The following is a 144,179-nucleotide window of genomic DNA, read 5'->3' as shown; positions in this document are numbered from 1 at the left end:
TGGCTCATTCTGCGGCCCCATTAGACTGCGGGTGATATGCAGAGGAGAAAGCAAGCTGAATTCCCAACTGTGCATAAAAGGCTCGCCAGAACCAGGACACAAACTGACTACCCCTGTCCGAGACAATCACCTTGGGTAGCCCATGTAAGTGAAAGATTCCCCGATCAAAAATGGAAGCCAGTTCCTTAGAAGTGGGCAACTTCTTAAGTGGAATACAATGGGACATTTTCGAGAACCAGTCAACCACCATAAGGATAACTGTGTTGCCCTGGGAGTTGGGTAACTCCACAAAGAAATCCATAGACAGGTGGGTCCGGGGCATCTCTCCATTGGGTATGGGTTGTAGGAGGCCCACTGGAAGGTGTCGTGGAGTCTTACTCTGAGCACACACAGAACAGGCAGCTACGAAGGTTTCCTTCTGGGAGAGAGATGTTTAGCCTCAGACAAGAATGTGAGATTCTTATGGTGAGTAAGAATGAGAACCGGCACAGTGGTACCTTCGAGGAGATGTCTCCATTCTTTCAGGGCTAAAATGATCGCTAACAGCTCTCTATCACCAATCTCATAATTGTGCTCCGCAGGTGACAATTTCTTGGAAAAGTAGCCACAAGGATGCATAACGCTCTCAGAGGTAAGACGTTGAGACAGGAGGGTGCCAATTTCAGAAGCATCAACCTCAAGGATAAAAGGTAACGTAGGATCAGGATGTGCCAACACAGGAGCAGAAACAAAGGCAGCCTTGAGACTCTGAAAGGCCTTAATGGACTCTGGAGACCAACTCTGTGGGTTACCGTCCTTTCTGATCATATCAGTCAGGGGCTTGACCAGAGACGAGAAGTTACGAAAAACTTTCGATAATAGTTGGCATAGCCAAGAAAATGCTGCAGAGGACATAAACCCAGGGGTCAGGGCCACTGTAGGACTGCTGAAAGTTTCTCTGGGTCCATCGAAAAACCAGCAGTGGAAAGGACATAGCCCAGGAATTTAACCTGTTCACAATGGAACTCGCACTTCTCCAATTTACAATAGAGATTGTTCTCTCTTAGTTTCTGAAGCACATGACAGACATCTGTGTGATGGCTCTCCAGGGACTTGGAAAATATGAGGATATCGTCAAGATAAATCACCACACATAACTGCAACAAATCTCGGAGGATATCGTTAAGAAATTCCTGGAAAACTGCCGGGGCGTTACAAAGGCCAAAAGGCATTACGAGGTACTTATAATGGCCTGTTCTGGTATTCCACTTGTCACCCTCCTTAATCCTCATGAGATTGTATGTCCCTCTCAAATCAAGCTTTGTGAAAACCATTGCTCCCTTGATGCGGTCAAATAACTCCGTAATCATCGGAATCGGATAGGCATTCTTAATCGTAAAACGATTAAGACCCTTATAATCAATACAAGGTCTCAGTTCACCACTCCTCTTCTTCACAAAGTAGAAACCAACACCAGCAGGAGATGAGGATTTGCGGATGAAACCTCAAGAAAGTGCATCTGCAACATACTCCTCCATGGCCCTACCCTCCAAGACTGACGATGGGTAAACCCGGCCACGAGGGGGTATGGCACCAGGTTGAAGGTCAATTGCGCAATGATACGACCGGTGTGGAGGCAAACTACCGGCTACCAGCATCAATGAACAGGCCTGCAGCCCCAGAGTCGATTAGAGCCTGTATCTTGACAGGCGACTCAGCCCAAGAAAGGGTAACCGAAACCAGGGGCTTATCCTTCTGGATAACTGGGGATGAAGCAATGCCACCTAAGGTGTATCTGTGACAGGACCTCAAGGTTCGGGCGTTCCCTGGACGGGTAGGACAAGGCTTCAAAAAGTGACCTGCCTGGCCACAATAAAGGCACAATCTCTCCCTCCTCCTAAGGGTTCTCTCATCCGCAGAGAGACGTGTGAAGCTCGAGTGCATGGGTTTATCTTCACAGACCGCTTCGGTACCAGGAGGCATGGGAGGTGAGGGAGGCAAGGATGGGACTGCAAAGTTCGGAGACAAATGCACAGGAGGCTTCCGCAAGTGTTCCTTAAAAGGAAGTCTTTCTCTGAGTCTGGAGTCAATGAGGATGGCAAACGTGATCAACTGCTCAGGCTGATATCTCATCCTTGATGGTATCCAAGAGACCATGAGAAAAGGCAACCACTAGCGCCTCATTGTTCCAAGCAACCTCTGCTGCCAGAGTACAGAATTCAATGGCGTAATTGGCAACAGTTCTCGTACTCTGTTTAAAGGACATGAGGCACTTGGCAGCAGAAACGGAGCATGCGGGAACATCAAATACCCTTTTAAAAGAAGCCACAAACTCTGGGCAACTCAAGACAACAGGTTTTTGCGTCTCCCATAGAGGGTTTGCCTAGGCCAAGGCTCTCCCACAAAGCAAATAAATCACGAAACCTACTTTGCTTTTGTCCATGGGAAACGCCTGGGGCAGCATCTCAAAGTATATCTTAACCTGGTTGAGAAACCCTCTGCATTGGACTGGATCGCCCCCAAATCACTGGGGAAGCAGAGCGGAACCAGACATACCTCTTATAGAGGTAATACTCTGGGTTGTACCAGAGCAGCCGCAATGTTGAGCCGTGCGACTTAGGAGTTTTGTCTGAGACAGCTTTTCTCTCTGTATGCCAAAAGAGAGTTGGTCCTAATTATCTCCACTTTTACATTAGGTGCATTAAATGCAACACAATGTAAATATGGTGCATTCAATGAGACACAATATAAAAGTGGCATATTTTGGAACTGAATTTGGTGCACGAGTCGCTGTCAGACGCAAAGGTGTCGCAAATGCTTCATGGATTTGGTGCAATACATTAATATTCAACATTCAAGATGTTGAATGTTAATGTATTGCACCATTCTGCCTATGTAAACAAGGCAGAGCCCTGTTCTGTCAGCAGGGATCTGATAGATTTTCTTTCCCTGTAATGCATTCCCTAAAATACATCAGATTCCTTAGTGAAAGCAACACACATAGTACACAAAAACACTGGTTAGGCACACAGTTAACCCTTTGATGGCACTAGATGTTTAACCCCTTCCATGCCAGTGTCATTAGTATAGTGACAGTGCATATTTTTAGCACTGATCACTGTATTAATGTCACTGGTTCCCACAAAGTGTCAAAAGTGTTGGTTAGTGTCCGACTGTCCGTCATAATATCGCAGTCCCACTATAAGTCGCTGATTGCCGTCATTACTAGTATAAAAATAAATAAAAATTCAGTATCTATCCCATATTTTGTAGACACTACTACTTTAGCAAAAAAACATTCAATATACGCTTATTGGGATTTTTTACCCAAAATATGTAGCAGAATACATATTGGCCTAAATCTTTGAAGAAACACAATTTTTTTTGTGTTTTTTTATTAGATATGTTTTATAGCAGAAAGTAAAAAATATTTTTATTTTCAAAATTGTCTGTATTTTTTTGTTTATAGCAGAAAAAAATATAAAACCCAAAGGAGATCAAATACCACCAAAAGAACATTCTACTTGTGAAAAAAAGGCACATAAAGTTCATTTGGGTAGAGCGTTGCATGAGCGCTCAATTGTCAGTTAAAGTAACACAGTGCCGTATTGCAAAAAATGGCCTGGTCATGAAGGGGGTAAATCTTCTGGAGGTCAAGTGGTTAAAGTGACCTTGTAGATTGTCAATTCAGGGCAAATTATTAGATTCAGTTGGTTACTTGACCTCAATCCCCATTGTTAATACCGTTTCATGTTCATTCACCAGAAACCCAAGAGAGAGCTCCTTAAAGAAGAACTGCAGTCTGCTCACATAATTTGTAATTAAAACATCTTTGCCATTCTGAAGCTTCCCTCCAACCACTTTACATATTATTTTATATATACTGTGATTCTGTACTTGCCAAATATGATCCCTTCCACTAAGTCTGGCTGCAGCCATTTTAACTGTGGGCAGCTGCAGCTGCTGCCTGTTCACTTCCTTGATTTACACACACACACACAGAGGCATACCTCCAGCTCTGCAGCTCTCATTGGCCCTTTTATGACTCATCCCCCCTCCCTTCCTCGCAAACTCTCACGAAAGTGAGAGAGAGAGCCGTGCATGATGTCATAAGCCTAGGCTTTTTACCAGACAAGAAACAGGAAGTGAGCTGTATAAGGTATTTACTATCCAAAGTTAAAACAAGGGCAGAAGATTTAATAGATGGAAAGTTGAAAAAATGACTGAAGGTTCGCTTGAACCACTTTGTCTTTCACACCTTTTTACTCACTATGGACCAATGGACCAGAGCAATTTTTGCATTTCTACTATGGACCTGTTTATTCGGCAATATCTTTGTCATAACTAAATATAACAAGGTAATATATATAATAAAACGCAACAAAACTAAACTTTTCTTTTTGAGCCATGTTAATTTAAAAGTAAATAGTGTTACTGCTTATAAAATGTGGGCATTTTTTTTTTCTGTAATTTGTCCTGTTTACAATGAAACTAAAATTATGAATCTGATACAAAGCAGTGCAAAGTTATTTACAAATGAAATAAAGTGTTTGTTTTTTAAAAAATGGGAAATGTGTAAATATATGTTAAATGTGTAAACATTTCAACAAACAAAACAAAAAAAGTTTAGATATTAGTTAATGAAATAGAAAAAAAAGTCAGCAGGCAAATAACAGATGAAGAGGGAAGGAGACCAGGGACGTGCAGTCAGGGGAGGCAGGTAAGGCAGGGCCTCACCTGCAATGAACATTAAAAAAAAATAAAAAATCGAGCTTCGAGGGTCGTAGCTCAGCGACCTGGGGTCACAGAAGCCCCAAATGGGGGGAATGTAGCCTAAGTCCTACCCCACCACTGGTAAAAATGTGGGACTCATACGACCTATGTTTCCAGAGCTACGAGGCTCCTTGCGCAGCCTGTCAGAAGCTAAATTCAGAGCGGCCACTTTAAATACAAGCTGACACACTCTGCATCAGACAGAGGTTGAGCTCACAGTGCCTCTCACTTCTTGTCAGAGGCACTCAGCTCAATAAACAACTTGGAGTGTTGGACCAATAGTAAAGTACCATTAGTCCAAGCTGTCCAATAAAAATCCTGCAGCGGAGGCACGCCTCTCACTGAAGTGTCATAGAAGGGGCATGTGTCTAAAAGACACATGCCCTCTTCCAGCCCAGCCCTCTTATCTACAAGGAAAAAACATGTGTTTATGTGTATAAGATTTACCCACAATCCCAAAAATGGAACTTCCGCTTATGTGGTTCCTCCCCCCCTTCGGTGTCACATTTGGCACCTTTCAGGTGGGAGCAAATACCTGTCTAATACAGGTATTTGCTCCCACTTTCGGCGATAGATCACTGCAGAATCCACGGATATCTACACTATGACTGGCCCCTCCTCCACCCCCGCCGCGCTGTCCTAGAAGACAGCAGGGACTAGTGAGGACACGCAGCGAGATTTGCGCAATGTGTAGTAGGGAACCAAGCTGTGAAGCTGCAAGGCTTCACTTCCCACTTCCTGATTCCTTTACTGAAGATGGCGGCACCTCCACCTGGGAGCTGAGGGACAAGTCGGCTTCGGGTGAGGACATTGCAGGCGTCATGGACAGGTAAGTGCCCTTATTATAAAAGTAGTGCAGTATTTGTAGCTGCTGACTTTTTTTTTTTTTCGGCGGAACTCTGCTTTAGGAGGGAGAATGAGAATCTGCTGCCTGCTGGTACTGTTATATTCCAGCTAAATCATATATTTATATGCTATATGTTAGAATGGCACGATTTTGGCTAAGATGAGAATCGCGATTTTTTTCCTTAGAATAAAGATCACAATTCTCTCACAATTCTCGCGGTGTAACATCTTTCACATTATACAAAAAAACTGAATACAAAAAAAAATGGAACTGGCGTAAATAATCAAACAAAAAGGATAGAAGGGTGGCTGCACCTGAAATTAGTGAAGACTAATGAGGAATGAATGCTGTGGTAAAGGGCGCTCCCAATGCAATCATTAAAATGCAAAAAGTTATTTATACAAATAGTGTGTATACATTCAAAACCGTGTATAAACGTGTATTAGTGAATGGCTTCACTTTATACATGTGCACAAATGTCTCAGAAAAAATTAATAAATATATTTATGATTGCTTAAACAAATATATCATGAAAAGTTCAAAACAGCTCCAAAATTCTTTCTAGATGATTCCACTCCAACATCATATGAGAAATAAAATCAGCGTTCCAAAAAATATTCGTGACTTTTCACCCAAAGTGACAACAAATTGCGCTCACCAGATGGCCCTGGCCAGCAAGTGACCATAAGACATGAAGTAAATAAAATATATAAAATACCGCGCCTGTCTAGTAAGTGGAAAAAAGCTGCCAACACTACAGAACGACTAGGACTGTGTAGAATGTATAGAAAAAAAGTGTAGCGCTAAGGTAAATATAGTGAAAAGAAGGTTTTGGGACAAGGAGAAGTAGAACCACAATTTTAAGTGGCCCGTAACCTCGACTAGGCAAAAACCAAATATGTGTATGCACAGATAGTGTGATACAAACAAAGTGCAGTGCTTTTCCTTGGAAGAAAAAGTGCAAATGTGCATGAAAAATATAAAGTGAAGGTAAATCAACAATTGATAATTTCAAAAGTCCACGTTTTGCTAGTGAAGAAATATAAAAAACAGTTCAAAATAATGATGGGGAAGTGTTAATCCCATATGGATGATAAAGACTTATTATTATAGTCCATATGTTGCATGGTGCAGTTGAAACGGGGGACCCAAGGTAGATATCCTTATAATGCAGAGGCTCCAACTCAGAGGGGACCCAAGGCAAATATCCTTATAACACAGAGACTCAGAAAATGTAAGGTAGAATACTCTTACCAACTTCGGTGGACTCACAAGCCGTGGGCGGTGAGTCAAACGGGCTTGTACTGTCTTGTGATGGATGACAGTATAAAGATGGATAGTACACCAGAAGACGTCCTCCTTGAATGGGAAGCCTGGAGCCTGTCTTGTAGGTCTACACGATCACCGTTTTCATCAGCATACATGGACCATAAAGAAAACAACAACAAGGAACCTCCACATAGTGTAAATCCGAAAAAATATTTCTTGTTTGGCATTTATTAGATCAATCATGATCATCAAAGCAATCCATAAAAATCTTGGTTTTAAAAATAGAATCGATTCAAGTAAAATAAAAAATAAAAAATAAAAAATAAAGAATAAAGAATAAGCGTGGTGTGGGTGGCTGGGTACAGCAAGGAGACCCGACGCGTTTCGTCTGAAGAGACTTCTTCTGGGGTATGTGCCAACCTGCCACCACCACGCTTTTATACATATGTTTGAGTAATCTCTCATGTACAGCTGTTACAGCAACGTGCACGCTGACTTCCTGAATTGGTAGCGTGCGTTCCATTCAGGATCACATGTTTAATGAATTCACCAATGAGATGCCAGGTGGTGAGTCAACCTATAAAAGACCAAGCCTTGATATGAGTATCGTCTCAACGTGCACGCTCATAGGGTGAAAGGACGCCTTCCTCTCTTAATCGCCCAATGCGGATCATCGCCGTAAGTGACGCGGACGTGACCCGTATCACGTGATAGCGTCTGGCGTGACCTCGTGCGTACATCATTGCGTTCACCCAGGAAACGGAAGCATACCACAGAGGCTATTGGAGCGCATCATGCGTTCCAAACAGATCTTCTGAAAAAGGAAGTAGTATGTATAAGGACCAGTACAGCAGTCTTAGAAGTCCGCCGAAAAGAAAGATGTATGGACTTAATAAAATTAGATTGAATGTCCAGTCAGGAAGTCAGTATGCATCGTAGCTACGCTATAAGACAAGCATTAACATACAGTAAATATAAAATCTTATTCTTAATATTCAATAACGAACAGGAAAAAATTATTAGACAACCAATCTCATTGGAAATCTAGCCAAAGGAACAGCAGATACAGATTTGCAAAAAATTGGATTGAAAATAGGATAACAAATAAAATGTGATAATAGAAATGAAAAAAATGAAAAAAATGAAAAAATGAAAAAATGAAAAAGATATATGAAAATGAAATTAAAAAAAAAATATGAAACAGGACCTAATAATGAGCAAAAATTAAATAGTAGAACTAATAATAGAAGCCACTTAAACCCTATAAGCCATAGCTTATAGGAGAGAATTACAGGACTAAAAAAGAGCCATGACTAGGATTGATTAATAAATGAATTGATGTCCCATTCCACATTTAATCCATGTGGCGTGAAACATCTGAGTTGGTGTATCCAAAAAGTTTCAAGCCTTGATACCCCTCGTATGCATGATTCACCTCTCCAGTGGGGGGTAAACCTGTCTATTATTTGGAATTTAGTGCCGGTAGGGTCTCGATCATGATGTAATAGGTAATGCTTAGGTACACTATGATTTGTACATCCCTTTTTAATCAACTTAATATGTTCATTAACCCTTATGGCGAAGGTACGGATAGTTCGCCCTACGTACTGCTTCCCGCAAGGGCAAGTAATGAGGTATACGATATACCTCGTTGAACAGGTAACGAAGTGCTTCACAAAATATTCTCTCCCTGTGATGGTTGATCCAAATGTGTCGATCTTCCGGGACTTATGTGTATTATATTTGCACACATTGCATCTCCGGCAGGGGAAGAAACCCTTCATATCTTGAAAAAAAGAGGGAACTGAAGGGGGATCTGTTACATTGGGAGCTATCTGTCCCCTCAAGGGCATGGCACCTCTATAAATTACTCCAACTTGTTCAGGAAGGATTGGTCCAAGGACAGTGTCATTTTTTAAAACCTTCCAGTGCTTATGGAAGATGTCCTTGATCTGCCTATGTTGTATGGAGAAATTCGTAATGAAAGACCATTTATGTTTATTTTCTACAATAGGTTTAGATTGTTCAGAAATAAGAGAATTCCTATCAATTAAGGAGACATTGTGGATCACTTTATCTATCTCTAGTGCATTGTATCCCTTGTTCACAAATCTCGACTTCAAGGTATCAGCTTGGTCATAGTAGTCAGAAAGTTGTGAGCAGTTGCGTCTAATTCGCAACATCTGACTTCGGGGAATAGATTTTAACCACGCTGCATGGTGGCAGCTGTCGGTCGGGATGTATCCATTCCGATCCGTAGCCTTCGGTATTAAATGTGCGATTACTCCGGTAATCGAAGATATCCATTAGTGTAATATAAACTTTCGTTTATACAGGTAAAGAAAGGCAGCAGTAATCAAGTCTGAAAATGAGTAAATAAAATATATAAAATACCGCGCCTGTCTAGTAAGTGGAAAAAAGCTGCCAACACTACAGAACGACTAGGACTGTGTAGAATGTATAGAAAAAAAGTGTAGCGCTAAGGTAAATATAGTGAAAAGAAGGTTTTGGGACAAGGAGAAGTAGAACCACAATTTTAAGTGGCCCGTAACCTCGACTAGGCAAAAACCAAATATGTGTATGCACAGATAGTGTGATACAAACAAAGTGCAGTGCTTTTCCTTGGAAGAAAAAGTGCAAATGTGCATGAAAAATATAAAGTGAAGGTAAATCAACAATTGATAATTTCAAAAGTCCACGTTTTGCTAGTGAAGAAATATAAAAAACAGTTCAAAATAATGATGGGGAAGTGTTAATCCCATATGGATGATAAAGACTTATTATTATAGTCCATATGTTGCATGGTGCAGTCTATGCCCTAGACCCACCGCAATTGGTGTTGTGGGCTAGGTACATTGACGACATCCTCCTCCTATGGAAAGGGAATATGCAATCTCTGGATGAATTTATTTGCACCCTAAATAATAATCAAATCGGGATAGAGTTAACACATGAAGCCAGTCAGTCGACCATCCATTTTCTGGACCTGGAAATCTCGGTGGTTGACCACCACCTTTCCACAAAGACTTTCTTCAAGGCTACGGATCGGAATGGATACATCCCGACCGACAGCTGCCACCATGCAGCGTGGTTAAAATCTATTCCCCGAAGTCAGATGTTGCGAATTAGACGCAACTGCTCACAACTTTCTGACTACTATGACCAAGCTGATACCTTGAAGTCGAGATTTGTGAACAAGGGATACAATGCACTAGAGATAGATAAAGTGATCCACAATGTCTCCTTAATTGATAGGAATTCTCTTATTTCTGAACAATCTAAACCTATTGTAGAAAATAAACATAAATGGTCTTTCATTACGAATTTCTCCATACAACATAGGCAGATCAAGGACATCTTCCATAAGCACTGGAAGGTTTTAAAAAATGACACTGTCCTTGGACCAATCCTTCCTGAACAAGTTGGAGTAATTTATAGAGGTGCCATGCCCTTGAGGGGACAGATAGCTCCCAATGTAACAGATCCCCCTTCAGTTCCCTCTTTTTTTCAAGATATGAAGGGTTTCTTCCCCTGCCGGAGATGCAATGTGTGCAAATATAATACACATAAGTCCCGGAAGATCGACACATTTGGATCAACCATCACAGGGAGAGAATATTTTGTGAAGCACTTCGTTACCTGTTCAACGAGGTATATCGTATACCTCATTACTTGCCCTTGCGGGAAGCAATACGTAGGGCGAACTATCCGTACCTTCGCCATAAGGGTTAATGAACATATTAAGTTGATTAAAAAGGGATGTACAAATCATAGTGTACCTAAGCATTACCTATTACATCATGATCGAGACCCTACCGGCACTAAATTCCAAATAATAGACAGGTTTACCCCCCACTGGAGAGGTGAATCATGCATACGAGGGGTATCAAGGCTTGAAACTTTTTGGATACACCAACTCAGATGTTTCACGCCACATGGATTAAATGTGGAATGGGACATCAATTCATTTATTAATCAATCCTAGTCATGGCTCTTTTTTAGTCCTGTAATTCCCTCCTATAAGCTATGGCTTATAGGGTTTAAGTGGCTTCTATTATTAGTTCTACTATTTAATTTTTGCTCATTATTAGGTCCTGTTTCATATTTTTTTTAATTTCATTTTCATATATCTTTTTCATTTTTTCATTTTTTCATTTTTTTCATTTTTTTCATTTCTATTATCACATTTTATTTGTTATCCTATTTTCAATCCAATTTTTTGCAAATCTGTATCTGCTGTTCCTTTGGCTAGATTTCCAATGAGATTGGTTGTCTAATAATTTTTTCCTGTTCGTTATTGAATATTAAGAATAAGATTTTATATTTACTGTATGTTAATGCTTGTCTTATAGCGTAGCTACGATGCATACTGACTTCCTGACTGGACATTCAATCTAATTTTATTAAGTCCATACATCTTTCTTTTCGGCGGACTTCTAAGACTGCTGTACTGGTCCTTATACATACTACTTCCTTTTTCAGAAGATCTGTTTGGAACGCATGATGCGCTCCAATAGCCTCTGTGGTATGCTTCCGTTTCCTGGGTGAACGCAATGATGTACGCACGAGGTCACGCCAGACGCTATCACGTGATACGGGTCACGTCCGCGTCACTTACGGCGATGATCCGCATTGGGCGATTAAGAGAGGAAGGCGTCCTTTCACCCTATGAGCGTGCATGTTGAGACGATACTCATATCGAGGCTTGGTCTTTTATAGGTTGACTCACCACCTGGCATCTCATTGGTGAATTCATTAAACATGTGATCCTGAATGGAACGCACGCTACCAATTCAGGAAGTCAGCGTGCACGTTGCTGTAACAGCTGTACATGAGAGATTACTCAAACATATGTATAAAAGCGTGGTGGTGGCAGGTTGGCACATACCCCAGCAGAAGTCTCTTCAGACGAAACGCGTCGGGTCTCCTTGCTGTACCCAGCCACCCACACCACGCTTATTCTTTATTCTTTATTTTTTATTTTTTATTTTTTATTTTACTTGAATCGATTCTATTTTTAAAACCAAGATTTTTATGGATTGCTTTGATGATCGTGATTGATCTAATAAATGCCAAACAAGAAATATTTTTTCGGATTTACACTATGTGGAGGTTCCTTGTTGTTGTTTTCTTTATGGTCCATGTATGCTGATGAAAACGGTGATCGTGTAGACCTACAAGACAGGCTCCAGGCTTCCCATTCAAGGAGGACGTCTTCTGGTGTACTATCCATCTTTATACTGTCATCCATCACAAGACAGTACAAGCCCGTTTGACTCACCGCCCACGGCTTGTGAGTCCACCGAAGTTGGTAAGAGTATTCTACCTTACATTTTCTGAGTCTCTGTGTTATAAGGATATTTGCCTTGGGTCCCCTCTGAGTTGGAGCCTCTGCATTATAAGGATATCTACCTTGGGTCCCCCGTTTCAACTGCACCATGCAACATATGGACTATAATAATAAGTCTTTATCATCCATATGGGATTAACACTTCCCCATCATTATTTTGAACTGTTTTTTATATTTCTTCACTAGCAAAACGTGGACTTTTGAAATTATCAATTGTTGATTTACCTTCACTTTATATTTTTCATGCACATTTGCACTTTTTCTTCCAAGGAAAAGCACTGCACTTTGTTTGTATCACACTATCTGTGCATACACATATTTGGTTTTTGCCTAGTCGAGGTTACGGGCCACTTAAAATTGTGGTTCTACTTCTCCTTGTCCCAAAACCTTCTTTTCACTATATTTACCTTAGCGCTACACTTTTTTTCTATACATAAGACATGAAGTACCTCCTCGAATCCTGGAAACCATTCAACGATCTTTTTCCAATCGTTCACATGTATGGTGAGCTTGGTCGAATGAGCCTGGGAACAGCCAGATCAAATCTTTGTTATCTATCCTCCGCTCCAATCTCCCACATCTATAAATCAATCGCCAAAAAGAGCCAGGGAAGGCAGATATAGTGTAGTATCGTTTGTTTATTATTAAAAAATGTCACTTACAATATTTCCTGCAGGGGAGTGCATCACTATATTAGAAACACCTATGGCGGTGGAAGTCCGTTCATACAGCGCTATCTGACCAGCGGTGTATGCTATGCATTAGGCAACCCCCCAGCGGAAGTGACGTAGAGTGCGCATCAGACCTAGCTTCTATGCATTTCTCGTTCCAGCACGCATCACCATACATGTGAACGATTGATTGGAAAAAGATCATTGAATAGTTTCCAGGATTGGAGGAGGTACTTCATGTCTTATGGTCACTTGCTGGCCAGGGCCATCTGGTGAGCGCAATTTGTTATCACTTTGGATGAAAAGTCACAAATATTATTTGGAACGCTAATTTTATTTCTCACATGGTGTTGGAGGGGAATCATCTAAAAAGAATTTTGGAGCTGTTTTGAAGTTTTCATGATATATTTGTCTGAGCAATCATAAATATATTTATTATTTTTTTCTGAGACATTTGTGCATGTATAAAGTGAAGCCATTCACTAATACACATTTAGACACGGTTTTGAATGTTTTGATGATTGCATTGGGAGCGCCCTTTACCACAACATTCATACAAAAAAATTGGGCTAACTTTACGGTTTAGTTTTTTTTTATTCATTAAAGTGTTTTTTTTTTGTTTGTTTTTTTAAAGACTACTGTGCAAATACGATATGACATAAAATATTGCAACAACCACCATTTTATTCTATAGGGTCTCTGCTAAAAAATACATACATATATATATATATATATATATATATATATATATATATATATATATATATATATATATATATCATGTTTGGGTGTTCCAAGTAATTTTCTAGCAGAAAATAATGATTTTTACTTGTAATCAACAAATGTCAGAAAAGGTTTGGTCTTTAAATGGTTAAACTTCCTTAATTTACACGCCATTCTTTCCTTTCCTGATAAAAGAAGAAGAGATATGTTGTTTCTACTTATTTGCATGTTGTGATTAAATTTAGCAGGCTGCCTGGATTTTATTTTTCCCAGCTGTGAGAACTCTCTACCCTTGTTAGAAAGAATTTTGAAAATATAGTAAATTACCTTAAAAACAATATATAATAATTATTGTATATTACTTACTTATGACAATTAACCCCTTGCCACCCAGGCCAATTCCAATACTTCTCTCCTACATGTAAAAATCATATTTTTTTTGCTAAAAAATTACTCAGAACCCCCAAACATTACATATATTATTTTAGCAGACACCCTAGGGAATAAAATGGTGGTCTTGCAACTTTTTATGTCACACTGTATTTGCACAGAAATTTTTTTAAACGCGTTCTTTTTTTGGACAAAACTGTTTCATGAATAAAAAAAACAACACTAACGTTAGCCCGATTTTTTTGTATAATGTGAAAGATGATGTTACACAGAGTAAATAGATACCGAACATGTCACACTTTAAAATTGCACACACTTGTGGAATGGCGCCAAACTTTAGTACTTATAAATCTCCATAGGAGATACTTTAATTTTTTTTTACAGGTTACATGTTTAGAGTTACAGAGGAGGTCTAGTGCTAGAATTATTGCTCTCCCTCTAACGATCGCAGCGTATGTAACCTGTGTTTCTGACTTTGATACTAGCCAGTACCTCACCAGCCACTGACCTCACTGAACGTCCCTGAAGGAGACTAATGGCCCATACACACGATCTGAAATTTATACAAAAAATACCGCTTTCAAAGCGATCATACGATAATCTGATCGTTAGTACACAGCTTTCAATAGCTGATCACAACAGTTCACTTGATATTATCCGATCAGACAAGCACGATCATTTTTTTGTACGATACCAGATTATACGATTTTCGTTTAATCCAGACAGTTGTAATCTGAAAATACAATACAAATACATTCCAACACATTACATCACTTCTGAATTTTTATTCTGTCGTACAAGTATTTTCGTAACTTTAGTAACCTATTAAACTTCTACTTGTGACTAGCAAGCGAAAAAAGTCAGACGATCTGTCATCTGATGTTCGGATTGTGTGTACGAGGCATTAGGAGTAATTTGGGGCTGAACCCTAAACTAAGGGTTAATAAGGAGTTAAACAGAGATACATTTTATAAAAATAAAAAAAAAACTTTTTTTTCTTCTCAGGTTGCTTTAACTGACATCATCTGCGGGTCAAAGTTCATCCCTGTGATTTGTAGATGAATGAACAGAAAGATAAAAATGTAACAATATGCTGCTACATTGTATCTTTGTAGTCTGGATCAGTGTTGTTTATAAACACTGAGTCAGGCTGCTTTTTTGACAGCTAGAGCTGCCGACTTCTACTCTTATGCCGCGTACACAGGATCGGACATTCCAACAACGAAATCCTGGATTTATTTCCACCGGATGTTGGCTCAAACTTGTCTTGCATACACACAGTTGCACAAATGTTGTCAGAAATTCCGATCATCAAGAACGCGCTGACGTACAACACGTAAGACGGCACTATAAAGAGGAAGTTCAATAGCCAGCGAGCCACCCTTTGGGCCCCTTCTCTTAATCTTGTGCTAGTAGAAGTTTGGTGAGAGACGATTCGCGCTTTTCAGCCTCGTGCTTTTCAGATCATTACTACTCTTCAGTTTGTGCTTGTGGGTTCATATCTGGTTTTCAGTGCGTGTAGTCAGTTCGCATCTGGGTTTCAGTGCGTATTTTTATATACGTATTTGATTATCAGTGCGTTCTTGTCCGCTCGTTTCTGATTTTTCAGCTCGCTCTTCTCAGGCCTTTCTGATTTTCAGTGTGTTCTGTTAGTTCTTTCTGACCAGCCGACCGTTTTGAAGTCATGTTACAGGTCATCGTAGAGTTCGTGCTGTGCAGGGGCTTGGTGTTGGGGATCCTACCTTGACTCAAGCCCAGTCCATGAACAGGGTGAGGAGGAGTTCATGGACAAAGAATTGGCTACTCCAGCGTGACCAATTCTCTCACATGTCTTTGTTGCGGGAGATCTGTGAGAATAATCCTGATGTTATCAGGAATTATCTCCGGATGACGGACCCCGTTTTTCACCGTTTGTTGGCTTTGCTGTTCGCTTATATTACGAAGCAAGACACCTGCATGCAACAAGCCATCACTCCTGAACAGAGGCTAGTCGCCACGTTGAGGTACTTGGCGATGGGGAGAAGTCTGCAGGACATCAAGTTCTCAACAGGCATCTCCCCCAGGCTCTGGGAATCATTATTCCAGAGACCTGTTCTGCCATAATTCAGGTCCTTCAGAAGGACCATATTAAGGTAAGATTTCTCCTTTACCATCACATTATATGTATTTAATGTTTGCTAATGTATTATATTTATTTCATCATTCCCTAATTACCATGATTGTAATATGCTGTGAATGTCCCCTTTGTCCTCATGCATGCTGGAAGTTTTTAAAGATCTTTTTTGTTCTTCATGCATGTTTGCCTTCACTAACCTTTGCAGCATGCTATCCTGGGCCCATACACACCTAGCCTAATCACTTAACAATGTATTTTGTCAGCTCCATAGTAGTGCTTTACCCTAAACACCCCCTAAAATGTGTACAAATGTTATTTGTGTGCTTTTTTGGGGGGTTCCAAACTCATTTGGAACCCTCCCCCCAACCGCTAAGTCAATCCTCTATCTGTTGACTTTGCCAAACCCATACACACTACACCTACCTCTTTTGTGTTCATATTTATAGATGAATTCACCAAAGCATGTAGTGCAAGTGCCTGCCTGAATACTTTCAAATGGTACTGTTTAAAGTTTTGTTCTCCTATTATCTTGATAGGTAATTGCAGAATGTAAAAATGTGCTTCAATTTGTACAGTGTGTATTTATATTTTTGTATTATGACACTTCTTACCTGTTCAGTGGGCTGCCAATAGTATAAGTAAGGAGGGGCTGGCCAAAGTAATACACATTATTTATGCATTCAGCTCTCAATGAAGTGGAGAGGGTTACCTGTCCAAAACATTCCCCCCCCCCCTAAAATTTTTACAATGGGCCATCAGAGGGGGTGAGGAATCTGATAAGTGGACCTTAGTTTTTTTTTTATAAATACTCCTTCAAATAAATATTACACTTATGTTGGCCAAGAATGTTTGTGTTTAATCTGTTTGCAATGTTATGTGCAAAATCACTATTTTTTTTTTCTTGTTTCACTCCACAGTTTCCTTCAACGCCACAGGAATGGCAGACTGTGGCTTCCCAATTTGCCCAGCGGTGGGACTTTCCCAACTGCGGAGGGGCAATAGATGGGAAACACGTCCACATAGTCCCGCCCCCCAATTTCGGGTCATACTATTACAACTATAAGGGGTTTGATAGTATTGTGATGTTGGCAGTGGTGTCGGCGACATATGAGTTTCTTTATGTGGACGTGGGGAAGAATGGCCGGATGTCGGATGGTGGAGTCATCGCCCAGACCAAGTTCCACGGACGGCTCCAGAGTGGTGGCTTGGGATTGCCACCTCCGGAAGACAACGTGCCTGTTCTGTCATTTGTCTTTGTCGCTGATGAAGCGTTTGGGCTGGGTGATCACCTGATGAAGCCGTTCCCGATGAGGACCCTCACCCTGGACCAGAGGGTTTTTAATTACCGGCTGGCCAGAGCCAGAAGAGTGATGGAGAATGCTTTCGTGATAATGGCCAGCCGGTTCCGCCTATTCCTTACGCCAATCAACATGGCGGAATATATACTTAACCATATAATCCTTTCATGCTGCATTCTCCACAACTTTTTAAGGAGAAATTCGATTAACTATTTGGCCTCAGTTGGGCCTGAGGCCAGATTTCAAGACCAAACCCTGACGGCGCTTGAAGCTGGCCGTCCTGGCTTGCCCCCCCAAAGCACCCACGAGGTCCGTCTAAAATATATGGAGTAATTTGCGGGTAGGGGGGCCATTGATATGCCAGAAAATGTTTAACAAACATTTTTTAGATCTTTTTTTTTTTTTTTAAATGGAAAAATATTTTCTTTGACTTACTGCTTTTGTTTCTTTTAGCTGTCTCCTAGGTTATCCAATGGGCTTTTCTTTTTGCCCATTTTCTTCAATAGTGCAAACGTAATTGATTTGATACATGAGGTGACAATCTCTTCTTCAGCTAACTATTACGTTGTGGGTCTGCCACACACACACCTTGTTTTTGTTGTTAATGTATGTATTGCATTAATGATAAAAATATTCATCATTTTCAGCACCATGAATTAATTTTTGGAGTGACGAAAATGGCCTGTTGCAAATTATAAAGCACCGTGGGTGTTATTTACTAAAGGAAAATCCACTTTGCACTACAAGTGCACTGCAAAAGTGCACTTGAAAGTGCACTGAAACTGCACTGAAAGTGCACTTGTAGTGCAAAGTGGATTTGCCTTTAGTAAATTACCCCCATTGCCACTGTAAACACCAACTTACTCCAAAAAATGTTATTGAGCATTAAAAGAAGAAGCTACACATTGTTGAGTAGAAACATTTTTACTCTGTGCACATTCACATGTGCGTTTAGAAAAGGGTTTTTGAACAAACCAACATATTTTTAGAATTACATTTTTTTTTAGACATTAGAAATATCCTTTTTTGTGGTAAACAGGCATGTTTTTAAAAACGTAAAACAATACACAACTCAGGAACTTACAAAGTTCAACTTTGATAAATTGAAAGCAATATCGGACATTAGGATGTCCAAACTGAGTTGATATTGCCTTCATCAGATGAGGTGATGTCACCCCTGTGAAAGCCAAATTTTGAAGATGCACACAAATTGAGAGTCAAAATGGGGATTTCCCTCCTGATCCCCTCCTGTGGGGGATCAATGGATGTGTTTCGGGGGTACAACCCCTTCCTCTCAGCTACTTGAGTTGCGAGGAAGGGGTTGCACCCACATAACGCGTACATTGATATTCCGTGATAGCAGATACAGTAGCACATGTTGACACATTGTGTGTCACGTACCTAATGGACGAGCCCAGAATGCAGAAGGAGACCTCTCTTGCGTCCCTGACTCGCGGCCCCTGGTAGTGGAGACAGGTGGCACGGGAGTACAAGGTAGCACGAGTGCCTGGCAGGATCAACAGCCTGTAGGAGGATCAGGAAGTTTCCAGAGGAGCTTTAGCCGGATCAGCAGACTAGGCAGAAGACAGGAACCAGCTGGAACCAGGGATCACACACACTGGAACAGGTAAGTAGCACTTGAGTATAGGTGCACAGGAAGGTCAGGCAAGCCGGGTCAAACACAGACGGTAGGTACAGGAACCAATGCAGGAGACAGAAATGGAGTCACAGGACGGGTCAACAGATGAGGCTCAGGAACGCTGTAGAGCAGGCAGCAACAACGACTGAGGGGAGTAGCTGTGTTTAAATAGCCCGCCTAGTGCTGGTAACCATGCGCGCACGCGCTCCCGCCAGCCTTTTCTGACACTGTGTGCATCTTCAAAATTTGGCTTTCAAAATTTTCCAGAAATTTTTGAAAAATAAAAACAATTAGTAAAATTTTGGTGTGTTTTAGATTATGCCTAAAACATCAATGATGTTTTTGAGTCTTTTTTCAACATAATTGATGTCTTCCTTTATCTTCTGTAAATCACAATTGCACTCCATTATCTCCCCGATTAGGACTTGTGCACTTGCACTTGTGAAATGTGCTTGTCAGGTCACCTTGAGGCTATGCATGACCATGACAGTACCCCCCCCCTCTTATGAGGCCTCCCCCTCCCCCGCCTGGGACCAGGCTTAAATGGAAATTCCAGATGAAACCTCCTCAACAGACGAGGCGCAAAGATCTCAGATGCAGTAATCCAACACCTCTCCTCAGGACCAAACCCTTCCCAATTTACGAGGTACTGAAGAATGCCTCTACGGCGCCAGGAATCTAGAACTTGACTAACCTCGTACTTTAGATTATCCTCAGAGACCGAAACCGAGGGAGAGAGAGGACGGGTTAAAGAAGGTCCTGAATAAGAAGAAGCAGGAAGCTCACTGGGCATAGGCTGAACTGGTGCAGAGACTGACTGAACAACATTGCCAGGTGCAGCGACCACCAGAATCGCATCACAGGGCGTAGCGACTGTGGAACTGGTGGACGAGTCAGCCTGGGTGTGCGTCCAAGGGGGTCCAGGGACAGGCAAAGGTAAATGGCCATGCAAACTGGAGTGAATGATTGGCTCAAGTTCACAGGTGGGCTCCTCATCCAGAGTGCCATACGACCCAGAGAGTGCCCCAGCTCGACTATTGCAGGAGACATTCCAGAAATCGCTATATGCAGCGGAAAGAGCAGAAGATACTGGGATGGTGGCAACAGGAAGTTTCTCTTTTGGGGTAACCTTGAGTAGGCAGGAGGAGGAACAGGAGGAACCCCAAGTCAAGATCTGTCCAGCAGTCCAGTCAACGTGTGGAGAATGGAGCCGTAACCATGGAAGACCTAATATGATAGGAGATGAAGCCTTAGGTAAGACAAGGAAGGATATCCACACCTGGTGGAGTGTCCCTACCGACATGTTAACAGGGAGGGTCTGGAAGCGGATCGGGCCCCCTGGGAGAACAGTGCCAATAATTGCCAAGACCACCAATGGCGTAAGGGGCAAAAGGGTAAGTCTTATGGAAGATGCAGTTTTCCAATCCATGAAATTGTCAGCGGCTCTGGAATCCAGATGTGCCGAGACTGAACAAGAGGAATCGCCGACATGAAGGAACACAGAAAGGAGAAGACGAGAAAGTGTAGGTGATATTTCAGGGTCTAATACTCCACCTTCCAGATGTATTAGCCCCGAGCGTTTTTCCGGACGAAGAGAACAAGTATCATGAAAATGACCTTTGGCCCCACATAGAGGCACAGGCCCAGAGTTCTGCACCTAGTGCGTTCTTCGGGAGATAACTTGGTCCAGCCCAGCTGCATAGGTTCCTCAGCAGGCAGGGGGTGTTCCTCGGATCAAAGAGAAGGGACTGGGAGCTCAGGCTGCCTAAGGAACGGGGAGTGCAGGCGTCGTTTTTCCAGGGACCTCTCCTGAAAGCGAATATCGATCTGGTTACACAAGGTGATGACACCCTCCAGATCAGCAGGAAGGGATCTTCCTGCTAATTCATCCTTCACTCTATCAGAGAGGCCATGTAAAAAGGTTGCAACTGGGGCCTCATTTTTCCAGCTCAATTCAGCTGTGAGGATATGGAACTGAAGAGCATACTGTCCCACAGAAGCGGACTCTTGACGGAGACATAAAAGAGCGCTAGCCGCTGAGGAGACACGACCCGGTTCCTCGAAGATATTCCGAAAAAGTTTCAAGAAATCAGATAGGCTAGAAATCACTGGATCATTCAGTTCCCAAAGAGAGGCAGCCCAAGCTAGCGCCTCGCTGGACAGGAGGGATATAATATAGGCTACTTTCGTCTGATCGGACAGGAAGTTCTGGGGCTGAAGTTCAAAATGAATTGTGCACTGGCTAAGGAACCCCCTGCAAGCCTTGGAGTCCCCAGAGAAACGGACCGGAGCTGGCAGTTGTAATGAATGTGTGGCTGCGACTGGTGCGATAGGTGCAGCAGCAGATAGCGGTTGAGTTTGTTGAACCAGGTGTCCTAATGAGGCCTGAACCTGTATGAAATGGGATGCCAAATCCTGCAGGAATCGCATCACCTGGGTCTGATGCGATTCCTGGGTCTCAAGTCTGCGAACTAAGCCCTGCAACGGATCATCTGCGGGTAGCGGCACATCAGCCAGGTCCATGGCTGATCAAACTGTCAGGTCACCTTGAGGCTAGGTGACAGATGTACACCGTTGGGATCAGGAGTGCACCATAGTAGTGGACCCTACGGCTGACTGCTGCGGATGGGAGTCAGGGTGGTAAGGAAGGCAGGGCCGCTGGAACACCAACACGGATCCCACCGGGGTTAGAGCATAAGTTTCCCTAGGGCGCGGAGTCTAAGAGCCAGCAGGTGTTCACCAGAGCCTCTAGTGGTGAGGATGGACTGGGCTGCAACTGGCTCCAGGTCGCGACCCCCAGGGTCCCCCAGCTCACGCCCACAGTAGGCAACAAATAGGTATAGTAAGGGACAAGCCAAGGTCAGGGCCACAAGCAGGCATGGACAACAGAGTTCACGCTAAAGGTTCAGGGTCACAGGCAAACAGGGATAGTAGGGGACATGCCAAAAGGTCAGAGTAACGAGCAGACAGGAATAGTCGGGAACACGCCAAGGTCGGTAACAGAGACAAATGAAGAGCACATGGCGAACAGGAACCAGGAAGCCTAACACACAATAAATACACAATGGTTGATCAGCACCGATGGCTTGCAGTGCACAGGTTAATATAGGGTTCCCTGATAGGGCTGGGGTGGGGCCATGCTTAGAGGAGAAGTTATAAAATCAGCCAGGTGTGAGTGGCTGGCCTCTTAGTCTGAACACATGAGGAGGAGGTAAGCTGACAGAGAAGATTACTGCATAACCATGACAGTGTTTCTTCTTCCACAACATCCACATCACCTAAAATAAAAAAACACAACATGTATTATAAATATGTAGGTATCCATCTATTACCTGAAGCTGTGGTCTCAGACACTCACCTGTTGTGTTCACTTTTTTGCCCAATTAATAAACCTCTCCTTCCTCCACATCCTCTGGTTGTGGTGTGGGGATTTCCCCTTCTTTAGGAGGTGGGGGGTCCCTGGTGTCCTCTGATGTCCTGAATCTTTTCTCCCCTATGTGTATACAAAAAAGGTATACTTAGCACACATATATTTGAGGGCAGAAATAGGAATAGGAAACATTGCTTGGAAGTGTCGTGTACAATTGTCTGTTTTGGCAGAGTTCCAAGCTGAAGACATGATTTTTTTCCTTTCTTCAAGCTGGAATACTTACCTTTTTTGGTCAAGTTTCACACAGAGACAACCCTAGTATCCACTGGAGCACCTGTGTGGGACACCCTAAAAAGTTTGTTCTGGTGTCCCACACTAGAGCGTCCAGATGTTCAAACAGCTGCTGAGTGTCCTCTCTTTACACTGAATCAAGTTTGCATTTCATTCTAGTTACAAACCCATCTAGACAACAATGTAGTAAACTTTTTTGAATACAAATAGGCCTGAACAAATGTAGTTAACCTGTATCTGCCAAAAACATCGTATTAGTGGGCGAACGAACGATGTTTACTATGAACGATTACTGTGCCCACGAACCGGAAAGTTGCCATTTTAAACTATACAATAGTAAAGAAAAGCACATGGAGCAGCATGCAAGTAATAATAATAATAATAGGGACACACGAAAACTACTACTTTTTGCCAGAAATCTCTTGATCCTTCTGTACTGATCCTGCTCCCTTAATTTCAGGTCTGACCAGCGTTTCCTCAATTGATCCTTGGATTGTCGTACCCCAAAATTCCTGTGCAGACTTCTCACAACTTTAGTCATAAACTTGGCCTTTCTTACATTTGGGTTTGGGTACGGTCAATACTTCCCATCATAGTCGGCCCTCTTCAAGATGTCCACCATCTCCGCCATCTCTACAAAGGACATATTTGAGGCCTTAAATCTCCTCTGGGATCGGGACATTCGTGGCTCTGGGCTTTCATCGTTGCTGCTGTTGTCTGCATGCACTTGTTCTTTCTCCGCCATGTTCTCTCCCACTGCGCCGAAAGAGAAGGGGCGGGGAATATGCTAGAAAGAAGGTCAGGGGCGGGCGGAGTTTCACGCATGCGCAGTGTATATAAAGCGTAACACGCTGCGTCGTACGTACGATCTGTGAGCGGAGAAAGAAGCGCCGATCATTCTAACGAAGGTACAATTTTGTTGCCAGCGGTTTAGACATTAATGGCTGTGTGTTGAGTTATTTTGAGAGGACAGCAAATTTACACTTTTATACAAGCTGTACACTCACTATTTTACATTGTAGCAAAGTGTCATTGTCATCAAACGCAGCCACTGTGCCATCAATTGCCGCCACTGTGCCCATCAAATGCAGCCACTGTGCCCATTAAATGCCGCCATTGTGCCCCATCAAATGCAGCCACTGTGCCCCATCAAATGCCGCCACTGTGCCCATCAAATGCAGCCACTGTGACCCCCGCCCGCCTGCTGTCTGATCAGCACTTACCCTATCTTGGTGGTGGATCAGGCAGAGACGAACTGTGTCCTCCTTGTTTCTCGTTTTCCTGCTTCCTGCTAGGCATCCAATAGCAGCGCCTGTGCTTTCAGCCAAACAGGTGATGGGTATCAGACCTGCGCTACCTGATTGGCAGAGAGGCGGTTCAGTGTTAGAAAAGCAAATATTAATTTGCTTTTCTAACACACCTGGGTGGGCTCCTATTGCAATGCTCTGCACTCCGAGTCCACCATTTTTGAAGCCTATTAGAGCCTATGGTTCTAATCAGGTGCTTCAAAAAAACACCTCCCCTGCTGGAATTCAGGCGCCCGGCGTCCTAAAAGGGGCCGGATGCCTGAATAGGGGGTGGCGGCGGCTGCCATGGATAGATTCATGAAACTATCCATTCTACATAGAGGGGGTGGCTGGAGAGAGGAGGCGGCACCCTAATGGACAGGCCGCCCCTGCTTGGTAAGAAAAAAAATCTACAGATACATACAGTGCATCTGGAAAATATTCACAGTGCTTCACTTTTTTCACATTTTGTTATGTTACAGCCTTATTCCAAAATGGATTCAATTTATTGTTTTCCTCAAATTCTACAAACAATACCCCATAATGACAATGTGAAAGAAGTTTGTTTGAAATCTTTGCAAATTTATTAAAAATAAAAAGAGAAAAAAAAAATCATCTGTACATAAGTATTCACAGCCTTTGCCATGACACTCAAAATTTAGCTCAAGCGCATCCTGTTTCCACTGATCATCTTCGAGATGTTTCTACAACTTGATTGGAGTCCACCTGGGGTAAATTCAGTTGATTGGACATGATTTGGAAAGGCACACACCTGTCTACATAAGGTCCCACAGTTAACAGTGCATGTCAGAGCACAAACCAAGCCATGAAGTCCAAGGAATTGTCTGTAGAGCTCAGAGACAGGATTGCATCATGGGACAGATCTGAGGAAGGGTACAGAAAAATTTCTGCAGCATTGAAGGTCCCAGTGAGCACAGTGGCCACCATTATTCATAAATGGAAGAAGTTTTGAACCACCAGGAATCTTCCTAAATTGGGCCACCTGGCCAGACTGAGCGATGGGGCAGAAGTTCCTCAGAGAGGCAACCAAGAACCCAGATGGTCACTCTGACAGATCTCCAGAGTTTCTCTGTGGACAGGGGAGAGCCTTACAGAAGAACAACCATCTCTGCAGCACTCTACCAATCAGGCCTATATGGTAGAGTGGCCAAACTAAAGCCACTCCTAAATAAAAGGCACATGACGGCCCACCTGGAGTTTGCCAAAAGGCACCTGAAGGACTCTCAGACCATGAGAAACACAATTCTCTGGTCTGAAGAAACAGTGATTGAACTCTTTAGCCTGAATGGCAAGCGTCATGTCTGGAGGAAGCCAGACACCACTTATCACCTGACCAATACCATCCCTACAGTAAAGCATGGTGGTGGCAGCATCATGCTGTGGGGATGTTTTTCAGTGGCAGGAACTGGGAGACTAGCTAGGATCGAGGGAAAGATAAATGCAGTAATGTACAGAGACATCCTTGATGAAAACCTGCTCCAAAGCACTCTGGACCACAGACTGCGACAAAGGTTCATCTTCCAACAGGACAATGACCCTAAGCACACAGCCAAGATAACAAAGGAGTGGCTACGGGACAACTCTGTGAATGTCCTTGAGTGGTCCAGCCAGAGCCCAGACTTGAACCCGATTGAACATCTCTGGAAAGATCTGAAAATGGCTGTGCATCAACACTCCCCATCCAACCTGATGGAGCGTAAAAAGCTTCTGCAAAGAAGAATGTGAGAAACTGCCCAATAATAGGTGTGCCAAGCTTGTAGCATGATACGCATAGACTTAAAGTGGGTGTAAACCCAATGTCATCCTTTCTAAACTACTGCCATAGGGGTTATCTATAAGGATATACATGCCTCCTGCATGTATCTTTACCTGTCAAATGTCCCCCCTCTGTCTGTTATGAGACCCGAAAAACTGTAAATTCTGTGGGTGGGTCTGTTGTCTGGAGCTCGGTGGGTGGAGTTGTGATGTCAGTAGACTCCCCGCCCACCTCTACACTCCCCTTGTCAATATGCATTTCTCCTGTGTATTTCTTACACTGAACTTTTGCTATGATCTCTAACATCCAGTGAAAAGACAGGAAAGTAACCACATGACTTCAGCATGCCAAATCATGCTGAGGTGTGGAACAGCCAATGCTTGCAGAGCTGCTGAAGAAAGGAGTGGGAGTAGGAATTAAAAAATAATGCATGTCTTAGGCTAGTGCACGAGATATGTAAATCACCTGTCACTCACAGCAAGGGGGAGGATTTGTCAAAGTTTTTCTCTGTTTGTCAAGATTTATCTCACTGAACAATAAAAGAGGATTGCTCAGAGCTGGTTTAACTCTTTGTGGCTTACAGATTAATCTTACAGATTACAGTACTGTATGAAATCATTTCACATCCCTTTTGTCCCCAATGCTTTGGCCCATGCCCTGCATGCAGTTTTATATGATATATACTGTTCTTTCTGCCTGGAAACTGGAGATTGTCCATAGCAACCAAAAAGTGTCCCTTTATGACAAAAGTGGCTTTAGACCAGCTAGAAAACAGCGATAGTAAATTAGAACACTTGCAGAATTGAGCGATAGTGAATTGTGGGGAAATTTATTTTATTATTATTATATTATTATTTTTTTTAATTATTTTTGTTTATTTATTATATTATAATTTATGTTTTTGTGTTTCAAACTTCATCATACTCGGGATATCTACTAGACTCTTGTTTGGACAGATTTAAGTGTGTTATTGTTAAGAATTACAGGCCTACAATACAAAACGCCAAATTTCCATGCAAAATAATTGTACCGCTTTCAGCACCTAAAATCCGAAATAATCATACCGCCAGGGAGGTTAAGGCTGTAATTGGTGCCAAATGTGCTTCAACAAACCATTGAGCAAAGACTGTGAATACTTATGTACTGTACATGTGATTTTTTTCGTTTTTTATTTTTAATAAATTTGCAATGATTTTAAACAAACTTATTTTATGTTGTCATTATAGGGTATTGTTTGTAGAATTTTAAGGAAAATAATGAATTTAATCTGTTTTGGAAAAAGGCCATAACATAACAAAATGTGGGAAAAGTGATGCGCTGTGAATACTTTACAGATGCACTGTATATACATTTATTAGTCAAGCCATAATACTAAAATGTGGCCATGTTTTGGCGAAGAAAACTGAGCTAGTAGGGTTCAGTGAAAGTGACACATCAAGAGAGAAAGTGGCTGCCACAGGGTGTGGAAGACATGGGTGAGAAACAAGCAAGCTGTTAACAGGGTCATTATGGAATTATTGAGCTGGCAGCTGTTAACAAGATTGTGTCTGCAGTAATCAGGGAGGAGATACCTGTCAGACAAGATATTTTTAATAGGATGACTAAGGCTTGAAAAAGCTAGTGGATGACTGTATATATAATAAGGCCTAATGCAAATAATAAACAGCACTACAATATTTTTGAAAGCTTCTAGCATATTTATTGTCATGTCTTTTTGCTTCAAATCCATTATTAATATGTTACCCCAGTATCCCCAGGGCAATTTATATAAGCTGCATAGCAGGTCCATGCCTGACTACTGAGTATATATTAATTTCTAATCCATTGTAGAATAATACATGGCTGGTTATTCTTCCCTAAAATTCTTTTATACTTTCAAACAAGCAATACTTTTCAAACAAGCAATTATGGACTAAAATCTCTAGTGTGACTGAAAGTAATTTCAGCATGATAGGCATTTTCTATAGTCTGAGAGCCTAAAGCAGCTGAAATGGCTTTATGACATGCAGTACAACTGTTTATAATGTACCTGTTAATGTGAAAAAGTCCAAGATCTGTTTGAAAAGCTATTTAAAGACAATTACTCAAGTCAGGAAAACTGGTCATTAATATTATTTGGAGCCCTAAAGGCATTAACAGGAGTTGAATTTAAGATATTTGTTTAACTAAGAAATCGTATGGTAAAGTTAGTAATAAAAACTAATATGATAATGGCATGTGTAGCCTATAGTGATTAGGTATTTGGGAGACAAGATGGACCCGCTGATAGTTAGAGATAGTCAGGAGGTTAAATAGAATACAGGTTGACAAAGGCACAGCAGGACAGGAGGGGATAGTGTTAATGAGCGATTGTCAGAAACAGCTGAGTGTTGGATTATTTACTAGCTAATCCGCTTCTCTTTCTACCTCGGACTCTCTCTACTCCCTTGCCCTACGCGGAAAACCTTTGGGTCTCTCTCTCTCTCTCTCACCCCCAAAATCCCACCCCTTTGGGGTTAACAAAGGGGTTATTAGATCCCCTTACCCTGTCTCCCCCATCAAGATGGTTCTCTTCAAGACCAAATTTACTTTTCAGAAGAGAGTAAAACTTGCTCAAACTCTTTGGCTTCTCTCATGGGTCAGTGTCCTAGTGGGATGTCTGACCTTTGGCTTGGGGATCTTCCTAAAGGTTCAACTATGGATACACAATGAAGTGATGGACAACACTATAGCCCATGCTGTCCCTAACACTGTGATTACTGCTGGACTTGTGGGAGTCCTGCTTGGTTTGTTTGCAAGCAAATCCAGTCAGGACTCACTTGATATGGCCAAATATCCCCGCTGGAAGTCTCTCATGCTTCCTTATTTTTTCTTTTCCATTCTGAGTTGTCTGCTTTGCTTTACTGCTCTTTTCCTAAGTATTGTAATGAGAGGAAGTCTGGAGGAATCCCTGAAGGTCGGCTTGAGGAATGGCATTAGGTTCTACAAAGATACTGACACCCCAGGTCGTTGTTACCAGAAAAGAACCATGGACAAGTTGCAAATGGACTTCCAGTGCTGTGGGAACAACCACTACAAAGACTGGTTTGAGGTTCAATGGATCAGCAACCGTTACCTGGACTTCTCCTCCAAGGAAGTAAAAGAGTGAGTTTTGAATTAAAATATTTCAGTAAAAAATATTTAGGGCAATTCTAATGCAATCAGGCAGCCAGGTTTCCCTGTATACCTATGCCACTGAAACCTGTAACAATTATTATCATAAATTAGGCTTGTCTCTAGCATCTGGATTAGTAGGCTAATGTACACTGCAAGCTCTAACTTATTTAATTTGCTCTGAATAAGAAGGAAAGGTTAACCATTGCATACTCTGACTCTTTAAATGGCGTAATGAAGAAGGAATAATAATTGAATGTTTGTGACAGCTCAGGTGATGACCCATTTATCTTCCAGTAGACATCATTATTGTTATCTTATTAGTTAAATGTGTCACAGTGCAGCACCCATGTCAACCTCTGGATGTCACTGCACATTTTCAACATTGAATCACAAATTCGGAAATAAAGTTAATCTTAACGTAAAAAACAAAAATGTAATATATTGCAGCTTACCTTACTTATCTGTGGTGTCTATATTCATTTTTTACCCCAGATTTTTTTACCTTTATTTTCACATGATAATCCTGCCAGTAACAAACTTCCTGTCATGGGATGAAAACACTCACCCACCACACTGTATCTATGGCAGAGCAGTATATTTACCCTAGGCTGCTTTCCTGATTTGGACTTCAACAACCTCCCCCTTTTCTCATCTCCAATACATAGAGAGGAGGTGTTCTGTACTTCAAAGATGATAGCTGGGAAAGTGGATAACATTGTTTAAAGGTATCAGTTTAGAATTCTGGCAAGATCAACAGCTACTTTTTTGCACTTATACAAAATGTACTTGGCCTGATAAAAAGAAAACTAATGAACCCACTACATCTATTGACTTCTAAGCTGCAACATATTACCTTTTTGTTCTTGGGTTTAAATATCCTTTAAGCCTGTGGTCATATGAAGGAAAAGCACACTAGTCTAGTCATCCACTTCTTTCACCAGTAAACCAATTATAGTTTTACAACATTGTAGTCATATATGACTTATTGGTCCATATACATCATCTCCTATATCTGATTACACCATGTAAAATGATTGGAAAACCAAATATGCTTGGTGTTTAGAGATTGGCATTACAGATGCAAATTCAGCCCTTCTGATAAGAAAATCAGTAGGAAAAACAAACATTGTTGCTTGGATGCTCTATAATGTCTTTACTGCCTATGTTACTGAAATTGTAAATGAGGAAGTAGAACGTGGTTATTCTTACCTCCCGGTAAAGCTCACATATTGTGCAATGTGACATTTACTGGGGGTTGCTATAGTAGCTATAGCTGAAATAGTGTACACTTCTTTGATGTTTTACAGTTTTCCGCATCTGTAATGTTTTCTGTGCTAGCCCTACTTTTCAGTAATTGCTATTATTCTTTTATCTGCAGTCGTATAAAAAGCAACGTGGATGGCAAATATCTAATGGACAGTGTTCCATTTAGCTGCTGTAACCCCAGCTCTCCTAGGCCTTGCATCCAGAACCAGATCACCAATAACACAGCCCATTATAGCTACACCTACCAGACAGATGAGCTAAACATCTGGGTCAGAGGCTGCCGGGAGGCTTTACTGAGTTATTACACTGGAATTATGGCTACAAATGGGGCTGCTGTCACTTTGTTCTTCCTTCTACAGGTGAGAATATCAGACACTGCTTTGCTACTGTTAGACTTTATATTTGAAAGAAATCTCCTGCTTTTTCAGACTTGTAAAAAAAAAAATGGCCTGCCTAAGAACAAGTACCATAAAGTGCTTGCTATTAGTTTTATTTGACTTATAGCCCACTTTCATGTATCCCTTTGACCCTAGATGCATTCCATTACAAAGAAGTTGACTTCTCCAACGTCAGTGTCTAAGCCCTGCCTCTGGAGCTGTCACCATGCTGCTCCACCCTCCAGCAAAAGTGCTCTTATTGGTCACTCTGACACTGTAATTGGATAGTGTTAGATTAGACAGGTGGGCCTAGCCCCAGGAGGCAGGGCTTAGCTCAAAAATCTGAAAATTTAATGTAGCGCTACCCTCAGAGGGGCAGATGAAGATTTAACAGATTTTTTCCCAAAACAGTGCAGAGGTAGCCAGGCACATAGCATTAGTCCATTCACTCCAGCTCAGTAAACAGTCTAGGGGATATCTTTTTAGTATTTATTGCTAAAGAAACTTATAACAGGAGGAGGACAATGGGGAATGGGATATTCCAAGTTGAGCACAATTTTGCAGAGGGCATTGCTTTCTCAAAGCAGCAGAAACACTTGTCTTCTGGTCCCCAGCTTAGAGTCTTTCACTCTAAGCTGGGGACCGGAAGACAAAGTTCAGCACAGACAAATAATGGACTACAACAGTCTGTGTCCTTACAGCTGGGGGCCAAAAGATACATTGGTAGCACAAATAAGCAGAATAGAACAGTCCAAGTCCTTACAGTTGGGGACCATAAGGTACCATAAAGACCCTAAGGTAAATTGGTAGCATTAGAATGTAAGCTCTTCTGAGCAGGGCTCTCTTAACCCTCTTGTAATTTATTGTATTGTAACTATATTGTCTTACTTTTATATTGTAAGGCAATGCGCAGACTGTTGGCGCTATATAAATCCTGTATAGTAACAATAATTATAAATAAGCAGACTGGAACAGTCCACACATCCACAGCACAAGGATTAGACTCTACTCACAGATCCCAGAGCAGAACAAGTCCATAGGCCCTGTCTGTAGGAGAGCCTAGTCAAAGGCCCTGTGTGTAGGAGAGCAGTCCAGCAGCCAGACCAGGAGTGCTCCAGGGGCAACCAGCCCCCCCGAAGCTCGCAGATCAGTTCTATCTGGGGGGAAAAACAAGTCTGCATGGGTTTGAGTCTATTTACTGCCTCTCTGACCACCTATTGGGCACACATCCCCAAGGATTGGCCAAAGCATAGTAAATATTTAGATTGGGCATTTGTTTTTCCTGCCCTAAGCACTGGAAGATTATATACAGAGGCAGGGGGAAACAATCAAATCCAAAGCCTGCAAAACCATAAACAGACCCAGGCAATCAATCTCAGCTTCTCTGATTACAGAGCAAGCCAAACTAAATTTGCCTAGCAGCCTATACTGGAAGGGTGCTACATTGATAAGCCTTTAATATCAGATAGCACTCTGGATGTGAGAAGCTAATAAAGGTAACAGCAAGCATCTAGTTGTTACCCTTATACAGTAGGTTTGCATTTAAGGAGAATTATGGGGTATCAAAAAAAGAAACCTACATACTCACCACCATGCTGCACACCTCCATGACACTGGAGATGTCCCATGCCAGCTAAAAAAAAAAGAGAGCTGACAGATCACTTGACCACTTGTCTGGTTGCTGTCAGCAGAGAACAGTGAATGTCAGTCAGTGCACCCCGCTCTGCTCCTCCATAGCTCACTGGAACGCCAGGCTGGGGAGGTGGTGGGCATGACTGGTTTCAGCTCTCAGTTGCATGGGGCAAGGAAAAGCCAACTGTCAATCAAAAAAACTTGGCATGGCTCTGCCCCATTAACTGTGCAATTGCTAAACACTGTTCTGTAAAAATGTTCTTGCTTAGCTGTATGAGACCAGCTGTTTGTGAGTTACATAACAATAAAGGAGCGAGGCTTCCATGGGCCTTTAAATTTTACCAGGCTCCCTTTGTTACCCATAAATATAGTAAGACATCCGCTATCTACTACTGTAATTTCTTTTAATATTTTGTATGTTCACTTAAAATAATCCTTCCCTAGGGGGCTGTCATTTGCTGACGTTTTGGAAATTCTAGTTGTCTGGCTGTTACAGTACGTTAAGCCACTGTTTTTAATACATTTTGAGTCAATAATGTGGAAGGAGTATGTACAGTCAGTGTTGATGGATGAATCCCTGCTGTAGAGCTATTGTGTTCTCCCAACTTTAGGGGGGGTTATGGGGGGGGGGAGCCATCTCTGCCAAGAGAACACAGTTATTATTCCTAGTGGCTATAACTGCTGGCAATAATTGCATGCTAGAAATCTGACATGCTTGTTGTACTTAAGTTGATTGATGGATTGACTTGGGTACAATTAGCCAGCCCATACATTTTTTTTTGTTAAGTCAGGTATCTTTTATATTGAATTTTAATCGTTAACACACCGCCGCTTGAGCAGTAAACTACACAGAACAAACTAAGAAAGATATTCAAACATACTGAGACAAGTCATGTAATTCCAGACAGTAGTAGTAGTTTCCGTAAGAATAAGGACACCCATAAGCCATTTGCTCGTTTGGCAGTAAAATAGAAAATACCACAATAGCGTAAAATTACATCTATCAATTCACGTTTATTTTCCAAATTAAGAAAGTTCATTGTATGAGCAGGAACCCGTACATTGATCAAATCTTGTCTGGTCCCTGCTGAACTGGCTAAGATTCGAATCATCAATGGCCAGTTAAAGTGGGAGAGTGGGATTGATAATAAAGTTGGCAATGACTCCATCCAAGACAGGGCCTCTGTGAACAGAGGAATTTCCCTTCCTCATAAATGAACCAGTAATCTAATCAAAGTAATTGGAAGCAAAGGAACTACTGCAACCAACATATAAAATCAACCATAAGTATACAGATGCACACCAATATGGAAATAATACGAGCTATATATAAGTAAAGATTAATATTAGCAAATGCATTCATTGTACAAACAGGTATTATCAGCAAAGGGCCCAACAAGAATCCTGGTTAAATTATGCACATATACCCGGGTATATATAGTTATTAATAAAGATACCTCCACATAAATGTTGCAGCAAAGTTCAGTTGCAGTTGATGTTATGGGCAAACTATTAAACATAGGAGCATTTGCCTAGTAATCCTATCTGGTCTGGATTTAGCAGCAGCTTTCCAATGGACAGGACATGTATCTCATACTTTCTCTCTCTTTACTTCCACTTTCTGGGGGTTTTCAACCCAACCACCGAGAGACAGGAAGTACTGAACATAATTATGATCAGTAGCTTTTTACAATTACAGACAGTAGAGGATATCAGACCTCTACATGTAGCTGAGATATCATTTTTTACTCCCCTAAATAATACCTTTTTTTTAGCTTTTATAGATGCAATAACATGACTGCTCAGATCATCATTTCTTTACGTTTTAGAGTATGTATGGAGAGCAGTTGCGCTAGCGTCATTGAGGTGTGTACCTGCATTGGGACCACAGGTCCCATAACACATTGCTCTTGTTTGTATTGTTGTCTTGTGATACTAACAATTTCTCCCTTGTAGCCTGGAGGACTGCAAAGGGTGTTTAAATGATAGGGAGATAAGATCGAAGATTGCTGTGTGATGCTGTTGTTGCACATCCGGCAGCTTCATTAGAGGCATTGCTATAGCGAGGAATTGTAAGCATTGGTGCATGGGTTATATAAAGGAGAAGTGATTAGCTCAAGGATGGGACTCCCTCATAATCCACTATGTTAAATCCTAAAAGCTAGAGTTCTGCTATAAAATAGAACTCTAGTTATTTTTTTTATCCCTCGTGTCGTTCTAATTTAAAAAAGTAGCAAAACACTGAATTCAGAAGTTTGGAACTGCAGTCAATTAGGAGGTTCTGATACTGTCATGTGGCAGTGCAAGCTCTTTCCTGATTGGCTGCAGTTCCATGACTTCTGAATGGATGCAAGTTAGAATAATAGAGTACAATTACTAAACAGCTGGCTTTTGTGCTGTTTTAACTGATTCCTGGAAACAGCTGCAGACTAAACACAACATCCCTGCAAACCTGGTGAGAGAAAGAACTGGGGGAGGAGGAGGCACAGAATGCAGGGACAGATGGGAAGTGAGCAAGCTTTACCCACTATTAATGGCAAGTGTTCCTCAGATGCTGACTGTATCTGTGTATACACATGTGGCAGGACATGCACTGTACTCTGTCATTCTCAATCTATGTGTACATATGTAAGGAAAGAAATAATAAAAGCGCGTGGCCTAGTGCCTTATCCTTGGTAAAACGTTTTATCAAGAAACAGAAGTAAGTAGCGTACTCACATTTGGTAACTGGAATAAAATCACATCATTCCTCTAAAAGGTCATGATCGACTGCCATGTTTCAAGGAATTTTTCTCTTCCTCGGAGCCTTATAGAACCAAGTCTGGTCTGCATATTTATATGTGGTGGACTGGATGGATGGTATAGCCTTGGGAGAATAATCCTCCATCACTGATGGATTCCCAGGACCGGGAAACAGCGCAGGAGAGTAAGTACTTCTGCAAAGTCTGCATGAAAAGGAAACCACTGATGCCCTGCTCCAATTGTGCTGTGATGAGCAGACTATTCCTTCAGTGATGGAGGATTATTCCCCCAAGGCTACACCAGCCAGCCAGTCCACCACATATAAATATGCAGACCAGACTTGGTTCCATAAGGAAGATGAAGATGAGGAAGATCCATGAGGAAGATGAAAAATCCTCGAAACGCGTCAGCCGATTACTCCACCTTATTACCCCATGGGATATGGGTATTGTTATATGACCTTTAAGAGGAATGATGTGATTTTATTCCAGTTACCAATAGTGAGTATGCTACTTACTTCTGTTTCTTAATAAAACTTGTTGCCAAGGATAATGCACTAGGCCACGCGCCATTTATTCTTTCTTTCCTTGCTTTAGTACTTTGTACTCCCCTAGTTGGCTATGGCAGAGAGGCGTGCAGTATCCACCTATTAGCATCACAACAGAAGTACAACAATTTTTACTTAGGCCTTCTGTACAGCGCAGGAGAAATTTTTTTTTCTGTTATTGGAATGTGTACATATGTGACAGGAGTGTATACCATATGTAGTTTTAGACCCTAACCATGTTCCTTTAAGTCATGCCCAATATTCAGTGCAATTTTTAGCCATACCCATTTTTCTCATGGCGTGCTCCGTGTGCCACATGTTTGCTCCATCCCAAGGTGTCCCTTATTCTTAGGTTACAAGGTTGGGAGGTATGAATAAGGCGCATAAAGTCCTCACGAGATAACCGAAAGAGAAAGACCACACCACAGGGTAAAACAGGCACTCTTCATTTCCACCCCTCTCAAATAACCCCAATTTTCAGTGATTTCTCCACTAATCTCTTCACAAATCTCTACAACAGCCCTGGTGAGGCTGCAGATGGGCACTGAGCAGGCTGCAATAATGGGCAATGGTGAGGCTGCAGATGGGCACTGAGCAGGCTGCATTGATGGGCAAAGGCCAGGCTGCAGATGGGCACTGATCAGGCTGCAATGATGGGCAATGGTGAGGCTGCATTGATGGGCAATGGTGAGGCTGCAGATGGGCACTGATAAGGCTGCATTGATGGGCACTGACCCTTATTTTGCTTCAAAGTACTTTATTTAAAATTTAAGTTTTTTTCCTGAAATTTCCCTCTTAAAATTAAGGTGCGTGTTGTATGCCGATAAATATGGTTTTTCACTCATTAACCACTTCGGCCCCGGAAGATTTGGCTGCTGAATGACCAGGCCATTTTTTGTGATTCAGGACTGCGTCGCTTTAACTGACAATTGCGCAGTCGTGCGACGCTGCACCCAAACAAAATTGATGTCCTTTTTATCCCACAAATAAAGCCTTCTTTTGATGGTATTTGATTGCCTCTGCGTTTTTTATTTTTTGTGCTATAAACAAAAAAAGAGCGACAATTTTGGAAAAAAACACAATATTTTGTACTTTTTGCTATATTAAATATCCCCATTCTTTTTTTAAAAAAGCAAATTTTTTCTCAGTTTAGGCCGATATGTATTCTTCTAAAAATAAATCGCAATAAGCGTATATTGATTGGTTTACGCAAAAGTTATAGCGTCTACAAAATAGGGGATAGATTTATAGCATTTTTATTATTATTTTTTTAGTAATGGCGGCGATCTGCGATTTTTATCGAGATTGCGACATTATGGCGGACACATCGGACAATTTTGACATATTTTTGGTATTTATACAGCGATCAGTGCTATAAAAATGCATTTATTACTGTAAAAATGTCACTGGCAGTGAAGGGGTTAACACAAGGGGTTAATTGTGTTCCCTGGGAGGTGATTCTAACTGAAGGGGGAAAGGACTGACTAGAGGAAGTGATGGATCGTGTTTCCTAGCTAATAGGAACACACGATCTGTCACTCCTCTCAGAACAGAACAGGGAAGTGTGTGTTTACACAAACTCGTCCCTGTTCTGTGTCGCCTGCTATCCCGATCCCGCGAGCCGACGTATAGCTATGATGGTTGCGGGATCGTGCCGACCTGCTGCAGTAAAATGATGGCGGCTGGTCAGCAAGCGGTTAAAATGCAAATCATTTTATAACTTTTTTGAAATGCGTTTATCTGACTCTCACTGATAAAATAAACCTACCATTAAAATTATAGACTGATCATTTCTTTGGGCAAACGTACAAAATCAGTAAATACTTTTTTCCCCTCATTGTAACATTTCTACCAACCTTATTTCTACATATGGTTAAGTTATTCAGTGAGATTGTTAACAAAACATATGTACCAACTACCAAGGGACAAGCCAACATCCTTCATCATGGTCATTTCGAACCAAAAAAAGACTACAGGTCAATAACTCTATTGAACTCCGGCTTAAACATATTTAGTAGCTTACTAGGTCTTAGCTTGAACATGATCCTGCCCTCAATAATCCACAAAGCTCAAGTGGGTCCCCTTCCTGCAGGACATCACTCTCTGCCCTTAGATGAAGAATTAAAGTCTTCTTCCTGCAGGCCATCACTCATCTGTACACCTCTCCCACAGTCCTCATGAGGAACCCATATGCAACTTCTGGGTCCTTTGTCATCTCCAATGGCACAAGACAAGGATGTCCCTTCTTTCCTCCTTTATTTGTCCTATGTATAGAACCCCTAGCAGCCCACATTAGGAAGAGCCTCAATACTCACAGAATCCTAGTTAGACAGAGAATTTGAGACATTTTTATCTGTGGATGACATACGCCTGAATTTAAACTCATAACTTCTTCCTCAACCTCCACAAATCATTGGACTAATATGGTTCACTCTCAGGCTCAGGCTATAATATACCAACTTTAAAATGGAGGCTGTTCCCCTCAATATGCCCAAACAAACATTTATCTACTTGGAAGACTAACTTACTGAAATTCCTGGGAGTGAAACTAATGCCGCGTACACACGACCGGACTTTACGGCATACTTGGTTCGGCGGACCGGAGTCCGTCGGACAATTCGATCGTGTGTGGGCTCCAGTGGACTTTTTTCCCCAAAAGTTCGACGGACCTAGAAATGAAACATGTTTCAAATCTTTTCGACGGACTCGAGTCCGGTCCAAAAGTCCACTCGTCTGTATGCTAGTCTGATGGACAAAAACCGACACTAGGGCAGCTATTGGCTACTGGCTATCAACTTCCTTGTTTTAGTCCGGTCGTACGTCATCACGTAAGAATCCGTCGGACTCTGGTTGATCGTGTGTAGGCAAGTCCGTTCATTCGGAAAGTCCGTCGTAAAGTCCGTAGAAAAGTCTGCAAGACAAAGTATGCCGTAAAGTCCGCTCGTGTGTACGCGGCAAAACCCATGCCTATGACGCACTCTACAAAGAAAACTTCCTACCACAGTATCTTCGCATTAGAAACTTACTCTCAACTTGGAAACCCTACCACATCTTCAAAATGACCAGTCTTTTGAAACTATTATATCTCTTTGAGACATTGTCCCCACTCCTATTTTAGACAGATACAAAATGACCTTCTGAATTTTATCTGGAGCTATACACACAGAGTCTCCAAATCAGTCCGAGGCCCCTTTCACACGATCGGATAAATCAAGTCCGCCTGTCCATTTTTCAGACGGATCAGATCGGGCCACTCATTGTCCTCTAAGGGGAGGCAGATCCGCTGACACATGCCTGGCATCCAATCAGACAAAATCCACTGAGAACAGATGGATGGCGATACGTTCGTATCCGTCCAGTGGGTTTTATGACATTCCGACCACCCTATAGAGGTGAGCGGGCTCTGTCTTTGTCCGCTCTGCATAGTGGAGTGGACAGGACCTGTCATCCGCCTGCTCAGCGGGGATCAGCGGAGAGATCCCCCACTGAGCAGGTGGACTCCAGACTCCACTCGAACACACCATTATCTTTTTTTCTTTCAACCCAGCAGGCTGAATGAAAAAAAAAACTGAAGATCTCAGGAGGAGCCACTGTACTAACTATGCAATGTTAGTACAGCGATCTCCTCCGCTGAGCTATTATGTTCGGACAGGGGGACCGCCCCCCTGCCAGAACAGAACGGTTAGCACTCTCAGCCATTGAGAGAGCTGATCTGATGCTGATTGGCAGATCTTTTTTGGTAATTCCCCTACGACAAAAGCTGACTGACTGGCTGCCATACACACCGGTCGAATGTTGGACAGTGTTTATTGAACCGGCCGATGCCGTCTGATATTTGGTCCGTGTGAACTAAGGTGGTCTAGTATTCCAAAATTTTACCAAATAGTGTCTAGCAACAAACTTGAGAACCCTGGTTTACTGTGTATTTCTAAGATTAGTGGAATGAGTTCTGTTAAAAAAAAGATTTGTGGAATGGGGTGGAGAAACTAGCACCTATCCACCCTAACTCTATGTTATTAAACGGCAATGCAGTAACAGAAATGTCTAAATTATTATGCAGTATGGCATTTTAAACATGAAAAGTAGCTACTCCTCCAATGGGACTTTTAAGGAGAACACATTTAGTAATACAATATAGAAAAATATCATATATTTCTTTACTCATGCAAAGTTAAAACATCCATACAAACATGAATATAGCACAATGTTGGGTGAAGGGAACTCTTAAGGTGTCAGCATACCAAGATATTTTGGACAATTTCATGCTCCCAATTTTGTGGGGATTGTTTTGGGATAGTCCCTTCCTGCTCCAACATGACTTCGCACCAGTGCACAAAGCAAGGTCCATAAAGACACGGATGAGCGAGTTTGGAGTGGAGGAACTTGACTGGCCTGCACAGAGTCCTGACTATTAGACCCCAATGCCTCCCACAAAAAGTACCTGCCCAATGCTATCATATGGGGGTTTGCTAACCCCCTTGTGATAGCAATAAAGTTAAATTTAAAAAATAATAATAAAAAAAAGCCAAAAAACATAACCCCCATTGCCTTGCACACACCCACAAATGTGGGTTGAACAGGGTTACAAATAGTTAAGTGTAATGAGGTGTATATCACCTCCTGGGATGCTGCATGTTCTATAGCTTCTGCTATACTTCCAGCACTCCAACAAGAGACTTGTGGCTCTTTATATTTATATCATGAAATGCAGCGCTTTTAAAGTGTACCTGACTGGAAAATTAATATTTAATGGCGGGGCACATGTCAGCATTACTAAATCACATTATTTTAAATAACAAATACTAACCTTTTCTTTTCATAAATAAAACATTCTGCCTTAGTTGATCTAAAGCTGGAAACACAGATTATGCATTTTCTAAATGTTCTCCTCCAGATTTACCAACAACCATGTGGTGTGAGGGCCTACCTATACACCAGTTCAATTTATATCTAGTCAAGTAGGCTCTCATATTACATAGCTGTTGGTAAATCCAAAGGAGATTATACAATCATGCTATAATGTGGCCAGTTTTAAGCCTAAGCAGCCTAGATCACCTATTTCTTGGCTAAGGTCCAGGGTCCACAGACTTCTGCTTGCTAAGAACTGCTTCCCTCCCCATACAAGTGTATGAGTATGCCAGAGCACTGGAGGCAGGTCAAAAGAATGACAACTACACCTGCAATGAATTCTAAATGTTCTCAGAAGCAACCTGCATTTAACACAAGCCATATTGTGGGTGTTTGATGTCATTAGGGAATTTAGAAAGACTTTGAAAACAATAGCCTCTCCTGCAGTGAAAATAAACCTGCTTTAACGTGCCCCCAAATCCCAGAGCACTCTAAATTTTAACACTTCCTTAGAGTTGGTCTGACACTTGCATTTTCTTATTGGCCCATTACTGTGGTGGGTACCTTACTGATCATCAGGAACATCCAGGAGGCAGATGGGGTAGGCCAGCTTTAGGCACAGCCAGAAAGTGTTGACATTTGTATAATATAAAGCCCTGGGATTCAGATCACTTGAGGTACCCAAGAAGACTTCTTTTTTTTAATCAAAACAACGTTTATTGAGCATAGAAAAAAAATATACAGACATACGGGTAATTGGTGCAACAGGCACCATAGTGTCGAATCAATCCAATTGACATACATGAAGACATAGCATAAACAGTAAGGTACTCTGCGTATCATAATCTGTAAAATAGTATGTTGACACAGGGCCTGTAAAGGGAGAAGGAGAGAATTCCGTAAGGGGCTCATGGGATTACCTAGGGGGAGTGTATCTAGTCCTTCGCGTCATATGTGGAAGCGTCCTCCAACCATTTGTCCCATATTTTATGGTATTTATTAGGGCAACCCCTGTGGGTGTAGAGCAGTTTTTTATAGGGAAGAGTGATGTTGACCGCTCTGATCCATTGCTGTAATGTGGGAGGGGGTCCCCTCATCCACGTCTTGGCAATCTGCAGTCTAGCAATAAATAATGTTTCTTGCAAAAAAAAATTCAGATATTTCTCGCCTTCAGGGAGTGAGAGGAGCCCCAACACACAATGTCGAGGGCAGAGGGATAATGGGGAGCCCATGCGGTCATGAAGAAACCGGACCACCTGGGTCCAAAAACCCTGTACGGATGGGCAAGTCCAGAGTGGATGGTAGAAGGATGCGTTGGGGTAGCTGCAACTGGAGCAGTTAGGGTTATGCCCTGGTCTATACTTAGAGATGTGATAGGGCGTCAAGTAGGACCTGTGAAGAATATATAGGTTGGTGAGGCGGTCAGACAGTTTGGGAGGCACGGTTTTACAGTTGGTAAGAGCCTCCCTCCAATCCTCATCCGTCACGGTGCCCAGATCGGACTCCCATTGGGATTTCAACTGGTGGGCGGTAGCCGTAGCTGTGGGCATCGTGAGGTAGGTATATAAAAGGGAGATTCGTTTTTGGGGGTCCTTACCCAGGACAATGTCTACCAGTAGCGGGACCTCAAGATTTGGAATAGAACCCCTGAACTGCGTGTTGAGTGCATGCCGGAGTTGGAGATATCGGAACAGCATATGGTTGGGTAAAGCAAAATTGTCTTTGAGGGCTTGGAAAGATTTAACCGACCCGCCAGCCACCACCTGTGACAAGTATATGATGCCCTTATCAACGCACATTCCATAGTCAGGAATAGAGGTTAGTTCAGGCATATGTGGGTTGTCCCAGAGGGGTGTGTGAGAATGAGGGGAGGGTGCCTCTTCAAAATGCATAGCGAGTTGCCAGATCTTAGAATGGTGAAATAGCATATGTTTCCTGTCATCATGTCGAAGTGAGCTGCGAAAGCCGCAAAATAAGATCTGGAAGGGGTGAATCAATGGGCCAGGGGCTTGTGAACAAACTAGTGTGGAGTAACGTTCTCTATCAAAATGATTAAAGTGGAAGAAGTGAGAGATTTGAGACACTATGTGATAAAGAAAAAGGTCAGGGAGTGCGGTGCCGCCTAGATCGGTCGGGCACTTCAGGACCCACCATGGCAATTTGTGGTGAGAAAAGCCCCAGATGAATGTGTTAATGATGGATTCCATGGACTTAAATATACGTGGGGGGAGATATAGCGGGGCCTGCCAGAAGACATAGAGGAGTTTGGGGAGGAGGATCATTTTGACATTCAAGTTTATTCAACCCATTACCGCTAGGGGGAGATGGGACCATGTCCGCTATGCAGTCAGTGGTAATAGGTGCTTCAAGCTGGGCGACCTGAGTGGGAGTGAGTGTTGGGAAAGCGATGTCCCGCAGGAATGCTGATAGCTCATCATGGGAGTGATGTGCGGTGGAAGAGTATAGGTCCGAGTAGAAGGTCCTGGACTCCTCGGCTACCTGATCTGGGTCTATTATCTTGGTCCCCGACGCCGACTGGAGAGACACCACTACGGGGGGTTTGTGGTCTAGGTGTGCCATAAAGGCTAAGAGCTTACCAGCTCGTTCGCCAAGCTCATATATGCGCTGTTTGTTAAAGAAAATGCCCTGTTTGGCTTTCTCGAGATGTAGTTGGTCTGTGAGCCTGATCTGCATGCGCAGAAGAAAGGCGTTGGTGGCTGTTGGGTCATTTTGGAAAGCCTGCTCCAGGGTGTTTAGGCGTTCTTCTGCTTGCCCAAGCAGAAGTTTAGAGGTGGCTTTATGTCTATTGATAGGCATGGATAGGATCATACGGGCATGTATTTTAAATGCTTTCCATACGGATCTGATTGGAGCGGAGCCATCATTTATGTGGAAATAGTATTCCAGCTTGAGTTGGACGGAGTCCAAGTCAGTTAGGGTGTTGAGCCAAAATGGGTTTAGTCTCCAGATGCGAACTGCAGGGGGATCTGGCAACCGCAGTTTGATCCAATATGGGGAGTGATCAGATAACACTCTACCGTCAAAACCCTCGTCTAGGAGATGGGGGAGGAGGGAGGGGGTGAGAAATTCGGGACATGGCTGAGCGTGAGGAGGTGAAGCAGGAGAAGCGTATTTGTTGTGCATTTTTGTGTCTCCACGAATCTATGAGGGCAAATTCCGTTAGAAATCTCCCAAATCTGGTGGTGTTGGATGGAGAGGCCGGGGGACAGCCGGGCTCAACCTGTCCAGGCTTGGGGTAATGACCATATTAAAATCTCTGGCCCAAATAGCCGGCACTGATGGGTGTTGGGCCATGAAAGCTACCCCCCAGTTGCAGCATAGCGAAAGTGAATGGTGGGGGGATATAAAATGTCAGGAGGAGAACCTCCAGACCTCCAATGGTAGCATGCAGAAACAATGACTGACCCTGGGGGTCCGACTGCAGTGTGTGAAGTTGAAAGCGCACCGTTTTAGCAATGAGGACCGCAACCCCGCGAGAATTAGTAGTGTATGGGGCCTGGTATAACCATCCCACCCAGGGCTTCTTGAGACTCATCTGTTTCTGACCTGCCAGGTGGGTCTCAACAAGAATTGAAATATCCGCCCGCTGAGATTTAAGGTGGGAGAGGACCGCCGAATGCCTGGCCTTCTCACCCAAGCCCCGGACATTCCAGGTTACAATTTTTAAGGAGGCCATGTTGCATGGGGGAGGCCCAATGTGTGCAGTTGGACACCCAGAGGACGGCAGGTAATATAAGGCAATGCAGTTAGCCCATGACATATCTTGCTAAGGTAAACCTGTCTGCTGAGCATTCGAAGGTCAAAGTGGCCATTTATGTGATGCTGGGCCAGCATTGTGAGGGTCTGATAGGGACAAGACCAGCATGCATTGATGGATAGCCCAGCAGACTCAAACAGACAGATTGTTATATACATAGGTAGCATCGACAATATAAATACAGCAGAGTACATGTGGTGTGTCAGCTTGGATTCAAAAAAGAAAAAAAGGGGAAAAAAAGTACATAAAACAACATGGAACAAACGTACTGCAACGGCACTGGACCAGCGTAGCAGATTCAACACTCCGCCAACCACTAAGGGTAGAGGGGCAGAGGCTGGCCAGGGAAACAGTGGTGTGGAGATAAAAGTCACGGATGGCATAAATGCCACTGCTTTGGGGTGACCGTCAGGGTCTGTGGGACGAACAAACTGGACAGTGCACAGCAATGCAGGGGAGGTATCCAGTCTTGAGGGATGTGGGTGCAGGTGAGCCGCCCGAGGTATATGGGTTAAGCTTAATAGTGAGGGGGGAAAAAAATAGCTTGCAACACGGGTACAGGTGCAACGCCAGCACGGAGCCTCAACAAAAAAATAGGAGGAAGGTGAACAAGGAGGTGAATGTAACATATGGCCAACTCACGTTTCCAGGACGTACAGGGGAGACGTGGGCTGTGTAAGGGTGATAGTCATCCAGCCTCGGCTCCAGGGGTCCACAAGTTCAGTGCATGGAGAATGCGGGTTTAAGTACGAGCCGGGCCGGCCACATCGCGTTGCTCCAGCCAGGAGAGAACAGCCTGCGGGTCCTCGAAGAACTGTGCCTTGCCGTTGCTTACCACATGGAGTTGTGCTGGGAAAAGCATCGTGTACGGCAGATGGCGTACCTGAAGTTGCTGCTTCGTTAAATCTCGCTCTTTTTTTCTGAACTGCTGCCGAAAAGTCCGGGAACACTGCCCCCGTCACGTTGCCGACTGGGATGTTTCCTCTTTCTCGGGTAAGCTGTAGGATGGTGTCACGGTCACGATAATTCAGGATCTTGGTGATGAATGTCCGCAGGGGGGCTCCAGCAGGTGGGGGTTTCGCTGCAAGGCGGTGGGCGCGCTCCACCACAAAGGTGGAGGAGAAGGCCTCCCTGCCATAGGACTTGATTAGCAGGTTTTCCAGCTACGTGGGGGGGGGCCTTCGGACCTCTCAGGGAGCCCCACGAAGCGCAGGTTACACCTTCGGAGGCGGTTCTCCATGTCGCTTATAAAGGAAAAAAGAAAACCGCGCTAGAGAGCTAATAAGGTGCCTTAAATTGCAGCTGCAACAAAAAAACACTAATATCAGTGTAATAAACTAAAGAGATTATACTAAGTGCGCTCACAATCTAATGGATGGTACCAAAATAGATAATTAAATCAATCTAAAGTGAGTATGTCAGTTTATCAATAGTAAAGGCAAATATAAAAAATATAGCAAAACACAAATAAATTCAGTGATACAAAAAATACAGTGATCTCATAAAAAATCCATCAAATCAAGTCCATAATAACTGAAATTATTTCAAAATTCATAAGTGGCTGGTGAAAAAATAATAAATAAAATAGTGATAGTGAATTAAGTCCATTCATAAAGTGTTCAGTGAGGGTACACCAATCATCAGGGGGAGAATCACATATCCACAGTCCATTTGGACACAGCCCATGTAGATAAGAAAGAAGGTGAAGGAAGATATGAGGAGGGATCCCAGCAACCGGTGACTTGAGGGGGCAATAAGGATGGACCCTTACCGGACACGGTAGACCTCCTAAATAGCAAGGTCTTAAAGGCTTGCAGATATAGCCCACTGCAGGGACAGATGGATGGCGGCATCTCAGTCCTCGTTCCGGCCGGGGGCAATTCCAGCGTGTCAGTCTCGGGGGAGGCACTCGCTGATCCAAAAGGCCATAATAAAAGGGGGCAAAAAAGCTCCAATAGTGTGGTAAATTTAAAAAGTGAGAAGGCCTGGCCTGCAGTCTCCACTATAATTCATTCCCAAAGGTGTTCTATCGGGTTGAGGTCAGGACTCTGTGCAGGCCAATCAAGTTCCTCCACCCCAAACTCGTTCATCCATGTCTTTATGGACCTTGTTTTGTATACTGGTTCTCCATGTCATCCTGATTGGAGAGGACAGTGTTCAGCTAGTGTTGTAGTTGTTCGGTAATAACCTGAAGCGGGTGCAGGCCCTCCTCCATGTGGCCGATGCGACGCTCAGTCTCGGACACCCGATCCCGCAGTTTGTGGATGTCTTGCCTGATTAAGGAGATGTCTACCTTCACCTCCTCAATTCTGGAGGTGAGGGTGGATGGGCATAGGGCGATGGCTTCCAGTACTCTGGTAGTGTCCCTAGACGACTGATCATCCTCCTCAAGGAGCCGGTCGGCGCCATCTTCCTCGTGGCGGTACTTGTCTAGTTTGGCGATTTGCGGAGAATATAGCCCCCAGGATTAGATGGCAGGATAAACCTCGAGCGGAGCTCTCACACTGCACGTCCTATTCCATGCAGCTCCAGACCACGCCCCACCCAAGAAGACTTCTAAACATATGCAGCACTTGTGTAATAGAAAAAAAAAAAAGGGGCAGAACACCGCGCTGTGAAGGGATATTAGTGTAAAGAAGTTGATAAGAACAAAAATTGAAAGAAAAAATCGAGGTACAGAAGGTGACAATTCACTGATCAAAACTAAATACAAAAGCAGCCGCTAAAAGTAAGATACACATTACTTAATAGGAGATAAATACAAGAAGAGCAGCGCTGTGACAAAAAACATGTGATATAACAAATCAAATAAATTGAATAATAAACCCAATCTCGAGATAGACTCAAAAGTTCATATAAAGTGCATAATAAACAAAGGTGTAGGAAGTCCTATCCAAAATCGGTCCTAGATAGTGGATATAGTGGGAAGCGTAGGTAGGTAGATATGTGAATAGATCAATATGTCCTTCACCGCACCACTGTGGTATTGTTAAAAATACGCGCTTACCAAACGGCAAGCTAAGGAAGCTTGCGACCTTAACCCGGTCGGGGCCTTTCAGGATGGACCATCAAGGAAAAGCACACCACCTTCGCTTTAGGATAAGCACGCTGTTCAGCAGTTATCACTGTATGTGAAGATGTAACCCCTGGCTAGGGATAAACCTCTCCACACTGCGCACACGTATCCCTCGCCCGGAACCTTTCTTACTCGTGTAATAGCCATGGTGGCAATTTACTTAATTAATATTGACACAGGTATGCTTTAACCACTTGACAACTGGGCACTTAAACCCCCTTCCTAACCAGACCAATTTTCAGCTTTTGGTTCTCTCACACTTTGAATGACAATTACTCAGTCATGCAACACTGTACCCATATGAAATTGTTGTCCTTTTTTCACACAAATAGAGCTTTCTTTTGGTGGTATTTAATCACCGCTGGGTTTTTTTATTTTTTGCGCTATAAATCAAAAAAGACTGAAAATTCGATTAAAAAAAAAAGAAAAATCTTTGTTTCTGTTAAAATTGATTGCAGAGTTTTGGCAGAGCATTAGTAGAGTATTGGCGAGTATTGGTGGAGTATTGGCGAGTATTGGTAGAGTATTGGCGAGTATTGGCGAGTATTGGCAGAGTTTTGCAGTGTTGCAGAGTATTGCACAATGTTGCAGAGTATTGCAGAGTATTGCACAATGTTGCAGAGTATTCCACCATGTTGCAGAGTATTGCACCATGTTGCAGAGTATTGCAGTGTATTGAGCAGCGCTGTGGGCTCTAAACATCCAGCCCACAGCGCTGCTGCCATCTCTCCCCCTCTCCCCTCGCACTGTACCGATCGGTACACAGAGAGGAGGGAGGAACTGGCGTCATGACGTGACGCCGGTTTGTTTACATGTGATCGCTCCGTCATTTGACGGAACGATCATGTGGTAAATGGCCGCGATCAGTGGCTATTTACAGTGATCCGTGATGCGCCGGGTCCGAAGGACCCAGCGGTCGCGGATGTTCCCGGGGGCGCGCAGGAGCAACATTCTGGAATGACGTCCCACGGACGTCCACCCAGAACTAGCCGACCGCGCTGTTGCCGTCTTTCGGCAATGGCCCGGTCGGCAACTGGTTAAATACTTAAAAGAATGTAGTCATTGCTGGAATTATTTTAGTTTGTTTTACCACATCATTGTATCATGGAGGGATGAAATGCAAATATTCCCAGTTCCTGGAGACGCCTTTACTTTTATGAAAATTATGAGGTTTTCCTGAAAACAGTCACAGATTGGTGGCCATAACAGTTATTAGAAAGAGTAGCACACGCCTATTTTTTTTTCCTTCTAGTCTATATTGTGTTGGTCTATGATGTTGCACTTGCCTATGTAGAATGGGTATGGCCTGTCAAAGAAGATTCTGCTTTCTTGGATTTGTAAGTGATGGTAATTCTCTGCCCAGCCATCAACTAAAACTTGACGTAGGAACGAGACATGACTGTCCTGAAATGTTTATTTTTTGCACCAGTTCTTCCTTATGAAGTGGAAGATAGGAAAGAATAAAACCTGGTACACACGATAAGTTTATTTTTTATTTCAACCCAGCGACTGATTTTGGCCGTTATTCGCCCCGTGTGTATGAAGCGTAAGGGATAACCGCCTTTGGCAGTTCCCTTATTAATGTCTATTCTGTCCACCAGTTTTGAAAAAAACAAAAAACATTCATGAGTAAAGTCAATTTTTTTTTTCGACATGAAAGGCTAGAAAACAGTTTTTGAAGGATATTGCACTCACATCTGAATCTCACCATAACTGACAATCAGGAAGACATGACAGGATTTTTAACTTTTGCAAAGTGGGAAGCTCAAATGTTGACAAAGCAAGAGGAGGATCCAAATAAAGCTACATGGAGGTAAACATATTTTGGATGGCTTGATCAAATAGTGAGCATCTCAGTGATTGTTTAGATGAACAGGAAATATGGTATGGAGAAGACCTGGGACTGACTGTAAGCTACTTGAATCATGCTAATCATGTTTAAATGGAAAGAATACATTAGCCACTTACAGTAGGTGCTGCAAGGTTGCTCTGATTTCCATGCCAGCAGTAGTGTACAAATCTGAAATATTTTCAATAGCAACTTCTAAGGTTTAATTGGAGGGAAAATCAATAAATAAAAACAATCTTCTACACCACTAAGGCATAAGGCAGTCAATGAATGGCTAGCCTTTTCTATTACTACCACCCTCACATCTTTGTTAGTATCCTAAACACGGGGGGGTTCAGCAGGGGCGTAACTAGAAACAGCAGGGCCCCATAGCAAAATGTTGTATGGGGCCCCCCTGCAAACAGCCCCCCCCCCCCCACAGCTGCCCTAGTGTCAATGCAGCGTGACCTGTGCCACATACAGTGTGACCTGTGCCCAATGCAGCGTGACCTGTGCCCAATACAGCATGACCTGTGCCCCATACAGCGTGACCTGTGCCCCATACAGCCTGGTCTGCCTGTGCCCCATACAGCCCCACCTATGCAGAGGAAGAGGCAAGCCACCCGGATCAGCAGAGAGCGGGATTGCCCGCTGTAATAGCTTTCATTTAAATTTCCTGTCTTCCCGGGGCTCATCGTCACATAGCCCCACCTCTTGGCCCGATGCCTTTGATGACGTCACATGTCCCACATTGGATCGGCGTTCTGTCTATCAAAGGCACCGGGCCAAAAGGTGGAGCTATGTGACGTGAGCCCCGGGAACACTGGAAGTTCTAATGAAAGTTCTTACATCGGGCAATTCAGCTCTCTGCTGATACGGACAGCTCGCCTCTTCCTTTCCTCTCTCTTCCCCTGGCTGGGAGACTGTGCCGGCGGTGCTCTTATCCTCACTGGGCCCCACTCAGCTGTGGGCCCCATAGCGCCCGCATGGGTCGCTATGGTGGTAGTTACGCCCCTGGGGTTCAGATAGAAGCTACCTTTTGCACCCCAAGAGGAACTGATGTGATTATATGGTAAAGATAGACCACTGCTCTCACATTCCCCTTTAGTTCATGACTAGACTATCTAAAAAAAATGTAACTTCAATGAAAGACACACATTTTCTTCAGGATTTATAAGTACCTTAATTCTAACAGTGAGTAATGAGAGGCATAGACAAGACCGATTGCTTATAGAACAGAAAGGTGTTTTGGAACAAGCAGTGTGAGTAGTTGTGGTAATGTGCACTGCTCTTTGCACACTACAAACTCCATAGTCCACAGACCATAGTTCTTAATCTATGCCGAGAGCAAGCAAGAGACGGTGGCTACATTCCTACATACAGTGGGACCATGGCGAATGAATGTAGTAACCCTACAGGAAATTGGATCACAGAAGCAAAAAAAAAGAATCAGAGGATTTGGATGAGGCACAGAGTAATAGGATGTATTTTTTGTAGAAGAGTTAAGAATACATACCTAGATAGATTTTTTTTTCCTTTTTAAATCAGTGCGTGTCACTTAAATTCCCTCTGAATCTTGATGATGTTGACATTTTATATGAGCATATTATGAGCACCTCTACTCTCTTTTTTTTACTGTATCAATTATCATTATGCATTTAAGAGGTTTTGGGTGGTAAAGGAGTTTTTAGATTAACCAACTCTGTTTTAGCCCATTCTAGTAAATTGTCAAATTTGACAGATTGGAAAGTAGGGCTTGGGGATCCCTGGGTATTTAAGACTGGACTGAAGCAGCACTATTTACTGCCAATACATTGTTCAGTGCCATGTTAAGCTGTTGGATCCTGACTATAAGTTTATGTGTAGAAATGCCTGAAAAAGAGGAGATTCTAGATAAGACTGTACCACCTGATTACTCAACAATCAGCTGAGGCTCTTTTCAGGAAACCACTAAATGATCCTACTACATGAACCTTCATCCCTCAAGTCATCAAACTTGAATACAAAATGCCTAAACCAAACTGGATATAGTGATTTAGTGTTTAAAAAAAAATAACAAGCATATCTTGATAAAAGCATTTTGACCAAGCCTGGTTTCCATGAATTGCATGCTCTAAACCTACATCCCAATAGGTTTCACGCAGGGTGAAATATTTTATCTTCTCTCTCTTTTGCTCTCTGGCTGTCTTATCTTATATCTTCTCCAAACTAGAGTAACCCTAGAATAAAGATTGTAAACTTAGAACTTTTCGATGGAGTCCATGAGGTCTACCAGGTGGTAGGCCACAATGGACTGAAATGTTGAAGATCTTAAAACAAAGTATGCATGCATGGCTCTGAAATGGGTTAGTGTACAAAATCTGCTCTATTTTAACTCCATTGATGAATTTTAAGTAACAATTCCAGATTTGTAATCTAACATCTTGTGCGTTCCTGGCAAAATTCTTTGAATTGTCAGACTGGATATGAATTTATCTGCTTGCTTGATCAGCTGACCAGTGATTGGCATAAAACAACAGAATACTGATGAGAAGCCAAGATTATACGTTTCTCCTGGAGTGCCTCTGCCCTGTAGACATCTAGTTCAAGCCATCGAAGTTTATTGGCCATTCAGGTAGGCAACAAATAAAATCAGTTTGGCTTAAAATATGATTTCGAGCAAGGCATGATAATCCCTGTTTATATGATGTAAATCAACCTAGCTGTAGAAGGGTATGAGACGGGACTCAAATGCCCATATTTAATTCTGCATGGGGAAGTAAAGAAGATATCCAGACCATACAGCAACCTCTGATGCTGCCCCAAAGTGGGCATTTCAGGTGCTTTCCTATCACCTGGCCTTCTCTGATATGAATTAAATCTGGTATTGCTTGCCTGTCTCCCACATAGGGACTAGTAATTCAGGTAAATAAATAATATATTACCGTGAAATTGTTTTTTAATGGAATGACAATTTAAATAAAGTAACTATGCATTATTAGAGAGTGATAGGTGTTTTCCGGGAGCCGCACGTCAAGTCAAAGCCTGCTGTGTGATTGTGAATGGCAGTCTCAGCCTGAACCCCCGCCAGGCTGCGCCCCTATTGGGTTTCACTCCGCCCACCGGAGCTCAATCAATGCACTGTTATTATAACTGCTATGGGCTATGGATGAGTGTTCCTTGGTTCAGTTCTTGGAAGGTTTGGTGAATCCAGCATGAAGTCCAAAAACCCAAACCTGGCACCCATATGGAGGTGAAAATTATTTTTTCCTGCTTATTCTCACAGCTAAAAACAAGTTATTGTTTAAAAAACAAACATTCTCATTGACGCTATAGGTGCTGACTCTGATATAAAGGAGGACTCTAATAGGAGGGCGATATTCTGATGCAGAAAGGGGACTGTGATGTAAAGGGAGGACTCTGGTGTGATTGGAGGCATCTAGCGCAAAGGGGGCACTCTCATGTGATGGAGGGATTGTAATGTGAAAGGGAAGTTCTGGTGTGGGGTGACTAAGGTGAAGGGGGGCTCTAGTGTGATAGGGGGATTCTGAATTGAAGGGGTGTGATTGGGGCTTTAATATGAAGGGGGCTAACTGTGATGATAAGGGAGGATTGATGGAGGGCTTTAATATGAATGGGGACTGAAATGTGAAAAGGGGAGGCTCTGCTGTAATTGGCAGACTGTAATGTGAAGGGGGCTTTGGTGTGATTTAGGCACCCTGATGTGATGAGGGAATTCAATGTGAGGGCGGTGACTTCAATGTTAAAGGGGGGGGGTAATGTGATGGGGGCTGACTCTGAAGCGAGGGCGGGAATTCTGATGTGAAGGGGGGTACTTTAAAGTAAGGGAGCTCTGATATGAGAGGTGGACTGTGAAGTGAAGAGGTATTCTGATGTGATGGGGTTGACTCTGATGTGAAGGGAGGCTCTGATGTGACGGGGTACTCAGATATGAAGGGGGCTATAATGTTAAGGGAAGGATTCTGACGTTATAGGGGGACTCTGATGTGAAGGGGGGGATCTGTTGTGAAAGGAGGAGACTCAGATATGAATGGGGGATTTTATTGTTAAGAGGGGACTCTGAATTAATTGGGGGGGATCTGATGTAAGGGGGAGCTCCTAATGTAAAGGCTGATTTGTTGTCACCGCCTTACTGTTTAGTTGTAACTAGTTTACATAGTTCTTCCATAATTAAGGCTGAAAAGCATATTTAATGAAAAAGATTCATGTGAAGTATTTTTATCAATGAATTCAGAGCTTTCTCTAATTGGCTAAGGTGGAGAGGTGGACAGGATGACATCAGGATCTCAACCTCAGCCAGTTAGAGGAAGCCTTGTATTCGCTGATAAAAATACAAAGTTTCTTGAGAAAGGATGAGCAGCACTTGGCCCAACTTGACTTTGTTTCAGCAGCAGATGGGAAGTCCTTGTACCAATGCCAGAAAACAGCAACTGATGCTAAATAAACTTTATACAGTTCTGAAAGCAACTGCATCAATCACTTCCTATTGTGTCTAATTAAAGGAAATCTATTCAATGAGACATAGAGAGCAAAAAACTGGAGAGTGGTTTTAATTAATTTATTTTTGTAATGCAATTGCATCTGACAATTACACTATTAAATTGCTGGTATACCTGCCTAAAGGCATCAATGGTCATCTGTAGGCTTATTTTATCAATTAAGCCTGCACCCTGCAAGTGGTATTTATGTCACAGATAACATGGGGATCACATGAACAGCAACCACTCTGGTTAATGACTGTCAATAACAGCTTGGATTGAGAGCAAGAAGTTGCACAAAATGTAATTTGCTGCCTGTCAAGGCAGGCATTACAACAACAGGTTGGAAGGATGTGGTGTTTTTTTTTTTTAATCTTTCTATCCTCGGTTTTCACCTGGTGATCTGGCCAGTAACACACCTCCTCTATTAAAGTGCCTACACTCTGGATGAAGGAGCAACAGAGACACCTTGGACAGCAGCATTGTCAGTCTGGGAAGGGGAGTGTCAGATGCACTAGTATATTTAAATACACTAAACAAATCAAAGTAAAACTCCAGCTAACGCTCTGCCAGCAGTTACAGCAACTGTTTTTTTTTTCCCTTTCGGGCTAAGGTTTTACACAACTAAAACTGATCATTATAAACACCCTTGTCAATGGTAAATGGTCTGTCTCAACCCTCTAAGGCTTGATTCACACTAATCCGTTTTTTGATGCATTTTGCAGAAATGCAGGGAAATTTTTTAATATGGGTTCCTATGGAACATGTTCACATCAATGCATTTTTGTGCCTCTGCGTTTTTGGAAAGGGTCGGGGACTTTTTTCCCCACAAAATGCAGCGTTTTGCATGTAATAGAATTCAATGGACCCACTTCCAAAATGCAAGTACCGCGTTTTTACCACGATTTGCATTTTGCATTTTTTTTATTTCTTTTTTTTTTTTTTACACTGTATATAGCTGGTTGCTAAGGAAGGGGCCGGGAAGCCGGCTGCCGCGTCCTTAAAAACCGATGAGTCATCGGCTGTCAGCTGACTTCCCGCTCAATGTAAAAAAAAAATGCTGGCTAAAAAAAAAATTGTGAAAAAAAAACGTGGGGTCCCCCCCAAGTCCATACCAGGCCCTTGGGTCCAGTATGGATTCAGAGGGGACCCCCATGCCAAATTTTTTTTAAAAAATGGCGTGGGGGTCCCCCCAAAATCCATACCAGACCCTTATTCGAGCATGCAGCCCGGCAGGTCAGGAAAGGGAGGAGACAAGCGAGCGCCTCCCCTCCTGAACCATACCAGGCCGCATGCCCTCAACATGGGGGGATGGGTGCTTTGGAGCAGGGGGGCTCTGCGGCCCTCACCCCAAAGCACCTTGCCCCCATGTTGATGGGGACAAGGGCCTCTTCCCGACAACCCTTGCCCGGTGGTTGTCGGGGTTTGCGGGCGGGGGGCTTATCGGAATCTGGAAGCCCCTTTTAACAGGGTGGCCCCCAGATCCCAGCCCCCCCAATGTGAATGAGTATGCGGTACATTGTACCCCTACCCATTCACTAAAAAAAAGTAGTGTAGTGTTAAATACAGTAGACAGTTTTTGACAAGTCTTTTATTAAAAATCTTCTTCATCTCCATTTCTTCCTCCGGTCTTCCTCCATCTTCTCCCGCATCTTCATCCTCCGGTCTTCTCCTTCTCCCCCTACTTCTTCTTCTGCTCTTTCTTCTGTCTTCTTTGTCCAGTGTTCTTCTTCCTCTGCCACCGCTCCCGCCGAGGACCCTTCTCCCATGCTGCGTCCCGCTGATCTGTCGGCGCCGATGTCCTGCATTTCTTAAATAACGATGGGGGCGTGGCAGTCGGATTAATTCATCCATAGGCTCGGATAAGGATCTGGTATGGATTTTGGGGGGACCCCCACGCCATTTTTAAAAACATTTTGGCATGGGGGTCCCCTCCAAATCCATACTAGACCCAAAGGCCTGGTATGGACCTGAGGGGGGACCCCACGCTGTTTTTTCTCTCGATTTATTTTTTAGCTGGCAATTCTTTTTTTTTTTACATTCAGCGGGAAGCCCGCTGACAACTGATAACTCATCGGTTGTTAAGGATGTGGTGGCTGGCTTCTTGGCCCCCTCCTTAGCAACCAGCTATATACAGTGTAAAAAAAAAAAAAAACACAAATTGGTGGTAAAAAACCATGTCCAAAAACGCGACAAGCACCGCAAAAAGCACTGCAGAAACGCTCAAAAGCAACATGCATAGATGTGAAACCTTAGGTCTGGTTCACATGCACTTTTTAGTGCGTTTTCAGTTTTGCAGAAACATACTACAGTCCATTTAACAAGGTTTCCTATGGCTCATATGCACATCTGTGCATTTTAGGGAAAGGGCCAGGGACTCTTATTTCTGGTTTTTGGTTCCATAGACTTCAATGGATCAAAAACGTGTATTGAAAAAACGTAAAATGCACCTGAAATATGCAAACTGCAACCTGCATAGGTGTGAACCAGGCCTTACTGCTGCAAGACAGCTTGGGAGAAAATAAAAGAGAGAAAACCTAAGAAAAATAAATAAATAAATACACCCATCACTTCTAAGAATTGGTAAGCTGTAATATAATAAATATTTCCTTTAGGGTTTTATACTGCTTTAAGGCTTTGGGCTGCAGCTTGTATATGACCAGTGCCTGTGCAAAGCTTTCAGTATGCTTTGAGCAGCTTTGTTGAAGCCTTTAATGCACGTTTCAGCTCCAGTATGAGGAGGTTAATGATAGATTTTAGTGGATTTGCTGACTGCCAGTTTAACTACTTCAATACAGGGCACTTACACCCCCCTTCCTGCCCAAGCCAATTTTTCAGCTTTCAGCACTGTCGCTGTTTAAATGACAATTGTGCGGCCATGCTATACTGTACCCACACAGAATTTTTATCATTTTGTTCCCACAAATAAAGCTTTCTTTTGGTGGTATTTGATCACCTCTGCATTTTTTATTTTTTGCTAAACAAATAAAAAAAGACCTAAAATTTTGAAAAAAAAAAAAAAAAAAAAAAAGTTTTCCTTTTCGTTCTGTTATAAAATTTTGTAAATAAGTAAGTTTTCTCCTTCACTGATGGGCACTGATAAGGCGGCACTGACAGCCACTAATGAGGTGGCACTGATGGGCACTGACAGGTCGCACTGATGGGTGGCACTGGTGGGCATTGATAGGCGGTACTGATGGGCGCTAATGGGTGGCACTGGTGGGCACTGATAGGCGACACTGAAAGGCTGCACTGATGGGTACTTATGGGTGGCACTGCTGGGCACTATTAGATGGCATTGCACTGGTAGGCATTGGGGATAGGCACTGATTTGCAGCTGCCTGGGCACTGATTGGCATTTCCCTGGTGGTCCAGTGTGGTGGCAATGCTTGGTGGTCCTGGCGGCATCTTGGTGGTCCTGGGTGGGCATCCGAGGGGGGCTGTGCTGATAAACAATCAGCACAGACCCTCCCTGTCAAAAGAGCAGCCAATCGGCTCTCCTCTACTCGCGTCTGTCAGACGCAAGTGAGGAAAAGCCGATCAACGTCTCTTCCTGTTTACATCGTGATCAGCCGTGATTGGACACGGCTTATCACATGGTAAAGAGCCTCCATCAGAGGCTCCTTACAGACTGACACACCACACCACCGATCGCCGCGATGCGCGCCCCCACGGGCAAGCGAGAGTGGTCGTTCTGGAGGGCCGTCATATGACATCCACCCAGAATGAGAGCCGCGCCCGCCTAGCCGTCATTTGACGGCCGGCGGGTGGGGGTTAAAGGGGTTTTAAACCCTCGGGTTTTTTCACCTTAATGCATCTTATGCATTAAGGTGAAAAAACTTCTAACAGTGACCAGCCCCCCAGCCTCTCCCCATTTTACTCACCTGAGCCCGTTCGTTCCCTTGGCGGAGACACGCTCTACCTCTCTGCTGGTTGCCTCGGCTCTTGATTGGATAGCTGTCAATCAAATAGAATGACGTGGGCACCAGGGGGCGGGCCGAGTCCTACTTTCTGTGTGAATACACGCAGAAGCAGGACTCGGGAGCGCAGCAGCACGAGAGCGCTTCTCCAACGTGGACACCCGATGCGGGGAGGAGCTACCAGCGCTGCCGGGGAACCCCAGAAGAGGTGGATCAGGGCCACTCTGTGCAAAAGGAACTGCACAGTGGAGGTACGTATGACATATTTGTTATTTAAAAAAAAAAAAAAAAAAATCGAGGGTTTACAAACCTTTAAAGCAAGCTACAAGCAGGCTTCGGCACTATTTGAAGTGTGTTTAAAGCCTGTTAGAAGCTTGTTTAAACAGCACTTCCATTATGATCAGTGTTTAGCTTACCCTTACTGTAACTGTAGTGAAACCTGCTGCAGGTATATGCATGCATTTGTAAGTGCTAGCACAGTATATACCTACCAGCAGCTTTATTTTTTTTAAGTGAGAGTGTCTTTAACCAAACCCTAGAATTTAAGCAACTGTAACTAAACAAAAATCACAAAGTGTATCCTCTATAGCAAGTGATGGCGAACCTTGGCACCCCATATGTTTTGGAACTACATTTCCCATGATGCTCAACTACACTACAGAGTGCATAAGCATCATGGGAAATGTAGCTCCAAAACATCTGGGGTGTCAAGGTTCGCCATCACTGCTCTATAGTGTATACTGACTGCTCTGTCTTTCTTCAGTTATCTCCATGACTCTCTTGTCTTTTCCTTGACACCAAACAATCCATGATGACAGCCACTCTACCTTCCCCCTCTAGCACACAGAAGTGATTGACAACTTCAGATGTGTATATTTCCTGTGAGGCTGTGTAGAAGGGGGAGGGTGTCTATTTCCCTCCACTCAGGTCTCAGATTACACTGAGCTCTGTGCTGTGCAGTGTGTGTGACCTCTGATCTCTGCCACCTGATGCTCAGAAATGCTGTGTAAACTGTGCACTTTAAACAGCTTTAGAGGAGAGAGGGTTGTAATCACTTCGGTGAGCTTATGAAAAGGTTTATTATCATTTGATGAATGATACTTACTAGTCCAGAAGGCTGGGATTCCTCACTTTCTTGCAGAACTATGGCACCCAAAGAATCTTCAGCATTCAACATACTTCTGGGTGCTTTGGTTCCACCTGCTGGGTGCTATGCCACTACAGGATACAGTAGTGATGGAGTGGCTGAGAGGTAAAACCAAAATGTACCTAACATAGATACAGAACAATTTTTAGCTACACTGGTAAATATTAATAAATTAATTTATAACCTTAATTTATAACCTTCTTACCGGCACCATGTGCTTTTCACCCACATAACATGTGCATTGGTCATGTCGTTTCAGGGTGTCACTTTTTGACCTGTGCACATAGCTTAGAGTAAATCCTCTCATTCTTTTGTCAGCAATTCCTCTTTGTGTTCAAACATGAGGCATACAGCGTGACACTGCACAGATTAATGCATGATGTTTGTCTATATTTTGAAAAGGGACACTTCCTGTGAAGAAACTACATATCCCACAATCCCTAGGTCTCTTAGTCTAGTGTTATACAGGTGGCAACTTAATGGTAATTAGACCTAAAACAGCAACAAGCAGGTACAGTAGAGCAATGAAGGGAAGAGATGTGTTTTTATCACATTAGAACTCCCACATTTGTAATGCAACTTAAAGAATTGTCAAGGCATCGATTGGATGCTGCATGACCCAGAACAAAAAGTTGTCTGCCCCTTTGGCAAATAGAGACAAGCTGAGTGAATGAATACATGGACATTAGAAAATCAACCAGCCACAACACTGCAAACTGCAGTCACAACATGTGAGCCCATCATTACAAGAAAGGCAAGTCAATGACACAGGCAATATAACCACACTAATACCCAGTTAAAACAAAACATTTGAAAGTGTACAATGCCTCAATCTTTTTTTTGCAGGGTGCATTTTTAAACCTTTTCTTAGCATTCTTATTGAGGGATTAGCTCTTTCTCTTCTTTTGAGGGACTACTATTAGTCCCGCAAAAGAAGAGAAGGAGCCAATATTGTCGCCAGGGACCCCAGAAGAGGAGGATCGGGCCACTCTATGCAATACCACTGCACAGAGCAGGTAAGTATAACACGTTTTTTATTTTAATAAAAAAAAATAATAATTTGACTTTAGTAACACTTTAAGCTGCAAAGGCATTACATAGGGGTGCTGCAAAAATTAATGCCTTTTGTCGTTTTTGTATACTGAATGGGGCCACACAGCAACCAAAGCCAATTCACAGGGTTGAAGCACAGGGGTGCGGATTTTTACAATGCCTGTAAAATGCCCTCTGAAGAGCGATCCACACAGATTGTTCTGTAGTGGGCTGATGCAAATGTAATCAAGGACAAAAAGTAAGGTGGAATACATATGGAACACAAATGAAATGCTGACATTAAAAAAAGTATGGGGTTGGGAATACCCACCCTGGTGGATGCAGCATTGATCCAATGCTGCATCTGTCCCCGTCGCCTCTGCACTGAGAACTGAGCAATCAAATACCGCTGATCGCTCAGTTTTATCCTCCGCTCTGAGCAGAGAGTGGTGACTGTATATCACTGGCTCTATCCCTCCAGAGCTCACTGGAGCGCTGGGCTGTAGAGGGGGTGGCAGTGGCTGGCTCAGTCCTCCAGCAGCTCGCTGAGAGGCTGAGCCAGCTGCCGGTCCAGGTATCTGGGTGGATCCCAACTGTAAAGTCGGGATCCATCCAGCACCTGGACAAGCTGAGTGACGCGTGCCGACAGTAGAATTTAGCCCACTAACTAGACTCCTGTGATCCATAGAAGAAGTAGAGCCAAAATAGCTCTGGCCATACTTCTTTAATTTTACATGGGTTTCCCCTTTTCCAAATTTAAGTCTTATGTGCAAATATGTCTTTTTTTTTTCTTTGCAGGCCTCGGTTCTAGTGAGCATGCGTTTTCTCCAGACTTCCATGGATAAGATTACTGGTGTTGAAGACGTTGAGACTGATTCCGAAGGATTCCTGCTGGAGAAGGGTGTAGTGGAGACTATTAGCAGTAATCTAGAGAAAACAAAAGCCCTCTTCAAGTCCAGTGCTGGGGAAAGCGGGGGTGGGGGGGAGGAGGCCCCTGCTAGCTCTAGCTAAGCACATCACCGATTGGGGAGACTGAGACAAAGTCTAGAGTATATAGTCTGTAGAGGTAGTCCAAGGCTGCTTGTTGTATACTGCCCTCTGTATGGAAGACCCTGAGATCCTGCTTGTGTTTGCAGCTGCCCAGTGAAGTGAGGAGAGTGGGGTAATTTCAGGAGAGGCAGTCTCCTTCCAGCTGTAGCTGCCAAAATGTAGATCCCGCAGAGAGAAAATAAAGAAAAGACTGCAATCCGATGTCTTGTGCTATGGGGAGGGACAATATGACATACACAAATAAGACACAATGGGGGAGATTTACTAAAACTGGTGGACAGCTTTTAACTTCAGCTGCTTCAATTAAGCTTCGACAATGAGGCCGGGTTCACACTGGTACGACAGATGCTCAGACATTGGGAGCTCATGTCGCATGATGTTTGAAAAATCAATGTTTCCCTATGGGAGCCGTCTCAACTGGTCCGACTTTCAAAATGCTCCCTGCGCTACTTTGGTCCAACTTTGATCCTACTTCAGCCCATTAAATATCAGTGAAGTTGGATCGCCGTCTTGAAAAAAAAAAAAACGGCATGGGTTCCCCCTCCAAGAGAATACCAGGCCCTTCGGTCTGGTATGGATTTTAAGGGGAACCAAAATCTATGCCAGACCCTTATCTGAGCACACAGCCTGGCAGATCAGGAAAGGGGATGGGGACGAGCCAGTGAGCGCCCCCCCTCTCCTGAACCGTACCAGGCCACATGCCCTCAACATGGTGGGACAGGTGCTTTGGGCCCCAAAGCACCTTTTCCCCATGTTGACGAGGACGAGGGCCTCTTCCCGACAACCCTAACCGTTGGTTGTCGGGGTCTGCGGGCGGGGGGCTTATCAGCATCTGGAAGCCCCCTTTTACAAGGGGGCCCCCAGATCCTGGCCCACCCCACCCTATGTGAAGGAGTACGGGGTACATTGTACCCCCACCCATTCACCTAAAAAAAGTGTCAAAAAAAAAAACACATTACATACATTTTTAAAGTAATTTATTAAGGCAGCTCCATCGTCTCTTCCGATCTGTTCTCCCCTCTCCAGCACTTCTGTGTCCCCTGCTGACGTCTTCTGCCTATGTTGGTTCTTCCCCGCTCTCGCTCCGGTTCTTCTCCCTCTGTCTGCTGTCTTCTGCCTGGTCTCCTCCGCTATCTTCTCGCTCTTTTGCTGGGTCTTCTCCGCTGTCTTCTCCCTCTGTTGTTCTTCCAATGTTGACGCTCTCTCCCGCTCTAATGTTGGGTGCGCCACTACTTATATTGGCATGGGGCAGGCAGAAGACAGCGGACAGAGGGAGAAGAACCAGAGAGACCCCGGAGAATAACCAACAGAGGCAGAAGACGTCAGTGGAAGGACACAGAAGCGCAAGAGAGGGGAGAACAGATCAGAAGACGACGGAGCTGCCTTAATAAAGTTACTTTAAAAACCTGTGTAATGCGTTTTATTTTTGACACTTTTTTTTAGGTGAGTGGTAGGGGTACCCCATACTCATTCATTAGGGTGGGGGGCCTGGGATCAGGGGACCCCCTTGGTAAAGTGGGCTTTCAGATTCCGATAAGCCCTCCGCCCTGACAACCAATGGCCAGGGTTGTCGGGAAGAGGCCCTTGTCCTCATCAACATGGGGACAAGGTGCTTTGGGGTGGGTTGGCGGAGCACAGGGCCCCCCTGCCCCAAAGCACCCAGGTGTGGTCCAGGAGGGGGGCCCCTCGCTTGTCCCCTCCCCCCTTTCTTGACCTGCCGGGCTGTGTGCTTGGATAAGGGCCTGGTATGGATTTTGGGGGGGACCCACATGCCATTTTTTTGGCGTGGGGGTTCCCCTTAAAATCCATACCAGACTTGAGGGCCTGGTATGCTCTTGGAGAGGGAACCCATGCCATTTATATTTACATTGTGCATGGAGTTCCCCCTAAAGATTCATACCAGACAGTGCTTGGTATTGTCAGGGATCAAAGTCAGATCCCTGTTCATTGAAGTCAGATGCATGTCGGACTTCAAGTCGCAGGGCAAAGTCAGATCCAAAGTGGTATGACTGTCGTGTCGTACCAGTGTGAACCCGGCCTGAGCCTAGGTTCACACTGACTACAGGTTAGCAATCGTGCGAGTTCAGCTGAACTCGCACGATTTCAAACAGGCAATGCAGTTAGACTTCGGGGGCGATTATACAGACATCTGTGCGGGTTCCTGCACAGATTTCTATTCAAATCGCCCCGAAGTCGCCAAAAGTAGTACATGAACTACTTTTGGGAATCAGTGCGGCGCCACAAAGTCGATTTGGACGGCGTCATTACCTGCCGATTTGGCATGCAATTTGACATGTCAAATCGGCCCAATGTGAACGTGGGCTAAAACCTAGAAGCTGATTGGTTACTATGCACAGCTTCACCAATTTCTGTGTGCACCAGTTTTAGTAAATCTCCCCCAATGCTACAAAATACAGACCTTGTGTATGAAATCTTGGGAAAAGGGGCTGTGTCCCTGCATCTCTGAATGACCATAATCTCCCTTCTGAATTCTAATTCATACTAGAAATATGACAGACGGAATCCGGTTACTGTGGCAGCAAAACTAGGTTCAGTAATATCAGGTTAGGGAATTTGCTCAAAAGCAATGTAAGGAAAACAAACCAACACATAAAATATGAAAAATCTTTATTGATACCCATCTAAAAAGGTGTGAAAAAAAACCAAAACAATATAGTCCAACAACGGGACCCCACTGCAGTGGAAATGCTAAAATCTTGGATGAATCAAACCAATAATAGTCATATACTACATTAGGAATATTGTAGTATATTTTATAGCAGAACACAGCATATATTAATTGAAACTTCATCAAATTATATAAGTTAACAGTCAGAATAAGTGGGGTCTCACTGTAGGTTTATATTGGATATTTTTTCCTTGTATTTTTTTTAATGTGTATTAATAAAAAAAAAAACAACATTTTAATGTGATTATTTTTTCCTTATATTGTTTATAAACAAATTCACTACTCTGCTGATATTGTAGGTTTTTGCATTGAAAAAATACACTATTTTGGCATAGTGAGCTGTTCCTTTATGTATATTAGTATGGGCAACAAAGTATGTATTTTCCTTCAGATTATAGTGTAAGCAATGTATAGTGACACATAATGAAGACCAACATATTTAACCAAGAAAAATACATTTCAAGAAAGTAAACTACTACGAGACATTTGCATGATAGCATGCAAGCTTGAAATAAAGAAAAGCTACAAGATTGCATTATGTAAATTGTTTATTCAAGGAGTCAGCACACAAAGTCCACATAATTGCAAAAAAGGACACAATTTCAGTTTCCTAAAAGGACTGACTCTTTCCAAATAAATAATGAAGACAAGTTAAATACAACAATATTTTGGCCAGTATATCCTTAAAGAAAGTGGGCCCCATTAATAAAAACTGGAGCAGAAGGTAGAGGTGTAATCCACCACAACCAATCACATTACAGCTTTAACGTTTATAGTGCAGCCAAGAGGATGGCACAGAATTCCAAGAAGGTAGTTATGGCTTTTCCATTTACTTGAATATTAGACTTTCTATGAGAAACAACCCATGAAATATATTAAACTACATACAGCAAATATATTGCCTTTAAAAAGAGCGTCAGGATAAAAATGTTCAAGCTGCCACTACACTCACATTGATTTTAAAGGTGCGGCTTTCAGGGCTGTTATTCTTTTCTTTCCTGCTTGGAAAGTCACTGGCAAGTCTTTACATATGAGGCATGCTGAAAACATGAAATACACAGAAATGTTCCAGGTGAGTGACCAAAACTGGCAATACATCAGATTTTTAAATAACCGTTCTTACCAAAATTTTCTATGTATGGATGACTGGACGAATGTTGTTCAAAAGTACTTCAAATTTTCATTTGCTTTCAACATTCGATTTTGGAATGAATGTACTTTCCCAAATGAAAACTATATGTACTATTAGAAGTCCGTTTGTCCGAGAACAATCTTCCATCTTGCTCTTTCGAATATTCTTGTCGTGGTTGAAAACAGGCATCAATTTGACCCCACTAGCCATTAGAAAATCAAATAAACTTTCTTAAAATGAAAACTTTTGAATAAAATTCTACTAGTATATAGCCAGCAAAAAAAAAGGGGTCCTAAATGCAAGACATTTTTTACCTTAACCGCTTGCCGACCAGCTGCCGTCATAGCTGTACATCGGCTCCTTTAAGCGGGATAGCAGGCGTGCGCCTGCTGCACTGCGGGGGTGCCGATGTTCGTGGAACCAGGAACCACCGTGCCGATGACCGCCGGCCCAGCGCTATCGCGGGCACGAGAGGTAGGACAGGGACGTACGTGTGTGTGTGTAAACACACAAATCCCTGTTCTTTGAGGAGAGGAAGATCCTGAGTTCCTAATAGCTGGGAACCACGATCTGTCATCTCCTACAGTCAGTTTCACCCCCCCCCCCAGTTAGAAAACACACACAGGGAACACAGTTAACCCCTCGATCGCCCCCTAGTGTTAACTCCTTCCCTGCCAGTGACATTTACAGTTATCCGTGCATTTTTATAGCACTGATCGCTGTTTAATTGTCAATGGTCCCAAAATTGTGTCAAAAGTGTCCGTCATAATGTCGCAGTCCTGATAAAAATCGCAGATCGCCACTATTACTAGCAAAAAAAAAAAATAATAAAAAAGCCATAAATCTATCCCCTATTTTGTAGACACTATAACTTTTGTGCAAACTAATCAATATACGCTTATTGCAAATTTTATTACCAAAAATATGTAGAAGAATACATATTGGCCTAAGCTGAGGAAAAAAATAGCTTTTAAAAAAAAAAAAAAAAAAAAAAAAAAAATGGGGATATTTATTATAGCAAAAAGTACAAAATAATGTTTTTTTTCAAAATTGTCGCTCTATTTTTGTTTAAAGCGCAAAAAATATAAACCGCAGAGATGATCAAATACCACCAAAAGAAAGCTCTATTCGTGGGAAAAAAAGGACGTCAATTTAGTCTGGGTACAGCTTCGCAAGACCGCGCAATTGTCAGTTAAAGTGACGCAGTGCTGTATCGCAAAAAATGGCCTGGCAGCCAAATCTTCCAGGGCTGAAGTGGTTAATGCATTCCCTGCATTCAGGTAAAAAATGTTGCAATAATTGTATTGCCCCCTCACCTCCCTATATGCTAAGGCCCCTTTCACATTGGCTTTCCAATCAGGTCCGCCCGTCAGTTCTTCAGGCGAACCCAATCGGAGCCTCCATTCACACCTATGGGGTAGAGCTGCACGATTATTCGTCAAGAATCGTTATCGCGATTTTTTCCCCCGTTGTGATCTTGACAAAAGTGTTTCACGATTCTGTCTATGCAAAGAATTCTCTCTGCTCTTCTGAAGCCACAACCTTCAAAAGAAAGGAAGAAAAAAAAAAACGGGCAGTCTGCCAAGAATCACAACATTCTTTAGCAGTGGAACTTAGGTATAAACATTGTAACAATTTGTCAAAGGAAAAGACTTCTATGTAAATGAGGATAATTTAACCACTTAAACACTAAACCTTTTTCTGACATTTATTGGTTTCAAGTTAAAATCTTTTTTTTTTTTTTTTGCTAGAAAATTACTTTGAACCCCCAAACATTATATATATTTTTTAGTAGAGACCCTAGAGAATAAAATGGTGGTTGTTGCAATATTTTATGTAACACTGTATTTGCGCAGCGGTCTTTCAAATGCAATTTTTTTTGTAAAAAAATACTTTAATGAATTAAAAAAAAAAAAAAAAAAACATAGTAAAGTTAGCCCAATTTTTTTTGTTGAATGTGAAAGATTTTACGTTGCGAGAATCGTGATCTTTTTATTCTAAGCAAAAAAATTGTGATTCTCATTTTGGCCAGAATCGTGCAGCTCTATCAGCAGTGACATGTCTGCTGACAACCACTGCTATCCGATCTGATCCTCTCCGTGAAATCCGGAACAGATGGAGACCCTATTTTCCATCCGTCTGGCGGATCGGATGAAAACGGACAGGTGGTCCGTTTTCATCCGATCCCCCCATAGAGGAGAGCGGGACTCTGACAGGCCAGTCTTAGCAGATCGATCCCCCACTGAGCAAAGCGGAGTCCGCTGGGCGGACCGTCCGTGTGAAAAGACCCTCAAGCTGGCCATACATTATAAAATTTTCTTGATCAATTTCCTTTAGATTTACCTTCAACTATGTAGTACAAGGGCCTGCCTGATTTCATACAAATTGAAAGTGTTTAGGATTGACCTCATAGTATATGGTTTTGGTAAATCTAAAGGAAAAATTGAATAATGTACGGCCAGTGTTAACTGAGTCCTATCTTGGTCCAGCGTTGTGTCCATCTGCAGCAGTGCTGGTCTGTGTTCCTCTCCTCACAGGACACAGAGCAAGCAGCGGGAGCCATTGGCTCCTGCTACTGTCAATCAAATCTTGTGAAGACGGAGCAGGGTGGAGCCACGCTCTGCGATTCTACGGTCACACACAGCTTGGCTCGGGAGCGAGCCCGCATGTGTGCCCCCATAGCAAGAGGCTTTGTTATGGGGGCACACAAAGAGTAGGAGCTGAGAGTGCCAGCAGGAAACCCCAGAAGGAGGTTTGGGGCCGCTCGGAGCAGGGAAGTATAACATGTTTATTATTTTAATTTTTAAAAAATTACCTTTACCACATCTTTAAGTATTAAAGCAACGAAAAGAATGACAGTCTGGAAACATGCACCTTCAAAAACAAGTCAGAAATAGTAGCTTCGATATTTCTATCTTGACAGATTTTCTATAAAGAAAAAAAACACTAAGCATGGGAAATATGTGATTCCACAATTTAAAGCATCTTCCTTATAGCCAGTCTGCCATCTAATGCTGAACTAAAATACGTGGCTTACTTCATAGAAAGGAAGTGATCACATTTCCTAAAACTGTTTTAACAATTAGACTCGAATGCCACCACCCAAAGTTATGTGTTGCAACTTGAGAAAACTTCTGCAATCTGACAAAAAGTGTTTACATCAATGGTGGCAAAATGACTAAATACAGAGGTGCCGAAGTGCATCTGATGACATCCCCATGGTGTACACAGAATATTCAGTATATGCAATGCTATAGAAGATTGACACTGCGGATACAGGAGACTGCAGGAGTTCAATGCCATCACAACTCCTTTACAAATACGTTCACTACTGGCTGCTGGGGACAAAAGGCCTCACAATAACAGAGTGCTGAAAGTTGGGTACAAGAACATAACACACACACACAACAAACAAAGCCTGTTCAGTTTATTCTCTCAGACCACCCTTAATTAAAATTTTGGTGGGCGGTGATGTTCCAAGTTACCCACTTGGCTTACGTTTCCGACTCCCAGATCTCCTTGTGGAATTTTCACTATACAGCGGAGTCTGAATTATTTTAGTGCATTGGTAAATGGTGCTGCTCTTCTCATGGATTCCCTTTTCTGGAAATTAATTCACTGAGCAAACTGACACTTTGTACTACAAAATCTCAGGCCTCTTGTTGTACATTTTGCAATATAAGAAATACAGTATGGAAACTGAGACCATCTGATGTCAGCACCAAAAGGGTGCTGCTGGGAAGTCCAATACCCGATAATGTGATTTGCACATCGCTAGAACATTTAACCAACAGTATACTGACAGTAAAAAAATGTGTGAGGTATACATACAAAATACATTACTGAGCACACTGTACAAAGTGGATGATGTGGTGTAGGTAGTCCAAGAGGGGGACATCAAGTGAATGAAAGGAGGAGGAATGATTTTTCACTAGTCTAGGGTTGGGGTAGAGGTTAAAACAACATTATATGTGAGAGACAGATGGTGTTGAAGGCCCCTCAAAAAGTTCTTGGAAATTCAATATCTGCCTTGACACATTACACAGCGATTGAAGTAGGGCGACTGCGCGATGTGTGTGGATATAAATACTGGGGAACGTCCTTGACACTCATTAGAACAGAAGAAATGGCTTGAATAAGTTGAGACACATCTTCAGCATTACAGAGGAAGTCCAGTTGAAGGTGAATAACCACTACTAGCCATTCTCCTTTAGACAGCCATAAGTACACATAGACTACTAAATTATAAATAAGTCTGTACTTTGTAGAAGAATGCTGAATCCTCATTACCCAGACTCACTACTCTAATGCCCCGTACACACGGTCGGATTTTCCGACGGAAAATGTGCGATCGGAGCGTGTTGTCGGAAATTCCGACTGTGTGTGGGCTCCATCGGACTTTTTCCATCGGATTTTCTGACACACAAAGTTTGAGAGCAGGCTATAAAATTTTCTGACAACAAAATCCGTTGTCGGAATTTCCGATCGCGTGTACACAAATCCGACACACAAAGTGCCACGCATACTCAGAATAAATTAAGAGATGAAAGCTATTGGCTACTGCCCCGTTTATAGTCCCGACGTCCGTGTTTTACGTCACCGCGTTCAGAATGATCAGATTTTCTGACAACTTTGTGTGACCGTGTGTATGCAAGACAAGTTTGAGCCAACATCCGTTGGAAAAAATCCATGGATTTTGTTGTCGGAATGTCCGATCAATGTCCGATCGTGTGTACGGGGCATAACAAGTCATTGTGACCACACTACTGTAAAATTATCACTACATGATGCTGGATTCAATTTGCAAACATATTCCATTGGGATAATTTCTGCCATACATTGTATCGATCAAATAAACATTGCTTATTATTTTCAGCCTTTGGCAATAAATAAAGTAAAAGCAAAATAGACATACTCTACCACTGTATATACTATTACCAGTACCAAAATGGGTCTGCTGACCAAAAGTGCCCTTGAGTTTATTAAGCCACACCCATTTTTGTCAATTCCCTTTAAACAAAAAACGTATACATTAGTACAAACACAAAATGTTCACATAGATATAAAAACATAACGGATCCAAAGTTAATAAAATTTATTATCCATGTTAAAATTGCCGACTTACACACAATGTAAGCACTGTGTAATCTTCTGTAGTTTTAAAGTAAACCTACTAGAAAATTATGTAGGCTGCCACTGCTGACCTTAGCTTTTGAGCATGCTGTAAATGTGATGTCAAAGTTTCAGTTTTTTCTGGGTCACCGATCTGGAACAAGTGTAGAGCTAAGGAATTCTGGCACTCATTTACTGTATATGTTCTATTGCATGGATGCTCAACCTATGGCCCTCCAGCTGTTGTGAAACTCCAAGTCCCATCATGCCTCAGCCTTTGGGAGTCCTGCTTGTAACGGCCAGCCTTGCAATCCCTCATGGGACTTGCTTGTAACAGTCTGCCTTGCATTGCTCATGGGACTTGTAGTTCTGCAACAGACTGAGGGCCACAGGTTGAGCACCCATGTTCTGTTATATGACTCAAAATAATTAAAGTCAGATACAGCTAAGCAAGTAGCATTTTCAGAAGGTCAGTATTGGTGGCCCCATACTATTCTCAAGACAGGTATTCTTTTTTTTTTTTTTTTTAAACCCCCTTTTCAAAAGACGACATAGACGGGACAGTTTGGACTACCTGTCTCTTTCAAAATCTGTAGGAAGCTCTTGAAAGCTAAGTGGATGGCAACACCGCTTTGAATTGTGTAACAGCAGCGCTTTTTTTTCAATAAACAAAATAAAAATGAAAATTGACACTTACAAGGATTTCCTTCTACAGTTTCTATCTGCAGAAGAACCTCAAGCACTCCAGATAAACATTTAAGCAAAGTGGACACTGGCGATTTTGATATATATATTATATATATATTATATAAAATATCTGAAAACAGCAGCTGATGTCTGGAGTTGGAGGACAAACATATATCACAATTATAAACTAAAATACAATTTGTCAAACACGGTCGTACATCACACCAATATTTTGGGGTTTGATCCCCTCCCTTGTTTTTCCAGCAAATCTTCCTGCTTGAGCTTTGGCTTTTCTGTCCTTGTATGCCACACCCAGACCTGCGTGGGAGAGCCATATGTCAGTAAAATGATAAAAGAACTGAGACAGGTGCTAGGCACATCACAAGGGGTGTTGTCTGATGCACATCACTATACCACTCCTACAGAAACAGATGGATTTATTGTTCTATTCAATTCCTATTCATTTCCTTATTGATCGCTGGCAAGTTTTCACATTTTTAACTATGCAGCTCTATTTCACTTTTCAACATGAACAAGCTAGTGATGAAAGGGAAACTATTTTAATGCTCTAATTAAAATGAACTTGTAGGAAATAAAACACATTCTAGCTAAAGTGGTGTTAAAGGTGTGCTACCAATTTTTATAGAAGTCTTCCCTATCGGGAATCATCCCTCTGCATTGATAAAATGAGATGTACCAGTGAACTTTTTACCAGCGGTGCCAGTTTTACCAGTTCATTAAGGCCCCTTTCACACTTGTGAGACTTTTCCTGTGACTTGGGACTGCAAAGTCACATGACAAGTCGTACCCCATGATTTCCAATGAGTACCATTCATATCTGTGTGACTTCAAGTCTTCCCTGTACTACTTTGGTCCGACTTTGATGCGGGTTGAGGTCCATAGACCTCAAGTTTACACAGGCATTCCCTGAAATCGCAGCAAAATCGTGCAACTTTGAAGTCGCGGTAGCGTGAAAGGGGTCTAAACTGGTGTTCCCAAATGACTGAATCAAATGGATATTAAAAGGCAAATTACATTAAATTCACAAAATGTTCTATCTGTAGCATAATGCCTCACACACAGTTGTTCTCAATGTGATTTTTTTATGTTATTCATTTTCTTACTTCCTCTAATATTAGCTATTTGGAAATTTAGAATTATCTTGTGCTCATCTACCATAGGTAGAGTATAATTAAATTTAGCAAGTTCCTGAGAAGTTATTAACGCGGAACTTCACCCTTTTGCATTTCAAAAATTGATTTACAGACACCCCAGCTCTTGTATCTCTAGTAAAGGAAAGGTGAGTTGAGATAAATATGTAGGTTGCCACTGCTGATCTTCTAAAAATGCCAGCTTCCTGGTTGTCATGATGATCCATTGCTCGTGGAACGTGCAAATCTCTTGTTTCTACGACCACAGGTAGAATGTGTTGACAGCTGTAAATTTTCAGAGAGCTGGAAATCAGGGCTGCTATGGCATACTGTCATTTTGAACTTTATTGCAAAAAAAACAAAGAAATAAATACAGCCACTGTCCTCATCACCCCAAATCAAATGACTAAGGACTAAATGTTCTAAACGCGTAGGCAGTTTTTACAGTATGTTACATGTCTTTTCAATAAAGGAATACTATTTTTTGAATGTCATTCCAACCCATTTCACTTCCGTGTTCAGAAGGATGTAAAAGCCAGCTGCTGCAGCACCCACATTGATGGGGGCAATGACTGATTTTCAGCCAATTTCAAATAAAAAGGATCCTGCTCTCTCACAATTGCTACGCTCACCCTCTGACTCAATTCTACACTCTCTAACTCACATTTGCAACCCCTCCCTCTCTTGTGGCATCTTCCCAAACTCTCTAAAACATGCGCTAGTCACCGCCATACTTAAAAAGCCCTCACTGGCCCCCACCAATCTTAACAACCTACGTCCCATTACTGAAACCTGGCTTTATGAATCAGATACTACTTCTCCTGCTTCCCTCTCCCATGGTGGCCTCCTCTGGACTCACTCCCCCAGACCAAGTGGACGGAAGGGAGGTGGAGTGGGAATCCTTCTAGCCCCATGCAGCACCTATCAGGTACTTCACCCACCTCCCTCTCTGACACTCTACTCTTTTGAGGCACATTGCATTAGTCTATTCTCTCCCATTTCTCTAAGAATTGCTGTCATCTACCGGCCCCCTGGACCAGTATCAGCCTTCCTTGATGACTTCTCTGCCTGGCTACCCTACTTTCTCTCCTCTGAAATCCCCACAATTATTCTTGGTGACTTCAACATCCTTGTTAACATTAACACTACTATTACTTCTAAACTTCTTAGTCTAACCTCATCGATTGACCTGAAGCAACGGATACAGGCTCCTACTCACTCCAACTGCAACACCCTTGACCTCGTCTTCTATCTGTGCACTCCATGCAACCTTTCCAACAATCCTCTCCCACTCTCTGAGCACCAACTTATTAGTTTTGCTCTCTCCCTGTCTTCCACCTCCTCTCCCTCCAACCGCCTAAGAGTTACACGTAGAAACCTTCGCCACCTCAACCCTTCTCTTCTCTACTCTACTCTGCTACTGATCACCTCTAAGATAAAATCTCACCCCTGTCCTGCCCCAACTTAGCCACTTTCTTCTACAACAGCTCACTGTCTTCCTCCCTAGACAAGCTTGCCCCCCTCACTACACGCAGAATTAGGCCCCGACTGCTACAACCCTGGCAAAAAGACGACACCAGAAGTCTCAGAAAACGTAGCTGCGCTCTTGAGCGTCTGCGGCATAAGACTAAGTTCCAGGAAGACTTCACACAATATAAATCTGCCCTCCTAAAATACTATTCCTGCCTTCACACTGCCAAACAGACCACTTTATCACACTCATTAACAGCTTCTCGTCAAGTCCACGTAAACTCTTCTCTACCTTCAACACTCTACTCTGTACTCCACCCACCAACTCACTCACTGCCCAGGAGATTGCCAATCACTTCAAAAAGATTGATACAATTCATGAGGAGATCTCCAAAGCGCAAAAACCTCCCCCATGCAACACCCCATGTCCACGGATACAATCATTACTTCCCTCATTCAACCCTGCTACTATCTATTAATGAGGTTGCTAAACATTTATCTAACCACCTGTCCCCTGGATCCTGCTCCCTCGCAAATGCTACGCTCACCCTCTGACTAAATTCTACACTCTCTAACTCACATTTTCAACCTCTCCTTCTCTCGTGGCATCTTCCCAAACTCTCTAAAACATGCGCTAGTCATCCCCATACTTAAAAAGCCCTCACTGGACCCCACCAATCTTAACAACCTACGTCCCATCTCCTTATTTGCCTTCTCCTCCAGACTTCTTGAAAGACTGGTCTACAACAGACTAAGCGACCATCTGACCATGAATAAACTTCTTGATCCCCTTCAGTCAGGATTTCGCTTTCAACACTCCACGGAAAGTGCTCTCCTTAACCTCTCAAATGACCTACTAACGGCTAAAACCAGTGGACACTATTCTGTACTACTTCTCCTGGATCTCTCTGCTGCCTTTGACACAGTGGACCACCCCCTCCTCCTCAAAAAACTCCACTCCTTTGGTCTCCGTGACTGTACCCTTCGCTGGTTCTCATCCTACCTATCCCATCGCTCCTCCAGTGTCACTTACAACTCTACTTCCTCCTCTCCTCTTCCTTTCTCCGTTGGGGTCCCCCAAGGTTCTTTTCTTGGACCTCTCCTTTTCTCAATCTACACCACCTCCCTGGGTCAGTTGATTGCCTCCCACGGCTTTAAATATCATCTCTACGCTGATGACACCCAAATCTCTCTCTCCACCCCCCAGCTCTCTCCATCTGTCTCCTCACGCATTACCAACTTACTAGCAGACATATCAGCCTGGATGTCACATCACTTCCTCAAACTCAATCTATCCAAAACCGAGCTCATGATGATATTTCCTCCCTCAGGTGCCGCTTCCCCTGATTTTTCTGTCAAAATCAATGGCTGAACTATCAAATTGTCCCCCCACACCAAGGTCCTAGGTGTAATCCTGGACTCTGAACTAACCTTTCGGCCCCACATCCTATCGCTATCCAAAATTTGCCTCCTCAACATCTCCAAGATACGCCCCTTCCTAACCAATGTCACCACAAAGCTTCTAATCCACTCCCTGGTCATCTCCCGCCTCGACTACTGCAACTCCCTCCTCATTGGCTTAGCCTATTTAGAGGTATCCCCACTTCAGTCCATCATGAACGCTGCCAGGCACATCCACCTCACAAACCGCTCAGCGTCTGCTATACCCCTCTGCCAATCCCTCCATTGGCTGCCACTCAGCCACCAAATTAAATTCAAGATACTAACTATAAAACTTACAAAGCCATCCACAACCTGGCCCCCAACTACATCACTAACCTAGTCTCAAAATACCAACCTAATTGTTCTCTTTGCTCCTCCCAAAACCTCCTGCCCTCAAACTCCCTTGTCACCTCATCCCATGCTCCCCTTTAGGACTTCTCAAGAACTCTCCCATCCACTGGAATGCTCTACCCCAATCTGTCCGATTTTCTACTACTTTATCCACCCTGAGAAACTCATCTCTTCAGAGAAGCCTATCTGGCCCCAACCTAACAACTGTACATGTATCATCTCAATCAGCACATCGCCCACAGTTATTACCTCTTGTATCTCTTGACCTTCCCTCTTAGATTGTAAGCTCTAAGGAGCAGGGCCCTCTGATTCCTACTGTGTTAAAGTGTATTGTATTTGTACTGTCTACCCTCAAGTTGTAAAGTGCTACGTAAACTGTTGGCGCTATATAAATCCTGAATAAGAATAATAATTTTCATAATAGTTTCCCTGGTCTTTGCCATAGCAGGTGAGGCAGGGGGTATATTCAGTGCTAAATTTTTTTTTTTATATATCCCCAGCTAGTAGATGGCCCCTTGCCCCTTTGATCTGGTAAGCAGAGAGTTGTGCATTTGCAACCTCCTCTATTAGATGTAAATATACAGGTAATTACATTTAGATTATTTAATTATTAAACAATGAAAATCGAAAAATGTAAGTAGCAAACTGCTACACTCAAGTGGCCAGTGCTAGCTGGAGATACTGTAAGTTACCTTACACTGCACTTAGTACCTTGTACTGTGTACTGAATAAGATCAATAATCTTACCAGGAACATTTTATTGTTTTTATCTCTGCTCTCCCAACCTGCATTCAAAACCTAAAGCGGTGTGTGTTCATAAGACTTCCTGCAGGATTTATGGGCTTTTCACAGGCAGCCTTACAGAGATTCCACCTGGGAGAGGAATGACACAGTCATAATATACAAGCTTACAGATTATACTGCTTAGTGAGATGATGAGGTCCTAATGTACAGCATTACAAACTCACACCTTAATGGGGTGATAAAGCCTATATGCTGCCACTTTTGTATGCCCTTATCACCTTCAGAACTGCAATCTCAAACTAGATGCTTACCAAATTCATCGACTTAGGCTGGGTTCACACGTGTCCCGCTGTGGTTTGCAGTCCAGTGTGGTTTTGTTCACAGGTTCAGGCGCAAATTTATACTTGAATTTGCACTGAAACCGGACAAAAAAAAAAAAAAAAAAAAAAAAAATCGCACAAGACCCTTTTCAAAAACGAATCGTGGCCACCCCGGACATGTGTGAAATCGGCTCCTTTGAAAGACGGTTCAATTTAAATGTTATGTGAATTGAATGCAGTTGAAAACGCATCCAAATTTGCATATGTGTGAACCAAGCCAAAACACTGATATGCAGGAACCTACTAGCTCAGATATATGTATATACTGTAGATATATGTCAGATATGGTTCTGACATATGTTTTTTAAAAAAAAAAAAAAAGGACTTTCTAGTTGGTTATTTGCTGAAACAGTAACACCTCTCGTCATATGAACAGGGTGCACAGTGTCCCCCTGCAACCCAAAAAAAGACCACTACATTAGAGACCTCCCCACTAATCAAGCAGCACATCAATAGAACTGGAAACATGGTCCAACTCTATAGGGTGTTTAAGGCCCAAATGCATGTGATTGCTGCATGAGCGAATAAATTTGAGTGGCCATGATTAGCTGTGAAAGCCGGCAGACTCCATTACTTTCATTGGGGCCACCTCCCGCAGGAAATCAGCGGGAACCCCCCCCCCCCCGGCAAAATTCTTGCATGTAAATCTGTGTTGGGTGCATTCGCAGGTGTTAATATTCTCCCCTCAATCTTCCTGTATGAAGCCTGCCCTGTTAAATACTTACCTTCCTCACCATTGTAGCACAACCTTTATTCCATTTTGATCCCAGTAGGCTCCTCTTCGTGTGCACGCCTGCCACAGCCTCATTTTTAACTATGGATGAGCCCTATTAAAGCTGTCCTGTGAAGGAACTTCATAATATACATGCACATGATTCTAAGATATTAAAGTGATACTAAACACACACTGTTTAATTTCCATTGTCCCTTCTATTTCTGTATGATGGCACTGTAATTATTTTAATTAAAAAAAACATCAACTACAAAGTACCCTTTAACTAATTGCTATACAGCTGTCACGTGACCCAGATCAAAAAAAAAAAAAAAAAAAAGAAGAAGACAGGCTTCGGAACACAGAGTAAAAATACATGATTAATATCAATGAACAGTTTTAAATTGTCATATAAATATATATTTGAAATCAAATCTTTATTATTATTTGGCAATAACATGGTGTTGGTTGATTTCTGCCAGTCAGAGGTTGTGTCATGCCCCTCCAGCCTGTGTCTTAGAATAAGAGGGAAGTGATTTCTCCATCAATCTACATGGAATATCCCACCCCCATTGTGTTTAGCTGGTAAGTGGGCATGGAGGAGGGGGGGAGGGAGTGGGCTGTCATTTACCAGAGTGTATATACCCACATGTGTGACTGTATAATCACATGGGCTGCTCAGTTGTGATAGTGAGGAAATGCTCAGCATAGAAACGCACTGAAAACTGAGCATGTGCAAAGCTGCCAACACTGCTCTGCAAAATCCCTGTCTGCATTGGGGACATGGACAGGAGTGGGAGATAGTGAACAGCAGATTCAACCAGGCTTTTTGCAGAATACAGAATACGAATCTCATAGTGACTGACCGAGTATGAACAGCATGTAATACACCATTTATTGATAGTTTTTTTTTTTTAAGATGTGGGTTTAGTGACACTTTAAATTCCAAACCCAGTGTTGCTTTTTGTCATGGTGGAAATGTAGACAAAACAGTATATCTCCCATTGCACACAGTTGCCTGTGAACAACATGAGAGTTAAAAACACAGGACCTTGCTTCTGCTGTAGTAGTCTGTATGTGTGCAATTCACTGCAAGAAGCATACCCATCTTCCTTCCTGGATTTGAAGCATTTCCTACCACCATTAAAACACTTGTTTTCACTCTTTTGTCACTGTTTAAAATACTTACTTAAAGCCTCCAAGTGACATTCTCCTTTTGCTAAAAATAACGTACAAGGCTGACAAACCATTTATGCAAGCTTTGCAGTAGCACATGGGCCCTATAGGATGTATTTTATCAGAGATGCTAGTCACACGAGTACTGGGATTCCCTCCTGGTGTTATGTACACCTAGACATTGGGGGGGAGATCTACTAAAACTGGAGAGTACAAAATCTGGTGCATTTCTGCAAAGAAACCTTCAGCTTTCAGGTTTTATTATCAAATCTTAAAGTAGAACTATAGGCAAAACTTTTTCCTAGTGCCTCCATGGCAGCATACCTGTGACAAGCTCCGCCTTGGCGCCTCCCTCAGGACCAGTGAATATTATAAAAGAAAAGGATTAGTGCGCTCCCAGCTCCTTTTTTCCCCCTCATACCTCATGGTCAGTGAATGGTGGTCGAACATCTGTACCTCTGCAATCGGCAGCTTCCAGCTGGGTTCAAGCCTCTCTCAGGTGCACATCCTATTCTTGGGCAGATAAATGCGCTGATAAGATAGGGAGTCCCTTCTGTGGGCCTTTTGGGACAGCAGTTGTCTCTTAACTAAAGAGCTCCTATCGTTTATATACTGGCATTTGCTCAAGCCTGCAGCAGAGAAAGCAGCTATATCTAATTTTTCACTTAGCCTTAGCCTTCCATTACTTCCTCCTGTCATTCATTTTCTCTTGTTTTCCTTTCTCTGCGTTCCTCTCTCTTTTTTTTAGCCCCCCCCACTTCAATGCGACTTGAGGTCCATAGACCTCAAGAATACACAGGCATTGTTTCAAGACGCATCAAAATCATGGCAAAAATCGTGCAACTTTCAGGTCGCAATAGTGGAAACATAAGCTTACTCTGATGGATGATATCAGAGACATTGTTGAAAAGGAAAGGAAAAAAGAAAAAAAAAAAAAAAAAAATGTTTTTTTTCCTCTCAATTGCCTAGGAAAACTTTATCCACGGTTGGAACAAGATTCAGCAATGCCAGACGGTCCATAGGAGGTAGAAGCAGCAGTGGTTCATATAAAAAAGAATTTCATCTCAATTGAAGATCCTTTAGACAGCTGATTAGACCCCAACCTAAAGGAGCTTACTACATGGCTAGTAATGTCCTGGAAGTCAGCAATTGCCTTATCTGTATCCAAGGCCCTGTGGGCATGGACCAAAAACATGTAAAACAAACAGTGATTCATCAAAATGTTCCTAGAGAAAAATAGGATTTTTTATAACAGATTACCTATAAAATCCTTTTCTTTTGAGGTACATCACGGGACACAGAGCCTCAGTAATTACTGATGGGTTATCAGTATCACAAGGTGATTGGACACTTGTCACACCCTAGACAGGAAGTTCAGCCCCCTATATAACCCCTCCCCTTACTGGGGATACCTCAGTTTTGTAGCAAACCAATATAAGTGTATTAGAAGAGGGGCGGGACCTCTGTGTCCCGTGATATACCTCAAAAGAAAAGGATTTTACAGGTAAGCGGTTATAAAAAAAATCATATTTTCTTTCTCGTACATCACGGGACACAGAGCCTCAGTAATTACTGATGGGATGTCCCAGAGCAATGCTATTTGAGGGGAGGGGACCACACAACGTAGGGTGTAATCAGACCTGAGGACCTCGTACCGCTGCCTGCAGCACACTACGCCCAAAGGCGATATCCTCATGCCTTCCCACATCCACCTGATAAAATCTGGTGAATGTATGGACTGAAGACCAGGTTGCGGCCTTGCAGATTTGAGCCATAGAGGCCCGGTGATGCACCGTCCAAGAAGCACTAATAGCCCTTGTAGAGAGTGCCTTGATTTGAAAAGGTGGAATTTTTTGTTTCAAACCGTAAGCTTGAATAATCATTTGTCGAATCCATTTAGAAATGGTAGACTTTGACGCTGCCTGTCCTCTATTGGGACCTTCTGGCAGTACGAACAAACCATCCGTTTTGCGAATTTGAGCAATTGCTTCCAGATAGGCCTTGACTGCCCTTACTACATCCAAAGAATGTAGTGACCTTTCTTCCGTAGAACAGGGATCTGGAAAAAAGGAAGGCAGAACAATATCTTGGTTTAGATGGAAATCTGAAACCACTTTCGGTAGAAAGCTAGGATGAGGGCGCAATATCACTCTATCCTTATGCATGATTAAATAAGGCTCTTTACAGGAAAGGGCTGCTAATTCTGATACGCTTCTAGCAGAAGAAATGGCTACCAGAAAAATTAACTTTCTTGTCAACAAGACCAAGGGAATCTGACGTATTGGTTCAAAAGGCTGTTTCTGTAAAACTGACAGAACCAAATTCAAGTCCCAGGGGTTTAGGGGCACTTTAACCAGAGGATTAAGACGCGTCACCCCCTGCATAAAGTTTCGAACTAAAGAATGTGAAGCAAGTGGCCGTTGAAATAATACTGATAAGGCCGAGACCTGGCCCTTGATGGTACTCAAGGCCAGCTTCCTTTCCAATCCTATTTGTAGAAAGTCAAGAATTCTACCTCTGACATATTTTCTGGGATGCCAACCCCTGGCTTCACACCAGGATACATAAGTCTTCCAAACTCTGATAAATCACTCTGGAAGCTGGCTTCCTTGCATTGATTAAGGTAGAGATCACAAGACCTGAAAGCCCACGACTCTTCAGAATGTGGGTTTCAACAGCCAAACCGTCAAATTTAGCATTTGTAAGGCAGGATGGAACACTGGACCTTGAGGTCTGGACGTGACGGTAGGGTCCACGGGGAACCTACTGTCACCCTTACTATTTCTGCATACCAAGCTCTCCTGGGCCAGGCTGGGGCTACCAGAAGTATTGACTTCTTCTCCTGCCGGATCCTGCGAAGGAGCCCTGGCAGTAGCAGAATAGGAGGGAATGCATAAATCAGTGAGAACCGATGCCACGGAATCACCAACGCATCTGTCCCGCATGCAAGAGGATCCCTTGTTCTTGCCACAAACTTGTCAATCTTTTTGTTGAACCTGGATGCAAAGAGATCTACATCTGGAACCCCCCATCTTTGGCATATGGCCCAAAAGACGTCGGGGTGAAGAGACCATTCCCCCGGGACTAACCGCTGGCGACTCAAATAGTCCGCCTGCCAGTTCTCTATCCCTGGAATGAAAACTGCCGATATGCATGGCACATGCTTTTCTGCCCAGACTAAAATCTGGTTCACTTCTCTCTGAGCTGCACGACTCCTGGTGCCTCCTTGATGATTGATATAAGCCACTGCTGTGGCATTGTCAGACTGGATCCTGACAGGGCAACCCTCTAGCCTGAGAGTCCAGGCCTTTAGGGCTAGATACGCCGTACGGATCTCCAGAATGTTGATGGGTAAGGTCCTCTCAATTTCAGACCATTCCCCTTGGACTGCAGACTGTTCCAGAACTGCTCCCCAAACCGAAAGACTGGCATCCGTTGTTACCACTGTCCAGGTAACCGGTAAAAAGGATTTCCCTTTTTGCAGGTTTTCGGGTATTAACCACCAACAGAGGCTCTGACGCACTGTAGGAGACAGATGCATCGGAAAATCTAATGCCTGTACTTTCTTGTTCCAGGCAGACAGGATAGTGTTGCAGCAGTCTCGAATGAAACTGAGCATAGGAAACTGCTTCGAATGAAGCCACCATCTTTCCCAGCAGCCTCATACAAAGGTGAACAGAAGGACCCTTTTTTGTCCTGACTACCTGAATCAGTTCCCTTAAGGCACTGATCTTTGCCTGAGGTAAAAATACCTTCTCTTGGCTTGTATCTATGACCAGACCCAAATACTCTAGTCTTCTTACTAGTTTTAAGAAAGACTTTTCTAAGTTGAGAATCCAACCTAGGTATTCCAAGTAGTTGACTGTGGTCACCAAGTTCTGGTTCAGGCAGGCTACCGACCGGTCTATCAAGAGCAGGTCGTCTAGGTATGCTATGACAGTTATACCTTGGGCCCTTAATTTGGCCAGAGGAGGAGCCAAGATCTTTGTAAACACCCGAGGTGCAGTGGCTAACCCGAAAGGCAGGGCTATAAATTGAAAGTGGCGTTTTTCTACTTCAAAAACGCAAGTACTTTTGATGAGCAGGGAAAATGAGTATATGCAAGTACGCATCCCTGATGTCTATTGATGCCAGAAATTCTCCTCGTAGGATGGAGACTACTGACCGAATTGATTCCATGCGAAAGGATCGAATCTTTAGGAATCGGTTTAGATCCTTTAGATCCAGAATGGGTCTGACATCCCCATTTGTTTTTTGAACCGTGAAAAGGTTTGAATAAAACCCCAATCCCTGCTCTTCCGTGGGAACCACCACGATTACTTTTTGTGACAATAGTCGCTCTAACGCTAGAAGAGAGACTGCTTTTTCTCTGGGTCTCTGGGAACATTTGATCTGAGGAAACGAGGAGGGGAATGCTCGGAACTCCAGTTTGTAACCTAGAGTTACCGTGGAGATTACCCATCTGTCCTGGAAATCTTCCTGCCAGAGCTTTGAGAACTGTAGCAGTCTTCCCCCCCCACCCGAGCGAGCGTGGGCGCTCCTTCATAAAGTGGCTTTAGCGTCTTGTCTAGTAGGCTTCTTCCCCCAGGACTTCTTTTGTCCCTGGGGTCGACTCTGAGCCGTACCAGGCCGCATGCCCTCAACATGGAGGGTGGGTTCTTTGGGGGAGGGGGCGCCCTGCAGCCCCCCCACCCCAAAGCACCTTGTCCCCATGTTGATGAGGACAAGGGCCTCTTCCCGACAACCCTGGCTGTTGGTTGTCGGGGTCTGCGGGCGGGGGCTTATCAGAATCCGGGAGCCCCCTTTAATAAGGGGGCCCCCAGATCCCGGCCCCCCACCCTATGTGAATGAGTATGGGGTACATGGTACCCCTACCCATTCACCTGGGGAAAAACACTACACAGATTTTTAAAGTAATTTATTAGACAGCTCCGGGGGTCCTCTTTCGGGTCTTCTGCCGGGCTCCTCTGCTATCTTCTGCTCTTTTGCACGCTTTTGCTATAGCGGAGGAGCCCGGTCTGCTGCCTTCTGCCCTCTTCTCTTCTTCTGATGTTGACACGACGCTCTCTCTGGCTGGAATGCACTCTGGGCGCTCCGCTCTGACTTATATAGGCTGTGACCCCGCCTCCTTATGCCGTCACAGTCCCTGGGCATGCTGGGACTGTGACGTTTTAGGGGGCGTGGTCATCGGGTGATGACCACGCGGGGGCGTGGTCATCGGCGCTGTTATCCGCAGCTGACACAGTGCACTGCGATTACCTGCGCAGTCAATTCTATTTTTTCTATCCGCACAGAAGCGCATGTATCTAATTTGCAGCTAAACACAGTGTGTGAATGGGGCCATAGGAAAGCATTGTGTGCTTTTAGCTGCAGTAGAAAATTTGCAGCTAAAAGCACCATTCTATCCGTCCGTGTGAAAGGGGCCTTAACAATTGAATTCTTCAAGACAGTCAAAAAGATAAACCCACCCATTAAAAAAAAAAAAAAAAAATATCTTTCCCACTTAAGAAAGATCCCACTCTATCGCCCTTATCCAAACAGCCTTTTGCCCCATCTGATTCAGCATCCTTGTGGAATCTCACTTGGAAACTATTTTTCTTTGTGGCTATGGCATCGGGCTGGGGAGTATCAGAACTTCAGGCTCTGGGTTCAGAAGACAATAATATTTTTTGTACTCAGATAGAGTGGAACTTAGAACGGTACATGGATTCATCCCTAAGTTCTCTTCCTCTACCTCTACTATCTCCGAGCTTTGGGCCCTGCCAATCTTTTCAGATCCAATTTTTACCTTCTTCACGAAGACAATATTACTACTTATCTGCCCAAGAATAGGATGTGCACCTGAGAGAGGCTTGAACCCAGCTGGAAGCTGACGACTGCAGAGGTACAGATGTTCAACCATCATTCACTGACCATGAGGTATGAGGGAAAAAGTACTAGTTACTTACCGGTAACTGTCTTTCTGGGAAATCTTCCAGGACGGCACACCTGAGAGATGAGAGGCTCCTGCCCACAGGAAACACAATCAATCAACAGCTGTTTTAAGTCCACACCCTTCCCCCTGATCCTCAGTTTGTAGAGAAGTAACTCCTGAACCTGGTTCACAAGGGAAATCATTCCTCATAGGCACTCACCTTTTAGTGTTCTAAAATTTTCCCTCCTCCAACGGGTGGGAAGTAGGCCTGCCGTCCTGGAAGATTTCCCAGAAAGACAGTTACCGGTAAGTAACTAGTACTTTTCTCAAGTCATCTTCCAGGACGGCACACCTGAGAGGATAATCAAGTAACTCAGGCCTACCTTTAGGGTGGGACCACTGCAAGACCCTCTTGGCGAACCTCGGTTCTGCAGTGAGCTTTACCTTCACTCCATATGCTTGATGAAGGTATCTTAGCTGGATCATGCGGCTGATCTGCCGGTCTACTCCACCGGTGTCCCTGCCTTCTCTGTTTCGGATGCAGGATCTAGGTGGAGTGGGCTCTTAAAGATGGAATCAGAAAACATGTTAAACTTGTAGGTTATCAATGTTGTCTGTCACACATCTACCAACAATGGCCTATTCTGCCTATAGGTGCTGTTTAGAACCACTAAAAAGATTAATCGGAGACCTGTGTTGTAAGACAAGGACACTACATTGATCCATAAGGGGGCCTGTCTTAACACAACCCTGTCCAGGGAAATAAAACTGCCAAAAAAGGGGGGCCCCTGACAGACAACCCCTTTTTGTTCATTTTTAGCTTTACGTCAAAGACTGAAAGGAAAACCTACTTAAGGGAAATAGATTAACAAAAACTTAATCCCTGGGTTTAAGGCATGCCCAATCTATAGTTTTACTTACGCCTGAGAGCCTACTCAGGAAATTAACATCTATAGCAGGAGAAGAACACTCATATTGCTACATCTAGTCTTGCTAGAAGGGCAAAATGAAGGCCATGCACCGAGCTGTAACCTATTTAGTCGGGTATACATGTTTATACTTCATCTTCAGGCCATAAAACTCCTCTGAACCGAACTTCCTAAGTTCTTATTAAACGGGGCGATTCATTATCGCCTTCCTCCAGTGACCCATAACTCTACTGGGCTTCAACCCTAGGAAATGGCTCTGGCATCCCTGAATGTAAGGGGTCGAGGCTTTCTGACATGTGACATCTGCACCAGAACTCCTGGCCCTTTCACGGAAGAGAAGGCTGAAATACAAAAAGGTGATACATGTATTATTAATATCACAAATAAAAAAATCATAGATTGTGGACATAGCACAATAGATTTAGACAGAAAGGACACAAGCATAGACATCAATGTTGTGTATCTGAGTGTGACTAGCTAAACCAAAATATCAAATATGGGAAGAGACCCAAATCTGAACCTCACAGTCTGGTTTTCTGATGTGCGGCCAATATGTAAGCATTAAGACACAAACACACCTTAAATGCTGCACATTTCTGAAGTGCAGCTAGCTAGGTCATAACTGGTAAATACAGAAAGGACGGGAACCCCCTTTTACAGTGGCATTTTACTGATGTACAGCAAAACAAGGCTATAAAGAGAAGACAGAAAGACCCAAACTTCTATGTTGCGTATTTATGATGAACCACCAAGTACAGTTATAAGACAATCCTTCCTGTTATGCAGTTCTGTAGTGCAGTTACATAGAACCAACAGAGAAAGAACACAAGCAACCTACAGCATTGTGTTTTTCTGAAGTGCCATAAGGTAAGGCAATATGAAACAGAAAGCACCAACAAGCTTCAATGTTGAGTACTTCTGCTGTGCAGCCACATAAAAACAAACAACAGACAGCCTTTACAGCTGCGATCTTTCTGGTCTACTGCAAAATAAGGCAATAACTCCACAATGAGTATTCCTGCAGCATTGCAAAACCTGAACCAGAAGGGACAGATAAGCTTAGGGTTCCCACACCCGTGCGACCCAACCTGCCACTTGGAACTGCAAGACGCATGAGAAGTCATACTATGGCTTCCAAAGGGTATCATTCGTGACTGTGCGACTCCAGGTCGCAGCGTATCCAGCAGTCCCTGCTTACGGAACCACAGACCTCAAGATTACACAGGTCGCAGGAAAAGCAGTTTTCGGGTCGAACAAACAAGGGGTCCCCATGCTGTGGCTCCCTGGAGGAGTGCAGCCAACAACCCCCTACTGTGTATACCTAAGAAACAGCAAGGAAGATCAATGAGAAACACCACTTACTGCTGTGCCTTTCTGATATACGGATGATAAGTCAGTAAATATAGGACATACAGGACACAAACAATGTTCAATCTTTGTGTATGTCTGATGTGTAGCAAATACCAATACTGAGCAGAGATGTCATTACCCTCAATGTGTCTCCCTGCTGAGCAGCAAAAACAAATCAGAAAAAGACAAACAACCTTCACTGTTGTGTCCTTTCTGATATGCAGCCAATAAGGCAGTAAACCTTCAATTTTGTATGTGTCTGATGTGCAACAACAATCTTGAATAGAGATAGCACATCCATATTCAAGTGATTTGGCATGTGACTCAACATGTCAAATCGCATGCCTAAAATTGGCAGCCATTGCCGTTAATAGCACTGTCTGAATCAGCCCAGGCCACTTTGTGGTGCTGCACTGATTACCAATGGCAGTATGTGTACTACCCCTGGCACAGGTTCAATTTTGTATTTTCCAACAAAATCAGGACCATCCGTCATCACTGCTGCCTTTCTGATAAGCAACCAATAAGGCAGTGATACAGTACCCACAGACAAACCTCAATCTTGTATATGTCTGATGTGCGATAATATAACAGTTCTGAATAGAGATAGCACATCCATATTGAAGTGATTTGGCATGCAACTCAACATGTCAAAGTCGCATGCCTAAAATCGGTAGCCATTGCTGTTAATAGCGCTGTCTGAATCAGCACGTCACTTTGTGGTGCTGCACCGATTACCAATGGCAGTATGTGTACTACCCATGGCACAGGTTCAATTTGTATTTTCCAACAAAATCAGGACCATCCATCTTCACTGCTACCTTTCTGATAAGCAACCAATAAGGCAGTAATACAGGACCCACAGACAAACTTCTATCGTGTATATCTCTAATGTGCAACAATCTAACAATTCTGAATAGAGATAGCACATCCATATTGAAGCGATTTGGTATGCGACTCACATGTCAAATCGCATGCCTAAAATCGGCAGCTATTGCCGTTAATAGCACTGTCTGAATCAGCACGACGCCACCTTGTGGTGCTGTACCGATTACCAAAGGCAGTATATGTACTACCCCTGCCATCAATCTTTCCTGCTGCCTTTCTGATAAGCAACCAATAAGGCAGTAATACAGGACACAAAAACCCCACAAAACAGACCCCAATCTTGTGTAGGTCTGATGTGCAGCAATATAACAATTATGAGCAGAAATGTCATCACCAGACTCAATGATGTGCGTTTCTGGCGTGCGGCACAAAACCAGAAAGTACAGACCACCTTCCCTGTTGTATTTTCTGATCTGTAGCCAAACAAAGCAGTACCTTTAGGATATAAAGGACACCCAACAAGCTTCAGCAGAGAGGTCACAAATCTCAATGTGTACTTTAGTTGTGCCACCAAACACAAACCTTCACTACTGAGGTCTACTGGTGAGCAGCCAAGAAGGAGTCATGGTGTATCCCTTTATGAAATAACCAAACAGGAGCAAATTATTTCATAGGCATAGCCTGGGCTGTAGATACTAATCCTTCACCACCAGTGAAGGAACCAATCCTAAAATGGTTGGACACCTTACTATAGTAGCTGTTGTCCTACCTTACCTCTGTAGATTGAGCAAACGCTAGCCAGCTCATACACGGGTGGAGCTGATCAGTAATGCCGCGTACACACGGTCGGACTTTTCATCTACAAAAGTCCAACGGACGCTGACGGACTAAAGCTGGCTGGTAATCCGATCGTGTGTGGGCTTCTCCGGACTTTCAGCAGACTTTTTCAGCCTCAAATCCGACGGACTTTAGATTTGAAACATGCTTCAAATCTTTACGTCGTAACTACGACGGACCCCGAAATCCGCTCGTCTGTGTGCTAGTCCGACGGACAAAAACCCATGCTAGGGCAGCTATTGGCTACTGGCTATGAACTTCCTTATTTTAGTCCGGTGTACGTCATCACGTACGAATCCGTCGGACTTTTGTGTGGTCGTGTGTAGGCAAGTCCGTTCGTTAGAAAGTCTGCTGCAAGTCCGCCGAAAGTCCGCCGGAAGTCCGCCGGAAGTCTGTCGGACAGGCTGTCGGACTTTTGTAGACGAAAAGTCCGACCGTGTGTACGCGGCATAAGTCTCAATGAGCCCCGCCCTAGAGACCAATATAAGACCTCTAAAAAGGGTGGTTACCAATTTAGCCTGGAGGTAAATAGCCACCTGCAGCCCTTAAAGAAGCAATCCTATAGCCATCTAGCTCTTGCATATGTTTGCACAGAAAATCCTTAATCAAAGGATATAGGAAAAACGATTTATGGTAAATTGCTTTTAGATCTGTCACTGAGTGGACTGTAGCCCAAACCAACAAAAAGGTTTTTCTTACCCCCTGCATTAAAATATAACCACAATGTAAGAGTGGAGTGGGAGGTTGGAGCTTATGAAAAGTTACCCATAGCAAGCAACCCCCAAAAGGAGGATCTGTCACAAGGGAACCCCTACTGTGCCACACAGAAGCTTGGTCCCTGCCACATTGTTGAAAGTTAGGTCAGCTTTTAAGCATCTTGGAGCAACTTTAAGCAGATTCCTAGCAGCTGGGCTAATAGGGCCAGATAACCTAGTGCAACTGCTGAGCAAGGGAGCTTACTCCTGAATCCTTCAACCATTGCACCATTAATAACTTGTTCAGTGGTATACCTGGCCAGTAAGGAACTCTTTGTTCTACCAGGTCACCCTCTTTGCTGTATTCACCCCTACTAATGTACCACAACTGGGTATGTAGGGAGAGGCTGGCAACCTACTGTTGTGATAACCACAGTGTCTCTGCTATAAGAGGAAGCTGTGGCTGGCGGTTTTTAGCAGTAGCTTCTGGGCTATTTTGTTATGCAGACCCCAGGTCCTGCACTGCACCACTCAGTAAATACAGGTGGAAGGGGAAAAAATGCCTTACCTACCTCTTTCCCATCTGAGGTGGTTTAGGCACACTCGCTCCTCTGCACCACTTGTCCACCATACAGCCTCTCTGATGTAGGAGGGAGCTGTGGCTGGTGTGTTTAGCAAAAGCTTCTGGGCTATTTGAATCCAGACCCCAGGGGAGATTATCTCAAATGCCCAGAAACCATCTGGCTGGGATTGGGGATTTTTGACTCACCGTTGTAGTCTTCCCCTTTTTCCACAGCCACCGGGCTTGCTTTTCCATCCTTATGGTCCACACGCAAGGAGGATAGCCGCCAAAGTGCCCCCCCCTCCAACTGCTGTCCCTTTAGGGAGCTGCAAGGTTAGGCTGTGTCCTGCACTGTCCAGTCAGTATATACACATGGGGGGGGGGGGGGGGCAATGCCGTACGTTCCTCATTCCCATGAGGTGGTTTAGGCAGACATTCACCATAGTAAACTGGTGCCTCCTCGAAAGGAGGATGTGGGCGCCTGCTCCTGCTGACTCTCAGCCTTCCCTTCTGGGTAAGAACGCGGGTCGTTCAGGCGGTGCCCTCTCCAGCAGCCCACGCGAGCTACCAGGGACCCAGGAGTCAGGGGATACGATCCCCCTGGAAAGAACCGACGGCCAGCACCCCCGTCTGAAAGGACTTCCGGACAGGTAAGGGGGGGGGGGGGGAGACAGGATAAAGGCCCCTGAAGTTCTGGGGACACCACTGTACCCAGGGGCCTTCAGCTCTCAGGGGGGCTCTTCCAGTTTCTGCTGCCCCCCCTGAGGAAAGGATAGGGGAACCCCCCGGGAAGGATAAATATATCCGGCCAGACCCAGAGGCTTCCCAGGCATTTGGTCCGGCTCCCAGGGGGAGACCACCAGCCCCAGGCTTCGGTCATTTGGAAAAAAACAAACAGTTTCGCCGTGTAGGGAGAAACACAATCAAAAAACTGAGGATCAGGGGGAAGGGTGTGGACTTAAAACAGCTGTTGATTGATTGTGTTTCCTGTGGGGAGGAGCCTCTCATCTCTCAGGTGTGCCGTCCTGGAAGATGACTTGAGAAAAAAAAAGGAGCTGGGAGCGCACTAATCCTTTTCTTTTATAATATTCACTGGTCCTGAGGGAGGAGCCAAGGTGGAGCTTGTCACAAGTATGCTGCCATGGATAGGCACCAGGAAAAGGAAATTATGGTAAGTATGAAACAATTTTCAGTTTTTTTGTCATTTTGGATAGAGCAAGGGATGGTTATAACCCCTGTTAGATTTTTTTTTCGCCATCTGTGTCATATTGCGGAGATTTCCCTTCACTTCTTGTCCCATAACCAAACAGGAAGTGAGAGGAAATCCCTGCAAATTAGGGGAATTCCTTGGGGACCCCCAGGTCACCAGGACTAGTGTCCCCATTGGAAGATTTACTTTCACTTTTGATGAGAATAGCAAACAGGAAAAATATAGAGGGGGAATCTCCCTAACGGGGACACAGACAGCAATAAAAACCTGACAGTTGTTCTAATCCCTCTTCACTCTATCCAAAACTAAAAAAAAAAAGTTTTAACTATAGTTATACTTTAAAGAATAGGTCAACCCCAAATTTCTGATTCCTGATATGAGCCTGCTGTACCATGTGCTTGTATGAAAAAGTATCATATTCTCTTGCTTCCTTTGTGTGAAAACCATTGTGTTCCTACCAGTCACTCTGTTTCCTATTATAAACTGACCACACTGAGAGCGCACAACATGGTCAGTTTTCTAGTGATGCTGAGAACTCAGCCCGCTTTTCTCCAATGATCACACTAGTGCTGACACAACCCTCCCCCAAACAGCCATTTAGTAGGAAGACCAGTGTTCTGCTGTTTCTCCTCTCCCAGCTCTCTAAGATACTTATGCAGCTTAGAACAGAGGTGTGATCACTTATAAAAAAAAAAAAAAAAAAGAAAAAAAAAAGGGGAAAGGTGGTACACAGATGTTTTGCCTTTCATTTCTATTTTAAACTGTATGCATTGTTTTACAAGGTGAGGGTTTACATATACTTTAATTGAATAAGCTGGAGTTAGAAGCCAATTGGCTACCATGCACAGATGCAGATTCTGAGCGCTCCAATTTTAGTAAATCCCCCCCACTGTTTACTTCTAGAGTAGATGAGAAGCAGTACGTATTTTTATGATGCCCTAACCATGCTCCTAATTTGTAATTTGGTGTTTTACTCCCTGCCTGACCAATACAGGCATGCAGAATGCTTCTACCATTTCTTTTTGACATCTGGATTAGAAGTGGAGAGAAGGTTCACTGTCTGACCCCAGTTGGCAATACATATCTATCTAGCAAATAAGCATTTGTGCTTGGACAGTATATGAATGGAAGGGGAGGGGGCAAATTTTTTTCTTGCACAAGGGCTTCTTAGCGACTTTGTCCACCCCTGATATTGTAAATGAGATAATAAGTGGTAGCAAGGTTAAAGCTTTAGCTCGAGTAACAAATTTAAGTGTAGACAGTAGGGGAAAACCGCAGAAGAGGCACCCGAGCTCGGCTGCCTCCTGCCTGTTAGTGGGAGCAGTAACAACTGGTAGGAATTGGGAGTGTAAATCATGATCTTTGAACATAAAAACCTAGAATTTGACAAAAAAGGTAAGGGAAGTGCCCAGATCTTCAAAATGAAAAACAAGAGTGGATTGATCTCCTCCATTCTGATCAAAAGGTATCGGGCTGAACCAACACATGATAGCAGCGTTTCAAATCTTATCCATCTGGCGGCTGTAGGATATGAAGGATAATATCAAGCAGGTATAATCTTATTGTTAATGTACCAATATTTTCAATGTAAAACAGCTGGTTGAGGCTGGGTTCACACTGGTGCGATGCAAGACATCGCATGTGATTCGCACCGCACTGTGCAGATCACATGTGATATGTCTGTGCGATCCAAATTCAGCCATACAAATTGTGTGGCTGAATTTGCATCGCATTTGCACCAAAATGGTGCAGGACCCTTTTCTTGGTCCGCACTGGAATCGGATAGCATCGGTGCGATCTGCTTCCTGCACCATTTGACAGTTTGCACTGCGATCTTGATCTGGGGGTGTCATTAACTTTGTATTGACACCCACAGCAGTTCGCAAAAGGCAGTGTGAACCGCCGGCAGGTGACATGTGATGCAGGAACCCGTACTGGAATTGCGCTGGTTCCCGCATCACATATGTGAACTGGGACTTAGTGAGATGAACAATCCAAACTACCTGCTATTTAATACTGTTAATTATCGTAGCTTGTAATATGTGTTTATGCTGGTGCGTGCACACAAACCTTAGTGCAATTATCCGCTCGTGGCTCCAGTTCTCTCACTGTTACAAGTTGTCCCAGTAAACTGCTCTCCAGAAAACCTCTCTCGGCATCAGGGTCAAATTTTGCTTTCGGATAGGTTAGGAGTAACGACAGGGACACTGCAAATCCTGCCATGTCAATAGGGAAAGGCCTGTGCGTCTTCCAGGCAGTGTGGAAGCCAATTACTTTACCATTATCAACAAGTGGTGCTTCATATTTCAGACCTCCAACTAGCCCAACAGGCCAGACAGACACTTTCTGGGTATAACGCATCTAAAATAAAAAATAGTATAGAATTTATCATGAGTTAACCATATACAGCAAGTTTTGAAATAACCAAATCTAGTTACTATATATAGCAATTAACACTTTTTCTCACAATACAGTAACCATCAATTTTTTGTCTGTGCCCAACCCCCTCGACTAAATGAGGCTGATAATCGTATGCCAGCAACTTCTATTCACTGTCAGGAATAATGTTGCGATTAGGATCACCTCTCACCTTGTGGAGATTTCCTCTCACACCCTGTTATATCCTAAAGACAGAAAGTGAAATAATTTACCCAATGGACACAGACAGAAAAAAGAAAAAAAAAAAAAAAAAAAAGGTTCTAAGCTTTCCACAATGCAAAACTAGAAGTGTTTTGTCTTAGTTCTAAATTGAAGCTACAGTACTCTCCAGTCTGCCAGCCACCCCACAACCACTCTAATTGCTGGCATAGACAAAAAGCCTACATAAATGCTCTTTTCACTCACTTAAACCCATAGTCACATGATCTGGTCTCTAGCCCTTCCCTCTTTTGTGTACAGGAGGCAGTGTCCTTCTGCAGGTATCCATGCCAATTCCAGAGTGACATGTACACTTCAGATTGGCCGTTTAGTGGTGGGGTTCTCTGAGAATCCAGAAGAGAAGTCTCAGCAGTGAGTCGGCAAGAGGGGACCGACCGGTGCAGGTACATTAGCATTGCTGGATTACCGGTCCCTGCAACCGGAAGGGGACCAGCGAGGGACGCTGACTTAGGTTAGTAAAAATACTTTCATCAGTTACTTTTAAGTGATTCTAGAGGTATGTGTTTTTAAAAAACAAATAAACATATCATATTTACCTGCTCTTTGCAGTGGTTTTGCACAGAGCAGCCCCAATCCTCTTCTTCTCAGGTCCCCCCCCCGGTCGGCGCTCCTGGCTCCTCCCCTTTGACCAGTGCCCCCAATAGCAAGCTGCTTGCCATGTTAGCACTAGTGCGTGCTCCCCCTCGAGCCCTGCTCTATGCATCCATAAGACACACAGCCGTGGCTCGGCCCCACCCTCCACTCTCTCCTCATTGGCTCACTGGCTGTGATTGACAGCAGTGGGAACCAATGGCTCCAGCTGCTGTGTCTCAGCCAATGAGGAGATAGAGAAATGCCCCTGCATTTGTGTTTTCTTGCATATCTTGGAGACTGCTTCTGCTTCCCTGCTAAGGCTGGCCCTGAATCAATAGACTATTTTTAGCAGCCCACTGGCCACTTGGACTTCAGTTCTATAGGATCTGTTTCAGTACCAGCGCCACACGTATATTTATTTTAATGAGGAGAGAGAGACCCGGGAACAGCAAAGGCTCCTATCCGCATAGCTGGATCAAGAGGGGGCTCAGGTGAGTATTAGGGAGGGGCTGTGGGGGAGCAGAACAAAGAAGGTTGTTTATCTTAATGCATGAAGATAAAAAAAAAAAAAAAAAGTACTTTTATTTAGTCTTTACAACCACTAACAAAAAAAAAATTATAACCAACATCAAAAATAAAGGAAGCATCTAATGTTTGTTTACTAGAGGAAATACAATACCATTTGGCTCTCTTTATGGTCCACTGCTGGTTTGAGAACTAGTTACCTAAAGCTAACCTATTCCTGGCGGTCACAATTATCCTATGGCTTCACAACAAACTAGGGAACTAGAAACTTATATAACACCCCTTTCACACTGGAGGTGTGTTTAACCCAAAAAAACAGCCCGCCAGCGCCAGAAATCCGGCGCCAAAGCACGGAAAAAAACTAACGGCGCTTTGGCGGCGCGTCAGTGTGAAATGGGTCTAAAAATTTAGTAATGGCAGCTACTACATTTCAGTCATGACCGGTTAACTTCAAAATCTGTTTTTGCTGACCTCCAGGATCAGTAAAACATGGTTACACTTCTCACCTCCTGAAAGATTTTCACACTGTATGTGTTGTCATCATCTGCAAAGTATACAACTCCGCGGTCTCCAGACCGGTGTTCACGAAGCCAACGCATGGCTTCATTTCGCTGCTCCACCCCACGTGGTTTGAGCCAGTTTGGATCGGTGTCTTTTAGTTTCATTGCTGGTGGAGTCTGAACATTCAAGTGTGTGTAAGGCAAGTCACTCTGTGCCAGGAGCTCAGCCACTGCCGACGTACGTTCCACAGAGTCCTCCACTAGAATCCAGTGCAGGGCGGGTACTAGAAGTAACGTCTGAGATAGACGGATAAGCTCAGCTCGCTGATGGGGCCTGAGAACAAGGCAAGACAGAAGATGTGACATTTTCTATGTGAGCATGTCCATTAAATCATGAGAAACAGAAAAAAAAAGGCACAGAAAGCCAGACATTACCAGTACATCTTTTTATAAGGTAAAATTGCAGCGATTTTCAATACTCCTTTTGCCCTGAAATGTGTCAGGACAGAAAGAGATGCTATAAACGCCAAATAATATGGCTTCCTGCCTAAAATTGCTCTTATCCCTCTTTGACTCTAAGGTAGGCCATGTGAGGGGAAAGAGGGTTATGGCTATAATACTAATGACACAATGAGGGAAAAAAAGTATTTGATGCCCTGCTGATTTTGTATGTTTGCCCACTGACAAAGAAATGATCAGTCTATAATTTTAATGGTAGGTTTAATTTACCAGTGAGAAACAGAATGTTTCTCAGAGTATACAGAGTATAAGTCGAGGGGGGCACTTTCAGCCTAGAAAAAAGGGCTGAAAATCTCAACTTATACTCGAGTTTATACTGTATTTGATCCCCTATCAATCAGCAAGATTTCTGGCTCCCGGGTGTCTTCTATACAGGTAACGAGGTGAGATTAGGAGCACTCTCTTAAAGGAGTTAATCTCAGCTTGTTGCCTGTATAAAAGACACCTGTCCACAGAAGCAATTAGATTCCAATCTCTCCACCATGGCTAAGACCAAAGAGCTGTCCAAGGATGTCAGGGACAAGATTGTAGACCTACAGAAGGCTGGAAAGACCATCGTCAAGCAGCTTGGTAATAGGGTAACGGTGCGATTATTCGCAAATGGAAGAAACACAAAAAAACTAACTGTCAATCTCCCTCGGTCTGGGGCTCCATGCAAGATCTCACCTTGTGGAGTTTCAATGATCATGCGAACAGTGAGGAATCAGCCCAGAACTACACGGGAGAAACTTGTCAATGATCTTAAGACAGCGGGGACAATAGTCACCAAGAAAACAATTGGTAACACTACGCCGTGAAGGACTGAAATCCTGCAGTGCCCGCAAGGTCCCCCTGCTCAAGAAAGCACATGTACAGGCCCGTCTGAAGTTAAGCCCATTTCAGTCAACATCTGAAATGGGCTTCCAGTGCATTAAGGTGAAAAACCTTTTGTAGTGCAGTAGCCCCCCTTTTACTTACCTGAACCCCATCGTTCCAGCGACAGGGACGAGCAGAGCAGCTCCAGCCACTGTCTCGGGTCCTCATTGGATAGATTGATAGCAGTGGGAGCCACTGGCTCCTACTGCTGTCAATTAAAGCCAGTGATGCGGGAGCTGGAAGGGGGGGGGGGCTAGTCGTGCTGTCTGTGTCAATGGACATAGCAGCAAAACTCGGGAGCGCGCCCGCACGAGTGCCCCAAGGGAATGTGGGTCCCCTCGAGAAGAGGAGGAGCCAGGAGCGCCACTGGGGGACCCCAGAAGAGGAGGATTGGGGCCCTTGCAAAAAAAAAAAAAACACACAAGGAAAAACCCTTTACAACTCCTTTAACCCATGCAGTGGGTTTTTTTTGCAATTTTTTTTTGGGAGTTCTTTAACCACTTGCCGACCGCCTAACGCAGATATACTGCGGCAGAATGGCATGGGCAGACAAAATCACGTACATGGTACGCGATTTGCCTCCCGCGGCCCCCCCCCCCCCCCCGAGTGCTCGAGTCGGTCGGCATCATTAGGGGAACGATCCGTGCTGAGGGGGAGGCCACTCATTCGTGGCCACCCCCTTGCGATCGCTCCCAACGAATGACAATCTTCCTCTGCCTCTGTAACGTAAACAGAGGCAGAGGAAGTGATGTCATCTCTCCTCGTGTCGGTCTTTTCGTTCCAGCGCCGAGGAGAGAAGACATCCAAGTAAGTGCACTAACACTACACTAACAGTAGAACATTCTAGGCACACATTTCACCCCTCAGTTACCCCCTGCACCCCCTGTCACAGTGACACCAATAGCAGGTTTTTTTTTTCTGATTATTGCATTGGTGTCATTTTGTGACAGTTATAAGTGGTAGGGGGAGTTAGTGTTAGGCCCCTTTAGGTCTAGGGTACCCCCCTAACAAAGTTTTAACCCCTTGTTTACCCCCCCGTTGCCAGTGTCACTAAGCAATCGTTTTTCTGATCGCTGTATTAGTGTCACAGGTGACGCTAGTTAGGGAAGTAAGTATTTAGGTTCGACATCAGCGTTTTATAGCATCAGGGACCCCCATATATACTACCTAGTAAAGGTTTTAACCCCCCCGATTGCCCCCTAGTTAACCCTTTCACCAGTGATCACCGTATAACTGTTGACGCTGGTTAGTTAGTTTGTTTTTTTATAGTTTCAGGGCACCCGCTGTTTATTACCTAATAAAGGTTTAACCCCCTGATCGCCCGGCGGTGATATAAGTTAAGTCTTAGGGTCAGATAGGGTCTGCGTCACCCCAGGCAGCATCAGGTTAATGCCAGTACCACTAACACCCACGCACGCAGCATACACCTTCCTTAGTGGTATAGTATCTGAACGGATCAATATCTGATCCGATCAGATCTATACTAGCTTCCCCAGCAGTTTAGGTTTCCTAAAAACGCAGTGTTAGTGGGATCAGCCCAGATACCTGCTAGCATCTGCGTTTAGCCCCTCCGCCCAGCCCACCCAAGTGCAGTATCGATTGATCACTGTCACTTACAAAATACTAAAACACACATAACTGCAGTGTTCGCAGAGTCAGGCCTGATCCCTGTGATCGCTAACAGTTTGTTTGGTAGCGTTTTGATACAGTCGCTAACAGTCAGGAGCTTTTTTTTTACCTGTGAGTCTCACTAGTGCACCACTAAATTTAGAGCCCAAAATGGCAAATGGAAGGTACACTAGTGAAGAGGCCTACACGTTTCTGAGCATGACATCTGTCAGATTCAGGCTCAGAATACGATCCTGTAGAGGACAGCGGCTCCATGACAGATAGCTCCGACGATGAAGTTGTGGTCCCTGCCAAGGTCAGGCGTACCAGACCCCAATTTTTTTCTTCTGTTGTTGATGTGCAAGAACCGCAGGTCCCTTGTATGGAGCAGGGCAGTACTAGCGCCGCTATTCCTTCTGGTGAAGTGGCAAGCACCAGCGGCCTAGTACACCCAGGTCGTAGTCAATCCAGCACTGCAGTATCACGTGGTGACGTGGCAAGTCCCATAAGTGCAGTTCAAGCTGGTGAGGTGGCAAGCACAAGTAGTGTCCCACTGCCACCAAGAAGATGAACACAGGCCCGTTGTGCCCATAGTGCCCTTCCTGCTGCATTCGCCAATCCTAACTGGGAAACCACCACTTCTGTAGCAGCCATACTTCCCCCATTTTTACCGAAGATCTCTATAGATCTATTGTGGACCAAAGCAATTTGTACGCTGGTCAACACATCGCCACTATTTCCCAGTCCTCCCTTGTCAGAGATTGGAGACCAATTACGGTTTCCAAATTTAAGCTCTTTCTGGGCCTTTCCTTCAACATGGGCATAATTAAAAAGAGTGAGTTGCGGTCATATAGGTCCACTGACCCAATTCACCATATGCCCTTGTTCTCTGCCTCCATAACCAGGGCACGATACGAGCAGATCTTGCGGTTCATGCACTTCAATGACAATAAACTCTGTCGTCCTCGTGGAGACCCTGGATACGATCGGCTCTACAAAATTCGGCCCCTCGTAAACCACTTCAACCAACATTTTGCAGACTTGTTTACTCCCCATCAAGTTGTCTGCGTTGATGAGTCCCTGATTAAGTTTTCTGTACCTTCCCAGCAAGCGTGCCAGATACGGGGTCAAGATGTATAAGCTCTGTGACAGGGCCACAGGCTATACATGTAGTTTTATGGTTTATGAGGGAAAAGCCACGTGGAACCGACAAACTGCCCTGACTACATAGGAAGTGCTGGCAAGATTGTGTGGGACTTGGTGTCACCCTTATTCGGAAAGGGGTACCACTTATGTTATTACACGAGCGTGCCACTTTTTAGTCACTTGTTTGATCATCAGATTGGAGCATGTGGCACCGTGCGACCTAATCGCCGGGGCTTTCCCCAGCGGCTTGTAGATTCCCGTCTTAGGCTGGGGGAGAGAGCCTGCTTCAAGTGTAATAACTTGCTTACTATGAAGCGAAGTGGAAGGATAATAAGAATGTTTTCGTTCTTACCTCCCTTCGTGCAGACACAACGGTCCAAATTACTACGGCGACTGGTGTTGTGGAGAAACTCCTCTGTGTCCACCAACATAACCAAAATATGGGAAGGGGTGGACCTCAATGACCAGTTGTTGGTGCCTTCCCTAATTGCCCGTAAGGCCAGACGCTGGTACAAGAAAGTGTCTGTTTATTTCAATTGGCTTTGTTGAACGCTCATGTGCTATACAGAGCTTCAGGACGAACAGGATCCTTCCTTAAATTCCAGGAAGAGATCGTCAGAGCTCTTCTGTATCCAGACGGTGCTCCACCTCACCTTCCCCAACCAAATGCAGTAAGCCAGCTGCACGAGAGGCATTTTCTTTATGTCCTCCCAAGTACCCCTACCCAACGAGCCCCCCCAAAAAGATGGTGTGTCTGCAGCAAGTGTGGATATAGGCATGACACCCGCTATTATTGTCCCTCCTGTTCTGACAATCCTGGTCTTTGCATTGGTGAATGTTTTGAACGCTACCATACACTAGTTGAGTATTACCGTAGGGTACAGCACTGCACAGACTAGGCACACTTTCACAGGGTCTCCCAAGATGCCATCGCATTTTGAGAGACCCGAACCTGGAACCGGTTACAGTTACAAAAAAAAAAAGTGTAAAAAAAACAAAAACAAAAAAAAAAAATTAAAAATAAAAAAACCAAATAATAGTTGTTGTTTTATTTGTTCTCTCTATTGTTCTGCTCTTTTTTACTGTATTCTATTCTGCAATGTTTTATCATTATTAGGTTTGCTTTATAGGTATGCAATTTTTTTATACTTTACTGTTTACTGTGTTTTATTGTTAACCATTTTTTCGTTTTCAGCTATGCCATTCAGCTGCAGAGCGGATTTATTTATCTTGACAGCAACAGCGTTTGCTCCAACGATACATAAAGCCGTGACTCCAGCGCTGTCGGAGGTGATTTCACCACCACGGTTAATAAAAAGAGCATATATGCCGAAGCATGGGGGCAGCAGGGGCGGAGGAGCGATTTGCTCCTACCTTTTGCAGGTGGATGCCCCCATGCTTCGGCATATATATATATATATATATATATATATATTTTAGGCACAGGTTGCGTTAAAAAATGTTTTAATTTTTTACTATGTTTTTTTTGTATTTGCTTTGCAGGTATGGGAAGTCTTAGGCCGCGTACACGACTTTTCAACCGGACTTGTCCGACAGACTTTCCAGCGGACTTTTGACGGACTTCCGACTAACTTTTTAGCGAACGGACTTGCCTACACACGATCACACCAAAGTCCGATGGGTTCGTACGTGATGACGTACACCGGAGCTAAAATAAGGAAGTTGATAGCCAGTAGCCAATAGCTGCCCTAGCGTCGGTTTTTGTCTGTCGGACTAGCATACAGACGAGCGGATTTCTGGGTCCAGCGGAGTTACGACATAAGGATTTGAAGCATGTTCCAAATCTAAAGTCCGTCAGATTTGCGACTGGGAAAGTCCGCTGCAGGTCCGGTGAAGCTCACACACGATCAGATTGTCCACCGGATTTGATCCGTCGGCGTCCGTCGGACAAGTCCGGTCGAAAAGTCCGGCCATGTGTACGCTGCATTACTGTTATACTGTAATGTTACTTTGTTTTATTGTTAACCATCATTTGCTTAGCAGGTACGCCATTCAATTGCAGTGCGGATTTATTTATCTTGACAGCAACAGCATTTGCTCCCACGATACATAAAGCCATGACTCCAGCGGTGTAGGAGGTGATTTTACCACCACAGTTAAAAAAAAAAAAAAAAAAAAAAAAAAAAAGGGAGCATATATGCCGAAGCATGGGGGCAGCAGGGGCGGAGGAGTGATTTGCTCCTATCTTTTGGGGTGGATGCCTCCATGCTTTGGCATATATAAACGGTGCATGTATGCCCATCATTAGAAGTGGGTGGATGAGGAGCTTTGCAGGGGAGGATGGGGCGGAGTGTCAGCACGTAGGCGCACCTCGAGCACATCCCGGATCCCCGGCCCTTCCTGCATACCCGCTGTTTGGCCGGATGACGAGACGCCAGGAGCGTGGAGAGACGGAGCCGGCTCTTGTCTGACAAGTTGCCATGCTCCCGCTGTTGGATTGGGAGACTGCGTCGGCTCCCCACCACCATCCTCCATCACCCCTGCTACTATCCCTGAACCAGGAGACTAAACATCCTTCCTGACCGCTGCGTTGAAGGGAGGAGGATTCAGCAAAGCCTGTGCACATGAGAGGTGCTTCAGAGCTGGAGGGAAGCAGCGCTGCACAGGGAAGTGGGAGCCTCGTCATAGGACTCTCGTGACTGACGGCGAAGGAGGAGGCGAGAGCGCCCCTGTGTTCATGTGACCCCCCCTGTGACAAATTGGCATAGACCGGTACAGTGAAGGGCTTGAGGGAGAGGTGGATGTGGATGTGGATACCTGGATAGCTCCTTGTACCTGGTATAAGAATTCTCCGTTATGTCCTTCCCACAGGAGCACTGAGTGTTGAAATCCCCATTTCATTTTGTGATACTGGAGAGACTCTATTTTGTCTAAAACGTGTAGCATATGGGACGAGAACGTACATAAATAACAGATTGGAGGAGGACTTGGGGCGCCTGCCCCTCCCTTTTTCTCCCCTGACTCCCTCACCCGGTAGTGTTCCCCACTGTATGAGCTGTATTGATCGCTGGAAGATACCTGCATATAAAATTTCTTGTTTTTCTTTGTAAATCAAGACTGTATTAAAAAGGCACCTGGCGACACTAGTGGAGATATAAGATAGAGAAATGAGAGGGAAGTCAACTAAAGTAAATAAAGGGGCCACAGCTGTGTTAAGCCCTGGGAGTATACAGCGCTATATGTCAGCAGACTCCAGCATCTTGGAAGAATCACAGAGTAGCCCCAAGATGGGAGCCCCAACACGCTTAGGAACAAATAAACAAAAATCGGTAGAAGAGGAGAATAAAATGGGGAAGGGGCAAAAAGGCAAAACAACAAGACCAAGAAGCAATGGGAATCACCCCCAAGTTAGCTCCAAGACCCAAGAAGGGACGCAAAGGAAAAGTGGGAAGGAGGAGGACCCAACAGGGAAAAGACCACTCCAATTAACAAAACAGGAGGAAGGCATACAAATTAAAGAGATGCTGGCAGAGATGCTGTCCAAAATGGAGGCATCACCGAAAGAGGACATTGGTGCAGTAAGAACGGATATTAGACAGGTACTTCCAAGGGTAGAAGAGACGGAGGGTAGATTAGATGATCACGAGAAGCGATTGGAGGATATCAGTAAACAACTAAACCATCTACACAGAGTAAACAGGGGCCTCCACTACAAGTTAGAAGATTACGAGAATCGTAGCCGCCGCAAAAATCTGCGAATTAAAGGGCTCCCCGAGAAGTACAGGAGTGAGGAATTGACGATAATAGTGCAACATCTATTCAACCCTCTTCTGGAAAAGGAACTAACAGAGCCTTTGAAATTAGACAGAGTCCACAGGATTGCACGGTATACTACACATAGATCCGAGAGCCCAACAGACGTTATAGTAAGGTTTCATTATGCAGAAGAAAAATTAAAAATTATGGAAAAACTGCGGAAGTCCCCAGGTGTAGGTTATGAAGGAGTAGATTTACAAGTGTTTGCAGACCTATCAGCTGAGACTTTGTCAAGAAGAAGGCTTTTGAAACCCCTTACTGAACTTATGAGGTCATCTGAGATAACTTACCAATGGGGGTTCCCGGGCTGCCTGATTGGAAGGAAAAATGGTAGATCTGCAGTATTAAGATTTCTTGGACAAAAAAGGGAAGGAGAATCTATGATCGGAAAGACTTTGCTTAATTCAGTATTGAAAATAACAGATGAGGGAAGTATCCTAGTAGCATCTGCATGTAGATGGAGCTAATTGCAAAACACCCATAGGGTCTAATTAAGGTGACCGGGTGTGTTCCTCTGAATTGGGGGCATATCACAAAAAGAGGGGAACCCAAGGGGGAGGGACGGGATGGGTACCGGTACCACCCAGGGAAAAAGAATTCATCAACAAGGAACCAGCAAATTAGCAAAAATATGAATAATTTATTATAGAAATTGAAAAATTCCACATATACACCAAACACAAAATCAAAAAATATGACATTAAGTGAACCAAAGACCACCACTAAGAAAATAAAATAGACAACGTTGTCTAAGAACAGAACAACACACAGATGGCCACCACTAAACACACACAAAAACGTCCAGCTTGATTAATAGATGGAGCATATCATAACAGAAAAGTCTCATGAGTGTCTCAACAAAATTGTTGGTCAAGGCTGGGAAGTAGGTGTGTGCAGCCGTATAATTAAGGAGAGTCCGCCTTACAGGATGCCAGTGACAGGCCTTGGATAAGCCTTATGGTGTGTCACGTGAGGATAGCTGGTTAAGGCACTGGCAGCTGAGTATGGTACAATGCTAGTGAGGTAGGTGGGTGGTAATGTAGAGACTGTGCATATATGAAACTATAGATATGCCTGCATCGGTTGTGGTCACAGCATCTAAACTGAACAGTAGGTGGGAGACATCTGTGTAGCTATAGTGACAGCAGTCACGATTGAACATGAACAGATACAGTCTCACCAATCCGGGGATACCGAGGTTCAGCAGGCATGCAGATCATTCCAGTCCTACTTAGACCATCTAGGGTAGTGCGGAACAGCTGCATCCAGATCAGGCCAACTGAATAAGGCTTCGTAGATCTGTGTACTCAGTTTCCAGCAGACATAATGAGGAGCGGAAGCGTGTGAAGACGTGCCGCCTGAACGCTGCGTGAATCAGCGTCCGCTTCCTGGTTCCGTACAACAAAGCTTCATACAGAGGCGGACGGGATACCCAGTTTCATATATGCACAGTCTCTACATTACCACCCACCTACCTCACTAGCATTGTACCATACTCAGCTGCCAGTGCCTTAACCAGCTATCCTCACGTGACACACCATAAGGCTTATCCAAGGCCTGTCACTGGCATCCTGTAAGGCGGACTCTCCTTAATTATACGGCTGCACACACCTACTTCCCAGCCTTGACCAACAATTTTGTTGAGACACTCATGAGACTTTTCTGTTATGATATGCTCCATCTATTAATCAAGCTGGACGTTTTTGTGTGTGTTTAGTGGTGGCCATCTGTGTGTTGTTCTGTTCTTAGACAACGTTGGTGTATATGTGGAATTTTTCAATTTCTATAATAAATTATTCATATTTTTGCTAATTTGCTGGTTCCTTGTTGATGAATTATTTTTCCCTGGGTGGTACCGGTACCCATCCCGTCCCTCCCCCTTGGGTTCCCCTCTTTTTGTAGTATTAAGATTTCTGGAAGATTTAGGGGACTTTTGCAATAAATTGGATATTCCACCCCCCATATACCAGGTTGGAGTGGAGGAGGAGGGAACGATACACCCCCCCCCCCCCCCCCCAAGAGATTAAGATGGGGTGGAGGTGGGAGCGGGCATTAGCCAGCGGTAAGGAACAGCGTCATAATTACAGTAAAAGCTGTATACGTAAAGGAAGTAGTAAGTGCAGGGCGGGGGAGGGGGGTCTGGGGTGTGCTTCGAGGGGTGGCTGGTGCGAGCCCACTGGGGAGTAAGGCAATAAGGAGACACCAGGTGGGAGTCCCCAGGGTCCATATACTGAACAAAATAGGGGGTCTGCCCAGCCTGCCAGGCAATATGTTCCAGACAAGAGGGGTGGTAGGAAGGGGAGGGGGCAGGGGGTTTGATGTGGGTTTTTTTTTTCCTTTTTTTTTGTTTTTTTTTCCCCTTCTTCTCTCTCTCAGGGTACCTCGCTGGATCGGCCAGACGCGCCTACCTGAGTGATTTATGGGGGTTGTAAATTTTGTTACATATAATGTAAGGGGATTAAACACTGCAAAAAAAAAAAAAAGGTATAAAGTTAATAGGGAATTACAGCATTTGGGAGCAAATGTAGTTTGTTTACAGGAGACCTACATTACACATGAGTTAGAAGATAGCTTGGCGACACAACAGTTCCCAAAGTGGTTCTATGGGGACGCAAGATCATCCCATTCAAGGGGTGTTGCGATTGGATTTGATAGAACAATATTCGTCGAGGGAGAGTGCCTGGCCGATCCAGAGGGAAGGTATATCTTTATAAAAGGGAAACTGTTTGATATGACATGTACAATTGCGAATATATACTCCCCAAATAGGAACCCTGATAAATTTTTAAAGAGAGTATTAAATAAGCTTGAGAGGTTTAAGGAAGGGAAATTAATAGTGGCTGAAGACCTGAATTGTAGCATGGATCCAGGGCGTGATACTTCAGGTGGTGCTCCTAAATATACAACTAATAAACGAGAAGAACTCAAGAGGACATTTAGGGACCTTCAGTTAATGGATGCATGGAGGGTATGTCACCCAAAGAAACAAGACTTTACCTTTTATTCCCCGGTTCATAAATCATTCTCGAGGATAGACTATATATTAATAGAACATCAATTGATCCAAAATCTTAAGACAGCAGAAATCAAAGCAATCACATTATCTGACCACGCCCCAGTGAGAATCCAACTGGCGATATCTGGGGACGCCCGGATTGGGACGAACTGGAAACTGAATGACTCCCTTATCCAGGATCCAGATACGGCCGAAAGGGTTGAGCAGGAACTAAGGATATACTTCGAGATAAACGACACAAAAGCCATATCTAAGGTGACACTTTGGGAGGCTCACAAAGCGTACATAAGAGGATCCTGATCAGTATAGGAGCGGGGGGAAAAAAAAAAAAAAAGAAGGAGGAGGAAAAAAATTACACTACTTTATAAAGAGATCCAAAAACTCGAACAAGGGACGCGACCAAGGGGGATACCCGATAGACAAGAACTAAAAGGGAAAAGAAGGGAATTAGAAGATCTGTTAGAACAGGATAGGAAATGTGCTTTTGATACTATAAATAAGGAAAAATATCAGGGGGGTAATAAATCAGGCACATGGTTGGCGAGGAGCGTTAAAGAAGAAAACATCAAGACCTTCATACCCAAGATTAGAAATTAAGGAGGTGGGCTAGAATTTTCCTCCCCTAAAATAGCAGAAATATTCCACTCCTATTATAGCACCCTATATAAAGTGGGTAGGAAAGAAGAAGGAGAGGAGGATTTTCAGGAGTACCTGCGGGGCCTAGACCTTCCCAGGGCAGAGAAGGAAGAGGTAGAGCTCCTTGAGACTCCAATCTCGCAGGAGGGAGGTAGAAAGAGCAATAAGTAATATCTCCCTCGAGAAGAGTCCGGGCCCCGACGGATACTCCATTTTATATTACAAAAAATTTTCGAAATTTTTAGCACCAAAATTCTAATTTTCTAAATGCTCTAGGAGAGGGAGAGATGCTACGAGAGGAGTCCCTCCTGGCCCATATCACTCTCATCTTAAAGGAACGTAAGGACCCGGCATCCCCAGATAGCTATAGGCTGATCTCGCTATTAAATACCAACATAAAAATATTTGCCAAAATACTAGCAGATAGGTTAAAGGCCTGGTGGGTGCATAACGTTCAAGTGGGGTTCGTGCCGGACAGGGAGAGGAGGGATAATTCCCTGAAATCCATTTCTGGGGGTTTATGTTTGAAGCGTTAAAGCATTTGGGAGTAGGTGAGAGGATGATGAGGTGGATTACCTCTCTATACCATCATCCAAGAGCTAAAATCAGAGTGAATGGAACCCTGTCTTCTCCCCTTGAATTTTTTAATGGGACAAGACAGGGTTGCCCTATGTCCCCAATCCTGTTTATAATAACCTTGGAACCCCTACTAGCAGCGATCTGCAAAAACCCAGATATCAAGGGAATCTGGGCGGGAGAAGGGGAACACAAGGTGGCAGCGTTTGCCGATGACCTGCTCTGCTTCATTTCCAGCCCTAGAACAACAATACCTAATCTTCTTGAGGAGATTAAACTATATGGGGGATTTACAAATTTTAAAATAAACATGGGTAAATCCGAACTCTTAAAAATAACACTTCAGATGGGAGAGCAGAGAGCAATTCAGTCTAAGTTTCCCTTTACTTGGAGTAGGAAGGAGTTTGGATATGATGTCAATTTTATGCCCAGATAACCCAAGGATTTGTTTAAAGCTAATTATATCCCCCTGCTCAATAAGATTAAGGATCAATTGAATTTGATGAAGCATCGCTCTTTGTCATGGATTGGCAGGATAAACGCCGTAAAAATGTTTGTCCTCCCAATACTGATTTATACTTTTGAATGATTCCAATTATGCTCCCCCCTAACTTCTTTAGAAAGCTACAATCTATGGTATTGAGGTATATCTGGGCAAGTAAATGCCCTAGGATAGCATACGACACTATGACCAGGGACAAAAGACGGGGAGGATTGGGTGCTCCGGATTTAAAAAAATATTATGAAGCAATCTCGGTCGCTAGGATCGTAGATTGGTTACACGATAGAAAAGGGAAAAGCTGGGTGAATATAGAAAGAGCACAATGTGGGGTAGACTTAGAAAAGATGGTATGGATTCCCCCACAATTTCGTGAGTTAGGACGTAACAATAATATTTTGACGAAAAACACATTTAGAATCTGGGACAGGATAAGTAAGAGATTTCAATGGGATTATAACTCACCACTCATATCACTCACTAACACAAAATTATTTCAAGCCGGGAAAGGAGGAACATTTATATTTCACAAGGTGGGCAAAAAAAGAGGTAATACAACTACAGGATTTGATGAGGGGCAATAGACTCTACACATACACAGAAATCACGAGGGAATGGGGAAATAAACCTTTGGATATATGGAGATATGCACAGTTACAGCATTTCACACATTCTCTTCCACAACCACTGAGGGGAAAGGGTCAATTAAGAGCAATAGAAAAAGTATTAAGCACCCCCCCGAGCACAACGGGCACTATATCTAAAATCTATAAAATATTTAGAGACGAAGCAAACAATGGACTCCCTGTCTACCTGGACAAGTGGGAAAAAGAAATAGGGCACTTGAGGGATGAGGAACATAGGCTTAAGATACTTAAAAGGGTGTATACATCGGCAAGAGATACCCAGACATATGAGCTACAAATTAATAGCAAGGTGGTACGTGACCCCCCAAAGGGTGCATGAATATAGGCCAGAGAGCACCCCTACCTGTTGGAGGGGGTGTGGGAAGGTGGGTACTTTTGCGCACGTATGGTGGGATTGCCCCAAAATCTACCCCTTCTGGGAAATAATCATAGGAAAAATTACACAGATAACGGGAGTACAGATTAAAAAAAAACCCTGGACGTGCTTGTTCCATGATATAGATATGGAAGAACCCCAATATAGCAGGATATTAGTGCCGTTTCTTTTGAATGCTGCGAAAGCTTTAATACCATGCTTCTGGAAAGTTCCGGAAGCTCCAAAATGTGAAAGATTGGATAATAAGGGTAGCGTGGGTGAGATCCTTAGAAGAGTCAATACACTTAATTGAAGGTACATGAGAGAAATATCTTGAGATATGGCGGAGATGGCTCAATTTTAAGAGAACGGAGGAGAGTCTATTGCTGATGGAATCATAGGGGCAGAGAGGATGTGAGGAAGGAAAGAGGGAGACTGGGGGAGGGGGTTTTGTTTTTTTGGGGGTTTTTTTGGGTTAGGGGTGGCAGGGATAAAACAATGTATATTTTTTTTTTTTTAGTTTATAATGTGTTTAATACCCCCTTGGAGGGAAATATGTACCTTGTTATTTTATAAAATAAAATAAAGAATATATTTAAAAAAAAAAAAAAAAAAAAAGAAGAAGGAAGAAGTGTGTGGATGAAGGGAGGTATTCTAATGGTGGGCATACCCACCGATCAATCTCTTTTTTTTCATGCAGCCCACAGGCTGCATGAAAAAAAAGTTTACAATATATGCCCAACAAGGACCAGCAACGTACTGGTATGTTGCTGGACTTTGAGTGGTTATACCAGAATGATGCCTGCAGGTTTAGGTATCATCTTGGTATTATTCTTTTCAGCCAGCGGTCAGCTTTCATGTAAAAGCAATCCTAGCGGCTAATTAGCCTCTAGACTGCTTTTACAAGCAGTGGGAGGGAATGCCCCCCACCGTCTTCCATGTTTTTCTCTGGCTCTCCTGTCCCAACAGGGAACCTGAGAATGCAGCCGGTGATTCGGCCAGCTGACCATAGAGCTGATCAGAGACCAGAATGGCTCCAAACATCTCTATGGCCTAAGAAACCGGAAGCTACGAGCATTTCATGACTTAGATTTCGCCGGATGTAAACAGCGCCATTGGGAAATTGGGAAAGCATTTTATCACACCGATCTTGATGTCGTCAGATGCTTTGAGGGCGGAGGAGAGATCTAGGGTCTAATAGACCCCAATTTTTTCAAAAAAAAAAAAAAAAGGAAGAAGGAGTACCTATCACTACCTATTGCTATCATAGGGGATATTTACATTCCCAGAGATAATAAAAATGATTTAAAAAAAAAAATGAAAGGAACAGTTTAAAAATAAGATAAAAAAGAAAAAAAAGCGTCGGTCTGGCGTCAAATGTAAACAGCAATTGCACCATGCATGTGACGTATCACCGCAAAGGTCAGGTCGAGGGCAGTAATTTTAGCAGCAGACCTCCTCTGTAAATCTAAAGTGGTAACCTGTAAAGGCTTTTAAAAATGTATTTAGTTTGTCGCCACTGCACGTTTGTGCGCAATTTTAAAGCATGTCGTGTTTGGTATCCATGTACTCGGCCTAAGATCATCTTTTTTATTTCATCAAACATTTGGGCAATATAGTGTGTTTTAGTGCATTAAAATTTAAAAAAGTGTGTTTTTTCCCAAAAAAATGCATTTGAAAAATCGCTGCGCAAATACTGTGTGAAAAAAAAAATAAAAATGAAACTCCCACCATTTTAATCTGTAGGGCATTTGCTTTAAAAAAATATATATAATGTTTGGGGGTTCAAAGTAATTTTCTTGCAAAAATAATCTACAAACAAATAAACAAAAAGTGTCAGAAAGGGCTTTGTCTTCAAGTGATTAGAAGAGTGGGTGATGTGTGACATAAGCTTCTAAATGTTGTGCATAAAATGCCAGGACAGTTCAAACCCCCCCCACCCCACCCCCCCCCAAATGACCCCATTTTGGAAAGTAGACACCCCAAGCTATTTGCTGAGAGGTATAGTGAGTATTTTGCAGACCTCACTTTTTGTCACAAAGTTTTGAAAATTGAAAAAAGAAAAAAAAAAAAAAAAAAAAAACATTTTTCTTGTCTTTCTTCATTTTCAAAAACAAATGAGAGCTGCAAAATACTCACCGTGCCTCTCAGCAAATAGCATGGGGTGTCTACTTTACAAAATGGGGTCATTTTGGGGGGGGGGGGGGGGGGTTGTGCCATCTGGGCATTTTATGACCTTCAAAACTGTGATAGCTAATGAGGAGTGAAATCAAAAATTTACGCCCTTAGAAATCCTGAAGGCGGTGATTGGTTTTCGGGGGCCCCGTAGGCGACTAGGCTCCCAAAAAGTCCCACGCATGTGGTATCCCCATACTCAGGAGAAGCAGCTAAATGTATTTTGGGGCGCAACTTCACATATAACCATGGCATGTGTGAGCAATATATCATTTAGTGACGACTTTTTGTAATTTTTTTTTTTTATCATTATTCAATCACTTGGGACAAAAAAAAAATAATATTTAATGGGCTCAACATGATAAAATATTGAAATAAAATCAATATATACAAGGCACAATAGTGATCAAATATCTCAGAGTTCATAAAAGCACAGAGAAGTCCATAGATAATCCGATATTTCCAAAAAGTCGTGTGTGATCAGACAGCATGCTGAAAAGGGTGATAAATCGATGTGCCCACCACCAATATTCAGAGTGGCCTCTCACCTGATATGGACCCTTTAATTACAGAGGGTCAATATAGGCGTTCCCTTAGGGTCATATGGATATGAAGCACCGAGATTCAGCATACAGAGACTTCCGTCAGAACACTGGGTCAGGACACTCGGACAGTGCAGTAGCATATGGAATAAAAGATGGCAAAGATAGTGCTCTCCGTATGGATAACCATTTATTGTAAATAAGATAAAATTCAACACTCACAGACAAAGCACTGCTGAAGAAGTCCCCGCTCACTGGGACGCAACGCGTCCAGAACGAGGATACGTCGTGACGTCACCCGCGGCCATCGTGTTCATCGCTCGAGCCTGTTTACTTGCACTGGTATAGTGCTTTGTCTGTGATTGTTGAATTTTATTTAAAAAAAAGGACGCAAATTTAGTTTGGGTACAGCATTGCATGACTGCGCAATTAGAAGTTAAAGCGACGCAGTGCCAAATTGTAAAAAGTGCTCTGGTCAGGAAGGGGGTAAATCCTTCCGGGGCTGAAGTGGTTAAGCATTGCATCCAACCAAAAGAAGGTGGGCCCTCAGGAATTTTAAGAATTTGATATGATTACTACATACCTTGCATAAGTTGGAGTTACTACATATATATAAGGCAAGTTCTCTTTGCCACGATGGTGCGCCCGTATCTTTCTTAAGACATCATTAGAAGGGTGTGTACAGTCACATTGCTGGCCTGCAAACAAGGATAGAGAACATACAGGGTCATTCCAGACCACCAGATTCTAAACCAAACTGAAACAACCAGTTCACTAAATATAACATACTGACAGCTCAGCCACTTGTTGTTTATACCCATAGTAGAGTCCAGAAACAAAAGTGCACATTTTGCTTGCTTTACTGTACCCTAAAACACACCAACACTAACAAAAAAAATGTTGCTTAATTCCACCAAAAACACCATGATCTTACATTAACTTGTAACCCTGACCTAGATCAAACCCCAATTTAGCTTATTTATTTACATAAACTTTTTTTGATAAAGCGGAGTTCCACCCAAAAGTGGAACTTCCGCTCACTGTACCCCCCCCCCCCTCCCAGGTGCCACATTGGCACCTTCCTGGGGGTCAGGATACCTGTCTTTCATAGGTATCCTGTTCCCCCTCCTGGGAGCTTCCGGTAGCTGCTGGCTTTTAATTTTTGCAGCGGTGGGCAGACCTCCGCTTTAACATACTTTTCCTTTAGAAGGGAAAGAAAGAAACTGTATATTTTTTCTCAATTCAAAAAAGGAGAAAAGTTCACAGAAAAAAAACAAAAAAAAAAACAACCCACCACATCCAAGCACTGGTGAGCTTTCAATATTCAGCAACTGAATGAGATATTTATTGTCTGAGCTGTCCCTACAAAGGCACAAGGCGTGAAATAATAAAGAATATTAACATGAAACTACATGGGTGTTACTATGCTTAGGTACCTTGTAAGAAGTATTAAAGTGTTGGTCATGTTTATAAGCAAGAAGGGCCTTGTGGGGGGATTTTTTGGTGGTTTTGTCTGTTTTCCGCTAATATGTCACTATTTTTTTATATGCTTTTGGATTTTAGATTCAATTTAATATATGAGAAAAGAAAGCATCCCCACAGGGTGGTACTGTGGATGCTAATATAATAAAAGGGTGCCACATCCTAAATTATAGACAAAATTAAACCAATGGACTTTATAGGCACCATAACACACAAACTCATCTAAAAGTATGTATTTTTATTGTTTATACAAAAGAGTAAGGATTAAAAGGACAAACAAAGTGAAGTGAAAAATTCCTAGCATCGAGGGCTAGTACAACTACCACACAGACATCACCATTCATAGATCGAACTGTGACTTTACAAAAGGTTTGTACAGATGTGGTCATCAATATTGTGATAGGCCTGGAATAGGTTGAGGTGAAGGGTAGAATAACTTGGAGCTCTACATGTTTCGCGCTGGCGCGCTTCTTCGGGAGCTTGTAGCAAATACTGTAGTCAACTTCCAAGAGTTATCCGGGTATTTTAAAAAAATGTAGAATACACTGTGTACCAATAGGAGTTCAATGGTGGGGAAATCCACAAACTGAAGTAAAAAACACTAGTAAAGCAGCACAATGGTAACTAATAAGAAAATGTGTAAGGAGGATACAAATACAAATATAAAAGCATAATAACCTCCGCCCTCATATCTGTGCAGCCAGGCTTCACTATAAGCTCCTGAAGAAGCACGCCAGCGCGAAATATGTAGCGCTCCAAGTTATTCTACCCTTTACATCAACCTTTACCTGGCCTCTCGCAATATTGATGACCACATCAGTACAAAACTTTTGTAAAGTCACAGTTCGGCCTATGAATGTTTATGGTGATGTCTATGTGGTAGTTGTACTAGCCATCGATGCTAGGAATTTTTTTAACTTCACTTTGTCCTTTTAATCCTTACTCTTTTGTATAAACAATAAAAATACATACTTTTAATTGACTGTGTGTTTTGGTGCCTATAAAGTCCATTTTGAGTCTACTGGTTAAATTTTGTCAATTTAATATATGGTAGAATCCAGGTGAGGAGTTCTATTTGGGAACAATGTTTTAACGAATGAACTTCTACAACCTACTGCATTGTAACTCACCAAGTTGTAGAAGAGCATACAGAAGACCAGCGCTGGACACCACAAAATACACAAGAAAAATATTCCTGAGCTTCAGTCTCATGTTGAAGAGAGAACAGCTGGGGCACCTAACAATGAGAAAGAAAAAGACAATACAGCTAGCAAAACCTTGACTCTAGCTATATATTTACTTGGATATAAATTATAATAAAATTAGCTGTACAGGAGCAATAGGTTAAAACATTAAATTATATTGATCTAACATATACTTACCTGCACTTCCCTCCAGATGAGACCACCACCTCCAGCCATGCCCCTGGGTGCTAGGTAAGCATCCTAGCCACAGAAGGACCAGTGCTGCTTATCACTGAGTGTTAAAGGATAAGTTCACCTTTCTGAACATTTGTATTTAGGGTGTAACATGTCCAGCAACCCCCCCCCCCCCCTTCCCTGTAATAGTGGACGTGTGATCCTCCACCTGCACCCACCATCGTAGGCTGAAAACAACAGAAATATGTGAATGAGAAAACTATGAATCTACTGCAGCAGATGAACTTGAAGATTGAATTGGCAGCAGCAAGCATGCTGATCCGCATGCCTGTAGTTCATTCAAACTCCCTCCAACTTGCAAGTTGACGGACTGTAAAGGGGAATGGACTGAAAGCTGGAGAGAAAGATTGCAGGAGCCTGAAATGGCACACCCTTGTTTAAAACAAAAATAAAAAAAATTGAATCTGAAAAAAAAAAAAAAAGTGCATTTATTATTTTTTGTAAAAAGTGAACTTAAAGCAGAACCTACCTTACTCTAAACCTAATCCATCTAGCCCTGTAAAGAAGAAATCGATGTACTTACCTACTCTGCAGCCTCTCTGGTCCGGTCCTGCCCTGAGCTGTCAGTGGCGGCCTCAGTGTGTGGGAGTGTGCAGGAGAGGGAGCCGACAACAAAGAACCATAGTAACTCTACAGGCGACATCACTTCCCAGTCTTTGTAGGTTCTCTCCTGCACACAGCATCCGCCACTGGAGATTGGATTGGCTTCGGAAAATAGGATTTTTATAACAGCTTACCTGTAAAATCCTTTTCTTGGAGTACATCATGGGACACAGAGCCTAAGTAATAACTTAATGGGTATATAGGCACCTTCAGGTGTTGACACTGGTATACCCAATACAGGAAGTTCACTCCCTATATAACCCCTCCTCCTACCAGGAGTACCTCAGTTTTTGTAGCAAAGCCATATACTTAAAGAGGGGAGGGACCTCTGTGTCCCATGATGTACTCCAAGAAAAGGATTTTACAGGTAAGCCGTTATAAAAATCCTATTTTCTTTATCGTACATCAGGGGAGGGAGACTCAACCCGCAGGGTACCCCCAGACCTGAGAACTTATACTGTTGCCTGCAGCACACTGCGCCCAAAGGCGACAACCTCATACCTCCCTACATCCACTTGATAAAACTTGGTGAATGTGTGTACTGAAGAGCAAGTTGCGGCCTTACAGATCTGAGCCACGGAGGCCTGGTGACGCACTGCCCAAGAAGCAATAACCGACCTGGTAGAGTGCGCTTTGACTTAAAAAGGGGGAATCTTACCCCTTAAGCTATAAAAGTCTGAATTATAACTTGCCGAATCCACTTAGTGACAGTGGATTTCGACGCTGCCTGTCCTTTCTTAGGACCCTCTGGCAGAATAAATAAGACATCAGTCTTCCAAATCTGAGCAGTCGTCTTTAAATAGACTTTGACCGCTCTTACCACATCAAGACAATGTAGTGACTTTTCTTCCCTGGAACCTGGTTTTGGAAAAAACGATGGCAGGATAATGTCTTGGTTAAGGTGGAAACCTGAGACCACTTTTGTTAAAAAACCTGGATGAGGGCGCAACACCACTCTGTCCTCATGAATAATCAAATATGGCTCTTTACAAGAAAGTGCAGCCAATTTCAAAACCCTCCTTGCTGAGGATATAGCAACCAAAAATACCAACTTCCTTGTCAGAAGGACTAAGGGAATATGTTGCATCGGTTCAAATGGCTGTTTTTGTAATGCCCTGTACACACGATCGGACATTGATCGGACATTCCGTCCACAAAATCCGTCAGATTTTTTTCTGACGGATTTTGTGCCAAAATTGTCTTGCATACACACGGTCGCACAAATATATCGTATACTCCACGCTCAGGATAATTAAGGGTTGCAGCCCCCCGTTGGGTTCCCAAGGGAACTTACATAAAATAAAAAGGAAAAAAAATGGGGTATGTGGCGCTACCCTATTGTACCATGTGGTGTAAACAGGGTTAAAAGTTGCTGTTGGAGCTAGGTATATATAAATATATCCAAATGTGGTGGATATAAAAAGGTGTAATATGGCAAAAACCGTTCCAAGTGAAAAGAAGGGTGCCTATGTGCACATATAAGCAGATATGTATATTCCATCAAACAAGGATATGAAAAAATATGTAGTATATAGCCATATCTAATAAACCAAAAATGTGAACTAACATCATACATATATTGAAGGTACTAATATAAGTAAGACCTCCAAAGTGACATACCAAAAAAATAAAAATTATATATGTATATTAAAGTAACCAAAAATTCAATATTGTTAAAAAGTCCCAGAGCAGGGGTAAATAAATATAAATGAAAATGTATAAAATGAAAATATATAAACCAAGTCCCGTGCAGATTATGCGTGAAAAAACAAAAATAATAAAAAACCTAAAAGTAAAAGTAAAATACACAAAATTTATAAATAGAAAAGTAAAAATAAATAAATATAAAGTTCCAGGGGATAAGATGTATATAACCGGTTATGATCCTTTCGAGTGACTTTGGTGCTCAGCAGATAGGGTGACTTAAGGTGCTCCCCCCATTGTGTCCCCACTCACCAAATGTTGTCACCCCTGTAGGGGTAATAGGCATAAGTGTGTGGTCGTGGATAGGCTCCCTCCTAGGCTCTCCCAGAGTTCCCTTTGTAGGTCTATCAGGATCCTCCAGCTGTCTCCACAGGTAAGGAATCACAATGGTCGGGACCTTCCCAGAAAATCACTCCCAGCGGTCAGAAATGAGTCCTGGTAACCTTGGTATGATGGTCCTTGTTTGATATCTTCTTGTTATAAGATGACAGGACTTTGTTCCTTTCACAGAGAAACTTTTGTAAACACCCGTGGTGCTGTAGCTAGCCCGAAGGGCAAGGCTACAAACTGGAAATGCTGCTGTTCTACCTCGAACCGCAGAAACCTTTGGTGAGCGGGAAATATAGGAACATGCAGATATGCATCCCTGATGTCGATAGACGCCAGAAGTTCTCCTCCTAGTAGGGTAGAAACTACTGACCTGATCAACTCCATGCAAAAGGAGCGGATCTTTAGGAACTGATTTAGATTCTTTAGATCTAGAATGGGTCTGACATCTCCATTCGTTTTTGGTACTGTGAAGAGGTTTGAATAAAACCCCAAATCTTGCTCTTCTGTGGGGATTTGTATGATCACCCCCTGAGCCATTAATCAGTCTACTGCCCGAAACAGAGATCACCTTTTCCCTGGATCTTTGGGAACGTTTGACCTCAGGAAACGAGACGGTGGAAAGTCACGAAATTCCAGCTTGTACCCCAGAGTTACCATGGAGATGACCCATCTGTCCTGAATTTCCTCTTGCCAGACTTCTGAAAACTGCAGAAGTCTTCCCGCCACCCTGGCGAGGGGGGATCCTCTTCATGATGAGGCTTTAGGATTCTGCTTTGCAGGTTTCCGGCCCCAGGACTTCTTTTGAGCCTGGGCCTGACCCTGAGGTTTTCCTCTAAAGTCTGGTGGAGGCCGTCGCCACTGCCTAGAGGGAAAAGGGCCTGTTTAAATGAAAGGCGTTTATACTTTCTTTTGACTGGCAAAAGAGTACTTTTCCCACTAGAAATTGTTTGGATGTATTTGTCCAAATCATCCCCAAATAGCTGATCCCCATGAAAAGGGAACCCAGTCAGGAGTTTTTTACATGGTGCTTCGATTGACCAATTTTTTAACCACAGGATTCTACGCATATGTACTAGCATAAGCATAAGGTGGGACACCTGGTGAACAGAATCTTTAATGGCATCTATGGCAAAGCATAATCCTTTTCTTAGTTCGGCCAAATCCCGGACTTGTTTTGCAGGAACCTCTTTAAGGGCCTGTCTAAATTGGTCCTTTAGGGATTGACAGACACCTGTTGCAGCGACTGCAGGCTGAGTAATGGCACCTGCCAAGGAAAAAGCAGATTTTAACAGGAATTCCAACCTTTTATCTGTTGGATCCTTAAGCATGTATGCATTGTCTACTGGACAAGTTAGACTTTTATTTACACTGGAAATCGCAGCGTCAACTGCTGGTACCTTTCATTTTTTGGCGAATTTCTCCTCCATGGGATAGAGAACTGAGAATCTCTTTGGAGGGAAAAAAAATGCTTATCCGATGATCCCATTCAGCATAAATAAGCTGTTCTAGTATGGCATGGACAGGCAACGCATGCAAAGGCTGTGAGGGTTTTAGGAAAACCGAGCTTTCAGCAGACTCCGTTAGGGGTAGCATGAAAGGAGAACGAACCATCTCCGTAAGAGATTGTATCAGCAATTTCTCAGATTGCGAGGCTGAAAAAGGTTCATCTACCGTTGTTTCCTCTGCAGACGAGTCATTGGTTTGTCTTTCCTCCTGATCGCCTGAGGGTAACACCTCATCCTGTGCCCACTGTTCCCCTTGCAAAGGGTCTAAAGTGGGGAGGGGGATCTAGCACGCTTCCTATCCATTTGAATGGAGAATGCGATTAAAGCCACTAAACTTCCTTCCAGACCCTGCAGGGTGGAGGAAAAGACATCTTCAGTCACGTATACAGTGGCTGAGATGTGAGAAGCAGCTGCACCACCAATTGGTTCCAATGACTCACCCTGGCTTGCCATAATTGGTATTTCAGGTGAGGATGACAGTGTGGAGACACGACTGGAGTTCTTAACGCCTGGGGGTGAAATCTTTGGTTTTTGTGGTGTCTTTTTTGGTACGCATCCTAAGCACAAAAGCAGAGGCACTATTAAATTGCACTAATTGCTGAACATAGTCATGACAGAATGATGCCACTATTAGGTTCAGTCTAGTGCTGGGAAAAAATGTCCTTCCCATATTAGGAATGCCACTTGCAGCCCTTACATGCCCGTGTACAGACTGCTTGCACCTCCACGCGGGCGGCTTTCGGGTCCGCAGACCCAACACGAGGGGGGGGTGGGCTGGAGAGGCAGAGCCCACGACACCAGCCAGCAGAAAACAGTTGGAGCAGTTTTTGGGACCTCCACGCCCCCCGCGGAGGCAGCTGCACCACCAATTTGTTCCAATGGCTCACCCTGGCTTGCCATAATTGGTATTTCAGGCGAGGATGACAGTGTGGAGACACGACTGGAGTTCCTAACACCTGGGGGTGAAATCTTTTTTTGTGGTGTCTTTTTTGGTACGCATAGTCCTAAGCACAAAAGCAGAGGCACTATTAAATTGCACTAATTGCTGAACATAGTCGTGACAGAATGATGCCGCTATTAAGTTCAGCCTAGTGCTGGGAAAAAAAATGTCCTTCCCGTAGTAGGAATGCCACCTGCAGCCCTTACGTGCCCCACTGCTCCTGTGTCCCGTGTGCAGACTGCTTGATCCTTCTCACTATCAGCCAAGGAGAGACTGCTCCAGCTGATTCTTAAGTGTGCTGTTTTGTTGTGCCTCCTCGTGGACATTTCACAGCGCAGCGCCTAGGCCCTGCCCCCTTCGTACACCCACCCCTCCTTTCATTTGAAAAATATTCGGGTCCGCAGACCCAACACGGGGGGGGGGGGGGACCTCCACACCCCCTGCGGCGGGGGGGGGGGGGGGGGGGTACACCACTGTTTCCCTAACCCTCTGGTCCATTCAGGGGGGAGAATAAAGCAACAGTAGATCTCTTACCTGAGAGGAATCCCCCTGTGCAAGCTGCTGCAGCCACACATAGACTGCCACTGAGCTTTACAGTGAAGACAACAGATTAAGGTGTGTGCATGTACTCCCTCTAGTGGAGAAGGCATGACAACATTTTTTCCCTTAAAAGAAGAAGAAATCATAGGTGGACTTTTTAGTTCCTAAGTTTCTTCCCTTACCCTATCCCCGCCACAGGATTTGCTGATTTAACCGTCAATCCAACCTTCACCCATCACGGCAGGCTGCGTTTGGCAAACCTTCAAGGACCGGGTCCCTTTTTATCGGGGTTCCACTCACTTGGACCTGTAAAAAGGACCCCGCCAGGAAAAGCTTTTAGGTAAAGTAGCATTACCAAAGACCTGGGTCCCGGGGTCCAGCCCTCAAAGAGAGGGGTTACAGGCAAAACCTTGTGCTTCGTATACGAGGCCCAGGTACCATCCACTTTGGCCTCTGTGGCACTTTGGATGGATTCGGTCTATGGAGGCTATTTAGATCCCGCAAGGATCACTCCTGGAGCTCCTCAATACACATCTTCACTCGTGACCAACACCTTAGATACTGGCGAAAAAAATGGAGGTACTCCTGGTAGGAGGAGGGGTTATATAGGGAGTGAACTTCCTGTATTGGGTATATCAGTGTCCATCACCTGAAGGTGCCTATATACCCATTGTTATTACTTATCCGTATGTGTTATTACTTATCCGTATGTACGTGCAGAGGTGTTCCGTGCAGGCAGCCTGTTGAAGTCAATGACAGGCGCCAGCTGTACGGACCTCTATACGCATCCTGGAGGGCACAATTGTACGTGTCCTTTGAAAGGATGCAGACAGACAACGTTCTGAGCCGTGCAACAGACCCGCGCAGATGCACACTCCGAGACACATGTGGAGATCCATGCAGTTGGTGCTTGTAACTGAATTCAACAGTTACAAGCACCTGGGTAAAAAATATTAAAGTGTATCTCAAGGATGTAATTTAGAGAATATTGAAAGGTTAGAGAATATTGAAAGGTTAGAGAATATTGAAAGGTTAGACCCTCTGTCAAGTTTTATTGTGGCCTGTGCCCCTACTGCTCCATTTGTACTGTTGATCACTGTTACCAAGAAAGAAAGTGAGGAGGAATCCAAATTGCGACACCAGTTCCAGGGACAACCATCTAGGAGGGGAATGACCCTGAAGTGAAGGAAAATTTTCCCAATCAAACTCAAGAGAAATAAAAGGACAGGGGTTTAACTTTTTGCTACATACGCACTTTAAAATAGAACTCCAGGAATGTTCTTGTACACAGCACAAGTCAAATCCGTTATCGTAAGTTCAGATCGCTGCTGATTACTGTACAAATTCTAGTGTCTTTTATTCCAGACACTACACAGCCAGCACCATGGCTGTGAGTTCCAGCTCTCTTATGCCCCGTACACACGGTTGGATTTTCCGACGGAAAATGTGTGATAGGACCTTGTTGTCAGAAATTCCGACCGTGTGTAGGCTCCATCACACATTTTCCATCGGATTTTCCGACACACAAAGTTTGAGAGCAGGCTATAAAATTTTCCAACAACAAAATCCGTTGTCGGAATTTCCGGTCGTGTGTACACAAATCTGACGCACAAAGTGCCACGCATGCTCAGAATAAATAAAGAGACGAAAGCTATTGGCTACTGCCCCGTTTAGAGTCCCGACATACGTGTTTTACGTCACCGCGTTTAGAACGATCGGATTTTCCGACAACTTTGTGTGACTGTGTGTATGCAAGACAAGTTTGAACCAACATCCGTCGGAAAAAATCCTAGGATTTTGTTGTCGGAATGTCCGATCAATGTCCGACCGTGTGTACGGGGCATTACAGTGATAGTCTCCATCGGTCTGGTCATTCACTCTTCCTTTCCTCTCCCTTTATCAATTCACAGAACACCTTGTATTCTGCAACCAGAATACAATTTACAGAATATCTGATTTACCAAACTTCTTGTATTCTGTTAACAGAATACAAGATATTCTATAATAAGACGAGGGGAGAGAAAATGGAGGGTGAGTAACAGGATCCCTTCACAGTATAAGAAGCAGAACGCTCAGCTGCAGTAGTATCTGCCATCAATGAAGCTAGGATTTTGTACAGTAAATCGGCAGTGATCTAAACCTAGGATAGTCATCATTAGAGGTAACACATCTGACTTGTGCTGTGCATCAATATACCAGCCAAGCAACTTGCATTTTCAGAGGAACAGGTAAGTCATGGCAGATAGCAAAAATCATGTATTTTTCTTATACAAGGTTTCCTATAAAGGGGACAGCACTGACACTCCTGGCTGGTGTTTTTGGCATACAGAGGGAGGATGGAGCACCCCCCCCCCTCCTTTTGTTATGTGTGTGTAGCAGACCCCAGATCATCAGGGATCCCCCCCCCCATTTCAGGAGATCAGTGAGCAATCAAGCTAATGTCAATGGTGCATCGATAACAAGCACTAGCAGCAAGGCCCGGAGATCTGAGTGATTGGGGGGCCATTACCTGTATTGCATCTTTAATGGAAATGAACAGTAACAGACTTTATATCACACCTAACATGAAAATACTTACTGGAATCTGCTTTATTACACTCTTGGTCACTCCTTTTCAAGTTATAAGCTTTTCTGAGCCTTGCACCGAACTCTGGACTGCTGTCTGGCTGCATCCATCCCCCTGTGCTGTCCCTCTCACTATACAGACCTATATGTACATTCTACTGCTAGCATGCAATGGCAGATACAGCGAGCAGAACATGCCCGGCACACCATTGAGAACTGTCCCGTCTGTAAACAATTCATTCAAAATTATCTTTGAAAACGAGCGCTGTTCTCCTCACCCCCTGATTGTTGTCAAGTCCCCATTACTCTGCAGCAGAACCCGGAAGCAATGAGTGAAGATAGAGGCTTTTCAAGTGACCCCGCGCAGGTTAATGACGTCACCGAGCCTCTAGCGCTGTCCTGCAACGTGGTACATAAGTCTGCACAATGCAGAAATAGAATAGATGGCGGAGGAGGAGAGGGATGTGTTGTCCCTAATGCATACCTCCCAACTGTCTCTGATTTCAAGGGACTGTCCCTGATTTGGAACAATGTCCCTCATTCCTCCTCATTTGTCCCTCATTTTGCTCTGATCTATATAGTTGTATATAAGATGCACTTTTTATCTTTCAAAACCTGTTTCCCAGTGCTAACCCTTTCATCCAGTTTCTAAATTGCTGCATTTGTACATTTTAAAAGCCAATATAAAGGAATAGTAGTGGTAAAAAAAAAAGCACTTGTAGATTTAATTAACCTTTTTTGGGGGGTTAATTCTCCTTTAGGCCCCTTTCACACTGTCGAACCGTTCAGGTCCGCCTGTCAGTTTTGTCGGCGGACCTGAACGGGCGCTCCATGTTAGTCTATGGAGCAACAGATATCAGCGGTGACATGTCCGCTGACATCCGATCCCCTAAAAGCAGACGGATGGCCCTACGTTCTTATCCGTCCCGATCGGATCGGGTGAGATCTGATGAAAACGGACATGCTGTCCGTTTTTATCCAATCTCCATAGCAACCAGCAGAGCTCGACAAGCCCATCCCTGCTCAGTGATTCGCCGGCTCAGCGGAGAGATCTCCCGCTGAGCTAGCAGACTCCGTGGCAGCGGATCCGCCTCGTGGGAATGAAGCCATAAGGGGGTGTGACAGGGGGCGTGTCCTATGCCTACATACATTTGCTAGTAGGTGTCCCTCATTCCCATCTCAAAATGTTGGGAAGTATGGGAATGATTAGGGATGAGCTTCGTGTTCAAGTCGAACCCATGTTCGACTCGAACATCGTCTGTTCGCCGAATTGCGAACGATATGGGCCGTTCGCGCCAAATTCGTGTGGCACGTCACGGCCCATAATTCATTGTGGCATCGCAGTGCATTGGTGGCTGATGATTGGCCAAGCATGCACTATGACCCGCATGCTTGGCCAATCACAGCGCCGTCTGAACAGAGAGCCGTAATAGGCCAAAGCCAAGAAGGCTTTGGCCAATTATGGCTCAGGGGATTTAGTACACGCCCCACACTATACAAGGCCGCCTGCATGGTGGCCCTGTGTAGTGTGTGTTCCGGCGTTGAGATAGATAGACAGAGAGACAGTGTCATTTGATTTAAGTTAGATAGATTAGGCAGGACAGTCAGTGAGTTAGCTGCACTTACAGTGTATTGTGTATATATATGCATCCCAAGTGTTGTATATATATATATATATATATATATATATATATATATATACACTGTATTCAGTTTAGCTAGATCCGTTCCTGTTATCTTGCTACTGACAGGCAGGCTTGTGTTGTTACAGTATTCACAGCTACCTGAAGAAAATTGCTGGTGTTCTTTTTATCCTATTAGTACCACAGTCAGGCAGCTAGACTATTTACAGTTAGTGTAGTGCGTCCTCCTCACAGTGTTCAGTTAAAGCTACAAGTTAGTTTAGTGAGACCTCTGCACAGTGTTCAGCTAAAGCTACAAGTTAGTGTAGTGCACAGTGTTCGGCTAAAGCTACAAGTTAGGGTAGTGTGTCCTCCTCACAGTGTTCAGCTAAAACTACAAGTTAGTGTTGTGCGACAACTGCACAGTGTTCAGCTAAAGCTACAAGTTAGTGTAGTGCGTCCTCCTCACAGTGTTCAGCTAAAACTACAAGTTAGTGTAGTGCGACCTCTGCACAGTGTTCAGCTAAAGGTACAAGTTAGTGTAGTTGCTCCTCCTCACAGTGTTCAGCTAAAACTACAAGTTAGTGCAGTGAGACCTCTGCACAGTGTTCAGCTAAAGCTACAAGTTAGTGTAGTGCGTCCTCCTCACAGTGTTCAGCTAAAACTACAAGTTAGTGTAGTGCGACCTCTGCACAGTGTTCAGCTAAAGCTACAAGTTAGTGTAGTGCGTCCTCCTCACAGTGTTCAGCTAAAACTACAAGTTAGTGTAGTGCGACCTCTGCACAGTGTTCACCTAAAGCTATAAGTTAGTGAAGTGCGTCCTCCTCACAGTGTTCAGCTAAAGCTACCTGTAGAAGGTTGGTGGTGTTTTCCTGATCCTATCACTACCGCAGTCAGATAAATAAGCTACAAGTTATTTTTTTTGCGACCTCTGCACAGTGTTCAGCTAAAGCTACCTGTAGAAGGTTGGTGGTGTTTTCCTGATCCTATCACTAACGCAGGCAGCTAAATAAGCTACAAGTTAGTGTAGTGCGTCCTCCTCACATTGTTCAGCTAAAGCTACCTGTAGAAGGTTGGTGGTGTTTTCCTGATCCTATCACTACTGCAGGCAGCTAAATAAGCTAGTATAGTTTAGTGAGACCTCTGCACAGTGTTCAGCTAAAGCTACAAGTTAGTGTAGTGCACAGTGTTCGGCTAAAGCTACAAGTTAGGGTAGTGTGTCCTCCTCACAGTGTTCAGCTAAAACTACAAGTTAGTGTTGTGCGACAACTGCACAGTGTTCAGCTAAAGCTACAAGTTAGTGTAGTGCGTCCTCCTCACAGTGTTCAGCTAAAACTACAAGTTAGTGTAGTGCGAGCTCTGCACAGTGTTCAGCTAAAGGTACAAGTTAGTGTAGTGCGTCCTCCTCACAGTGTTCAGCTAAAACTACAAGTTAGTGCAGTGAGACCTCTGCACAGTGTTCAGCTAAAGCTACAAGTTAGTGTAGTGCGTCCTCCTCACAGTGTTCAGCTAAAACTACAAGTTAGTGTAGTGCGACCTCTGCACAGTGTTCAGCTAAAGGTACAAGTTAGTGTAGTGCGTCCTCCTCACAGTGTTCAGCTAAAACTACAAGTTAGTGCAGTGAGACCTCTGCACAGTGTTCAGCTAAAGCTACAAGTTAGTGTAGTGCGTCCTCCTCACAGTGTTCAGCTAAAACTACAAGTTAGTGTAGTGCGACCTCTGCACAGTGTTCAGCTAAAGCTACAAGTTAGTGTAGTGCGTCCTCCTCACAGTGTTCAGCTAAAACTACAAGTTAGTGTAGTGCGACCTCTGCACAGTGTTCACCTAAAGCTATAAGTTAGTGAAGTGCGTCCTCCTCACAGTGTTCAGCTAAAGCTACCTGTAGAAGGTTGGTGGTGTTTTCCTGATCCTATCACTACCGCAGTCAGATAAATAAGCTACAAGTTATTTTTTTTGCGACCTCTGCACAGTGTTCAGCTAAAGCTACCTGTAGAAGGTTGGTGGTGTTTTCCTGATCCTATCACTAACGCAGGCAGCTAAATAAGCTACAAGTTAGTGTAGTGCGTCCTCCTCACAGTGTTCAGCTAAAGCTACCTGTAGAAGGTTGGTGGTGTTTTCCTGATCCTATCACTACCGCAGGCAGCTAAATAAGCTACAAGTTAGTTTTTTGCGACCTCTGCACAGTGTTCAGCTAAAGCTACCTGTAGAAGGTTGGTGGTGTTTTCCTGATCCTATCACCACCGCAGGCAGCTAAATTATTTACACGTTAGTGTAGTGCGACCCCTGCACAGTGTTCAGCTAACGCTACCTGTAGAAGGTTGGTGGTGTTCTCATACTACAGGCAGGCAGTTGATTTTGCTAGCTGCAGTATCAGTATATATATATATATATATATATATCCCAGCTTAGTGCAGCTACAGGCCATTAGTATGTCTGGAAGGCCAACAAGGAGAGGTGGACAGTCACAAGCCAATAAAAGAGGGCAAGCAGGCTCTGTGTCTAGAGGCAACAGTGCTGGTCGTGGAGACGGTGCATCCTCATCAGCACGTGGCCGTGGGACACGCTTGGCCTTTTTTTCGGCAGCTGGCCGCGTTGAGCCGCAACATGCGGAAGACTTGGTCGAGTGGATGACCAAGCCGTCCTCATCCTCCTCATCCTCTCTCACTAATGCTCAGGGTACTTTGTCTGGCAAAGCAGCTGCCAACGCGGCCTCTTCCCTCGGCTCAATGGCATCAGTGACTCCTTCCCTAGCCCCACCATGTCCTCCTGAGGAGTCCCTCGAACTGTTTGACCACAGTGTTGGGTACATGCTCCAGGAGGATGCCCAGCGTTTAGAAGGCTCTGATGATACTGAGCTAGATGAAGGCAGTAACGTGAGCACGGACAGAGGGGGTGCCCAAGAAGGACAGCAATCTGGCAGTCATGCTCCCCCTGCTGCAGCATACTGCCAGGTTTGCTCCAGTGATGAGGAGGGAGGGGATGATGAGGTCACTGACTCAACGTGGGTGCCTGATAGGAGAGAGGAAGAGGAGGCACATCACCAACGAGGCAGGATGCCCTCCAGGGGCCAGCCTAAGGGCAGCACACTGACTGCATCACACCGCAAAACTCCGCATGTGCAGGGCACTGCTGTCTCTGCGCGTTATTCTAATGCCGCGTACACACGGTCGGACTTTACGGCGGACTTTGCCCGGCGGATTTTTCGACGTACTTTCCGACGGACTTTGTGAATGAACGGACTTGCCTACACACAATCCACCAAAGTCCGTCGAATTCGTACGTGATGACGTACGACCGGACTAAAACAAGGAAGTTCATAGCCAGTAGCCAATAGCTGCCCTAGCGTGCCTTTTTGTCCGTCGAACTAGCATACAGACGAGCGGACTTTTCGACCGGACTCGATTTCAACGGATAAATTTTAAACAAGTTTAAAATCTAAGTCCGTCCAACTTTTGAGAAAACAAAGTCCGCTGGAGCCCACACACATCGAATTGTCCGACGAAATCCAGTCCGCCGGGCAAAGTCCGCCGTAAAGTCCGCTCGTGTGTACGCGGCATAAAAGTTCTTTGGTGTGGGCCTTTTTTGAGACGAGTGCATCAGATCGCAGCGCTGCTATTTGCAACATATGTCTCAAGCGTATCTCGCATGGCCAAAACATCTCCCGCTTGGGCACCACATGCTTGACCAGACATATGTTGACCTGCCATGCGGTTCGTTGGCAAGCGTATCTAAAAGACCCACACCAAAGAACAAAGAGGACCTCTTCTTGCTCCTCATCAGCTGAGATCTCCAACCCCACTATACCTTCAGTCCTCTCTGAGACCTGCACTGAGAGGAATGAAGGTGTAGAATTAGGTGTGTCACAGCCAAGTACTTGTGGGCAATCTGCTTTCGGTACACCGACGTCAGATTGTACCAGGCAAATTTCCCTGCCCCAGCTGCTGCATCGCCAAAACAAGTTCGCTCCCAGCCATCCACATGCCCAGCGGTTGAATGCTAGCTTGGCAAAATTGCTAGCACTTCAACTGCCATCTTTTCAGTTGGTAGACTCTGCCCCTTTCCGTGAGTTTGTGGAATGTGCGGTTCCTCAGTGGCAGGTACCCAAACGCCACTTTTTCTCACGGAAGGCGATTCCGGCTCTCTACCGGCATGTGGAAGGCAATGTCTTGGCCTCGCTGGACAGGGCGGTCAGCGGTAAGGTGCATATTACCACTGACTCATGGTCCAGCAGGCATGGACAGGGACGTTACCTAAGTTTCACGGCACACTGGGTCACTCTGCATGCAGCTGGGAAGGATGCAGGACAAGGTGCAGTAGTGTTGGAGGTTGTTCCGCCACCACGCCTCCAAAATGCCACTACTAATGATTGTGACACACCTCTCTCCTCCACCCCCTCCTCTTCTTCTTCCTCCTCTTCCTGTGCTTTGTCCTCAGAACCAGCGGTGCTCCGTAGGCATTCAAGGGGCTACGCAAGTACGTAGGCCAAAAGATGCCATGCAGTGCTTGAGCTGGTGTGCTTGGGGGACAGGAGCCACACTGGGGCAGAGGTTCTGTCAGCTCTGCAGGGGCAGGTTCAGAGGTGGTTCACGCCACGCCAACTTAAGGCAGGAATGGTGGTTTGCGACAATGGCACCAACCTCCTCTCCGCCCTCCGACAGGGACAACTGACCCATGTGACCTGTTTGGCTCATGTCCTTAACTTGGTGGTGCAGCGGTTCTTGGGCAGGTACCCGGGCTTACAGGATGTCCTGAGCCAGGCCAGGAAAGTCTGTGTGCGTTTCCGCCGGTCATATAATGCCAGTGCTCGGCTGGCAGACCTCCAAAAGGAGTTTAACCTGCCCAAGAACCGCCTAATCTGTGACATGCCCACCAGGTGGAACTCAACATTGGCCATGCTGCAGCAGCTGCACATGCAGCAGAGGGCCATCAATGAGTACCTGTGCGACTATGGCACCAGGACAGGGTCAGGGGAGCTTGTTTTTTTTTCCCCACGCCAGTGGGCCATGATCAGGGATGCATGCACTGTCCTGTCACCATTTGAGGAGGCCACGAGGATGGTGAGCAGTGACAGTGCATGCATCGGTGACACTGTCCCCCTTGTCCACCTGTTGGAGCACACGCTGCGTGGAATAATGGACAGGGCACTTGAGGCAGAACAGAGGCAGGAAGAGGAGGACTTCCTTAGCTCTCAAGGCCCCCTTTATCCAGACAGTGTTCCTGCGTGCCCGCCGATCACACAGGAAGAGGACGAGGAGGAGGATTGTGTCAGTATGGAGGTGGAGCCTGGCACTCAGCATCAGCAGCAGTCTTTAAGGGATCAGTCCCAAGAAACACATGGACTTGTTCGTGGCTGGGAGGAGGTGGCTGCGGACCATGTCGTCCTTAGTAACCCAGAGGACTCCGAACCGAATGCCTCAGCAAACCTACGCTGCATGGCCTCCCTGATCCTGCAAAGCCTGCGTAAGGATCCTCGTATTCGTGGTATCAAGGAGAAGGACCAATACTGGCTGGCAACCCTTCTTGATCCATGTTACAAGGGTAAGGTTGCAGACCTTATCTTGCCGTCGTAGAGGGAGCAGAGAATGAAACATCTTCGGGAGGCCTTGCAGAAAGGTCTGTGCAAAGCGTTCCCAGAGACTGGGAGGTTACAAACTCCTGTTTCTGGACAACGTGTTGCTGAGGCTTCGGTCAGTCAAAGAAGGAGCGGTGGAGAAGGTGGCCGTCTGACCGATGCGTTCAGACAATTTTTTAGTCCGCAGCCCCAGGTATGATCGGTTCCAGCAACCATCGCCAGCGTCTGTTTTACATGGTGCAGGAATACCTAGGGGCAAGATCTGACTTGGACACCTTTCCCACCGAAAATCCTCTGGGTTACTGGGTCTTGACGATGGATCACTGGCCAGAGCTTGCACATTATGCAGTTGAGCTACTGGCCTGTCCTGCATCCAGCGTTCTTTCGGAACGCACATTCAGTGCTGCTGGAGGCTTTGTAACCAATCACAGGGTGCGTCTGTCCACTGACTCGGTCGATCGACTGACCTTCATAAAATTGAATCAGTCTTGGATCACCACCAGCTACCAAGCACCTGATGCTGATGTAACCGAATAATTTTTTTTGAAATGTCAGATCCCTTCAAAGGTTGCCTATGCTGATGCTGAGTGACTATCCTGTTATGCTGAGTAATTATCCTCTTCCTCCTCAATGATCATGCTGATAGTTTGTAAGAACATTTTTGGTTCTGGGCGCTGCCACCAGTGCCTAAGGCCCAATTTTTAAGCCCCTGTTTAACAGGGGCGTGTAATTACAATTTTTGATGCAATACTTTGCAGCAGGGCTCGTTCCTGCGTTCCAACTAGAGTATCTGTGAGGGGTTGCAGTGTTGTGGCACCAGCACCAGTGCCTAAGGCCCAATTTTTCAGCCCCTGTTCAACAGGGGCATGTAATTACAATTCTTTTTTTTTTTTTTAATTCTTTTTATTAATTTTATAGACAAACATACAGTCACAGACATACTTCGATTGGCAACATACCAATCGAACCGACCACGCAGGGCCGATAGGAACAACTAACCAGACTTAAACTCTCCCCCCTCCCCTTACCCCTCCCCCCTCCCATTTCCACCCTGACAACAGCCATATAGTAGCATATAATAAAAAGAAAATTGTGCATCATGAGTTTTAGATCAATCAGAACATCCTCTCTTAGCTCCCCGTACATATTATTATTGTGTATTATAGGACAGAAGACACTAGATAGTTCTTATACATATTAGCGACCAACAATCAGCATGGAACTTTATTTATATCATTTCTTACCTCCTAAACAACACATACCCCTCTAACTCACTGTAGCTGTAGAGTCCAGCCACGCCTGCCATACCTTTGAGAATTTCTTAGGACAACCTCTGGTGTGATAGGTTGCCCTGTATAAGGGGATAAACGAATTTATCAATTTTTTCCAAAATAATACAGTAGGGGCATTAGATTTTTTCCAGTTCAGTAATATAGCTTTCCTACCATAAAATGACCCAATATTAAGTAGGGTGCGATGCGCTCGAGAAGGGACCACTTATTTTTGTCCCCCTCAGCAAAAATATTTTCGGCCCTTCTCCTTGCCTCGGTATGAGCCAATTCTGTGAAATGAACTTCTATTGCCCTTCTACTATGCAGCATGGAGGCATAGTTAGCCTCCGAAGGGGAGTTCGTCTGAAGTTGTGCACATTCCCTCTCCCTAGCTATAAGAGTTTCCTTTACCTGATTATGTTCAATCCTAGCTGCTTTAATTGCTGATATAAATTCACCCCTTGTGACCGCTTTCAAAGCATCCCATACAATAGGCGGGTCAGCCGTATCCACATTTGTCACCCAAAAAGTTTCCATGGCAACCTGAACAGGCGTAGTTACTAGCTCCTCCTGCAACCAACCCGGTGCCAATCTCCAACCCCCCTTGTGACCTCTGGTGGGATAAGTCAATGTGACCAACAGGGGATTATGATCTGAGGTCCCTCCAGCTAAGTAATCAGATGCACATATATTATGCAAGAGTTGGGCATTCCCAAATGCTAAGTCTATTCTAGCTGATGATTTGTGAGTGGTAGACAAATGTGAATACGACACGACCCCCGGGTTTTTCCACCTCCATACCTCTGTCAAACCCGCCACCGAAGCCCATGTGCAGAGATCTGCCGAGGCTGTCCTAGCAACATTAGAGGTATCTAGTGTAGAATCCATTATACTATTAAAGTCACCCATAAATAACGTAGGTAGATGTAAGTACGGAGCTAGCATAGTTAACATATCATATAACAACTGTACTTTAAATGGCGGAGGTATGTAAACATTCACAAGCAGTATTTTTTGATATGCCAGATCTAACACCAATGCCACATATCGCCCTCCCGGATCAGTAAACACCTGATGGATGTTGCACGCAACCGCTTTACTGATCAAAATGGATGTGCCTCTAGCGTATGTTGAGTATGAGGAGTGAAAGGACCTCTGTATCCAGGGTCTGCGCAGTGCAAGCGATTTATTACCATCCAAATGTGTCTCCTGGAGGAGAACGACATGCGGCTTCACTTGTTTAAGATATTGAAACACAGCCGCTCGTTTAAATTTGTTGTTCAGACCCCTAACATTCCATGAGATGATTTTTATCTTATTCTCCATCAATATTAAAAAACACATCCAATGTACCCCAGTTCCCCCACAATAACACAGTGATAGCTAAGCAAAATACATCTGGGAATGTAATTAAGTAAGGGACCACTAATGCAATCGTTATGCTACTTATATGACTGTTGTTTAACCTTCCCCCCCCTGCTGTTATACCAGAAACTAGTAACCTTAGAACAAAACAAAAACTAAAAAAAAACAAAAAAGTCCGGTATGCAGCTTTTACCCTGTAACAAAAAGCTCCAAAAGAGCTCAACCAAAAGTGTCGATAGTTCGGCATAAAAAAGACTAGAAAAAATCTTTTCTTTCTTGTGCTTCTGAAGACTCCTTGTTAGTTCCATGTAGAAGTACAGCCGATTACATCTGACTTTGCCGTGGATGGTGCAAAATTGATGGAAATCATATTGGTGTTACACAAGCATCTTCATGTAGGCCTCTCTGCTCCAACTAGTGATTACCGTGTGGCGGATGAGGCCTCACAGGCTGAGAGTTATACAACAGGAGGATGACTCCCTAAAGCATTTGCAGGCCTGTGTTATCATTTACTCCTCTCCACCCTCCAGGGGACCTCCTTCTTTAAATGACCAGGGCAAGCAGATGGAAAGTCTTGCTGTATAACATAAGGGAAAAAGGAAAAAAAAAAGAAAAAAAAATGGAGCAGGCCAGAGCATAGAACCAGGAATTATATGTTGAAGGAAAACAAAATGAACAAAAATAAAGCCTTCAATGTAAAACATTCCAGCAAATGACGGTGTCGTCACAGATTTTGATCCAACCAATCGTTAGCATCTTGCGGGGCTTCAAAAAATTTCACAGTACCTTTATGTTGTACCCGGAGACGACTGGGGTATAGCATGCTGTATTTTAACTCTCTCTCCCTGAGCCGCCTCTTGACATCTGTAAATGAGCGACGTCTTTTCTGGGTTTCTGCCGAGAAGTCTGGGAATAGCATAATACGGGCATTCTCAAATTTTAGCTCCTTGTGCTTCCTGGCCTCCGCTAGCAGCATGTCGCGGTCCCTATAATTAAGGAACCGTACCAGAAATGGCCTGGGTGGGGCACCTGAGGGTCTGGCCCCCGTGGGGACTCTGTGTGCCCTTTCAGCCACATAAGTGGGGGGAAGATCACCCAGAGACAGCAATATTTTGAAAAATCGCTCAGCGAACGCTGTCGTGTCTGTGCCCTCAGCTCCTTCCGGTAGGCCGACCACACGTACGTTGTTTCGTCTTTGGCGGTCTTCTGAATCATCTGCACGGCGTTGTAGGGCCCCCACCATCTCCTTCAGCTCCCGCAGTTGCGATCCATGACTGTGAAAAGTATCCTCCACTTCAGAAATACGGTCCTCCGCGGTGGTTAGTCTGCCCCTAATCTTATCTAAATCATGGCGGATAAGATTACATTCCGAGGCCAGTAGGTCAATGCGCCCCATTAGCTCAGATTTAGAGGCCGCTATAGCCTCTATGATTGGGCCAGTTATGGCTGCCGTGTCCAGCTCAATCTCTGCCGATGTGAGAGGATTATCCTCGGAGTGCGGTGCAGAGGATACATCTTGCTGCGCCATCTTTACCTTGCCTGTCGTGGCGCGCTGTGCTGATTTCACATGAGCTGCATCTGAGGAGGAGTGGGCGGGGCTAGTCGCCATGCTGCTCCTAGAACGGAGATTTTGCTGTGTTTTCGGCGGCTGAGAACGGGACGTTCTCTGATGTTTTGATGCCGAGGACGGCATAATAATTGACCCAGACGTCTCCGCTCACCTTGGGGCACCGTCAGCAGGGTTATAGTCCACAAAATCGGCTGCAATCAGGATAAAATGCCGGAGATATGCAGGAGCTCAGAGCACACACGACCTGCCTCGATCACATCCCGGCCACGCCCCCCTGTAATTACAATTCTTGATCTAATATTTCACAGCAGGGCCCGTTCCAGCGCCCACCAAGAGTAACTGTGAGGACTTACAGTGTTGTGGCACCACCACCACCAAAGGCCCAATTTTTCAGCCCCTGTTCAACAGGGACATGTAATTACAATTCTTGATCTAATATTTCACAGCAGGGCCCGTTCCAGCGCCCACCAAGAGTAACTGTGAGGACATACAGTGTTGTGGCACCAGCACCACCATCACCAAAGGCCCAATTTTTCTGGCCCTGTTCAACAGGGGCATGTAATTACAATTCTTGATTGAATATTTCACAGCAGGGCACGTTTCTGCGCCCACCAAGATTAACTGTGAGGACTTACAGTGTTGTCCAGCACCACCACCATCACCAAAGGCCCAATTTTTCAGCCCCTGTTCAACAGGGGCATGTAATTACAATTCTTGATCTAATATTTCACAGCAGGGCCCGTTCCAGCGCCCACCAAGATTAACTGTGAGGACTTACAGTGTTGTGGCACCAGCACCACCATCACCAAAGGCCCAATTTTTCTGGCCCTGTTCAACAGGGGCATGTAATTACAATTCTTGATGGAATGTTTCAAGCAGGGCACGTTTCTGCGCCCACCAAGATTAACTGTGAGGACTTACAGTGTTGTGGCACCAGCACCACCACCACCACCATCACCAAAGGCCTAATTTTTCTGGTCCTGTTCAACAGGGGCATGTAATAACAGTTCTTGATCTAATATTTCACAGCAGGGCCCTGTGAGGGCTTACGGTGTTGAGGCCACAACAACACCTAAGACCCAAATTTCTGCTGAGTATATAGGGCAGGCCCCTACTTTCAAACATCCAACTTACAAACAACTCCTACTTGCAAACGGAAGGAGACAACAGGAAGTGAGATGGAATCTACCCCATAGGAAGGGAAATTCTCTCCTGTAAGAGTTAATATGGGAAAAACTTTTCTCCTTTCCACTGATGCTTTATCACCAATCCTTGTTTCACTAAAACCCCCAAATTTTCAAAAAACATTTGTCATTGGGACAAAAAGTGAGGTGAAATCTTCTGAAGAGGAGCACAGACAGCAAAACAAATGTCACAGGGGTGATAACCCTTCCCTATGTTTTCCAAAAAGCTTAAAAACAGATTTTTTGGCTGGAGCTACACTTTAAAAATGTACCAGTTCAAAATTACAAACAGATTCTACTTAACAACAAACCTACAGTCCCTGTCTTGTTTGCACCGCCTGTATACTGCTGTTTAGAGTATATAGGGCCTTGGGGCCCCACGCCTTTACTTTTTTTAATTTGGGTGCGGGGTTCCCCTTAATATCCATACAGGACCCAAAGGGCCTGGTAATGGACTGGAGGGTACCCATGCCGTTTGTCTCACTGATTTTCATCCATATTGCCAGGACCCGACATTATATTAAAGCCGCAAGCAGTTTTAAATGACTTTTTTTCCTTTAAAAATGTCATTTTGTGCAGGGACTGTTCTAAGCACGGGAAACACGCGCCACTTTACAGGCATACTATAGACACCCCCAGGTATGATATTTAAAGGAATATTTCACTTTTCTTTTACTTTAAGCATCATTAAAATCACTGCTCCCAAAAAAACGGCCGTTCTTAAAAGTTTTTTTTGCATTGATACATGTCCCCTGGGGCAGGACCCGGGTCCCCAAACCCTTTTTAGGACAATACCATGAAAATTAGCCTTTAAAATTAGCACTTTTGATTTCAAACGTTAGACAGTCAATGGGGTTCTAACGTTCCTGCGAATTTTCGGTCCGTTCACAGGTTCTGGTGCGAACCAAACCGGGGGGTGTTCGGCTCATTCCTAGGAATAATAAGCAGGACATTACATTCCACATGGCAGAAATCAATACATTTAACAGAAACATATTGAGTATACTGTAATGTAACGTTTGAATTGCGTGTGAATAAAAGTCACCCATTCACCAGGATTTCATATGAGCCTTGATGTCATTTCAAAATTCATTTTCAGGATTTATATACACTACTTGAAGGAAGGTTTTACTCCTTTTATAACCAGGAAATGTTATTACTATTTAGCACTGCGCTACTTTAACTGGTAATTGCTCTGTTATGCAACGCTGTACATACCTCCCAACTGAATGGGGGACACCTACTAATAAAAATATGTAGGTATTGTACACACACCCTGCCACGCCTCCTTAAGCCTAGGTTAAGACTAGTGCGATGCGGGAACCAGCACGAATACAGCGCTATTTCCCGCAACGCTCCTCTCCCGCAGGCAGTTCACACTGCCTTCTGCAAACCGCTGCGGGCATCAATACATTGTTAATGACACCCCCAGATCGGTTCACAGATCGCAGTGCGAACTGTGAACTCGCACAGGAATCAAGTTGCATAGGTGAGAACACCCATTCAATCCGATTCTAGTGTGGGGAAAAACAAATACCTGCACCTTCTGTGCGAATCCAATGCGAATTCAGCCAGAATCCCGGCTACAGAATCCCAGAACAGGGGCAGTGAACCTGGGGAGGCAAGTAGCTCGGGCTGCCCTGGAAAGGGAGTCTTGAATTTTTACTCCAGGGGACCCCTGCTCTACACAGGAGTCTGGCCGGCAGTATGCCTGTAGATTCCTCAGAAAATTAACGGGCCTGTGCAGAGTCCAGCTTGACAGAAAATGTTCTTAAAGGCTTGTGATAATGTCACGAATGTCGCGTCTACCTCAATGCAGGTAGTCAGACGACACTATAGCTAGCTACTGTGTGCTTCACCAAAGCAGCCCCCTTTCCCTTAAGACAAGAAGGCCTACCGGTACTTGGTTGCCCCCAGGACTTATACACAATGCTATAGTGCCTGGCCACCACACCAGGGTAGATGCGTACAGAGTAGACTACTTGCAGTTTAGCAGACAGATAGCGTGGTTCTAAGACAGTCCAGGTAATAAGGCAGGCTGAGTTCAGGGAATAGTCCAATATCCGATTTGGGTCATACACAGGGAAATCCAACAGCAAAGCAAGGCAGACAAACGGGAGGCTTGAACAGGAACAATGCAGGTAACTGTCTCTATTACAAGCAAGGGATAGAGTGTTTGGTTTGTTTATATCAGGTGACTGATGAGATCAATCATCTTGCAGGTGAACACAGATGGGGGAAAAACAACAGCCAACACCCGGGTGTTGGAATGAGGAACAGGGGCAATAAGTGATCAAGACACCTGCTTGAAGTTTTAGTCCTCATTTGTATATGTGGCTGTATGAATTGGGAGGCTTTTACCTGACATTTTCATTGTCTCGTACAATCTCCAGTAGGTTGTCTTAATGCATTAATGTTCATAGACAGCAGGTATGTAAATGGCTTAGAGAGAAAATCTCTGGTCGCTGAGACCTTACCAAGGTATATCTATGCAATCTCTCAAGCCATACGGACATACAAATTTGAAAAGTAACTGAGGAGGTTCCCTCTTCTTATATTCTTGTATTTTTGGTGTTCTTCCTCCAGGAAGGACTTGGAGTGGATGTGGACCCTGGCAGGTGCCCAGTGGGGTGAATGGCCTCAAATGGTAAATGGGGATAGGGCAGATCTCCCTGCATGGGCTTTACTTGTATATCTGCTGTCTTCAGCTTTATATATTCTTTAGAAAGTTTTTTTTTTTCGTGTTGGAGAGTTTCTCTTCCTGTTCAGCACTGGAAGTGTAGTTTGGGCATACAGCCAAGACAGCTGATTGGAGAAAAGGCACACACCCCCTCTCCTCATAGGTAGAGACTTTCTCAGCTGTCTGTTGAATATTTCAGCACTCTGCTAATCTATTTATAGCACCCTCCCCAACACAAAACTCAGGCTGCTTTTGTCTTGGTTGACGGAGAACTTGTCAGGAGTTATCAGGATGATAACAAAAGAACGGAACAGGAGACAGCTACTGGACTTGGTGCTTTTGAAGAGAGATAAGAAAACACTGCAGTTATATGTGTCCAGCTCAAATGTTTATGAATTGGGTTTACAGTCACTTTAACATCGTAGTTGAATTTGAAAAGCTTTAACGTTTGCATCACTGAGCCCTTTAATTGGTGTTGTGTGGTCATTATAATCTTTCCTAGGGTTAAGGATTTATACAGCAGTATAGCAGTCTGACTGGGGGAGTATCGGGCCATTCTGCTTCAGGTGCAGACAGCTCCTTCATGTGATGTGTTCCTGGCAGCACTAATTGGCAGGAATATGGACTGTAGATGTGGTATCACATTTTGCTATGTCTCTGACCCCTATAACTGACTGGGTATGTTTAAATTCAGTACTCTGTATATGTTAAAAATATCAGTACATCTCTTTTACTCAGCCTTCCTAACAGAACAGCTATAGCAAGTCAATGTTAATGTTCTGTTACTACTACAGGCTCAGTCTCCTGAATCAGTGATCTGCATAACTTACCACCCAGCATCTCAATGTGCCATATGAAGTCAGACTTCCAACTTTGGGCAGGGCTCCTGTCATTCATAAAGTTGTCAGATTAATTTCTAAACACTCATAGCTGTCGTACCAGCAATCAGAGGGGAGAAAGGTCATGGGTACGGGCATATGCATTTTGGGTATAGGTATCTCATTGAATGAAGATTATGTAGGATGAGAGCTAAAGATAGTTTGCTTGTTCTGTTCTGGAGTCCAGATTAAGACAAGCGGGCGTCAAAATATCACTATCACAAGGTGATTGAAACATGCAATGGTGGAAGCCTACCAGGCATCATCGTTGTTTTCTCTGGAAAACATCAAAGCTCATTCAGACAGAGCAGGGGCCATTTCTTGGGCTGAAAAGGTCAGCACTTCTCCTCCCCAGATCTGAGGAACAGCATCCGGGTTCAGCTTCCAAACCTTCATGAAACCTTACCGACCAGGCCTGTTCTCTAACCAACAAGCTGTCGGGAGGAAGGTGCTTAATGCTGTGTTCCCGCCCTGATCAGGTAGTTCTATTTTGTCCTCTCTGTAAGCCATCCTGGAAGATGACTGGGGAAAATAAGAGTTATGACCTGTTAACTCACTTTCCAGGAATCCTCCAGGACAGCGTCAGTTCCCTCCTTTGTTTTTGAGACTAATGATGTAATCCTAAACTGGTTGCACTAATGGGAGTTTTTTCTTTTTATTGTTTTATCTGTGCCTTTGGTTATTTATTAATACTGAGGAGCTACTGCCTGTGGTCTGTTTTTTAGGATGTGGATCATGTGTTTCCTGTGCTAGGTGGGAGGAGCCTATCTCTCTCTGTAAGCCGTCCTGGAAGATTCCTGGAAAGTGAATTAACAGGTAATAACTCTTATGTTTACACACTCCTGCCACTAACCATGTGTAAAGTTTAGTGCTTTTACTAATAGATCTCTTATGTCTCGTTTCCACTGAACGGATCAGTTTGGGTCGGTACAGTTTGAATGGCCTAGAATGGTCCAGTCTATTCTGGTGAGCGTTTCCACTGCAAGTGGGACCACAAGGGGCCATACAGGGTTTAGAAAAAAATGCCTCAGCATAGCACAGCAGAGTGTTTTCTGTCAGCCAATCAGTGGAATGTATCGTAGCTCCGCCCTAACCGAACCGTTCCATTTTCTATGGCCCCACATCTGAAGCAGGACCCTGAATGGAACGGTTCGGTTCGGTTGTATGGGCCGCTTTCATAATTGAAACACCCAAAATAGCGTACCGTACCGTATCGAACCGATCCGCTCAGTGGAAACGAGTCTTTAGTTTCTCATCCCTGCTTTTCAGGGATGAGAGAGATTGTTCTCTCTGTACAGAGCTCTGTGTCGATTGTCAACACAGGGCTCTGGGCTGTGATTGTACACAGCCAATTAGCAGGTCCCAGCCATGAATCATTGGCTGGGACCTGTTGACAGGCTCCTGCTGTGTACAATTACAGCGGGTGCTGGTGGGGGCCAAAACCAAGAAACCAAAAACAGGCAGCTTCATACGGGTATGTCGTTTTGCCTGTGTGGGCCGATTGTCCGCAGTACATTGCGGTGCGCGGTTCACAAGTGTTTAAAAGAACACCTGGTGATCCTGCCATGCAGGTCATTGTTCAGGAACTTCCTGTTACACAGTGACAACATGCTGTCCCTCTGTCAGGAAAAGCCCTCTTGTAGTCATTCCAGCAAACAGAAGATTAAAAGAATGCCTGTAAGCGCCATCCGGCGCTCGCGCGCGCGCAATAGCGCCAATAGTGCTAATAGGCGAACGCGCGTACGCAATAGCGCTAATAGGCGAACGCGCGTGCGCAATAGCGCCAATAACGGCACGCGGGTGCGCGCACGCGCCCCCTGTAACACTCTTGGCGCCAAGATGGGCTATTTAAAGGAGACTGTTCCAATGCTGCCTTGCTGTCCGGTCTACAGCGTTTCCTGAGACCTCTGCTCCCTTGTTACCAGTTTCTCTGCATCCAGTACCTACTTGGCTTGATCCTGACTTACCTGTTTGCTGCCTGCCCCGATCTCGGCTTGGACTCTGACTATTCTCTTGGTTTGCCCTCCTGTACCTGATCTGCCCGCCAGTACCTTGACCCGGCTTGTCTGTACCTCCCTGCTGTCTGCTACCTGCTGCGGGACTACAGTGCACCTCCCTGCTGTCTGCTACCTGCTACTGGACTACAGTGCACCTCCCTGCTGTCTGCAACCTGCTGCGGAACTACAGTGCACCTCCCTGCTGTCTGCAACCTGCTTCGGGACTACAGAGCACCTCCCTGCTGACTACAGGATCCAGCTCTCTTCTCCAGTGTTCCAGCCAGGCACTTGTGCCCCTCTGTACTTCTGAGCCCCTGTTCTCACCTTCAGGGGTTCCTAAGTCAGAGGTATACGAGAGGCCGTTCTCTGCACTCCGGGCTCCACCTACCAGGTACGTGACAGTACCGGACAGCCATGTCTGAGCCCACGCAGGGAACGTCGCCTATGGAGGACTTATGCCATCATCTGGCTGGACTTACACAGGCTGTTAAAGACCTGCAAGACGGTTATAAACGTCTGGAAGAACGTGTTCAAGGGCTCTCCACCTCCGCTCCAGGTCCTTCCCCGGGTCCTTCTGTAGTAATGTTGCCTCCAGAACCTAAAGTTCCCACACCAGAAAGGTTCTCCGGGGACCGCAGCAAGTTTAGAGCATTCCGTAACGCCTGTGAACTTTTCTTTGCACTACAGCCCAGGACTTTTTCTTTAGAAACCACCAAGGTGGGGTTCGTTATCTCCCTCCTGCTGGGGGAACCCCAGGCATGGGCTCATCGACTCCTGGAGCAAAAGAACAGCTGCCTTAACCAACTGGACACTTTCTTCCAAGCCATGGCCCTTCTCTATGAGGACCCGCAACTAGCAGCTACCGCAGAAGCAGCTCTGTTCTCTCTCCAGCAAGGCCGTAGGGCGGCGGAGGACTATGCATCTGAGTTCAGGCGTTGGAGTTCCGACACAAGCTGGAACGACGCCGCCCTACGCCACCAGTTCCGCATGGGACTCTCCGAGCCACTAAAAGATGAGTTGGCCCGGGTTGGCATCCCTGCGACACTTGAAGCCCTTATCAATCTTGCCATCCAGATCGACAGGCGCCTAAGAGAGCGAAGAGCTGAACGGACTGCTGGGTCCACTCGCCCAGTCTGGATGCTTCCACGAGTGCCACAGCCTTCTGTCCACACTCCTGCTGATTCCACTGAACCAATGCAGCTGGGCCTGATCCGTCCCTCCCTGACTCCGGAGGAACGCCAACGCCGGCGAGCGAATAACCTTTGCCTGTATTGCGGAGAATCTGGCCATTATGTGAGGACTTGTCCCGCAAAGACTCGTAAGCACTTTACTCTTTCCTCTACCTCTTCACCTGCTGTGTTAGATAATACCACTCATTTGGCTATCCCCATCTCTCTGCAGCTTCCAGAAGGGAATACGCTGGCAACCGTCATCATTGACTCCGGGGCCTGCAGCGGGTTCATGGACTTGTCTTTTGCCCGTAGACTCCGTATACCTCTACGACCCAGAGCACAGGGACTGTCCGTACATCTGGCCGACGGATCAGCTATTAAATCTGGGCCTGTAACACAAGAAACAGTTCCTCTTAAAACCACCATTTCCGGCAATCACCAAGAACTACTCTGTCTTGATATCATCGAATCTCCCTTGTTTCCCATCATACTAGGAATGCCCTGGCTCAAGGCACATAATCCACAAATAGACTGGTCCACTGGAAAAATCAGTTTTCATTCCTCTTACTGCCAGCAACATTGTTTACAGGAGACTCCCAACATTCCTTCTTCTTTGCTATGTCTGGAGACCGATGCTGAAGCCTGCCAAGCAGTTCCTAAGGCTTATCATGATCTTCTGGATGTATTCAGTAAGAAAGGGGCAGAGACTCTGCCACCCCATAGACCCTACGACTGCCCGATTGAGTTGCTTCCCGGAGCAGAAATTCCCTTTGGGAGAATTTTTCCCTTGACCGAACTCGAACTTGGAACCCTTAAAGAATACATTGATGACAACCTGAGGAAAGGGTTCATACGCCCTTCTACCTCTCCAGCAGGAGCAGGGATTTTCTTTGTAGAGAAGAAAGACCACTCTCTACGCCCTTGCATAGATTATCGTGACCTTAATAAAATCACAATCAAGAATCGGTATCCTCTACCCTTGGTACCTGAACTTTTCCAGCGACTCGGAACCGCATCCATCTTTACCAAATTAGACCTTCGTGGAGCCTACAATTTAGTCCGGATCCGAAGCGGAGATGAATGGAAAACGGCCTTCCGTACCCGCTTCGGACATTTTGAGTATCTTGTCATGCCTTTCGGGTTATGCAATGCTCCCGCCACCTTCCAGCATTTTGTTAATGATATTTTCAGAGACTACCTTGACTTGTTTTATCATTGTATACCTGGATGACATTTTGATCTTTTCCTCCTCACTGGCTACTCATCAGGAACATGTCAGAAAAGTTCTAACCCGCCTTCGCCAGCATGGCTTGTATGCAAAACCTGAGAAGTGCGAGTTTGAACGCCAAAGCATCCAGTTTCTGGGCCTGATCATTTCGACAGATGGTGTCAAGATGGATCCACAGAAGGTCTCTGCCATCTTGGATTGGCCAGCTCCGACTGATAAAAGGGGAGTCCAGCGATTTGTGGGGTTTGCAAATTGTTATCGTAAATTCATCAAGGGATTTTCTTCTATCATCTCCCCCATCACAAGTCTTACCCGGCAAGGCACCCGTTTCCAATGGTCTCCTGAAGCTCAAGCAGCCTTTACTTCCTTGAAAGAACAGTTTGTTTCAGCCTCCGTCTTAAAACATCCTGACCCAGCCTTACCTTATATATTGGAAGTAGATGCTTCTGAGATAGCAGTAGGGGCAGTTCTTTCACAGAGACAAGGATCCAAGGCTCTGTTACACCCAGTGGCATTCTTCTCTCGCAGGCTAACCGAAGCTGAAAGAAATTATGATGTCGGGGACAGAGAACTACTTGCAATCAAGGCTGCGCTAGAAGAATGGCGTTACCTCTTGGAAGGAGCAGCCCATCCTATTCTGGTGTACACTGATCACAAGAACTTAGAGTACTTGAAAGTTGCCAAGAGATTGAAACCACGACAAGCCAGATGGGCACTTTTTTTCACTAGATTTGCCTTTCACATCACTTACAGGCCGGGATCTAAGAATACTAAACCAGACGCGCTTTCCCGGATGTTCAGCGAACCTGAAGTTTCTTCTCCTCCTGATACCATCCTTGCTCCTGGGAATTTTCTCATGCTTCAGGGAGATCTGCTTTCCCAAATTAAACAAGCTTCTTCACTGGCTCCCCATCCAACAGATGTCACTTTACAGTGGAAAGATGATCTACTTTGGTACAAGGACAGAATTTTTGTGCCACCACAGACACGGGTTGCCATCCTCAAGTCTTGTCATGACCATGAACTAGCTGGCCACTTCGGGGTACGCAAAACTTCTGAACTCCTGCAGCGCATGTTTTGGTGGCCTCAGTTACAAAAGGACTGCAGACAATATATTGAGGCATGTACTACTTGCATCCAGAACAAGGGCAGCAAGACCAGGGCTTGGGGACTGTTGAGGCCTCTACCCGTACCAGAAAGACCATGGAGGATGATCTCCATGGATTTCATTGTGGAATTACCACCTTCAGAAGATTTCACCACCATCTTCGTAGTGGTTGACAGACTTTCTAAAATGGCTCACTTCCTGCCTATGAAGGGTACCCCATCTGCTTCAGAGACTGCGAAGATTTTTATTAAAGACATTGTAAGACTCCATGGTGTACCCGCTAATATTGTATCTGATCGGGGGGTACAATTTACTTCCAAATTCTGGAAAGCCCTGTGTGGGGCCTTGAAGATTGACCTCTCCTTCTCTTCTGCCTACCATCCTCAGACGAATGGTCAAACTGAACGAACCAACCAGACCCTTGAACAATATTTGCGATGCTATTCTTGCTTTTCTCAAGATGACTGGGTGCCTCTGCTACCCCTTGCTGAGTTCGCCTACAATAATTCTGTGCATTCTGCAACCAACCAATCCCCGTTTTTTGCGAACTACGGGTTCCATCCCTTGTTTCTGTCCAATAACATACCAGAGTGTGCAGTACCGGCGGCTCAAGAAACCTTGAACTTCTTCAGCACCAACAAGCTACTTCAAGAAACAATGGCAAGGACCCAGGACTATAACAAGGAAACGTTTGACAAAAAGAGAAGGGGGGAGCTTGACCTAAAACCTGGAGATCAAGTCTGGTTGTCCACACAGAACCTGAAACTGGCATGCCCATCCAAGAAATTGGGCCCTAAGTTTGTGGGTCCC

The 144,179-nt window shown here is 44.1% G+C and overlaps 2 protein-coding genes across 4 annotated transcripts; one reads left to right on the top strand and one right to left on the bottom strand.

The window, feature by feature from the left end:
• The first annotated feature begins 28,171 nt into the window (after nt 1-28,171).
• Nucleotides 28,172-61,169, top strand: ROM1 (retinal outer segment membrane protein 1). The gene is made up of 3 exons (XM_073605301.1): nt 28,172-28,902; nt 30,293-30,539; nt 60,384-61,169. The coding sequence occupies exons 1-3, from the start codon at nt 28,322-28,324 to the stop codon at nt 60,594-60,596; spliced, it is 1,041 nt and encodes a 346-aa protein (XP_073461402.1). The 5' UTR covers nt 28,172-28,321; the 3' UTR covers nt 60,597-61,169.
• Nucleotides 61,170-63,854: 2,685 nt separating this feature from the next.
• On the bottom strand, nt 63,855-122,100 carry B3GAT3 (beta-1,3-glucuronyltransferase 3). Of its 3 annotated transcripts, XR_012236600.1 has the most exons (7): nt 121,736-122,082; nt 113,227-113,333; nt 111,198-111,312; nt 94,270-94,597; nt 92,078-92,368; nt 69,970-70,573; nt 63,855-69,794 (listed from the first exon to the last, which is right to left on the bottom strand). XR_012236600.1 is itself a non-coding variant. In XM_073605300.1 (6 exons), exons 2-6 carry the CDS (start codon nt 113,306-113,308, stop codon nt 70,475-70,477), a joined length of 915 nt encoding a protein of 304 aa, XP_073461401.1. In that variant the 5' UTR covers nt 113,309-113,333; nt 122,001-122,100; the 3' UTR covers nt 63,855-70,474. The 3 variants fall into 3 exon arrangements, 2 of the variants coding, with proteins under 2 accessions (XP_073461401.1, XP_073461400.1); XM_073605300.1 differs by having other exon boundaries at nt 63,855-70,573; nt 122,001-122,100; XM_073605299.1 differs by having other exon boundaries at nt 63,855-70,573.
• Nucleotides 122,101-144,179: the final 22,079 nt, after the last annotated feature.

The sequence above is a fragment of the Aquarana catesbeiana genome, linkage group LG11, assembly GCF_042186555.1.
Source record: "Aquarana catesbeiana isolate 2022-GZ linkage group LG11, ASM4218655v1, whole genome shotgun sequence".
NCBI lineage: Eukaryota > Metazoa > Chordata > Amphibia > Anura > Ranidae > Aquarana > Aquarana catesbeiana.
This window is presented reverse-complemented; position numbering and strand designations above follow the sequence as displayed.

Excerpts from the sequence above, each read along its gene's own strand:
- ROM1 (XM_073605301.1), top strand. The coding sequence starts at position 28,322 with ATGGTTCTCTTCAAGACCAAATTTACTTTTCAGAAGAGAGTAAAACTT. Across the intron at positions 28,903-30,292 it reads TCCTCCAAGGAAGTAAAAGA|TCGTATAAAAAGCAACGTGG; the intron begins GTGAGTTTTGAA and ends TTTTATCTGCAG. Across the intron at positions 30,540-60,383 it reads CTTTGTTCTTCCTTCTACAG|GCCTCGGTTCTAGTGAGCAT; the intron begins GTGAGAATATCA and ends TTTTCTTTGCAG.
- B3GAT3 (XM_073605300.1), bottom strand. The coding sequence starts at position 113,308 with ATGAGACTGAAGCTCAGGAATATTTTTCTTGTGTATTTTGTGGTGTCC. Across the intron at positions 111,313-113,226 it reads GTATGCTCTTCTACAACTTG|GCCAGCAATGTGACTGTACA; the intron begins GTGAGTTACAAT and ends CCTTGTTTGCAG. Across the intron at positions 94,598-111,197 it reads GTAACTCCAACTTATGCAAG|GCCCCATCAGCGAGCTGAGC; the intron begins GTATGTAGTAAT and ends CCTTGTTCTCAG.